At 29.5% G+C, this 115864-nt stretch overlaps 2 protein-coding genes across 7 annotated transcripts; one reads left to right on the top strand and one right to left on the bottom strand.

Annotated features, from left to right (window-relative positions):
- Window positions 1-5434: 5434 nt before the first annotated feature.
- Window positions 5435-67354, bottom strand: nrm (neuromusculin). 6 transcript variants are annotated; one of them, XM_015507751.2, is made up of 22 exons: window positions 66320-67353; window positions 40014-40233; window positions 28112-28266; window positions 22843-23112; window positions 22510-22701; window positions 21942-22402; window positions 21659-21809; window positions 21308-21587; window positions 20869-21233; window positions 20150-20749; window positions 19381-19728; window positions 19142-19307; window positions 18761-18969; window positions 18314-18691; window positions 16910-17398; window positions 15670-15681; window positions 15308-15499; window positions 14896-15001; window positions 13976-14526; window positions 11864-11985; window positions 11000-11605; window positions 5435-8797 (listed from the first exon to the last, which is right to left on the bottom strand). In XM_015507751.2, exons 1-22 carry the CDS (start codon window positions 66522-66524, stop codon window positions 8684-8686), a joined length of 6192 nt encoding a protein of 2063 aa, XP_015363237.2. In that variant the 5' UTR covers window positions 66525-67353; the 3' UTR covers window positions 5435-8683. The 6 variants fall into 6 exon arrangements, with proteins under 6 accessions (XP_015363237.2, XP_015363232.2, XP_015363235.2 ...); XM_015507746.2 differs by lacking the exon at window positions 5435-8797 and adding an exon at window positions 8804-10719 and having other exon boundaries at window positions 66320-67354; XM_015507749.2 differs by lacking the exons at window positions 5435-8797; window positions 11000-11605 and adding an exon at window positions 8804-10719.
- A 6940-nt stretch (window positions 67355-74294) lies between these two features.
- LOC107161384 (uncharacterized) lies at window positions 74295-79494 on the top strand. The gene is made up of 3 exons (XM_015507777.2): window positions 74295-74930; window positions 75284-75622; window positions 77466-79494. Exons 1-3 carry the CDS (start codon window positions 74823-74825, stop codon window positions 79266-79268), a joined length of 2250 nt encoding a protein of 749 aa, XP_015363263.2. The 5' UTR covers window positions 74295-74822; the 3' UTR covers window positions 79269-79494.
- Window positions 79495-115864: the final 36370 nt, after the last annotated feature.

Below are 115864 nucleotides of genomic sequence, written 5' to 3'. Positions count from 1 at the left end.
TTAAAAACTAGAAGAATTAAAAATAATTTAATCACGGTTTTATTTATATACAATTTCCATAACATGAATATATGAATATTGTCCATACAATTAGTTGTTTTCTTTCATAACGTTACTGCAGGTCTCCCAATTATATAAATTTTTGTGTCGCTGTTCAAATGAACTAAAGTTAATTTTTCTACAGCCATTAATGTAATTCGCTTCCAAATCATTTTCATTACTTCTTTATCTTATTTATTAGCTGATTTTTGATATATTTTAGTGTGAAGAATAATTAACTCTCCTACGCTTCTTGTGTGACCAGTTAAATAGTAGGTACTTACACATAAATCGAAGATAAGTTTACATATACAATACCTTATAAATTCTATTCCACCATTAATTTAAAATAGCAATCAATCCAATTTTGCAGGTTTTTAAATCAAAACCACAGTTCTTTCATTATTCGTCTTTATTGATTATTTTCAGCATCATACGCAAAAGTCGATGGATTAAATTCAAACTTGTAATATAAGATTTAGAAAAATAATTTTGAAAATCCAAGTCCAATGCGCCCTGTAAGGAGTCTTCCTCTATCTAACAAAAAAAAAAAAAAATACGGAAATCGGACCAATCTACGAAGCGTGAGAGTTTTTCCTGTAAGGCATGTTTTTGAGCAAAAAAACAGGTCGCGTGCAGGCCCCTTAATATTGTTGCGATATTGATTTTTTTTTTTTTTTTAATTTTTATTTGATCATCAAATTATATCAAATCTATGTCATCAAACAATACACTAAATTATAGGTTTATTAATATATATTATATTAATAATCTGTCACCCAAGATTGCTGTATTATTGGAACTAAACCGTCTGATGCATAAAGTCCATAACCCAATAGATTTATCTTGTTGTCAGTTTTCCACCATCAACTTTGATCACGCAGCTTCATTCTTCTTCTCCGTCGAGTATAAAATAATATATTCCTTACATTATGATATATATTTAATACTAATTAAATTAAATTAAATTAATTATGTTTTCGGATTTACGAAGTACCATGTTATATTATCTATTTATTTTATCTATACTTACCAATTTAATCATAATAAATTCATGATGTGATCTCTAAAATACAATTTTAAAATAGGTACTCTTTTCTTGTCTTCAGGCCGGATAAAATTATACCATGCGCTGCCATTTAATAATATAAATATGATATAAACTGTACGTCTGAAGTCATGACAAATTACACAGTAGAAATAATATAACGTTTCATAAAATTTTTAAATTTTCAACTAATTTTAGACCAAAACTCCTCAAAGACTACTTAATATATGTATACATCTAATACTGTATTATATTGACCATATAGGAACTATATAGTATTTATCATGATTTGTTTCTTGTTTGCGATATAAACATTTTCCATAACTTTATATGCGTGTATGTGAATTGATTATTTAACTCCATATTATATAGTGTTTAAATATCATCAGACTTGGCTTTTAAATATAATTTGTCACATTTACATTCTATATAATTTATAGGTATATACTTATATATATATATATACTATGTAGACATGTAAGTATGTTTAAATTAGGTATGCATATACAATGTACAAAATATCTACGTTTTGCAATGTTCATTTTTAAACGACCAAAGTGACCGTTTATCAATCAGCATTGAAGCATATATATATTATATGGTCATAATATATAAGAATGATTATTAGGTGTTTTTAGATTGTTATATACTAGGTATATCTATATACAGTTGTTTTATAATAACGGAGTTTAAACTAAATATAGGCCTGCTATGCAGACATTATTATTATTTTTTAATGTAGGTATTTAATATTTGATTTGACAATTATTTTAATTTCGCCAGAGATTATTAGTTATTATTCTATGCGTTACGTGTTCTTAAACCAGTTGTTTCAAATCGTGTCTACCTTGATTTTCGAAAATGATTTTAGACTTTTACTTTTTAGAAAAGTGAGTGATGGTACCTATCGATGTTGTGTATTTCTTGAGTTCACTAGGCAATTAATAATTGTCCAAAACGTTATTATCACTCACGCAGCCTTGGGCGGCAAATGTTTTTGACGATGCCATAACAGAATATTAACAGACAATTTTATTTTATTTTGTTACGTTAGGTTCATAATAGGTATATAGCGAGTATGGGCGATGGTAAACAATTTAATCCGGCCCCACGCTGTAACACCCTTGAGCAGTTGTAAAGTACCGTGAATGAAGCCCACAGGATGGTACCAATTAATTTAGGACGTTTTTCGATTTTCTCAACGATTTGTCTAGAAGTGCAGAGAAAATTATCGAAGAAATGGCACCACCATGGCGGCTTGCAGTACGATTGTGCGTTTGTGCCTATTTTGTACTGATGTGAATAATATACACTATTATTTGGTGTAATTGAGGTTACATTAGTGTTGTAGATATCTTTATGAAAAATCTATGATGATCATAAAAGGTTGGCAAGTTAATGAAAATAGTTAACTAGAGTTTATTTGGAAATAAATATCAACTTAATTCGGTTTAAAAAAAGTTAATCTATTTGTTAGAACTAGTATGTAAATTACAAAAAAAGTGACTGTGTTTATCTAATCCAATAAAATATATCTATAAACAAAGTTATTTTATCAAGAAAAAGAACAAAAATGTTTGTGTTATTATATTATTGTATTAGTTTTATTTTATATCAATATTTTTAATATTTACGTATAATCGAAAAATGTTTTTAATTTGATGGATTATTTTTAAATAAATTGATAAAAGCAAAGTTATGTAAACTGTTAATTAAACTAGGTAGTTAAGTTAATAAGTTTATTATAAAATAAAATAACAATTTAAGCTGAACAATTAGATCATTAACTTAGCTTTGATTTTTAATTAGTCTATATCCACCTTTGGTGATCATATGATTATGGTTATCTCGACGATTATTTTCTATCGTATTTACACGAAAAATGTGCTAAGCACTAAAGTCTTCAATATGTTATGATCACCATTTAAAATAATATCTTAAATCACGTTAATGATGCATTGTATTTTTCGATAAATAAATTATTTATTTAACTAAATAATAAAACACATTTTTGAAGTAAAACGCTGCTAAAAACTTCTTGCTTTGCCCAATATACGTAGTTTTTAGATTATATACATAGCCCATAATTATGAAAATAACATTATTGATGAATAGCTATAATATATTGCCAAACCGTTCATTAGGGATTCTATGGAACGGTTATATTTAATAATTTGCCATACATATTACGTCATAAACCAAACTCAGCTTCGAATCGTCTTTTGAGTAGCTCTATTCACGGACAGTATAAATATTGCTTTCAAGTTTCTATCACCGACTTACAATAAGGGCGGCGGTAAACTCAGAACTCCTGATTTTTAAAAATAGTAAATTCTCCCAATGGTAAACTCTCCCGGGTTAATATTATGTTTACCTAAAGTAAATGTGTAGATTCCCGGGTTAATATTATGTTTATCTAAAGTAAATGTGTAAATTTTTCCGGCTTACCTGTAGGACGTATGTAAACTCTCCAGAGTTGTTTTAAATGTTAAAACATTTTTTTTAGAAAAAAAAATCGATTCCCTAACTTTTTTAAAATCTGCATATTCCTTTTATCAAAAACAATAGTTTTAACATTTTTACGTATATTTAGTATTTGTAACTTATATTATTATTATTATTATTGACTATTTTTAAAAGAAACATAAATGTATATTAGATTTTTTGAAATTTTATTTTTTATTGTATTTTGAATATATTATAGCACATAGCAGCTAAAGGCATTAATTTATATTATTATTATTATTGACTATTTTTAAACGCAATCTTAACATTTTTATGTATATTTTGTATTTTTAATTATTATTATTGACTATTTTTAAAAGCAACTTAAATGTATATCATATTTTTTGAAATTTATTTTTTATTGTACTTAGACAGTAATATTATAGCTCATAGCAGCTATAAAGACATTAATTTATATTGTTATTATTATTATTGTTATTATATATGATCGACTATTTTTAAACGCAACTTAAATGTATATTAAATTTATTTTATGATTTTTACTAAACCCGGGAGAGTTTACATGTTTCCGTTAAGTAGTACAGGAATAAACCCGGGAGAGTTTACACGTTTCCGTCAGGTAGTAATGGAGAGAAGACCCGGAAGAGTTTATCATCAGGAGAGTTTACCATCGGGAGAGTTTACAATCGCCCTACAATAATTTGTAGTCACAACTCTGCATGACAGCAAAATACAATGTCACTGTGTAGGTGTAGGTAAACAGGTAAGTCACTTACCTGTTTACTTACACTTACCGTAAGTGTCTATAGATATTATGTCCAGTGTTTAATCTATCAGGGATGGTTTCCCGGAATGCCATTCAACCCCCTCCCCTACCGCTACCACCACATAACCCCGACAAATCAAAATGTTTTCATCAAATGTACAAGACACGTTTACCTACGGTTTTATTATCAATGAATGTAATATTACTTACCATTAACATATTTTACTTCAAAATACTTAGGACTTGTCTCATCGTGGGTCCAAATAAAATATTACTAATTTTATCTAAGTTTCAAAAACGTACTCCATCTAGGTATTAACTAAATTTGGGACAAGACACATCTGCAGGGTCTAAAATTGTGTGTAGTATGAAATGCCAAAAGTGTAATGGCCTGTAATAACTATTATAACTTTTTTTTTTAATAGTTTTTTCTTTCATTGAATGGACCTAGGTATAATGTTTTCAAGATCTATACCATTTTATTGTGCTGTACCTAGTCTGTACTCTGTAGGTAAACTAGGTAAAGATAAATAGAAATTGACTACCTTATGTGGGTTTATGTTTATGGATTAAATACATTTAGGGGGGGGGAGGGGAAGAGCCACCAACTCCAAGTTTTGTGTCAAGTGTGTAATACGAAAAAAAATATTAATATATTTTAGCCTCTGAGACAGGATATCGTATACAAATTGGCGTAAGTGTAATAATTGGGAAAACTGACCTCAGAAATGCATCATAGAGTCAATCGATTATATTAGGTAATTAAAAAAAAAAAATAATAATATTATGTTATATTTAAAATGTATCGAATTAGTTGTATAACAAATAAGAATATAGAAATTGGTGCTGTAGAAAAGGTATGATCATCGAAAATTAACTGAGCATCCGCTAGAAAATTTGTTTGGATTCAACACTGTTATGTCTCGTACTTTCGTTGCAATTGTGAGTGACAGTGAGAAAGTGGGAATATCTAACATACTGACGGCGTCTATATGTATAACAAGATACATCCGGTACGGTTTTTGTTTATTTTTGAAGAACAAATTATATTGTCAATAATGTTACACCTTTATGTCGTGTGATGATGATTGCATAAGTAAAATATAATTCAAAAATTATTATATCTTTCTCTCACACTTTTATTATCATCGAAACAACAATTATTATCGTCATAACCAATAATATTATTATATACATTATACATAATATATATATATAAAAAAAAAATGTTTTTTATGATAACAATTCTAAACTAAACAAAACGTTTTAAATATATAGATATACTACTTAACATTATTACAGTTATGACCTATATATATACGTATATATATTATATATATATATATATATAATGTAAAACACTTCAAGTCGTTTTGTCGCAAGCGTCAATGCCTTTAGGGGGATACACAGGATATAATAATTATACGTTTAGTAAATAATGACTAGAATACAAACGGCGGAGGTTCCACCACCCTTCAATTACCACAATACGAATATAATATGAACATAATTATATTAATCGTAAATGCCGCGTGTTAATGTAAAAATGCAAAATAATAATAATAATAATTTTAATTGTATGATAGTAAAATTACAGGTGTAAACTTAGACATATAAATAATAAAAACAAATAAAATAGTACAACAATAATTAACGAATAAAACTAGGTTATTTTGTTAGTTCGAAGGGAAAATTTATCAATTACGATAATACAAAACATATAATATTATATCATATTTTCTTGATACTATATACGTAGTAAATAGAAGTTAATACTATAATAATTGTAATATATTATAGCGATATATAGATAGATATATTATGATCACTACAGGTGGACAAACAACATCTCTCTCTATATTATATATACAGGATGTAACAGAAAAACCTGACCAAAAAAAAAAAATTATGCCAATTCATCGTATGACAAAATTTTTTAATATTATATGATAAATAAATAATTTAAGAAATATACTCATGTCAGCAAATTCTCAAAAAACATATTTTTTAAAAAGTTATTGCGTTCAAAATTATTTTAAACAAAAAAATATTGAATTTAAAAAAAAAATCTAAAAAATAAACTACTTGACTTAGATAAATCTTTTTATAATCTGCAGATTCACAAATAGGCTATTTTGAATTTATCCAACATTTTTTTTATTAATTTAATTTTTTTTATTTTCAGTACTAAAAAATAAAATATTTATTATAGGTACATCTAGGTTCACTTAATGAACAAAAAAATAAAAAATATTTATGTGAAAAAAAGTTAGTCCAAAAGTCAGTTCTATCTGTTACACCTTTTATATAAGCCATAAAAAGGGATCAATCATCGTTACTACCGTCTTTAAGAGGCATCGATCATTATAATTGTAACAACACGATAGAAATATACTATAAGTTTATTAGGGATAAATAAATAAAATATACTATTTTTGTGTGTATATAATATATATATATATATATATATATATCATATATAGGTATATATATTTATATGGGAATAAACTTCGATAAAAAATAAGTCAACATACATTTTAATTGATTGTCAACAAAATTAATAATAATATACCGTCGCCACGGTGGTGGTAACCAGCAGTCTCTACTATTTAACACATAATACATTTTACAATTTACACATATATAAATATATATTCAAACACTCGCATGGGTGCACAAAGACAGTTATAAATTGTTTGGATATACATAATAATATCATATAATTAAGCATAACATAATTTCTACTGACGACAGACGGTTTTCGTGTGTGATGTGTATAAAACATGATCATATTATTATTCGTGTATTCGACTTATCAAACTATTCGAAAACCGTCTGGTAAAACGTACATCTACATCTACACAATATCGATTTGAATATTATTATTATTATTATTATTATTATTATTAGAATAAAACTATATCTACGATTATATTTCGTTACTGAAACACTATTATAATTCATAATGATAAATTTTTAATGATATATTATAAACATTTAAACACTTAGATGGGAAGCATTTGGATTCTCGGCAGACTTTAAGAAACGACAACGATTATGAATGTCAAACCACCACATTATATATTTATTTCAGATGTTTAGGAAAAAAACATGCGCGTTGTTATACCTACTTATTATGTCATTAGTCATACAACGGTGGCATCGACTAAAATTTATAACAATACGATGATGATGATGATAATAATAATAATAATAATTATAATATAATAATAATAAATGGCACGTACGTAATATTTTTTACGCCGCTCGTAATAAACGAACAATACAATCATAACTGTAAATAAAAGCGATAGATCATAATATTATATAATAGGTAACGTTTAAATATTTTATACAAAAAGATATGAAATACATCGACAATAGATAATATCATAAATAATAATAGGTATTAATAATAATATGATGATCGATGATCGAAATTCGAAATATATGTAATAATATTAATATGTCGTTTACAGGTATACGTACGCCTATTATATACAGTAACAGTATATTTCGTGTATAGATTGTCAATGTGTGTTTGGTAATAATTTGACAGTTTTTCAATAGAAGTCGGAGACTTGAAAGGAAAAAAAATTGGTTCTATTAAAATAATTCAGTTGGGTGTACCCGCCGGGATACACGGCGGACAGCACATTTTCAAACTCTGAATGTAATTTTTACGTACTCATAAGCGGAAGGTTGTAACCGCTAAAAAAATAAAACTGTTTTCTAAATATTGGACGTTGCCGAAATTATTCGTATTATGTGGATAAAATTGATTAGATGGATTATTGAATGTTTGAAACGCATATTTTGCTGGACGTGTGTGCGAATATTATATATTATAATATGCATATTGATAATCGGTTGAATGTTTGTCATTATTTGTTTTCACCCTATGGCCTATGTATGTGAGTGTATGTGTGAGAGACAGAGAGATTGGTGCGTAAAATTAGATCGGACTTTTCGACTGTTGTGAACTAGAATCGATACTTCGTGCGAGAACAATACTTTTAAGTACGTTACAAACGACGAGACGAGCGTTAATGGTAGGTAACGCGAATTATTATAAGGTATGACATGGAAAAACAATTTTCGTTAATTGATAAATCGTAGGCGTATTGTAACAGGTCACTATATAATTATGTTATATTTTTTTTATTATTATAACAATGTCGGGTGTATACACCGCGGTGTCTTGCGATCAAAAACGGAGGCGATGCGTAGTCTTACCGGCCAGGCCACCAAACGTCATAATAAAATATATTAATATCGTAAACCGTATCGAAGAGGAGCCGCGCTCGAGGACTTATGGAGTTCGATAGGTGGCCGGGGGGGGAGGGGGGAGGGAGGTGAGGGTCTCAAGACGATTGTTTGTAATTGATCGGTCCGTAATATATGTTACGGTAGTCCACGTCGGCGTACTCCATGTCACCGCCTTCCGCGTAAGCGCTGGCCGCCGGCGGTTTGTAGGGCTATAAAAATAATACCACACACGACAAACGTTAATATAATATTTTCAATATTTTCATTTTAAGCATAACATATTAATTGTATACGGACTTGCACTGAAGGCTTATATACCTAACTGGGGCGTTAGTGTGGTGGGCAACAAGGGAGGCGAGTGAGTCGCACCGAGCGGGTTGTGTTAAAATAGTATCAGCGGACGCAAACAAACGGGTGAAGGGGGGGGGAGGGAGGAGGGGCCAAAGCGTACGTACCTATATTACGAGCTTGAGCGCGCGACGACGGTTCTCGTACAAAATATCTGCACACGGTGGTTAATGAGCATTATTGTGTAGCGTTTACGACTGGAGTTAGTGAAATAATAATAATATTAATTTGTTAGTGAAATGAGTGTATGGGTGAATAAAATATGATATGCTCAGCACTGCTACCGCGGGGTATTACCACCGCACCGACGACAGCTCCGCCGCCGGGGTGGGTGACAGTGACGAGTTGGCCGGACGAGAGCCGAGCTCTGCTGCTGCTCGCACAACAATCTCTCACAGGTAGGTACTAATAATAATATAATATAGGCACCGCAGATACGGTTTTGAATCGACGAAAAACATAACAATAATATAAAATATAAAATAAAACGCGCCTAACAATAATATGATATTAATGTATATTATCACTATAATAATAATAATAATATGTCATTGAAATAATAATATCATGACATGAGATACGTTTTTACAAGACATATCCTATAACGATCATCGGTGGGGGGTGTTATCGTCTACACGTCGATTTCGCGGCCAACGTCGTGGAACTTCACCACGTTTTTGTTGGCGCCACCGCCGCCGTTCGCTTGCTGTTGTGTCGCGGCCGCGGTCGGTCCGCCGCCCGGTGGGTTGTTGCGCACGTCTGTTTTCTGTCGAGGTCGGTGATGGTGATCCAACTCGGCGGTCGCCGTGACGTTTCGATACCTGTCCGTCAGCGGTTGCGGCGGCGTCGGTGATGGCGGGTCGTCATCGGCTTCGGCGTCCGCCGCGTAGTCAGACGCGTCCACGGGCTGCGGTTGTTCCGCGTCGTCGTCCGGCTCGACGGCCACCACGCCTCCGCCAACGCCAGCCCGGCGGCGGCGGTTCTGCTGTCGGCGCCAAGACCGCTTGGTCATCAGCGACTGTTCGTCGGAAACATTTCCGACGGACGCCGTGCCGACGCCGCAGTATGGCCGTTGCTGCTGCTGCTGCTGCTGCTGCTGCGATTGTCGTTTTGACTGTTGCTGTCGCGTGCCCATGCTGGCGTACACGTCTGCGGCGTAGTAACCGACGCCCGACACAGTGTTGTAACTGTTGTTGGCGGCCATGGTGTTGTAATTGCTGGTGATGGTCGACTGTACGGGTGGTCCGTCGCCGCCGATGGATGTGGCGTTGCTTCGTCTTCTGTTGCCGTGTTGTTGCTGTTGTTGGTGATGGTGGTGGTACTGTTGCAGGTGTTGACTGCTGCCGCCGATGCCACTGCTGTAGTAGTGGTCGGACAACGAACCTCCACCGCCGCCGTCCAATACTTGCTGGCTCCCACGGCGACGTCTTCCCATGGTCCCGCCGGTATTTGTCGATTTGATCTTGTCGGCGTCACCTCGGTCGATGTCGTTGTCGTCGTTGTACCGGCCGACCGCGTTCTTATGTTGGTGTTTCAAAGACTTTTGGTACGCGTCTTCCCGACCGGCGCCGGTCACCTCGAACTGGGTCATTTCGATGGACTGTTGTTGTTGTTGCTGACGGTGGTGAACAACACCGCCGCCGACAGTGGAGTACCCAGCCGTGATAGATGCTTCAGCCGCGTCGTCCGCAGTTACCCGGTTGTACAACAGTTGGTGTTGTTGCTGTATTTGCATACGGTAAAACTCATCCAAACTCCGAGCTCCTATCCCGACTCCTGTCAGCTGTTAATCACACACACACACACACACACACATACATACACACACCCACACGAAATTGTGTTGTTAGTAAATTATTTTGTTATGTTAGTAATTTCGCAAGCATAGCAAAAAAAAATAAAAAAACAATCTAAAAATGCTACTGAGTGTACTATTCAAACATGTCAAACGGACGAGGTTTGTAGAGGTGGGGTTGATAGGGTGTGCAGGGGGGGATTGGACGCGACTACAACATAATATTATCATTATTATATAGTGACCGACGCGGTCCACCGGTACGTACCTTATTGCTGTCGACCACGTTACCGTCACCGTTCAACAGCTGCTGCAGGTTCTCGTAGGTGCCACGCCGCGCCAACGACGGCGGCGCCACCGAGGCAGACGGCACGCGCGTCCTGGGAGCTGGTTTGGGGAACGTCGCCGCGGAAAACGCGTCTTTCCGCCGGCCCGACGTCTTCGTCTCGTCGTCGTCCACAACGCCGCCTTTGTTGTTGTTGTTGTTGTCTTTGCGGTCACCGCCGACGGTCGGCTGTCTGATCGGTAACCCGGCGACCGGTTTGTCGGTGCTTCCGGTGCCTACGGTTCTCATCGACCGGAACTGCTGATCGCGCCGCTGCCACGCGGTCGCCGCGCCGCGGTTCGGTCTTTGCAACGAGTTGAACCGTACGGCGGCCGCCGGACGACCGACCACGTCGCCCAATTTTGGGACGGCGGCCTGGCGCAGCAGCGACACGTATCCGCCATTTGGCGATCGGTGGATCAACGAAGACGACGGCGCCGGCGGTGGCGATGTATCTTCAGGTGGTAACGGAAGAGGTGGCTTGTGGTTAGAGCGGTCGACCGTTTTACTGCTGTTACCGTTGTTTACACGTGGTTGACGCGTGGGTGACTGTTTTAATTGGCAAACAGGATGATTGGCGGGGGACAAATCATAATTGACAACACGAAGCAAAACAAAAAACAAAAATACAAAACGAATAAAAACAAAGCGAAAACGACAAAAAAATAAAATAAAACAAAAAAATTGTTGCATGCATTCTCGGTGAGATATAATGTAATAATATTATGAAATAAGAAATAAAAAAATTACGTAATATTATGTTACTGTTATACGGTACTAAGTCGTGACCGTAAAACGATGACTTACCTGATTGGGTGGCGGTCGCATTCCGTGAAACGGTAAGTTTTCGTAGAACGCGGCTTTCGAGTCACCCGTAGCCCCCAAATTGGATTCGTTGTCCTGCTGCTGACCGGCTCCGCCTCGTGAATCTAAACATAAAATAACGCAAAAATAATTAATTAAATACGTTTCATATTTTGCAGATACCACGTAAATGTGTCGAACATCTCGTGGTTCCGTTCATGACCCTGGAAGTAATGTGAAGAATTTGATTTTTTTTTTTTGAGGTGATTGGCAGGTAGGTACTTAATCATTATGATTATGCTATTATTCACTGACGTATTGTTTGTCGTAGTTGAGGGTTTTTTGCAATGTTGCAAGATTTTTTTTGTAAGGTTTAAATATTAGGTATTATTTAATTAGTATACACTGTTTTACTAAATTGTTTGAAAGTTATGACACCAGTATTCGAATTTTATAGAGTTTTCTAATTATTATAAGATACAGATAACAAATAGCAGAGTTAGCAATTAATTTGTTTTATGCATCAAGGAAATTTGTTTTAATGTCAAATATGACATTTAATTTTGCTATTATTTTTAATTTTTAGTTCTAATTTTACGAATGCGCACAGTATACTATTTTATTTTATCAGGTTTATTTTTGATAAATCATTTTTACATTGAATAGAATTGTACGCGTATTTATAAATACAATAAATTATGACTTGTGAATGTTTTTCTTTAAGTTCGGTCGTATGCATGTTATTTTAATAATTCGTACAGACTCAAAAATTGTTACATCTTACACGTGTGTAAATTATAGGTAGGTATATCAAAATTATGATAGTCAATTATATAGTATGTGTTTGCAGTTTATAACAATGTAATGTAGTATATTATTAAGGATTTAATGAATTTTTCAACATTTTAATAGAACTTCAATACTTTTAGTTTGATTTATGTAATTGACATAATGGCATTGGGTTTTGATTTGCATTATGGAAGCTTACATTTTTATTTCATTGTATTTCATTGTATTTCATTGTAGATTTTGGTAATAGTATTGGTAATTTTTAATTTTTTTTTTTTCAAAAACGAGAAAATTTAAATGAAATAGGTATTAGTTGTATATTATTTTGGTAATTACCTATAAATAATAATTTAGAACAAATTATGATGATAACTTATAAGTTATTAAGTTTGAAGATAATTTATTTATAAAAAATAACACAGAAGCATTTTAGTTGCAAATAAAAAATGTATTGTAGTAGTGAATATAGAGGTACCTGTTCAAAGTATGTTTTTGTTTACAACACTGTGGAATTCATTTTCAGCTTTTTCCTACACTATAAATGGCGAGTTTTATATCATTATTAAGACCTATTGTTTGAACGAGTTGATTTTAATATTAGATAAACATTTAAAATTACTTTACATAATACTTGCGTGCTTGTTGTTGGTGAGGTTATTTATATACATTATATTGTAAATAGCTTGTATCGATCATTAAAAAAAACAACATAACATCACACAGAATAAAAAAAACTACATCTACTTTTTAAATAGATCATAAAACGCACTATAAACCTCATCGTATATACACCGAAGTACAAGCAGCAATCTATATAATTTATAGCAAAATTGCATAAATTCAAAGTTCAATTTTCTAACATTCCGGTCAAAAAAAAAAAAAAAAACAGGAAACAAAAATGTCAATTTTCTGCCTTTAAAAAGTTTAATTTTTAAGTTATTAAAGATTTTTCAACATGTATATGTCTTATGGCTGGGGACGCGGGGTCATTCTATAAATTTGTGCGACATCAAGAGCATTAAAAAAATTATCATGAATAAAAAAACGAAGAGTACATTTTTTTTAAAATATGGTGTCGAAATAATAATCCTCTCGTTATGTCTCTCGAGTAAAGTCGTTGTATTGAAGCAACTAGCAATGGAAAATCCTGCAATTTCGTGATCGAATTTATACAAATTTATAATAATTAGAAAAAACGAGATTTCCGTGAAGGTAAGTCGGCCGTCTATCGTTACTGGTCCCGTACAATGTATAATAGTAAATTATTTATTGATATTTTGAATACGGTTTTTGGAGCCACGTGTTATTGTGCGGTCGTATTTCTACCTGTTACAGAAGGATATCTGGACGCGCCGCTATCCGAACTCTGTCGGACAGGAGGCGCGGGAGGAGGCGACGTGGGTGATGGTTTTTTCGGTACCAAATTATTATTGGATCCAATCATCATGCGGCGGATACGAGCCGCGCGCGCTGACTGCGTCTCGTTGGCCAACATAATGCACTCGGCCACCGGTTTTCCTTTTCCGGTGTGGTTTTTTTTCAACTTGTGTTTATCGCTTTCGTCTGAAACGGTTTTGTCAGCGGACCCGCTTCCGCTATCCGCAGTGTCAGTCACCGCCGATTGGGAGTACGTAGCCGAATGCAACTTGTGCAGCTGCTGTTTCGAATGCACCAACACGCCCGGCTTGAGCGGCCACTTGCCGATGACGCTTGCGGCAGATGCGGTCCGCTGGCTGGAAAACGATTCCGAGTGATCGTCACCGTATCCGGGCGGGGGCTTAGGGCTGCCCGGAATATTCACCGCCGATTGATCTGTATACTGCTGTGCATTCACGGGGTTAGCACCGGAAGTCGACGACGTGGCACTGCCTTCGGGACTACAATAGTAATCGTTACAAGACCGCTCGACAGGGTTGTGTTATCGTATATCTTTTAGCAAGGTTTAAGCGACCATCAGCAGATTGTAGCGTGTGTACAAAAGAATATATTATAATAAAGTATATTGTAACGAAGTTTCAAAGCACATAAGTTTTAGTGGTAAATATAAGAAGAGCAAAACAACAATAGCCGTCATATAGGTAAAAAATGTAAGAAAAAAATGTATATAATATTGTAGGTATTCAACCACCACCACCACCGACATTATAATGAAAAAGAATAATTATGAGAAAAGTGCATTTGAGTGCTAGCGCGCGTACCAATGATAATAGTCAACGGCAATGCCCGTTGAACCGTACAATACTCACTTTTGTCGCACTTTCGATATGTTTAATAGCAAGCCACGGCCTCGGTGCCGGCGCCAAACGACTGGTACCCTATACGCCGTCAATGAAGGGTATTTTTGTTTAACATCTATATATTAAAAACAAAAACGGATCACACAATAAAAGCTGTACCTACTAAAAATAAAAAAATAAATACAAATACATCGTCTACTACGTCAAATAATACAGACAGAACGATACGCACTAAAATAATAATAACACTATACCTAATGATTATATCACTACATCCACAGTTGGCATACCTTTTTGATATGTTCACATGCCGTAGTTCTCAAAGTATTTTTTTACCGGTTTATCAAATTATAACAATGTTATACGGATACTTAGGAAGGTATATTATTGTGCATGTTTTTATTAAACATGGAACACTTACATTTCTGACGTCCTCCCGACACTCCGTTGCCTGGTTTAATGTAACGGTTCTTACAAACGAACAGCAACAGGATAACAATGATGACGATGACAATGAGTAGCAAAATCACAACTAAAGCCACTAAGACCACCATCACTGGCAATCCACCCAAACCTATGGCCGCCAACAACTGTTTCCACCACGGAGCGTCACCTATATGCGTATAAGTAAATTAATTGTACATTTTCGAAGTAAGCAGTAATTATAGTAATAACACATAAAAAAATGTATAAAAATAATGAAAATGTATTAATTGTAAATTATAATTGTTATATTATACTATTAATGTACTATAATGATTTTATCGAGATATAGGCACTTACTTTCCCTGACAGCTAATAAAAAAAGAAATATATAATATATTACTGTGAATAAATATGTTAGTCTATATTTTAACTATCATGACGTCAGGTGCGGATAATATTTCACACATTTCGTTAAGTACCTATGTTAAAAATAGTAAGATGACGGTGACTTAAAACTAATTATGCGTATTTATAAAACAAGTGATGCTCTGCTTTTCCAATCAGACCTATGAGCATGGCTTAATGGCATACCTATTAGAGTAAGTTCTGGTCGTGTGGTGTTACTCAATATTTCTAAATATATTTGAAAGCCTTACATTCTTCATACTGGCCGTCGAATTACCTACTGCACATTATACCATCCATGATATACCAATTACTTCTTTTAATTCTGTCTGAAACCTAGTTATTCACTTTTCCCATAACTACATTATTAAAAGACCAGCTGCTCTTTAGTCCTACCTATTCTGAGCACGAATCTGTTCTTTAGTATCGTAAACTGTTTATAGATTCACTAGCATCTGATAGGATTCAATGTACATTTCTAAAATATGTTCCTTGTTCTCTATAAGGGCCTTGGAGACACATTAAGAATATAATATAATTTCTTACCAAACTTTTGTCTAATTCAATTGATTACCTACCCTCCAATTACAAACACATTTAAAAGTCTCACCTCGTCATGAACTGGATACACTACACTTCTTTCTTCTTTATTTCATTTCCCTCATCTAATCATGTATTAAACTATCTCTTTTTATCATCTTATGAATCTTGCTAATGAATACCCTACCTTAAATTATTTATACAATTTAAACTTCCGAGATTTTACTGGATCTTTTATTATTATTTTATATTATATTTAAGATGTAATTATTTGTAAATCTATAAATATAAAACTATAACTAACTGTTTTTAGGTCTCAGCGTATTTAATAAAAATTGATTACAAATAAAAAATAATATATCGTTTATCTTTAAATAAAATAAAATAGATATTATTTTGTAATATTTCTAGGAAGAGATTTATGATTTAAATTGTTATTTACAAAAATAATTTATAGCATTTTATTATGATGTCGAATTGAATCTTAAAGTTTGGTGGTAGTTAATAGCATCACTTGTTAAATATTTTTATTTTTAAATGTCATGTTTATTTTATATCTAAAGTTAAGTTGCATAATAACGTATATTCACACCTGATCTTTTACATTAATATTTCTCATAATTCAACATCATCACTAGAAGTGAACAATTACCTTGTACTTGAATGCTACACTGGTCCGATCCCACAGTGTTGTTTACAGTACACACATATGTCCTGACCCCTTCTGATGCTCCATTGTTAGGTATATTATCACTACCTCTTCCCTCATCATCTTCGTTGGTGCTTACTTCCAGTCTATCTTGTAATATTAGTATGCTCCGGTTATAACTTCCGATATTGTCCACTTCAGTCGATCCACTGTTGCCGTATGATCCAACTGATACAGTGATGATCCTCTCAGTAGCAGGAGAGTCAGATGTCGAAGATGTCGACGTATCGTTCTGGCGACCTGAGTTTCTTATAGTCCACGTGTATTGTACTTGCCCTGGATTTGCAGTAGCTGTACAAACCAGTATTCTTTTTTCACCAGAAGATGAAGATAAAAATTCCTCTAATTCGGAAGATTGATCAGTTAAACTAGCTGATGACTCTTGTTTAAATTGTTCAACGGTTATCATTCTAAGTTGACAACTAGGCTTATCTATAAAAACAAAATATTCATATTTAATTTAGAAGCAGAATAGGAAAATTTCCAATTCGATACATGTCATTAATATATTTTAATCATATACATTTTATTATTGGGTAATCAATTGGAAATGTTACTACCAAATTATAGCAATTTAATTTTCATTAATTTATATATAACTGAATATTCATCAAATTTACTAAACACATATTTATTGTTTTCGTTAATATGAACAAATTAATAGGATTAACTAAATAAATAAAATATTTTAACTAATAAAAAAATTTGTGATAGATGAATTTATATAAAAAATATAGTATTTAATAAGATATATTATGTTTCATTTGAAATACAATGTCATACAAATAATGTATCTTTTCATATTGTATTTTAGAATAACAACAAATTAAAATTTTCAAATTAATATTTAGGCACATTTATGCCGTTTGCAATGATTTACGTAAAAATTTGCACATTGGCTAAACTAATTAATGTCGTGTTGAAATAACAACAGTGGTAGATTTCCGGATAATTTACAACAAATCACTGAGATACTAGGTACATTTTTACAGGAGACATTGTTTTAGAAGTCTAGAAGATATAACACTGATAATGCAGGAGGTTAAAGACGTTGTCAGTCAGAACATTTTTATATGTAATAAAAATGAATTACAAGTTACCAATAACTTGTCAGTGGTGCATGCAATTAAGGAGAACTATGCACCAATTTTATAATAAATTATTAATACAAATTAAGATATAAATGTATTAATATTGTATATTAGTTTTTTGGAATATAATTTTAGTCAGGACTGAGTGTCTAAGCTCTCCATATATTTTGTCTTTGGTTGCTCCTCAGGTTGTTAGTTTTACATTTCATAAGGATTTTATTTTGATAGTTGTGAATTTTTAAATGATTTCACTCACACATGACGTCTAGATAAGTGTACGCAGTTTCGTTTCCATGTGTGTTACGAGCTACGCAGGCATAATAACCAGCTTGATGCCTGCCTACAGCTGAGTTTAACACCAACTGTTGGTTGTTATTTTGGCTAACGCCGCTTCCAGAGTTTCCACCGACACCACTGTTCCCAGCGTTGGCGATTGATGAAAGTCTTTGCTGGGAAGACGATTGGGTGGACTGAGACGAGTTTCCTGGCACATTCCAGTTGTTCGTGCTGGCAATGTAACGCCATTCAAAACTGGGCTGCGGGCGTCCCTCAGCATGACAAAACACTTTTTCTGGTATGTTACCTTCACTTACGTGTACGACCGTTTTGGAGACAGTCATGTTACCAGGAGGATCTAGAACATACCAGGATGGAGAGTTAGATTGTTTATCATCATACGTGTGAACTAAAATATCAGGCTTACATTCAACAGAGAAATGCATGATGGATTCTGATACTGGGGGTCCAACTTCATTACCACTACTCCGGCAACTGTATTCTGTTGAATCTGTTATAGGATCTAAACCGTGACCACCTGGCCAGTTATCCATGCGCCATATCAAGGTGCTACGTACCGCTTCGAAATCATTTTTCAACCGTTCTGCTGGTAAATATTCTGTCAGTATTGAATATCTGCAACAATAATCATTCAATTTAAAAAAAAAAAAATGGTATTTGCTTAGAGTTAAAGTTGTTTTTTTTAAAAATTAAAATGAAGGTTTAAATCATGTAAGCACACAATATATAGCTAAAAACAAACAATTTTTTAAATTTACATTAATTATAAAATGTAAAACATTTATACCTTTCCTTGTCCATTAGGTTGTTTATTGGATCGATTAGGACACCACGGCGTAACCAGTTCACGGTACAGTGAGGATAGCATTCAACTGTACACGATGCATTTACATGCGATGCATTATAAGCCACTCCTAAATATTGTGGAGGTCCAGTTATGTAATTTGGTGGAGCTACAAATAATAGAAATGTTTAATGCATTTTATTTTCGATAATTGCATATGATAAATATTTTAGTTATCTTACCGAAAACCTCAATATATACAGGCTCGGAATATGTGACCCCGCCTTCGTTGTAGGCAGAACAGGTAAAATTAGCTCGAGTTTCCAACGATACATGATCGACAAACCAATCGGGGTTGAAATTCCCTCCACCAATATTTCCATTGGTGCCAAGATTAATTCCAGTTCCAGAATTTATATTAGGATTTAGTCCTTGATTTTGATGGTAAACTGGATGTCCATCGCGAAACCATGAGTAACGAGTAGGATGTTGAGGCCGACCAAGAAATTGAGCATTGCATCGTAAGGTGACGTTCCTTCCCTTTATGACTCGTCGTGGGCTGAACTCCAATGTCACCGGTCCCGGAGCAACTATTCAATTAAAAAAAAAAATTAAAAACTTAAGTAAAATAAAATATAGATAAAAAAATTTGAGCATAATATACTCAATACGTTATAATGTATTATTGAAGATTTGATTATGTGATTGCAATTTAGGTATAATCTTGTTATTTATTATTTTTTAACAATATATTTCGACATAATTAATATTTTTTATTCAAGATTAGACGCATTCTTTTTCGATTAAAATGTATAAGTAATTGTTTATTATTTCTACAGTATTATTAAGCAACAAGATACCCCCTATTAATATATAATCAAATGAATGAAATATCAATATTCTACTATAATTATGATAAAATTAGTTAGCTTTTTAAAAATTAAAAATTATCTTATTTTTTGTCATATAAGTAAAAGTGCGGTCATAAAATTAAAATTGCAGTAAGCTTACAATATACGATAAGAGGTGTCTGATCTGACATCGGAGTAAGGAGACCAGCAGCGTTCCGTGCTCGGCATGAATAATTTCCATGTATATTTTTCGTCACATTTACTAAAATAAGTTCTCTATCGGTGCACACCACTCTTCTTTGCTTTTTATTGCGTCTTCTTGTGTCATTATCAACAGCATATGAGTCATATTCTCCTTCTCCACGTGGTTCGCTGGTATCATAGTTCAAACCCAAGGCATTATTCTCATTATCATTATTATCCGTATCGAAATCATCATCTTCGTCATCTTCGTCTCCAAAAATATCACTACTATCCGATGACCTAGTACAGTTGGGCAACTGCATTTGTACGCCATTCCAATACCAATGAACTGATGTTAAATTCAATGATGGGTCGTTGTTGATGTCTTCAATATTTTGCTGATCCTGTTCTAATTCTACGGCACATCGAAGTGTAACGTTGCGATGTTCTGATTCTAATACAACTGGATTTGACCCAACCATATTATTATTGTTAATACTACTGCTCGTTGTTGACGAAGTTTGATTATCGTCGAGTGAATCGTCTAGGATAACGTGCAATTTTACCTTAGGTGTATCTGTAATAAGCACAGAAAATTAAGACATTTCAATCCTTTTTAATTTAATTTTGTTTTATAGTTTTATTTACTTAAGACTCAAAAGTAAATATTTTATATAAATATACAATTATACATACACTGAACACGAACGTTTGCAAAATTTGTGGAATTGGCTGCCCCGACTGAATTTCTTACCCGACATTCATAACGGCCCGAGTCGTAACGTGTTAACCTCCTAACTACTAACATTGTCGCATCTTCACCATTTCCATCTCCATGAATTCCTCCATTTCCATTCACTAATCCTTTAACTCGAGCATATTTTGCTTGATTTCCCATAGGATTCATCTGAAACCTAGTATTCGCACTGTTTGAGGATCCTGAAACCGTTCCAGCACCAGTAGCTGGTGTTACTGCTGCATACGATGATGCTGATGATCCGTGATTTGATGAAGAAGGTTCTTCTTCATCAATTAGTTGTAACTCAATGCCATCTCGATACCTATAAAAGAGATCATAATTTAATATAGTAATTAGCAATCTATATTTCTGTATTCTGAATAAATAAATATTCACCATTTAACAGGTGTTCGAAGTTTATCTGGATTTGCGTGATATGCACAATGTAGCCTCAATTCTTTAGTCTCGTTTACCACCACAGTGTATAAAGTTGATTGATAGTGCAATCCATCGTTTGTATCTTTAGACGTAGCGTCAGTTACAACTGGGTTGAAATTATTGTTACTATCAACTCCTCCTTTACGTTGTTGACCTATTTCATTTTTTATTTCGTCCTCTATAATCGCACCAGAATTTTCTCCGTCAGTAATAGGTACTACCCAGGCAGTCGGTACATCTGAAACAGAAATTGAATTGTTTAAACATTTTATAAAACGACGAAATCAAACATGGTTTAGATTTACACACATTTTACTCGAATTGTCATGTTTACAGTGAGGGGTTGATTGGGAGATGAACCAACATTATTGAATGCATCACATCGCACTATAGAACCGTCTTGTTGGCGATGAAGTTGTGCCATTGATAATTGGCTGTGCGTATCTCGGGTGCCATCAGCCTATAAAATAAATCCCACAATTAGTGTTATTATAACTATCAATTTTGATGACCACGTTTCAATATTGAAGAAAATATAAAATAAAAGATATATTAGAAGTTCTTATTTTTTCTAATTTTCATTTGTTCTTACTTGATATTCAGTATGCTGTGCTATTTCTACAGGGCCTATGATTTCTGCTCCACCTTCCATACGTCGTTGTTCCGAAATCAAATAATCACTGGGAGATCTAGCTGTAGACCCCCCATTTTGCTGGCTGTTTCCTAACATAACGGGTGCTCCGTGCTTTGACGATTGGACAGGAGGTGCACGAACATTTTGTTCATTTCTTATCCCACTTCCGTAATCATTGTCACCATCATTTTCTTGATCCTTATAATAATAATACCATGTCACGTTTGCTTGAGGACGGGCTCCACGGGCCGCGCACCGAATTACTAACGGTTGGCCTTCTGTAGTTTCTGCGTAAACCACGCCACCGGAATTTCTATCAGGTTCGCTATTTTGAGGCTTATAACGATCGTCGACTTTAGAAACCTTAGTTACTGGGGCGCCTGATGATGATGTGGACATTTCAACTGAGTATGGACTTACTGAAAAGTGTATGTAGAAAATATTTGTTTTTTATCGTCGTCTAGAGAATACTAGGTTATATCATCATATATGGCTTTACTCTTTATTTCAAGTATAAATTACATACCGTTTACAGTGACTTCAACATTAGATGTTAGAATTGGTGATGAATCAGTCGCCGTTTTTACTCGACATTCATATCTACCATTTGCACCTCTCTTCCCGATAACGGTAAGAATACTCTGTGCAACCCATAATCCCGAGTATGAGAAAACGTCGTCAGACATATCGGAATCTACTTTGCGAAATTGATAATCAACTGGAAATAGCAAGAATGTATACATTATTCTACAATATTATTATAAACGAGAAGACATTTTTGTCAAATATATTATTATCATTATGATGGAAATTAATAGAATTTATTTATTTTTCCAAGTGTTGGATTAAAATATATTACCTAAATCAGTATCATAAATTGGACCACGACTATGTTGCCACCACGTGACTTGGGGTATAGGTCTGGCACGGCCTGCACGACATACCAGACGTATTTTATTTCCTTCATCAACTGGACCCACGATTGCTCCAGATGTCAACTTTTTCATAATACCAAATTTTGGATCGCTATTTTTGTCATCGTAAAAATCTGATGTAGGATCTATGTAATTGTGCGCTGAAGGATCACCGAGTTCAGCATATGTGCCAACACTGATTGATTCAGGGTCAGCTAAAAATAGAAATAAAAAAAATGTTAAAATGTATGATATTTATAATGTAAAAACATATTTACTTAGTTTATTAAATTGTAATAATGTTTAATAGATAACGTTTTAAACCAAAAGCATTTTTATTGGATATTAGTTTCTATTCATACACACGTTCTTAATTCAATATATTTATCTACTTTCATTTTAATTAAACAGCGCACAATTTGTATTGTTGATCTCAAAAATATTTACATTTTTAATCGTGTTAATTATAGACTAAAACTACTCAAGTTAATGCTATCTATTATATTATTTACTTTAATGTGAATAACATTGATTATTAATTGTTAAAATCTACTAATAAAAAAATATTTCTCATTAACTACAAAGATAATTTGTTTTCAAGTTTTTAAATCAAACGATAGCGAATTACATTTATTTTTTAATTTTCAAGTACGGATATTAAAACCATTGATTTTTATATTAAACCATTTCAGTAAGTCAAAACCAATTATTTATACCACTGAACAGCTTGAACAACTTTTGTTAGACATACACAAAAAAAAAAAGAAACTATAAAGTGATGTATCCCTTTGCTCTTTTCTTAAATAAAAGCGGGCAAACTAAACTGAAAACACACGCATTCAACTTCTTATACGTTTGAAAATCTCTTTCGACAAATTCATTTAGTAAGAGCCTCTACTAAATATAATCTATTATCTGTAGCCTGTAAGTACCTATATATTTGATATACTTATTATATTTTAGGATTTTACTTTACCATCAACACTAATTACATAGACGGTACAAATGTTGTCAACAATCTGCTTCCAGGAAAACATTAAAGCTCCTCAATTTTTCCCGAATTAAACTTAATTTTATCTCAAACGTTCAAAACAATGAACGAAATCTCTTAGAGGTCATACCTTTTTCTCGAATATAAATAATTTACCTAATTACTGAAGATTGCCAAAAAGACTATGGATCACTTTACACATCCAAACAAATATAAAATAAGCGGGTAAGTCGTGGATGTCGCTCTGCTGTACAGTAGGTTATTGTAATGGATGGGATTAAATTTGAATGCAATGATAGGTATCATTGTATACGAAAAACGATTCTGAACGGTTTGTCAGTCTAGGATATATTATATTTAAATATTGTCATATATTCTATTTTGAAACAAATATTTTATTTTTCAATTAAGACGCATTTTGCATATGGCATGGTTAATCAATTAGTGTAGTCATCATAATTCATGATACCTTATATTATCATAGATGTACATTATACATATACCTGGTTTAAGGATAAATCGTTATCATTACGCGATTTCATAAAAATTTAAAACTCAAACGCTCAAAACATTTTTCCTATAATGATGCTTCAAATTTTCTATATAGCTATTTGAAGCAAAACTTATGGAAAACTTGGTGTTAAATTTTATAACCTTAGATATAAAGACAAACAATATTATGAATTTTGAACTACAAAATAATTTGCAAATATTCATGGTTTTGACGAATTTTTGTCATTATTTGAAATTCAAATGATAATAAAAATTTAATTTGAATTTCCGGTGGACAATTTTTTTTGTGATAAAGATTGACAAATTTGTAAGGAATCTTGTATTAAATTTTCAAATCTTAGGTATAAAAGGAAAATTTTTTATGAATTTCTAGAATAAAATAATTTACAAATTTTCGTGATTTTTACGTATGTTGTCAAAATTAAAATTTGAATGCATGTAAAAACTTTTATGAATTTCTATCTAAGATAATTTGAACATTGCGGTATTTTTTATGTATTTAATTAAATTTTGAACTGTAAATTATTATAAAAAAAATTTGTGACTATATATTTCTTTTATTTTTCAACTGCTATTGTAAAAATATGTTAGGAGCCTTGTATTAAATTTTCAAATCTTAGATCTAAAAAGAAAAATTTTTATGAATTTCTATGTAAGATAATTTGAACATTGCCATAATTTTTACGTATTAAGTCAATATTTGAACTTCAAATGGTAATAAAAAAAGATTGTGCCTATGTATTTTTATAATTTTTTAATTACTATAAGAATAACTTATGAGGAACTTTTTATTCAATTTTCAAATATTTTGTTAGGGCCAAAAAGTTGTTATCGACACTTCAAAAAAAAATTTTCAGACAAATTGAAAATTTCAGTCGTCTATAAATATCTCAAAAAAAGTCAAAATATTTTGAAAATTAAATCTTGTAAAGAAAATGTCAATCCTAATAACTGGTAAAATTTTCAAGTATCTAGGACTTATACTTTTTGAATAATAACAAATATTTAAAATCGTTTCAGGATAAATCGTTATCGTAACACTATTTCGTAAAAATTTAAACGCACTTAAAATTTGTCCTATAATTATGCTTCGAGTTGTCTCTATAACTACTTTAAAGGAAAAGTTATGGAAAACTTATTTTTGTATTTTTAATCCTTAGTTATAAACAAAAAAAATTTTATGATTTTCCAGCTTCAAAATTATTTGCAAATTTTCGCATTTTCGACAGATTTCGTAAAAATTTGAACTATAAACGCTTATAAAAAAAAAATAGTGCCTATGTATTCTTATAATTTTTTAATCACTATAAGAATAACCTATGAGGAACTTCGTATTAAATTTTCAAGTATTTTGATAGGGCCAAAAAAATTTTATCGACATTTCAAAAAAAATTTTCAGACAAATTGAAAATTTCAGTCATCTATAAATATCTCAAAAAAAGTCAAAATATTTTGAAAATTAAATCATGTAAAGAAAATACCAATCCTAATAACTGGTAAAATTTTCAAGTATCTAGGACTTATACTTTTTGAATAATAACAAATATTTAAAATCGTTTCAGGATAAATCGTTATCGGTACGCTATTTCGTAAAAATTTAAAATTCAAACGCACTTAAAATTTTTCCTATAATAATGCTTCGAGTTTTCTCTATAGCCAGTATAAACTGTATATAGATAGCCCTACCATAAACATTTGGTGAAAATTTCAAGCATTTACAGTGATTAGTTTTTGAATTACAACCATATAAAAAAATCGATTTGGTCGAAAACTGATTTTGCGTAAAAATTTCCGTTTTTCTGTCATTTTTTTTTTGTTTTTCTCGATTTTTTTGAAAACTGTTGGAAAATTTTTACTTTTGACCTCTATAATGCACCAAGGTCCATCTTCACTTTTACATCGGAAACCACCCCCAAAGTTTGAAATCGAAGCATTATTTCGACTAGTTATGCTGTACACAGACACAAAAAAAAAAAAAAAACACACATCATTGTAAAATCAATACATTCATCACTTCGTTCAGAGTCTAAAATAATACGTAAATGAGTCAGAAAACTATGTGTCACCGAAGAATTTTTTTTCGGGAGGGGGGATATCGATTGATTAATGTATCTTAGCCATATTTATATGTGAATATGTTCAGATCATAAATATTGATTTAATTATGAAATATATAACTAAAAATTGAAGTATTTAATCTTACATTTTTTTTTTTTTTTTGGAAAGCAAAAAAAAAAATCAACTTCAAATCGATATTATAAATATTGAGCTATTGCTATACAATTTTAGCCCTACAATAATGATAATTTTATTTACATGTTCAATAATCACATATATAAGTTAAAATATATGTTGATATAAATTGATGATATATTTATTACTTGCCCTAGAATAAAAACTATAACTCCCTTATTAATACAAAAAAGGTGGGAAGTAGGTAACCGCTCTGCTATACAATAGGAGTCGAATATACATCGTCATTGATCCAGCACTATATAGTATATAGATATATAATATTTGAATTCAATGATAAATCATTACAATTAAAATATTCTGAGTAGAGACATACCGTCTAGCTTGTGTTTTTAAGTTAATTAAGTAATTTATTTTACTATTAAAGTTATGGTATTGTATAGTATAAATAGTCAAAAAACATAAAATTTATCTAAATATTTTGAAAATGTGTTTTGATTCATTGAGACATGTTTAAAGTAATATGTTATAAAATACGTAAAAGTCTTCATGAATAGAATTTTTGAATCATGTATACTTATGATTTTTAATTCGTTATTTTTTGTTTAAGAATCTCAATTTTTATCAAAATTTGAATTTCAAACGTACTCCATAAAAAAATTTATATTATTCAACTGATTAAAGAAAACTTATGTAAATTTATGCTTCTTACAAAACATCCTTTTAAAATTCTAAATATTATGAACATTTTATTAAGTACAGAAACTTATTATAAAAATAAAAAAAAACAATGAAGTGTTTTAAATTTCTATGATTAATATTTTTTGATTTATTTTACAAAAACTAAAATAGTATGATGAGAAACAATAGTTTTCAAACTTTTTTAAGAAAATGTTAAATTTATTAAAAACGTAAACTAAATTATCGAGCTTAGTGATCCAAGCATAGTTTGAAAACTTTTATAGGTACAACATCTAAAAAACATGATGATAAAATAAAATAAAAATAAGTTATATTTTATACTCTATAAGTATGGTACACATATAGTTTAGGTCTTATTTATAGATTATTTTTTATATTAAATTTTACATTTTTAAAATAAATGTAATTTCTCTATTAAATTACAATAAGCGCATTTAAGTTCAAACACAGTTTACTATTTATAGTTTTGTATTATTTGTTATTCATAATATTTTCATAATATTAATTAAAATGGAAGTTTGAAACTTTTTAAAATTTTTTTCAAGACACAATGTACCTATCGTCAAACTGTTGATAACTTCGTGTTATATTAAAGTGTTACCTGATCATTTTATACATCATCATAATAGTGAAATGGATTTTTTTATGTCAACAATTAAGATGGTTGGTTAAATTCAATATGTAAAAATATATTAGTTAATTAAATAATAATAACTTAACCAATAAAATGATTGGTGAATTTCAAGATTTTTTTTACTTAGTTTCTTAGTAACTTATTGTTGTAATACAATAAATTAATTGATTTTCAAACTTACTGTAAGTTGTTAGATTTATAAACTGAACTATGTTGCAACCTTCGTGTACTTTTGTATACGTGATCTCACATTTATATACACCTTCATCGAGTGCTGTTATATTGTCCATTACCAAGAATCCCAAAGTTGAATTTGGTTCCGTACTCCAATACGATCTGTCAAAAAAAAAATATATATATATATTATAATATAATTATTAACCTGCGCCATTTGCATGTTAAACAAACAACTGCGTCATTTGAAAAATCATAAATGTACTCATATTCATTTATTGTAAAAATTTACATAGTGGTATAAGTACCTACTATGGAAATAATATACAATATTTAGGTAGATACACCTTTTTTTCATTGAAGTGGGATTTTTTTAATACGGTTACTTTAATATTATTATAACTACAATTTATGCATACATATTTAAGTTACACCATAGTCCCCTTCAAAATGGAAATATATCTTTCCTTAACTGAATAAAAAAATTAATTCAGACGTCCATTATATACAAATTCAATTATAAAAAGCCGGACAGGATACGTAGACCGGATACTCGCTTCGCCAGCATGGGTGAAGAAGTATTATTATCACTATATACATTCGAAAATAAATCATCGAATCAAAAAAAAAAAAAAAAAAACAGTTTGTAGTAAAGGTCGATAAAAACGTGCTCTTTGAGAGTTCTTTGATATGCTTAGACTACGGTTGTCAGTTGCAGTTTTTCTTTCGTTTTTGCGAAACTGCTAAGAAAATTGAAAAATTACCTCTTCTTAAGTACCAACTACACTAGATTTCCAATTGGAATATACTCGAAACTGGAGCTTTGTTATTGGCTAATGCCCAAGTAAGTGCTCGCCATACAATATATAGGTATATAAAAGCTAAAAATCATAATTAAACTAAAACCAATAGATTTATCGCAATATTTCGTTAAAATCTTTAAATTGATAAAACCATATTCCAGTAAGAAACAATTTGAAATAATTTGTATTGAAATAATAAGATAATTATCAAAAATTACAGTAATTAAATAATATATATAATATATATCCAATATTTATATGTAGAATATAATATAACATAACATATTTATCTATAACTAGCTTAGGTACAAGCTGTATATAGATAAAAATAAATAATAATACGTAGCAGGGATCCATATCAATATTTAATTTGTAATAAACACATTTTATATAGGTACGCAGTTTTTAGTTGTATGACATGTGACTGTGTGAGTAACTTCAATATTTGCATTTATGCAGTATGCCACAGTCATCATATTTTAACTGATTTTGTAGTATAGATTTTTTAAATAATGAATTATAATGTATAGGTGATGTATGTATATTGTAAACAAAATTTAAAATAATTATTTATATTAAAAATAAAAATACAAGCAACAAAAAAACCACTTATATCTTTAAACCATCTGTGTTGTATAATCTTCATAAAATGTTATATATAATATTATGTTATCTTATTTTTAAAAGATTATTTAGTTTTTTGTGAAACGAAAATCCAAAATAATCATGAAACTCATTGTAATTAAAACGTTTAACATTTCACATTTGTATGCTGTAATTGTGTTTCTAAAACTTAAGTATTTTAACTTTTTAGTTAATGAAACTATTTAGTTTTTATTACAGTTTAAAAGAACAAAATGTTTAATCCGTGAAATAGGTACTTAGATATTATTTTTAATCTGATATATTAAATGTGTATATTACTTAATAGTTAAGAATAAATTAGTACTTATTTGTTTAAAAATTAAAAATAATACTATAATATCTAACTTATTCCACTTGAGCGAAACGCCTGAGGCACAGATAGAAGAACAAGACTGAGTATATTTTTAGAATTTCTTGGCTTCTGTATTTTCTTATCATAAGAGTCATAAGAGTGAAAATAATATTTAATAATTTGGCATAGGGAAAAAAAGAATGGTGTTAATTTTTAATTTTATCGAGTACATAGGTACATATAAAACTGACAAAATTTTAGTATCTATCCCAAATATAAAACATGTATAAACACTAAAGTTAAAAAAATAAGAATGTATAAGATTAAAAAAATTCTTTTGAATGCAGTTTACAGTGCCCAGCTAATTTGTGTTCAAGACATATTTAAGAGTTTTTTGAGCACCTTATAATGTGTACCTATATTGTATATATAAACATTATATAATACAATCTACCACTATCACATTAACGTCACGCACTCGTGCATAAAAGTAAGTGAACCAAACACATGTCATATTATCTTTATTATTTTCACTTATTTTTTAAATATTTATTATAAAATAGGTAAAATAGAAATAATGAAGTCATATGCAAAAAAATAAATAATTATTGCCTGTATGTAATAAAAGTATAGTACAGAAAATCGTTTATTTAATTATACATTTGGTGATGCCTTCTATAGTGTAGGCTATATATATTCTCAAAATTATTTTTATTAATAAAGACAATTTTTCTTTAAACGGTGAATTGCTAAGCTACCTAAGTTTCCAGAGTCAAACGTCTTAAAAAAAAAAATATGTATAACTCATGAGAGCACTGTAGAAAAAAAATATTTATGCCTTTTAAATAATCTCCTTAACCACTAATTATTGTAGTTCTGTATATAAGCGTTTTGTGTTTATTATGACACAATTTGAAGTGTGCATGGGTTTGATCATTTCACACAAGAATTATTTGAACTGCTTGCTGAAAAGCTTCAACATTCAAGATGACTTCAATAACTTTTGAAAGAGTTAACACTCAACAACCAAATTAAACTTATTATATTATAATTTGGTAGTGTAGCATACTAGTATAGTATAATTAGTAGCAAAGAAATGTTTTTTTAAAACATGAAAACTTGAAATTAAATGAAATTTGTAGTAATGTGACAATTCTTAAACAATACAAACAACATTTAACATGCAGTACATAATTATAATCAGTGTAGTATGCAAAGTAATTATATTTTAATCAAAAGTAAATGATTATTTTTTGAGGTTGAAAGATGTTTTAAAATTTCTTTAGACCAATAATAACACAATTTTCAATTTCAAATTAAGTATTTATAAATTTGCTAACCAAAAGAAAGAATTATTTTTCATTTAATAAAATCAAATAGATTTTTTGTACAACCAATCAAAAATTTTAATGAAAACTTTCAGGTTTATAACTATTTAAAAAAGTTTAAATTTGACTACGTACATAACTAAATGTATTCTAAACTCTAAATTAAATATCCTGTACAAGCGTGTGTATATTTAATGTTTGACACTATTCTTTTAGCATATTATAATCTGATTACTCCGTGAGTTAAAATTATCAACAAATAGTATAATTATACCAACGTATTTAGTTATAATAATATTGTCACTGAGATATACAATACTATGATAATCGATTAAGATTTCTATGTTATAACTTTTTTTTTATAAATTTTCATTTATAGGTTTATTTTATATTGTGAAGGGGAAATAGATTCTAAAAATGTTGATGATGGTAGAAATATAGGAACACATATTTAATATAATTGAATATTGAACCAATAGTTTAATACCTACTTATAAAGTTATAATTTATGAGTAGGTAGCACTTAAGTTATGAAGTAACTAATGCACTAATATTTTCGGGTAGAATCAGCTCTAAAACCCATTAACCTAATTATTATAATTTTTAATTATCTATGTTCAACATTGAATATTAATGCTAGGTACAAAATATTTAAAAGTATAAGTAGAGTTATATGAACTAGGTATGGATTTATAATGGGTTTATGATTATGGCTTATGGATCAGTTTAATTATGGAAAACTCCACTCCTCCTAAAATATTAATTGATTTAAGCCAATGGATTTTCATTGGGGATAGAATATACAAAACATACTAAAATTTAGTTTTAAAAACATTTATTATGGTATATACTATATAGGTACTGAAACAATTTTGAGCGTCAAATATATTTTTTATAAATTTACAATAATTTTGATTTATAGTACTTAAATCTAATTATAAATAAGAAACAAAAATTAATTCTACGATTAAAAAATTGCTAAATGGTCATTGAAAATAATTGAATATAATATAATAATTAGAATACACACAGTATGAGTTAACCATACATTAAAAAGGTCTAGATTGTATCTTTCTAAGATTATAACTAAAAAGTAAAAACCATCAAGTATAAAGTTCAACCATTTACCTATGATTGTACACCCTACATCGAGCAATAAAATATTTAAGTGAGAAATATTATAAAAAAATAACATAGGTAACTATTATATTTTAGGTATATAAATATTTTTATTTATTATTATTATTATAAGATTATATCATTGCATTACAATAAAATTATTTCATGTTTCCAAAATAATAATTTCGTATTTCGTCATTATTTTGTGAAAATAACTAAATTAAATACATTTTATTTTTTAAACTGAATTACATTCCTATGTAATCTTGAATGAAACTGAATAGTATTTATGCTTACCTTTTACACAATTTCTAAAGTAAGGAAATGTGTACAATGTTAAGTTATTTTAAACTAGAAATTGAATGATTTTAGGTAAATTTATATATATATGTACCTATAATAATTATATGTCACTACTCATTAAATTAAATATCATACACTTACATATTGAAAGTATTCTATTTTGTATTTAAAACCATTTCGAATAAAACTATGTATAAAATGTTTAATGTACTGACAAGTAGATTATACCAATATAGATTCTTAAGTATTTTGAATACTACACATAAAAAGTATTCCGACGTTTAAAAATAGTTGCTAACGTCACCAACAGATGCAATACTATAGCAGTTTAACATGTTTTAAATACATTTTAAGCTTTTGGAAATGTCTATTTTATTGTTTAAATTTAAATACAAGAATTTAATGATTAAATCAACAAATGAAATTCTTTTTACGCTTATGGTAAACAAGAGCTCACTAAATAATAAATTTTATAATGCTAAGATAAAAAACAACTAAAATATAAGAGTTTTATGCTTTTCAATAAACGCAATTATTTAAAGCTTAAAATTAAACTAGCATTGAATAAATATTTTAACGGTACCTATTTGGAAGTTTGAACATACGAAAACACTTAGTCTGAAGCGATTCCACAAGCTTAAGTTATTTTTTAACCAACAAAACTTCATAAAATACTAGACTTCAAATATAATATTATTATCATAATTATTTGAATTATTTGATGAAATATATTTCAGATATATATATATTTTTTTATATTTCTCGATGTAATTGATATTTTGATCCAGAAATTATAATATATAATTCCTCGACCATCGGGCAAGTCACGGTGTCCGGAGAACAAGTGCCGCCATCCCCCACTTCGGGGCATGGCAGAAACCTACGGGTGCCCCAATAAAAAATTCTGCCAAAACTCTCACCCACGTGTAAAACCAACCTACAGTTCCATAAGAACCTACAGTACTACCCCCTTCCCAATGGCCTTAGTTGCCGCGGGATAATAAAAAATAATAAAAAAATAATATAATATATAATGTTCAATTGTCGAACAATCGCAGTTAGGTATATTGTCAATTGCAAACTATTATAAATTAAACTCAAAAAGTTGCATTAAATTTACAATAAAAATTAATATATAAATATATATTATAAAATGTTCCTGACATACAATCAAACTTCAAACTTATTGATGAGATAATAGAAAATTTAACATTTATGATTGATAAGCGTAGTATATTAATTTATAAAATATATAATTTTGTAAAAGGATATATAAAATAGGTATAGGTATGCTTACATTTCATTCCCAAATAAATCCTAAGCTTTACTCAGCTCATCCAAAAGTGGTTGGGTTTACTAATTTTTTTTTTTTTTTGATTTTCTTAAAAATAAATTAAATATTATGTGTCAATATTCTTAATCATACGCGTAGTATAAGCATTTTGTAGAGATTTTATACTTACTAACTAAAAAATTGTTACCGTGTGCAAATCTTAAAATGCCTATAGATATACGTATACGTATAATTGATAGTATTATAAATAGATATTGATTATAACTGTGAAATCCTTAATTCCGAAAATTTAATTTTATAGACATAAGACGAAGATGTATTTATATCGATTAATGTTAAAGTATTTATCAGTTTTTATCTCATAAATATTATAAGTATTAGTATATAGTACAGTATAATTATACTGAAAACATGGGCATTATGCCATTGTTCAACGGTTAACTACGCCTGCTGGCTTTGACGTTACTTCTAAAACTATTGCCAAGAACTTTAAAAAAACCTCAATTTAAATTAAAAAAAGAACTATACATAATACATTCATAACATAACGCAATGTACATAAAATAACATTATAATGTTATTTATAAAAAAATCCATATTTTGAAAATTAATAATTTTACATGTTTGGCACTTGGTGAGTCACGTCGTCGCTTCAGATCACAAATCAAAAAATCTTCGATTTCTTATGAAACGCTACTTTAAAATGGGTCACATAATAATAATAAAACACAAAGCAAAAAGTGCATTTTTTTGCGAATGTATATAATATTGCGTGCTTGGCACTCGCTAGTCGCTATACCCATTTTTAAATCTGATATAGGTAATTTGTTCATGAGGTAACGCAATCATCATTCATCTATAGTAATATCACATAACACCTGTTTTTGAGCCAAAAATATGATAGCAATATAAACTATAAAATTGAAATCTTATAAAGATAAAATCAAACAAATGTCAAGAATATTTTTAATTATAAATTAATAAATTGAGATAAAAATAATTGATAGTTTTTGAAAATTATTTCACACTCATATATTTAATTACTGTCTTATATTATTTAATCATCTTAGTAATTCGTTATGAGACTAGAATTTTTATCCTCTGAACTACAACAATATGGCCAACCCATAACATTTTTATTAAAGGTTTTAAAATATAAAATACAAAATCAATTGTTTAGTGTTTATTTGCAATGTTTTATACAATTAATGAATACTAAATATATAGGTAAAAATATATATAATAATAATATAATAATATAATAATATATATATAAATATATCATCAATATTTAATATAAAAACTATATAAGTTTAGAATATATCCTAGGAACTAGGAAGTATTGTCTATCATAATATTTATTGCGTGTGCCTATAATTTACGAATTGCAAATATATTATTCATCAATAAGTACCTATTGACATTTGAAAAATTAAGATTAAAAAGAATAAAACTACCTATTCAAATAATATGTTACGTATATTATAATATTTGTTGATGTGTGCTTTTATTAAACCAATAACGGGATATGATCGGTATACATATATAAAGTTTCGCAAATGAATACCAAATATATTACGTATAGAAATAAAAAAAGAATATAATATGTAATAATTAAATGGTGAATTTTTTCTAAGTTAATGCTACTTTTAAAGTTGGATGGAAATTTTTTTTATTAACTTTAAAGAACGTATATGCAAAGTTTTAAGCACATATATATATATATTTACATATTTTGATGAACTTTTCTATAGGAGAATAAATTTTATATATATTATACTGCATATTTTTTATGTATTTTCAAGTTTTCCTATTATAATATTTTTTATTTTTGTGATAACATCCAGAACACAAATAAGGAAAGACTTAAAGTTTAATAAACAAAAAATAAAATTTTAAATTAATTTTCGATTCATACAGAAAAATTTCAACTATAGATGTAATAACTTCAATCCCTAATTATTTATTATCTACTAATTTTGCAACAACCATATCCCATAATTAAGAAAAAATACTTTGAGAACATAAATTATTAATGATATATTGTGTTTAAAAATAAAAAATAAAAAATTTATATTGTTATTTTTCATATTACAAATATATATATGTATGTATTATATATTTGGAAAAAGTTAACTTGAGTTTAGTGTGAAAATATACAATATTATATTATAGGTATTATATTATTATTGAAATACTTTAATAGTGTAATTGCTTGGTACTGGGTTTCTTTAAAAAAAAAAGTAATCAAGAATAAAAAAAAACAAATTATTGTGGAATAATTACTTAATAGATTCTTGCGACGTGTCAAAACTTAATTTCTAAAATTAAAACAACTAATCCATATTATATTATTATATAACCTAACCATATAAATATATGCAGATTGTCAAAGCTACATTAAGCAAGGAAAACAAAATAATAGGTAATTAAATAAGATAATAACTTTGGCCATTCATCTTTTGATGCCTCAAAGTAATGAGACAATTTTAGTGTATATCTAGAATTTTTTTTATTCAAGGGAGGTGTCATTAGTCATAATGAAGTATGAATAAGTTATAGAAATATAACATATTTATCATTTCATATATTTCTTATAAAATCAAATTAACTTAAAATATGGTTAAAATAAAAATGTATCTACTGTTAATTCAGTGTTAAGCCAATAACGTAACATAATTATAGTTAATATTCTTTATCGGTCTTAAAAATGTGAGCGTTCTATACAATTTTGAAAAATCACAAGTGATAAAACAAAAATGTCTATCATTTATTTAATTTGCATCACGATTTACGATCAAAAAATTATGTGACAAATTATTTATTAATTAATATCTATACTTTTAATTTTATGCAAAAATAAATAATATATCATTGTATATTATGACTTATAGACTATAGTACTAATACTTATAACTGTTTCTATAACCTTAAAATATATTGAAATAATTATGAAAACAATTTATGTCTTCAATAAATCTAAATTTTGATTACAAAAATTGAAAACTTAAGTATCTACCAAGATACCTAATACAAACGATTTATAAATTACCATTTATTTTAAATTTTAAGGATTTGAGTTGAACGATAAAGGTATTTATTTTGCTATGATATGAAAAAAAAGCTCGGTCAAAAACCTTGAAAATATATTACGAGGTTTCTCATAAGTATTGTTATTATTGGGTTAAAAAAAAGTTGAACGAGTTCCATAAATATTTTTTATGCAAATTAAGTTTATATTTTAATGAAATAGAATATTCACGCGTAAAATAACAATTTATAAACAATTTCTTATTTTGTTTTAAATCAAAAACAAATAATTTTAAATACCTACGTCTTAGAATGTTTAATAAATGTTTATTAGAATTATTTATAAAATATTTTTACTCTTTTTGAGCTCCTTATAGTAATTTTCGATATTTTTTAGTTATTATTTTTATATAAATACCTACCTATTGATAAAAATAATTTCACTTGGTCAAAAACTGAAAATTTATCACAAGGTTATATTATAAGTTTTATAGTTTTAAAGTTTTTTTTTTTTAATAATAATACTGAAGGTACTTAGCCATCTAGTTTTAAAGCATTCGGAGTCCAATATATTTTTTGCGAGGATTTGAAACTTTTACGTATCTATAATATTATTATATTTTAAACACACAATGCCATTCTCTCAAAGAAATTATATCACCTAATTAAATGATATTGACTATTTATAGTTTATCCCGCATTAATATAATAGCAAAATAAATAACTAGAATATTAATTGTCATCAATGTTTGGTAATATTATGTATATGATAAAATGCTGACAGTCGATATAGACAGCCTCCGCTCAGAATCGTTATTTTCGTATGAAACGATTAATCATTGAATTCAAATTTGACACATCCATTATTCCATTACACTTTATTGATAACAGTGACATGTTTAATTATGATAGTTATACACTCGACTTCTACTATACAGCAGAGGTTTCCTATTTTCTCTACTTTTTTTGTTTATATAATATTTAAATTTAATATTAAGAGAGATTTTAAAAATTACAACCAATAATAAGTTTATTTAAAACGAAAATATTAACAATTAGTTTTACACAATGTGGCAATGTATTTAACAGATAATAACTCAAATATTAATTTATATTCAATAACTTAATAAATAATATGCTTTTCGACGTCCGTGTTTTATAGTTAGTGAGTTACTATTTTATTTTATTTTGCAATCAAATACAATAAAACGTCTAAAATATTACTTCTAGGCTATAGATATATGTTTATAGTTTTATTTTAGTACTATGTGTCATCATTAAATCAGTGGAGTTTATTTTATGTCTAAAAATCTATGCGTCATAAAGCCTTATAAACAAAACAAATTGCAATTAACATTGTGTATTTGTGTGGTTTGGTTAGGAAAATTAATCAAAGCAACATTGATATTTTAGTACTATAAATTAACAATCATGTATATATTCGTGTTTTAAACGCGGAACAACGATAACTTAAGTGTATAGTTGCTGTATAGGAATATCGGAAGGATAAAGGCGGCGATTTGTCGAAGGTTTGCGCATTAGTCTACAAATAATGTCAATAGCTTATACGACGGCCAGCGAACGGATTTCGCAGCATTCAAATGTATTAGCCGGCTATTGTGTGTTCCTAACACGGAAGGGGCCGCATAATTAAAAGCCCCGTCAGCGTCAGCTGATAAAACCACCGTGGTTGACTTTATGCGTTACGAACTTAAACGAATATGCATATATTATTATAAAAGTAGGGATTAAATTTTAGTGCCTTAAAAATCACAAAAAATGCCTAGGAGATTTAAAAATATGCACTACTAAGTAATTCGTTTAAAAAATGTATTTCTCGCAATTTAAAAATGTATATTCAACGTAATCGTATAGTTGTGCAATTCATTTTTTTATTTTTCTGAAGACACTGTAATAGAAGTACCTACCTATTTTTATCGCAGCTTAACTGTATAATTATTTATGGATATTTAAGCGGTGGCGGACGACGAGTAGCGCATTGTATTTGTTACTACACGTTTGAAACTGGCTGACTATCATGTCTACCGCTACCAATATACTGGTTTTTATTAAAACAATACATTTTGTTTTACAATTCGCATTCACTTAAAAAAAAATTGTGAAAAATGTTCTAAAAACAAATTTAAGACAAACATATTCTAAAAACATATGAAAAATAACTAATAGTTAATATATTTGTCAATATAAATTAAAAATAAAGCCTTGAATCAAAATATATCACTATAATAAACTCTAAAATAATTCCACTTAAGGAGCTAAGCGTTTTGAAACACCAGAAAACAAATTATATTGCATCAAGTTCTCAGTCTAATTATAGATTATGTTGTAATTGTACGAATTTGTACCTAAGTTGTAATTACAACGGCGTGATTGTAGATGGCGAGAACGATGTTCCCGGGAGCCTGTTTATAGCTTATACAAATTAGGTATACATATACCAATATATGTCATAACCTACATATGGCCAAGGGTCAAAAGATTATGCCAGTAGTCTAAACTTGTAAGAACTACGAAGTCGTGTTGGAATTGCAGAGCTGCAAAGTGTTGGACGTTAAAGAGATTAAAATAGCGACAGAGTGTTATGAATTATTATGATATTAAATTTGAAAGCAATAAGAACATAAATCATCTTATTTGGAAAATTTTTTATTAAACCCACATTTTACCCGACATAACATTTTCCTGAAAATTATCAACGTTCGTTGTCAGTCTTTTCTTATGCTCTTACAAACGACTAATAAAAAAAAAAAAAAAATCGAAAAATAACTTTTCAAGTATACCATCAAGATTTCCTGTCTGAGATACGTGAAACTTTCGAGCTCACTGTTTCCGTTAGAAAAGGTGTTCACGTCGAGTACAACCAATACACTTCACGCTTCACTCAGAATTGAAAAAATAAAGTGCATTAGGTACACCGTTGCAGTAGAATAAAAATTAACAACGGTGTATGAGTCTAACAAATAGATACTAAATAAATACATATCGGTGTTTACAAAAATACAATTTTTTACCAAGGGTATTGTTGTTCGTATACAAGTATTATTAACCACGACTAGGTGTTTTGTTCGACTTACCTGTCATATCGGTCGGTGTACCCTTCTCGGTGCGGCTGTGTCGTGCGAGGCCCACCGGAATACAGGAATATTCTGCTTGCTCCTCGGTACCATTTCACAGAGTGAACTGTTCCACACTGGGTGGTCATCTCGAATCCGGCGGTCACATTATTGGGTTCCAGTTCGCAGGGTAAAAACGCTGACTGTCCTATGCGTGCGTTTATGTCACTTTGCTGTTCGCCTGTATAAAACAAACAAAACAAATCAATCATGACAACTTATAATGACAGTTTATACGTAAGACCAATTACATATTATTATAATGTAGGTACATGGCCATTAAATTATTATATTTAGGGCCGGGATTTCATTATAAAAATGTATTACTCAATGCTATATATACGAGTAAAAGGTATAAAAAAGTATGGTATTCAAATTTGATAAAATATGCTTTTTTAATAATTCATATTTAAATTAGGGTGGTAGGTCAAGAAAAGAAAAAAAAACACACAACTGAAAATTGAGTTGTATGTACATATGAATATATTATATACCAACTGATGATTGGCTATGTATATAAGATAGTAAAGAAAAGTCAATATACAAATATTGTTGGTGCCTCTTTATATTTTTTTTTAGAAACGAGAACGTTGTCGGTCAATGATCGTTATTACCTCAATATAATTCACGTTCGTCTCTGTTTAACCATTTATCATTATTATATCATACAATATTATTTAATATTCTAGAAATTTTTTTAATATCTATGCTTTGTGGAAAATGCTCTAGAACTTGAAAAATTTAAATCAAAGCAAAATAAAAGTTATCAGTATTATCTAAAACATAGTTCCCACTGACGGAGCTAAGACGAAGCTATGTCTTAGAACTCCAGTAAAAAAATGACGTTGCATCAAAATCTCAACCTAATTATACAGTTATTAGTTTATTACAATATTTCGCTGCAGTCAACTAAATTTTGGGCGCATTTAGTCGATAAAGTTATAATGTATATGATCGGCTATATAATAACGATTGTATTATTATCTATTAACGAGTATGAGGTGGTATATTATTAAATTATTATATTAAAATGTATAATATACTTAATATTATTGTGTAGTAGGTATGCGAACCTATAGCTGGTTCGGTGATGGGTTATGATGGGGTGGCAGAATGAGCATCGAGATAAATCGTTAAATTAGTATTGTACGTCGTTTAAGGGCCATTCAAAGGATATCCGTTTCGTTACAACCGGGCCTTCTGCGTATCCGCCGTCCAATCGCGGGGACACAGACGATGTACAGCGGATTATTTCCTTTCCGGCGTAACGGCGGTAAAATAGCCATGGCAGCCATATAATCATTGTTAACGATTATTTTAACGACGGCGGTTCCGATTTCTATATAATAATATTAATAATAATAATAATATCGTTCTAGAATATTTATCGCCGACTACTTTCCCGCTCCGTTGTATATACAATATTATAGCCACCTGCAGCAACGATTTATAATAATAATAATAACAACAATAATAACACCACCCAGTTCATTTATTGCGAATAACCTAGCACGTGGTATTATTGTAATAGTATATCATCACGTATATTATTATTATTATACACCCACTAGAGAATCGGAGGGATGATGGAAATGGGAACAACAGTCGTGATTACGTATTGTATTACGCGACGAGTGGTCGCCAAATGATTTATTGTGTGTACTATATAAGTATATAATATTATGGTTATATTTAGTTTTAACCCATATTATATATTTATGCATTGCTGAAAATCGTTGCGGTGGTCCTTCTCTCTGCAGTATATCATACCTACGTCATATATATTGGGCTCGGTTAATATTAAAACTATTCTACTTATATCACTGTATTATTACTATTAATTCCTTTGTTATTACATAATTCTAATTGTTTTTAATATCTAATTTAAATTAGATAAAAAAGTATTGGCTAAAAGAAATTATATTGTGTGTTGGTATGGTATCCCCGAATCAATCATAAACATGACATATTGTTCTAATAATTAATTATTCATTATGCGCATACCCCAGACGTCTATTATCCATTATTGCTTGTATTTTGTAATTAAAAATATATTACACAGAAATCAACATCATTATAAAGCTTTATAGAATATTGATTTTTTTTGGCCGCATTAATTTGATTTATTTTCGCAATTTATACGAAATAACATTAATTAGGTTTAGGTATACATTTATCGTGACTGTATTGTTAATTTTAATATTTCTTAGAGCATTGTATGTATAATTTTACGAGTGTTTACAACGTGATTAATTCTAAAAGTAATTTTTAGTGCAAAAGACATCCGAGCTCTGAAATCGGAGCAATTTATTTTTGCTGAAAAAACTGATGTGAGCGTGTAACGAAAAGATAACACGGAATTTCAGATTCGATTATCGTGGTAAATAAAAGTTAATCATAATATAAATTGTAATTTACAATTACATTGGTGTCATACACCGCAACCAAACGACTATATAGCAGAAGACGCGATAATTGCAGAAAAATAGAATAAAACGGTAACGAAGCCCATCATCGGTGTGTTTAATATTATGCAGTTACTGAGGCGTCAAATATACACTATTGAAGGTGTTCAAATAAACGACATCACATAATTGGATCGTTCTTTGAAATGTACACATAATAATAATAATAATAATAATAATAGTAGTAGTATATGCTTTTATACAGACATCAGCCGCAGGCTTATAAATATATATTATATACGATATACACGATACAGTGCACGTTTAATATATCATTTAAAAACATGTATGTATGGACTCCTATATATGTATATATGATACAACTTCGGCACACAGGCGATGGCGCTCTCACGTATACGATTGCGTTTTCCGGCGAATTCTATACAATATAACGACATTATAGTCTCGTCCCGACGTTATGGACGTATACATATATATATATATATATATATATATATATATATATATATATATATATATGTAAAGAGATGGCGCAGAGTATATAGGTACCTAAAACTATACTTATATACCTATATAATCTATATATATATACCTATACATCCGACGACGACGGCCGTTGAGTGTAATATATAGATGTGCGTATACGACACCCGGCAAAAGGTCGGTCGGCGATGGGTTTCCCTCGGCGTGTAAGTTATTGGGGTGCCGTCGGAAACTTTACGCGCGACGTTCATTGCGTTTCGGCGCGCGGCGTCGGGGATTGGGCGGGTCGGCGGCAGCGACGGCCGTATATAATATATAACGCGGTAGTCGAAGTAATTCCGAGATGCTCGCCCGGTCGTATTTCTCGTCCTCGTCCGAATAAACTTATTCGTAAATTTATACCCCGGCGATATATATACATGTATTATAATAATATAGCTATATACACGAGAGCCCACATCGGTTAGAAGGTAGCAGGTTATACATACACCCACGCACCCACATGTACTCGCGGGCTTACTACATTGTGTAATGTGCAGTATACATCGTATTATATTGTAATATATATATATATATTATAGGTGTGCGTGTGTACACACAATACGAGGGTAAGTCGTCGTCGCGGTCGTCGCCGTAACATTATATAATCTCCGTTTAAACATACACATGTATATGTTTATTTACCTATTCAAACAATCGCGGTGTTAAAACCGCAGACACCTGCAGCGGCACACAATAATTATTACATTGTGCATCATATTAACTTTTGACAATAATAATGTCTATATTATTGAAATATTATTATTATATATAGGTAGCTACAACTATGATATATATTATTATTGTAGCTGCTGGTCGGTATAGTCACATCTGTCCACCTACCATCTATCTGTCCTGTGCTACCGATACTTATAATATGTGAATATAAATGCACAACTGCGCCTCGTGATAAATCGCCGTTTTGCAGGTTGTGTGCGCAAGTATACGTTAATGGTATCGAGTTTACGAATATATTATTATTATTATTATTTATAACACTCCAAATTTATATTCCACTAGGTTTTTATGTAAAAATATTCTTATGCGCGCGTATATGGGTACCGCAACCTCTGTCAAGTCAAATCACACCGCCGCGGTTAAACGGGCGCTAACGACGTCGTTATGTTATATAATGTAATATACGCACGTCGTACCTACACGGTTCTTTTTCGACGACGAATAATTATTATAAATCACACGAGCACAATAATAATATATAATATAATATGTATCACAATACTCCCCTATACCTATTATATACGAAACATGTATAACATAATATACATAATAGCTTTACCCGTCAAGCTCAAATTTTGGATGAAATAATTTTTATCTACTCTGTTGAAAATCATTTTTTTTAAATGCCGGTGCACAAGTAATTAATAACATGTTATGCACCCACCGCTGTCCCGCAAAGGCAAACAATGCACCATATAATAGTATAATATGATCGTCAATTATTTTTTTTTCTTTATCGATCTCAATATATGCAATACATTATTGTCACGTTGTATTTGCATATTACTTTAATGAAATGTTGGATACTTTACAGAAAAGGTAATAAGTAGGTATTTGAAAAATAAAAATAAGAAAAAAACAGTATGGAAGATTTTCGGTGGATTTTAAGGGGTAAAGGCATTGCATCTTTAAATCACATTATTGTATAAATTGTTTTATTGAATTGTTTTGATCTGCGCAGGGTTTGGTCGTAGCCCCGAGGGATGAATAGTTGAGGTTTTCGGAAATTTCGAGGTTTAGTAGGTCCTGATGGGACTTTGTGTTATAAATTATGGTGATGTATATTGACTCATATCGTTAGCCTGATACCACAGGCCTCTCGCATGAGGGTGTCTCTCACCCTATTATAGCCATTAAATATCCCCAGATCATCAAATATTATGAGATTATTTTATCAGCCGTTTATAATACAATTATAGAATACCTATATTATACTCGTATATTTTCTTGGATAGGAATAATTCTATACTCGTCTGCAGTCATTTATTATGATATAGCACTGTGTCTGCTACATATATATATATACACGTATATGTCAGCGAAAAACCGCGGGTTTGGTTCTAATAACTACGAAATGTATATAATAATAACAAGTAACATAATGTATATATTATACAGTATACCATCACTGATCTGCACCAAAACACACACACGCATCACCACACAGTCTCGCGCTTATATATATAGGTACCTCGAAGAAATACGGTTTCGCTGAACACGCCGCCACCGCGTCTCGAACACGCACTGCGGTCGCTACCACGACCATAATATACGCATGGTATATAGCTGGTAACTACCAATCTACCCATATATTACCTGACCTACCTACCAATATATATATATATATATATGTATCATACACTCGTACTATAAATCGCGTACTTGGACGTGTACACGCGTTTAATATATATATATAGTATATGTAGGTGTACGGTTGTTTGTGATGCGCTCTCGTGCAGTGTTCCAGAGGGATTCGCGTTACCAGCCGTGGTTGGCGGGCGGCGGGTGTTTAAAATTCTCTTTGGCCCCGCGCCCGTAATATTATTCGGTATAAATACGAACACACACACACACACACGTGGCACACAAGCGCTATCGATCGACCGCTCTTTTCCTGCGAGTAATTAATTAACGACCGAACGGAAGAGGGTATATATATATATTATTATATATACATACATATTACATACGAGCCGCCTCGGAAAGTTTTCGTCTCTCCGCCTGCTCCTCATCGTCCTCTACCACCGCTCTCTCTATCACCCTTTCATCGCGTGTATATATATTTTATATGTATACTAATATATACTAATCGGTACACTACGCGGTTGTTGTTGTATTTAACCGCAGCCGCCGCCGCTATTTGTTATTCGTCATTGTCATCATCGTGTACTTACATAATATAGAGTAGTTCTCGTCGTATTTTGTACATAATTATAGTACAAACCTTAAGCATCGCACTCGTGGTAAAATAATATGTCTATGTATATCGAATGCCGATCGATAAATATTAGGTAAGTATACCTATATACTACACGGCGATAATTGGCGATATTTTTTTATAACATATATATATATATATATATATTAGTATTTGATTTGTATGAGTTGTTTTTGACGGAGAAGATTTGAAGAAGAAAAAAATACCGGAATACCAGAGAATATTCGTTGCTTTTGTCAGATTTTTTCCGTCGTAATCAGCTGCAGTAAGACCCGTCGTCGCGCGGTCGTAATTCGTATACCTACATCATACGAATGGTTTAGGTTCACTGTTCGCATTCGTCGTCGTAGTTTTATAAGAAGTAATAACGATCTATTCGACGGCCGAGGTGGCTTTCGCGCGTGGGTTTAACGACCCGCAGAGCCGCCTTCTGTCATACCTTCGGCTAATGACGATATTGTCGAAGGTATATATAGTTATAACATATTATATTATTATTATTGGTAAAACGCGACGGGAGTGTAATGGACCGCGCAGCGACAGAATTATTTGGATGGCAACACTACTACTAATACCTATGTACAATAATATGTATAATGTTTATATATATATATATATATATATATATTATATTATGTAATCACGGCGACATAGGGTACCTACTGCTCGTTAGGCGCGAGCAGGTGTTTACATGGTCTCTGCGAATTCACGGAACCTCGGATTATACGCCATAGAATCTTTTTTTATTTCGACTCGTTATAGTTACTCTGGCCGAGCAAAAAACAAATTGCCATCCATTATACACGAAATAACCTGCTGTGCTTGTGCATAATACAATGTAATCTGCTGTGTGTAACGATGGAGATAAAAATCAATATACCTATAGACGCTTCCGTTGCAGACTGATCGAAACCGTTTCCCGCGATGTTCCATATCCGTCCATCATCACATATCTGTAGCACTAAACGCGCGTCCCCCAAAAGCTGAAAACATTAATTCAATCTACCTCGCATGAGTACAAAAAATAACTCGTTTAGGGTAGAAATTATAAAATAATTAAAAACGCCTACATAGCGGCGGAGTCGAATCAACTTTATAACACGAGAAATACTTGATACATCAAGAGATTATAATCACAATATTTTAGTCCCACTACTCGTGGTGAGCAAAGCGTGAATGAAAATCGGAATTATGCACTCTCTGATGATAAAACCTTTAACGACTTTCCAGCACACGTCATATGTAAATTTAATGTACAATCGGAATGGGAAAATAATAACGCCTGGTTAAAATATGCATATTTCATGTATATCTGACGAGATATATATATATTAACCAATATTATGACGAAGCGATCGATAATAATATTAAATAGGTATGACAAAAATGTAGGTTGGTACGTGTATAATATAATAATATAAAATTATAACCTACGTATAGTAGTTTGATCATAAATATTTGATGAGTTTCTAATTGAATTGGTTTTTAAGCGTTTGTGGTCTCTCTTTTAATTTTGGAATTAAACGAAATGATATATTATTACGATAGTAATAATAATATAATGCTTGGATTTCGGAATACTGTAACAAGCTCGGTGAGGGCGGAGATTGGAGAGCATCAATCGAAGACACGCAATCTGCCCAAAGTCAGGGTATTATAATAATAATATTATAGGTACGGTCGACGACGTTCGCTAAATGTCGTAGCAGCCAGCGTATATAGCAGTTTTCGCGAGATAATGATATATTTGATGACAATCGGAAGATTCTCGAAAGTCTCCCGCGGAAGTCGGTCAACTGCCACAGCACCCGACAGCTAGACGTAATAATACATTACGTCAAAGTCGTCAAACTGTTTTCTCGAGGGCTTCAAGATAATGTAAACGCCATTGGCGACGGAGGAGAATCAATTATAAATTACTGTGACGAACGACGACGTTTTCGTCGTCCACGTCCACGGCGGCGGCGTATATTATAATTCCGGCGACACGATTAAATAACGACGCCCCGGGCGTTATCGATAACGAGGAAACGCGGAATAATATAATAATATTATTATACGCGTGATGCGTATATAACCCATCTACGTATATTATGCACATATATACAAATAGGTATTCTCGTAGGATGTTAGAGAGGAAATTAACGACGCCGACGACTGCTGTTGCTGCTGCTGCTGTGGAGATCCCACCCCTCTGCAATATGTTCCCTACCACCAATCACCACCATTAAAGAACCAACCCTCCGCGATACCCCGCGCGTAACCGCGTTTGAAAATCGCCAGAGGCTGCAAATAGGCGTCGGATATTATGATTTCTTCGACTACCATATGTGTGTGCGTGTATAATGTGAATTTGTGTGTGTGTGTGTGCATATTATTATTATTTATACCCTCGCGGCGCCAACGCGTTTCCTCGACCGAGCGGATATTTTATTTTATATATCGAGTTGTTCGCCAATTGGTTTATCGGCGTTTCTTTCGTTAATATTCACCACTCTATATAATTATTATATATATACATATACGCTATATTATAATATATATCTGAAATCGTGTTTGCGTGAAATATCAAAGCGGGTATATTACTTTCGAAGAAAAAAAATCTAAGCATTCGCCTTCGCGCGCACATATAAACGAGAAAATAACATTATCGCCGCCGACTATATTGTACGTATAATGGGATACATCATGCCTTTAAGCTTTTTTTCTATCCCTAAAACATAAAATGATTTCTATCTCGACGTTTATCGCATACGACTTTTGAGCCTCCAAAGCGATTCGTGTTCCGAAAACCAATATAACCACGCGATACGACGCACTGCTATTTACGAAAAATATAAATTGGATATGCGCCTGAATGTCAAAGGTCAAACGAAAATCGTATACGAATATTTGATTATATATATATATAAAAAAAAAAATGTAAATTCAAAAAAGTTATTCTTTTTCGTGGTTTTACATATTTTTACTCATAAGGAATTTATTATTTACTGTAACACAATAAAGTTATATAAATAATATTATATAGGTACCGTACATCTTAAACATTTCACCGTGAACTTACAAATTTTAAGATGATAATTAGTTGTTAATTATTATTATATTACTTATATACTAAATAGCGCATATATATATATATATATATTATAAATCATTAGAAGGAATTTAGTTTGAGTAGATAGTAATTTAAAAAAAAATGCAGTAATTAATACTATTTATTGTGAACAAATTTATCAGTAAAATCAAAATTTAAGAGTTTGTTTAAAAGAAAATATAAACTATTTCAATAATTTGTAACTTATATAAAATTAAACATATTGTATTTAAATATTCCATCACGGGTTTTTTAAGTCTACGGTGATGCATCTACGTTGAAATCTAAGCATCTCGAATATTTAAATAAATCATTTACTGCACGACAAAAATAATCCAAAATAGTAATCAATTTGCACCGATGTATTCAAAAGCAAAGATACATTTATATATATATATATATATTTCTATATCGGGAGTCGAATATAGAACACCAAAAAAATAAAATAAATGACATTAAAAGTTATTTTAAAGCCTGGATAAACAGCTATGTTGGTTTCTTGTTAATTTATATAAATGTCTTATTTTTAATAGGTACTACCAAAACAGAAGTACAGTTCAAAATTTTCTCAAAAATTTCACAATAATGAAAATCACTTCTTAGTTCAAAATTACGAATTGTGAGGAATTAATAAAATATATTCCTTCCAAGGACTTTAAATTCACTATATCTGCTTTCATAAACAAATTATCAGTGATTGTCGGTGATTCAAACACTACAATGGATTTAGTATTGCAAAAACTATGTATTTTTCATCCTCGCCATTAAGAAGATATTTTAAAACTTATGCCAATTTATAAATGTAAAACGTGCAATTATTAGCAAATTTAAGGGTAACAAATAATTGTATTTTAAAGTCAATATCAGATATTTCTTATATTTCTTGGTTACGTTTTATTTTGCGTTATGTCAATATAAATGGAAATACAAAAAAACAGTTCTTAGAGTTTTCACCCTTAGATTGACATAGTTCATAAAGCTTGATATTTTATAAAAATAATAATTACCTAACTGATTGTCACAGGTAGCACTATAAATGTTGAATTCATACCTAGAATCTACGTCCTAGAAAGAAAAATGAACAAATTTGCAACAGCTCATTTTCCTAATTTGGTCTGAAGATATGCAGACATATATAATAACAATTTAATGTTTTTGTTAAAAAATTATACAAACTAATTTTATCCTAAATTCATTGTATAAACGTACCCATAGAATAATATAAATCATTGATTGATGATATAGGTATTTTAAATAAATTATACGTTAATAGGTTAAGATAATAACTCACACTTAACTATACATTAATAAACTTAACATTTTAAATTGTGTTAATCGTCGAGCTTTTTCTGATAAGCTCTAAAATATATAAAATTAAAAAAACTTTTTAAGTATATATTAATTACTTTAATAATCGATTCAATAAAATTTTAGTGCACTCTAAAACGTTTAACTGATTTTCCACATTTTTATGAATGTTATACATGGTGGGATCGATTGGCAGATAGTATGAAATATGAACAGAAGCCGACAGAAACGATATTTTTTCTTATTTTTTGAAAGAATAGTGGTTGGGTGGAATCTATAAATCTCTCCATTCCTATCAAATAGGAAAACAAAATAATGTAAGTAATATGAAATGCTATAAAGTTAATAATGATAAAATATTATGCCGATGCGGTGTGAAGGTAATAATATGAAATATATATGCGCCTATAATATAGGTTTATATTATTCGTACAGGTTCAGTCTATAAAAATGACACGGAACGTGTAGTAAAATTAATAATTTACGACTGACGATTTGTCAATATGTTGAGAAAATTAAAATAACTGTGTGTACAACCATATCACAGGAATTGATTGCCCTTCAAATTCAGCATAGGTACTTTTATTAATATCCGTATACATGTATATAACAGTTTCCGTCGATTTCGACGCCACTCAAAATCATCTATTCATTTGATGTACGCGTATTGTGATGTACCTACGCCACTTGCGCCCGAAACATTAAATAAATATATGTTTCCGTCATCTCGCTGAAAACATCATCGTTCAACGACGACGTGGTGCGTGATGTATACATATGTATCTATATATACATATAATATAAATAGTTATACGGAAACGACGATCGTACATACATATATATACGTAAAATTCACGACTCATAAGGCGTACAACGGCGCACGTTATTAATTATACGCTCTTGTGCGCGACAGTCAAAGCCGTTGCCAATAAACGGCGTCTATATTATAACATGGAATAACACATATATTATATATATATATATATATATGCGTCACTCGACGAATCAAAACCCTTTGCGCATTAGCGTTAGATATAAATTTCACAATATGTGTTTATATATCACATACACTGTAAGGATTACCATCACGTCTATAATGATATCACGTTATATCGTTATGATATATATATATATATATATATATTGGGGAGCCGATTCGACGCAAGATAATAATATTATGTATAGGCGTTTACTAACATATATGATATATTATGTATATTGTATATTGTATACACGAAATATCCGCAGTGCTAATACGATTTGTTAACGTCGACGGACGGATCTTCCAGCCAAACGGCGAGATCGCAACGATCGGCCCGAAAATCCCTGCATAGTTAATCCCTGCTCGCCTGTCTTATTCCAGTGACATTATCGCGGTGGTATATTATATCCGAACAAACGTGGACGACGTCCCAACATATATTTTCCCGAGTCGTAGTAGGCAGCTTTATTCACCAATCATGCTCAGCCACATTAATTTTCTTCAATAATGCAGTTACTCAAAATCTGTTTTTTTTTCTGAATTTTTAATGGAGTATAACTAAAGACCATATCTGTGCGTATGTTAAAATCCGAACGGTTATTTTTAAATTATTCAAAAATTTAACTTTGTGTACTAAGTATAGTAATTAACTAGGTAATTTATATTAATTTATATTAATTTATACTAACATTTATTATTTTTAAAAATGGTCCAAGTATAACAAGATCCAATTCATTCTATATTTTTGTAAATCCATTTTTAGAGATCATTACCCTTAGTATAAACATTTTAATTACTAAAAAATTGCATGATTAAGTTTAAAAAAAAAAGTTTATAAAAAATGGCTCAGTATAAAAAGACGGCGCTCAAATGAAAAACATAATCTTATGACATTCCTTAAGTAGTAATATACATAATATACCTATCAAGAATTTTAAAACATAGAATTTAACTTTATCTACTCCAAATTCCAAAAATTAGAATTTCAACGAATTAAAGGAAAAACGGATGTGAGCATCCCTGGTGAATCACTCTGTATATTTAAAATAAACTGTATTGAAGTGAACAATGTTTGCGATATAGTAAATTTCTCGATTATTCAGGGCTTTGGGGACAACAAAAGCGTATTAATTAAACAAATACGATAATATATCAGTAGTATGCTATAAGTGTTTTAGATAAGATGCACGGGATAAAGAGGCTAGGCGGTGTTTGGATTACACTTTTCACCCGTCTTGGCGCGAGAGCAATATGCAGTCGTGTATTGAATTTTAAACCAATTGTTTCTTTGGAAACTTCGATTCCGAGTTCGAACTCATACAAGCTATTATTTAGTTTCTACACCATTTTAAGAGTTAAAAAAACAAATTATATAAAAAGCAAGAAATACGTACTAAGTTAATTAATTTAAATTAACAATATTATTTTAAATAGTTGTCAATACCCACAATTAATTTAGACTCTATAATTGTAGTAAATAATCATGGTTCACTACAAAATATATTTATTGGTGGTTATAAATTATTGGAAAGTCAACTATATCTTATGATGTAATATAATTTACCTATAATTAATTCACCAAGAACTCTGGAAATTTGAAAAACATTACCTATATAATCGTGTATACTTACTTCCCATGTTCACATTTTAATCGATAAATAGTTTGGCTATATATGAAACTCTCGATCACAAATGCTACTTTTACTGTCCCCAAATGTGTTTTCTACCGAAGCAAAAACAAAAAACACATCATTGTAAAACCAATAAGGTCCTTGCGACGACGGTAAGTTTTTATGCATTCTGTAAACTACATATTTTTGAGAAGAAAAAAGGAAAAGTGACGTGTGTATAATATTATACGTACTACGCATACTATACTTAAACATAGATAGTATATATTATGCTCGTATATGTACATACTTACATATACATACTATATATTGTGTATAGTGCTATTAAATACACCCGGCGGCAGCAGCAGTTTGCAAGATAACTCACGTAATGTAATGAAATTTTCTTAGAGCAGTTTTATTTTTTTATAGTAAGGGTGGTCTTTGCTTGTGAAAATTAATTTCACCGTATACACAACGCTATGTGGATTAAACACATAAAATATACACGCCCGGTGCAGTCATAACGACTGTAATATACTGTATACTGTATTATAGTGTACCTACCTACGTCCTACATATTATTATATATAACCATATAGAAGTGTATATAATATTACGTCGTAAGTCATTATTATAGAGTAGGTGATTTTGAAATCAAGTGTGTTGGGGATAATATTTGATTTTGTTAGCGAAAAACAGTGCCGAAAAGTAGTTAGATGTTCGTATATATATAAATATATTATATACGCTGCACTCCATGTATATTGTGTATATATTATATATATATATATATATAATACGTAATAATATTATGTCGTCGTATAATAAATCCACGGTCGAATGATTCGAGTATAAAGGCGACGAATTTATAGGGTGATTCGACGTATTTAAACATTTCCCCCATGCAACTCTCGCCAGCCAGCCCCACTTTTAATACAATAATATGTTTTTGAATTTGTAAATTATATATTATATCTTTTCATTTTTTTATCACGAAACATAAAATTAAAAAAAAAAATTGTAATTAATTAGATGTAATTACTGTAGTATTATATAAAAATATATGAGAATATAAGAATAAATATTTACCAACGTATATATATATATATATTAATATACATATGTAGCTATATTAAAATAGAAAATATAAATTCTCGATTTTTTTTATCATTTATTGAAATTATGAAGCTTGTATTATTCAGTATATATCACTAACGAACTTCATTTATGTTAAATCAAGACCGAGTCTATATATAGTTTAAATTCACGCACATAATGTAAACGAATTCAATCTACCCTTAACTTGTTCTTATTGCGTTTTTTGCGTGCAGAGCGATGTCAGTGCAGAATACAGAAAATCGTGAAAAAGATTTATTTCACTCGAAGTTGAAAAAATATAATACAATTTTAATTAAATAAACTTTTTATTAATTGCTCACATAAAAATATTCCAAGTACTTTTAAATGTACTGTAATTAAGGTGCTTTCACAAACCCTGAAGATTGCACGTTTGAATAAATGATCCAAGTTGTAGTTGCTTTTTATATCATTGATCCAATAAGACTATAATGACGTAGTAAGGTGTCCACTTTAATTACTTTTAATAACTTATGTTTTATTTATATAATACTCTATTATTTCCTGGAGTTTAAAATGTTATTTGATATTTCTAATTGACACGTGCCGGATGACATTTTATTTTAGTCTTGTAACATTTATTTTAGATTCTGAGTGGAGCGAGGAATGTATTGATTTTACAATGATATGTGTTTTATTTTTGTAATTTTTTTATTTTTTGTGTCTGTTGTCACGTTTTGGGGCAATAAAAGTACTTCGATTTTCCACAACTTATCCTATATAGTTATATATATAACTATATAGTTAACTTTATAACTATTATTCTCACATTATATTATTAGACAGTAATTTGTTATTTTATTTTAATATGTTTTTAAAATATCTCTTATAACGTAATATACATATATATATATATATATATATATATATAATGATGCATATGTTTGAGAAATCATTATTTGTATGTTATTTGACGTTCAGAGAACGTTGCATACTATCAAACAATGAATTATATTTAAAGAGCCTAAAGTACAAAAATCCTCTATAGGTGCATTTCAATCGTTAAAACATCATCAATCATGTATTACTATCCAATACAATGAATCAAAAGAATTATACCTATCACCATTCTAATTGACCATTTACTTATTTAAAGAGAAACCATCAGACTGTCATGCCAATTATACTATCATTTATTTATTTTTTATATAAATAAAATCATGTAAATATAGCAAATACCAAACAATTAAATTAGTAAATAAATCTCACTTAAGTTCTAATTTTTTCCATATTCAATATTTTATAATATAATGGAGAACATACTAATATAAGGAATAACAATCTTATTTTTAACTCGTTTTCATATTTTTGACAGTCAAATCTTTTCAAATAAGTAATATATATATATGCATATATATTATATATGTTTAAAACACATTGAAAACACTTAATTTTTTTTAAAATTACTATTTCAAATGATATATATGTTTTTACAATTAATGAAACCTTAAAAACTCATTTTCGTTAAGTTTTGAGTTATATTCAGGCACAACCATGTATAGGTATGTCACTCGACACAATAAAATATTTTAAATTATATATTTTGGTAAATGTTTTACTGAGATTGAATTAATTTACTCAAATCAATTAATTTTATTTATAATTTGACCTTTTAGGTTTGTATATTCAATATTCATAAAATGTCTTTCCAACAATGCTGAAATTCAATCTTTTGACGATAAAAATAGAATTAAACTTAAACATAATGAAAATCATTTTTTTTCGTTTCAATTTAATAATTCCTTATTCTACCTCAGTTTTAAACAGTATTTGTTGAAGTGTTAAATAATATTAAAATAATTTATAATATAAATACATAATGAATGGTAAAAAACGAATTTTACTGTATCGAATTAAACTAATATATATAAGAAAATAATTGGTTTCAATTTATGGAATTGGAAAATATTGTCAATCATAAAAAAATTTAAATTTCAAACAATATATATTTGATTACGTTAAAATATTTGTTTTAAGAATTAAGATGGTAAAAGTCAATAAAATAAAATTTTCAGAATTAACTATCACTTCATTGATTTAAGATACAATAAATATGATATAAGATGGGACATGGAATACTATACACAAGTCAGAAAGTGACGTGGCTTCGTACAACTTTGTATTATAGTCACATAATTATTTTAGATATCAAATAAAAGGTAACACGTTACACCTACATCTATGAGAAATGAATGTAGAATAAATTGTTTTTATTTTTTACTATTGAAATGTAGGTCAACTTACATATTCATATTACCAAATCACTTAAAGTTTTCCTTAAACAATGTTAATCAATATATCATGAATATATTATAATATCTACGTGTATGACTAAATGTAAGTTATAATGACTAGGGATTAGATTAGAAATATTCAACTATGATTTGTTAAGGTGAATTTTCCGATACGCTTGTTTCTAAAAACAGATAAATAAAAAATAATAGATAATTATACGTATTAGCAATGAATCGTTCAACTAACTTAACCTCTACTAATTTTATAATTTTTGGATATAGACTTGTTCTAACTTAATTATTAATCATTATGTTTATGAATTATAGCAATTTAATTTTTACATCATATTTATAAAATACAATTTATTTTTAATAGAGTTTCAATAAATACTTTAAAAAATTCAAACATCAAACAGTTAACAAGTAAACTCATTATTTTTATACCCTCCATTATTATTTAGAAGTACCTATGTTTTATACATATAAAATTGTTGTAGAAGCGAAATAGGTACCGAAGTATAATAAGACACGTTCTTAGTATATTATACGGAAGTCATATCTGTTCTATTTTTCTAAATTATAAATAATAAAATGATAAACAGCTATTACAATATTATACAACGATTTTTAAAATATAAAATTGTATGCTAATTTGAACGTAATCGAATCGCTAATTATATATGCTGATAAATAATAAATAATTTATTCAGGCCAAGATAGTTTTAAAACAATTTTAATGTTATTTATTTGAGGATTAAAAATTTAGAATACATGTGCGAAACGCTGTTTTATAGCATTATCGTCATAGTCGCGTTACGCAGCATCCAAGTTATACATTTATAGACATTATTTACAAGTATATCGTATTTCCGTATGATTTTTTTTAATTATTTTTGATCACTCGCCAAACATCAAACGAGCATGTATTCCAATTTCCCGCGCTCCATTTTTCCACTAAACCAGAATTTATGTTTTCCTCTTATTTAATTTATAAATTATAATCGCAGTTTTTATTTAAAGTAAGAAAAGTCTCACGAACGACGGAGTTTCACGTATGTTCTATTGTCACATCTCGAAAACGTTCCATTTCTCATTCATTATAATTATTATTATAAAATATATTTCCCAACATTCTAACTATGATCTCGATTACTTCTTTACTACAATTAATATCTACCGTTATACTAACTCTTCATAATATTGTCCGTAGTCTTTGTTGGATCGTTAACGAGAATATCTTCAGCAAATAGTTGTATAAACGTTATGATATAGTATACAGTAATATTTCATTACTATTAAATGCGGTCAAAACACAATAACATCTATTATAGTAAACTTTTTGCGATTTTTCATTATAAATATTAAACTTGTTTATTATACTGGTTTAAAATACAACCGCCCCGGTTGTTTTTTTTTGTCACCCCGACAATATTATATAACTCGTGCATACTGAAAAACTAACTATATGGAGATACACTTTAATGGAATTCGCTCTTATTTCTTTTCTCTTTATATAACACTTCATCCAAAGTCACCCGTTGTCTGTATATATCTACATCCATTTATCCATCTATTGTTCGAAATAATATACTCTTTCGTGGAATGTGAATACGAATTAATTGTGGTTTTCACATTAGTAGTATACCTATATGGCTCAATAACATAACATACTCTTCGTCTATGTCATATAACAACAGCAGGTGGTGCCCGCCGTTCTTACCACTGACTCGTTACCGCCGTCACCACCGTATTATTACCTTTCGTGGGAGAATCTACCGCCGCCGCGCCGTCCGGTTTCCACTCGATTTTGACGTTAAATTCACTCGACCGAAAATCCTGCCGGGCTTGCGTCTAAGCACGTAGTCTACACACCGGAAAAACGTATACATCGAAACAAACGTCGTCGTATACCACTGCAGTACCTATAGGTAATATACCTATTATACATATACAGTATATTATATTATGAAAACGACGGCTTATCGCGTGTCCCGAAGAAAAGCCACGTCGTAATGGTCACGATAAAGTATTTAACTTTAAGATGACGCGCGTTTGAATTTGTACATTTTATACACGCTACACGAAGAACTTGTAAAGTTGTAACGTTTTACAACGTTGCTTTTTTTGGTATCGATGCGGTGGTGGTACAAAAGCATTCGTATAATATATATATATATATATATTTAGATTCATAAAATAAAATAAAAAAGCTGTATAACTATATAATTTAATGTAAAGTATAGGTAAGTACAACGAGATTGATTTTAAATGGAAGTTCAAAGCGCGTTGGGGTATATTTTAAATTTGAATATTTTTTTTTTAAATCAAGTAATCTCCCTTCTTTTCCTTCACTAATTCCTGTGCCTATAATCTCGTACATTATAGTCGCCTTTGTCACTCCATAATATACGGTTTCGTGCATATATCCGCATTATATAATGTATAAAGACTTGCGGCTTCAGGCGCGTACACTGTACAGGAATCACGGGCTGATAAATCCTACAGTGGCGAAAAACCCTCTCTTAAATCTCAAAGATTCTACGAACAGCTTTTAAGTACTGCCGCCATCTAAACCACGCAGAAAATACTCTGCATGTATGCACACATAAAATAGTTTTCAGTATATACGCTCTCAAATAGGTACTAAAAGAAAATAACTATATAATATTATAGTACTTTATAGAACCTGTACCTACTACAGTAAGTTATACGCGGCGAGTTGTCAATCTTTCTCTCCAAATGCCATACATTACAGTATGTGAACATACTTAATCATTCACAAATACAAATATAATATTGTAAAATATAAAAAATCTTTTGAAATTCTCATTTTTCATATTATAATAATATACTTGAATTCAAATCATAAAAATAACAAGGCAAATCCAACAATGAGAGTCGATATAAAATATATATAAAAAATAAATCCAAACGGTTATTCACAAATACAATAATACAACGAGTAGGTAAAATAATATAAACAGAATCTATATCATAATACGGCCATTTAATTTATAAGTACCTATTATATAATATTGTATCATTATTGTCATGTGATTTTATTATTATAATTTTATTTTTTAAATTCGAATTTTTAAAATCCTATTATTAAATGTACGCCGTTATTATTGTGATTTGCTTGTCAGTCTCGAGCACGTAAAATATAATATTACTTTTTTTTCTATAATACTCTCGACCACACCGTTCCTGCCTCCGTCGACATTGCTATTATGTATATTCATCTTACCGCTGTTTTGTCAGTTACTATAGGTGCTGGTGTGCTACTCAACATAAGCTCAGCTCATTATTCTTATCCGCTCTTCCGAAGCTGCAGTATACATACTCTATATTTTTGCTGTTGTCCACTAGCTATATCCCCTTCTTAGCCCTCGCGTAGTGCCTACACTCTTCTCGGTATATATATATATATATGTGCATACTCAATTTATGCATCTACATTTTCAATGATTATCCCTCGTTTTCAACACACCCCGTGAATATGCGTGCCTTATTATTATTTAAATAATAATTACTATAATAGAGCAGTCGTATATATACTCGATGACGAGGAGAACAACCACACCACTACAAGTCGCGTATTCTCGGTATTTTCTCGATGCATTATTATAAATTTTAATTGCCCTGTTGAAACAAACAAGCACTGCCTCTGCTGCTGCCAACTATTGCATAAAGTAATACTACCTCCACTCATTTACCATCTCGTATATTCTAAAAGAGTGGAGGTAGAAACCATAATAGTACCTACTTTAATATTATGTGAATTAACATAGAATTTATATAACGCGTGATTTCGTTGCGTAGAATAGTTTTTAAGTCATTTTTACTCAGTATTAAAACATAATATTAACAAGTTATAATAATATACGCATAGCGCATGTACACCTATATACACAATACAGTTTATTATATTTTATAATACTACCTACAGCTATTGTAATTCGTGTATACATGGGTACTGGGTAGTTTGTGTGTGCACGAGAACTTCTACAGCGTTTATTATACAATTGAAGTTTGTCAATTATTATTTATTAATAAAGCGTTTTTATACGATTATACGCGCTTTTATTTATCTAATTTAGTACGTAGAGGTTATATGTTTGTATTAGTAGTAGTAATGGTAGTAGAAGTAGAAGTAGTAGTATAGTAAAGTCTATAGAAGTAGAACACGTTTACAAAATACGTAAGCCGCCACACTAAAATGATTGCCGTTACATTTATAGAATAAACATGCCTATAGAATATTATATTCACCGTATTTACCGTCTCGGTTAAACGGTCTTCTTTAACAGTAGCCATTACCGTTTCCTTTATTTTTTTGTTGTTCGATACCCGTTATACCGATGTCGATGACAAAAATAAACGGTGTTTCGGTAGTGGCGTTATACTTCTATATCGATTGTATATATATCGTGGTTTAAGTGAATTTGATACGGTTATATATATATATAATTGCATCTTATATAGGTAGTTTGGTATACAATACGAGGTATGGCAGGTATGTATAATTCTGCAGTATTATATATACGTATTCATGTATATATAGGCTATTTATCGGTCGCGTTTAAGTGTGAAAATGATTTCGATATTATTCTTTTCATATTCCCGTTGTTTTAGTGGGTTTATAGACTAAACACTAAAACATATAGCTATACCAATGACCACACCTCTTGGTTTTTTACCCATAAATTATTATGAATAGTAATATTATGGGAGCATAATGTTGTTTAATTTTGTCATAAAAGTGTAACGGTGCGATATTAGAAAAAGTGGGTACCTTAAAACAACTACCATAATAATATTATTATAATGGCTAATAATTGAACATGATTGCGCAGTGCAATTTTTTTTTGCAATACGTATGCAATATGTGTATGCAATACATACGATAATTTATCTGAAGTGGATAGATATTATACGATAGGTACGCAGAAGGTATAAACAAGAAAATAAAAAAATGCCCTAACGGCTTAAAACATCGGCATAGCTCGAGCGACCGGAAACGCCATACAGTGTCAAAACAGCAGAAGTTAAAGAAAAACACCTGTTTAATTTTTTTCCAGGTAATATCCCATGTACCGCACCATTAATACGCGCCTTCCCGTCGTCTTGTGTCGTCGTCACGCGTCGATCGTCGTTGCGCACCTAGCGCATCCATCAAGCACCGCCAAGGACGTAGTTCACACGGTGATTATAATATAGGCGATCGACTTACAATCAGTGTACCGTATCCAATTTTTTTTCGTATTATTATTATCATTATGGTTGTTATTATTCTCTACCCACCTATCCGTATGTCAACCGTTGTACGCGCAGTCATTATATTACGCTTTTATAAAATAATAATTGGTGATGTAAACTCGCGTTTCATACATATATACTTATACGACGACTGTAAACCCGCGAGTAGAGTTCATGAATATACAAATAATAATAATGAAAAAAAAGTCCCGTGTACGGACCGTCGCGCGTATTTTATAATGTACCTACAATATACGTAATATTATGTACGTATATACGATCACGATAATCGTGTACTTTTAGTGCTCTATGCACACAAACACTATTATATATATGCACGTTTATATGTATATAATATACTGTATAGGTACCAGCTATACATAGTTAATAGCGTTTTAAGCATTTTTTTTTGTTTTGCATTTTTCCACCCCTTCGACTAAATCATTATAACGTTTTCATATCGTCGCACGTCTATTGCCATGCAATTAGGACGCATATACGCATTATGCACAGCACATAACGATAGTGTATCGTATACGTATACTCGCTACTACCTGTTATTATAGTAAAATTACTATTACTGTTGTATATATGCGAAAGTAATATTGTGAACGTAATATATTTCAACCGTCGTTATACCCATTTCATCCGAAATTTATTCTTCAACTCGCTCGATATACACGGGAGATTATTGTTTATTTTTTTTTTTTATTTAGAGTTTTCACAGTTCACATACGTGTAAATACACGCACATTACGGGGCTGGTATAATATTTTACGACGATGCGAACACAATAAGTTCACGCTCTCATCTGCGCACACACACATCCACCCACATAAATATGTTATGTACTTAGGCTTACGAAGTACGTACGTATACGTGGGACGCTGGTAGATAGGTACTTTTATGTTCATATACGTATTACGTATAACAGTAGCGGTGATTGAGAGTTTTTCACACGCGCCAATCTTTTACCTGTCTACCCGCAATGACGTATAGTACCTACGCAACACACGCTGCGCTTCCCCTAAACACCGCACGATCGCTGCAGTGGTTCCCATCATCGTCATTATCATTATAACAAATACTCACACACACACACACTCACATTAACACTCATATGGGCCTGCGCCCGCGTAATCACAAAGGCGCTTACGTCCGTGGGAATAACCACACGTCTTAGCAGCCGGATTCCCCGACACCCCAAGAACATCGACGCATTGTCGTTCGTGGCGAAACGCCCAAGCATTAAATATATATTATATATATATATATAGAAAGTAAGAGAGAGAGAGAGAGAGAGAGTGTATAAGAAAGTCTATACAAGGTGTAACTAGTTTCCTGTGTACAAAACGGGGATGAATATATATATTTATATATATATTATTCATATAGGGTGGGCTATATATGTAGTGTTAAGCTCGTCTTTCTATAATGGGTGTGAGGAAAATGGAAAGTATAGTTGCCTACGCCTTATATTGTATTTGCTATATATACACTATATATATGCAGCAACGTGTACCTAATTTATTATTAAACTTATATTTTACGTTATTATATATATGGTGTGTGTCTAATGTCTATGCAATATGCATACGCATCGCCGCGTGGTAAATTTATTCAGAAGTATAACGTGACGAGGGATGGTGTGCACGGTGATTTTAATAGCCCACTCGGAAAAATCGCGAGTGATTTAAGTCTGTTGCGCTACACATTAATATTTCAAACTTTAACGCCGTGTGCCCAAAAGCATAATCGAATTTTCAGTTTATATTATTATATTATGTATAATGCGCTGTGTATTATATTATGTAGTAGCTACTACTAGGTATATACTATGTAGGTATGTATCTGTATATCGCAACAACGATGACTAAGTCTCGTTCGACCAAACTAAGCCGGATTGGGGAAACTCTACACATTGCTACTCTGTAGTTGGTCTCCAAGGAATTATTCTATCGCTCAATCTTTCTCACTCTCTCTCTCTTTTTCTGTCTTTTCGCGGTGGGCGAGACAAACAAAATAATATATAATGAAAAAGCCAAAAAAAAAAAATAAAAAATATATGGCACGAAACTCGTGGTCGCCCACGCCCTGTCCTGCATGCGGTCTTGGCGCGCGACAATAACCATCTAGACACGTACATCATGATATTTTTATTAAACTTGATTCTTTCCGCTTGCGCCAGTACGGAAAATAATAATGGTAATTAAAACGTTATAATTTTAGTATTAATTATTATTATATTATTGTGCATAGTGATGACGTACGGGTGTATAATATTATACTCGTAACATGCCTAATATCTTGAGGCGAACGGGGAACTGCTATAAAAGAAGACTACTGGGTGGCGTCGGCGCAACGAAAGCGACTGGACGATTCCATATTTAGAAACACGCGCGTTGACCATTAGATAAAAAAATTAGCTATAAAATAAAAACGCCACGCATAGTAATGCGATTAGCTGCCGCCGCCGCCGATTGTGACTACGACCGTCGACTACGCGACGGCCACGACGAAGCTTTTGACGCCACGCCGTCCGTAGTCTGTATATTTATAAAACGTTAAATTATTATTGTACACTAACGCATACGTCGTCGCATAATATTATGACGCGGCTTAACCGGCGACGCGGCGTAACTTTCGAATCGCCCGAGTCGCTTCTATATATAAACGCGTGTGCGGCGCATCGGTCGCCGTATAATATTATGTTATGCGTGTTTAATAATAAATGGATCGGCGGCGACGACGAATTTTATTATTCACTTGACGGACGGGACGCGCCGTTGCGGGTCGTCTGCAAAATCGCCACCACCTCCAATCGGACGCATTTAATACGCGCGCATAACGTTATATGTGCCGCACACGCTTATATTGTGTGCGATACGTGTACACATATACGCGCGCGCGCACACACACATATGTACACGGTCGGCTACTTATACTCGATGTACGATTACGCGTGATATACGCCTCCGTGTTCCCCGTTAAATTTAAAACCGAGACTCAAGAGTCTATTTTTACGCGTCCGTCCGTACACGACAGAACGGAGCAAGCGAGATCGGTGGATTCCGCAAACCGCACCAGTTTATTAGCACTGCCGCTGCTGCAGTCACTGTGTTATTATAGCGACGATGCGTTTTTGTCGTTCGCGGGTTTTTGAGAACGTAGAGCGACATAAAAACTACTGATGTCGTCCCGAAAGCGCATAATGTACGATATTGTGATTATATATAATATTAATATTACGGTGGTTAGAATGTTATTATATTTTATAGGTACTATATTACTATTATAACGGCGTACGAAAGGCTACAGCCCATTATGTATATAAATATATAATATAATATAATATTATACACATATTATATAACAATAATAAAACATTACGGGTGAATGGTGATAAAGAATAATATATTATTACGGCCACTGATTTTCGTCGTAAGTGGTGGTGGTGGTGGTGGTGGTAGTGGTAACGGCGGTGCAGGAGTGTTTTACACCCGTGGCCCAACGAAGAGATTGACGAGAAGTGTTATATAGGAACTACTATTATAGGAGGGGTGTGTTTTACGTCCGGGGATCCTGAGATTTTGGAAACTATTACCCTCGCCCCAACCCGCACACACTTCCGAATCTTATCGAGAACGTTCGAATGGCTTCGGTAAGGTGCACGTTTGTATGTACTACGTACCTTAACGATTTTCCTGTTCCGGGAATCTATATACTCGTATTATAATTATAATATTTGTGCATATTGTATAGTAAAATTGTGTACCTCGGGCAGGTTGCCTATTTCGATAAATTCTTTCTAGCGAAACTTATCTTTTAAGAAAAGATTTCCGAGATGTCGGTTTATGCAATATACCTACTCAACATAGGGTTCCGAAATATAATATTATTATAGATCTAGTTGCATATTATTATAGTGCGCAAAAACCGTCGACGTATAGCATAACATATTATTATTATGATAATAATAATGAAAAGCAAAAAAAGACAATAGCCATCATGCACCAATACCACAATCCCCATCCACTGACACACGGTCTTTTCAGGTATCACCGTATCGGTTACCGTATACGCAATACTTATACATCGTAAACCATATTATTATAACCCCAATGTCATTTCAGAAATGCACGTATAACAATCCCTTTCTTGTGATACTCATTATTAATATTAAGTATTAACTATACCATAATATTATATCCTTATCGGCGGCGCCTTCATATTATATCATATAATATAATATAATATATGCGTTCCCGCTCTATTCGATCTCAACTGATATACCTATCGCATTACGACAACACGATACCGACCACGGTGAATATCGTTATTCTCGTGTGTTTTATATCGATATATATACACACACACACACACACACACAAAGCTTTAAGTATACGGTCTAACCACTAAGATGCGTTACAAACATAATATTCGCGTGAGAATTATTAATACAAATTCGAATTTAATAAACGAAAAGTTAATTTTTATTCGTTTTGAATAGCCATGTCCATCGCGGTCAACAAATACAACCAGACGTAACGGTACGTCGTCGTGTATTCACATAATAACAATTCCGCAGTGGCATTGGCATAGACAAACCTAAGTCTAAAGGGATCAATCACTATTTGTTTTTATACATCGATAACATAATATTATGTATTATATGGTTTTACTGCATTATGTATAGTATAAAATATATAGTAAACAATTATAACTGGTAACAGTACCTTTGAACGTGGAGTTTGATAACACGGCGGCCGTGCCGGTGATCAAGAAGAAGATGAACATTGTTGCGATCATCAATCTGCAGCCCACAATTGTTGAACCTGAAGTAGTTAAAGCTTGCCGTCGCCACTTGACTGTTTTGGTACTTCCACCCCCACCACCAGAATCTTCTTCACCACCTTCTCCGCCACTGTCCGAAGACTTCATTGATCAAGTCGTGCTAACTAATGACTAATGTTCTTGAAATGGATTAAATGCATTGCCGAATGGAAGATACCGTCAGAGTCGGTGGTGGTTTAGCCACTGCGACTTTTCTAAGACTTCCGAGCACTTCAAAGAAGTAACTTCTTCGCCATTCAACGAGCGCCGAAAAGTTTACGATCATTTTATCTTTTTTTCTTTCTTAGTGTTTATTTCTGTCTGCCTTTTTGAGATATTTATAGCCTTGCCTGCCGCCAGCAACACTGCGGCAATCGTACAGCGAAATCTATAACAATTTGCAACTGTAACGATGTATTAAAGCAGACGACGGAGATTCAAAAAGGGGGATTTTTTTAAGTACGTATTTAAGGGTCGTCGTGTACGATATAATGGAATCGCGTCAACATATATTATACGATTCGGAATTTAATAAAACGACCCTCGCAGGATGAGGGTCGTCGGGGCGCGTGTTCGAGATCCACGCGGTCGTCCAAATGTGCGGTGGTTGAAGAAAAAGAAGAAAAAAGGAATAGAAGAAGTGAAAAAAATAAAACTTGGTGACTTGAAGATGACAGTTGTGGTAGTGCGGTGCCGCCGACGGGTTTCCTTATTCTTATCTCTTTTATTCCCGTTCCGGTCGCGCGGCGAGTTTCCGTACGACGCTAAGACTCGGCACACACTATGCCCCGCCGGGTGAAACGATCGCTCGCTCGCACACACCACTAAACGCTGACACACAGACACGCGCGCACACAGACTGTGATACACACACACTGACAAACTAACGTCGCTCACCGGGACGCCGTGACCGACTGACGACTGCTCGCCGCCGCCGCTGCTTGGAGCTGCCACCGCCGCCCGGCCGGGAGGTTTGCGTCGGTGACGGGCAAGAGGGGTGTGTGGCAGACGGATAATGGGCGGGCGGGCGCGGGAGGACGGCCGCGCGCGGTTCCGGGCCCGGCGATGACGGCGGCGGCGGTTTCTGCTGCCGCTACGACCGCCGGCGGCGCTCTCTGTTGCCGGCGGCGCGGCGGTCGCGTCCACCGTCGACGGCGACGTAGACGTCACGCGGTGTGGTGGTGGGTTCGTGGAAAACCGGCGGCGGCGAGATCGACAGACTATCGCGCGCCCGGGTGAAAAGCGCGGCGGTGGAAAACGAATCTCGCCGGCGCGCGCGCGCGTGTCCCCGAGAGAGACGAACCGTCGCCGCCGTCGCGTAGGGTAGTACAGAGATTATCGTTGTGTGCCGCGCTGCAGTGTACCAATGTACTTATTACATATATATTATATGTGAGTGTGTGTGTGTGTGTGTGTGAGCTGTACCGTGTTGCGACGGGTTTGAAATAATAAAAATAAATAATAATAATAATAAAATAAAATACCGGCGGCGCTCCGCTCGACCCCGCGCAATGACGGTGGCGACTATACCGGTGAGCGAAACCGTCACCGTTGTCATAGCACCTCTATACAGAACAGATATACCTATAGTGTATATTATAAACGTGGCAGTAAAAGGGATGTGTTTTTTTATTCCCTTTTAGCGCCGCATCGAATAATAATAATAATAACAATATAATTGTATTATTGCCGCCGTCATCACCGCTGCTGCCGATTTTGCGCGCGCAACACGCTTGTGGCCACAGCCACCGCGAGAACGGTCACTCTTGTAGTCTTGTAGTCTTGTGTATACGATAACATTTTAATCGATTGTAATATTTTTATCATTATCATCATTATCATAATGATCATCATTCATCGCTCGGAAACGTTATAAGTAGGTAACGGAAAATAGTGGCCATCGGGTGTTATATTAAAGCAGTTACGATATTCGTTATTTATACATACTGTACAATTTATGTATACATATATATTATATATATTATCACCGATTGAGTCTAAGAATTTTGATCTTTTTCACCGTGTTTAGCCATACTCTACAAAGTTTTGGGTTTTCCGTTTTTCCGGCATACGAGTCTCGAGCACCGTGATCGATCTAATGTGTTCGCTGACCACAAAACTATGCTCACGACGCTCACGTGGTAGATTTAATAAGACAATTCTATTACGTACAGTTAATACCTATATATTGGACGTCGGCCGCAGTCCGTAATAGACGCACAATATTGCACGAGTGAACATTTTTAGAATTTTTTTTTAAGTTCAAAACGGATTTGCTACCCACCCATTAAAGTTATCCCTCGTTTCACAATGTTAGGTATATATTATGTGTATAATTGTATATGGAAGGGCCGCAAACTGTAATCGTGCTGGAAACCCGTTGACATTTTCCAACTGATCATCGGTCTAAAATCCACGTAGTCTACAAGTACAACACTGTAACCGATCCCGTAGGATCCTGAATTCCCATACGTCCCATGTTATATCCCATAGGTACCGTTTGCTGTAACGTAGGCACCAATTAGTTCCGCGATAACGCGGCGGAGGCGGTCGTTTTATTCGCGCAGCACCTGCCGCCGCCGTCTATATACCTGTACCGCCACAATTCGACAATATCGATTATTGTGAGTGTACCTATATATTATAGTATAATAATAATATAATACATACGTGATACAATATTATGCATATAATACGACCATATCATGCTCACGTATTATTATACATGCACCATGTGCACGCTATGATTATTATTTATTTTTGCCTATTATAGGTGTTATAGATATATTATATTAGAATAATATCATGTCCGACAAAGAGGCAACAGTAGGCATATATATTTATTATATAGCCGATATAGCGGTTTATATTTTATGTACCGGAAACACGGTGACCTATATGTATAATATATCTATGATCGTATATACATACATGACGACGCGACGATATAAGTACTATATAGTGTATATTATTATAATATATAAAAGGAAATTGCGATTTCACACGCTGCACACTTGTAGGTGAAAAAAATACATTACCCGTATCGTTTTCCCGCGAATTATTTTAGTATTAAGATATACGCGCGTGTTCAATTTAGTATGTGTATTTTTTTCATATTATTTTAAAAGGTTCAAACCGGTTGATACAGTTCGCTATCAGCTACCTATTTAATGTGCATGTGTGTTTTTTTTATATGAGACATGATCTATACGAAAACGTGTATGACACACCTCGCATACACGTTTTGAGATTTTGAGATGAGCGATTGGTTTAGAATTTTAATTTTAATTTTTTTTTTTCAATATGTATAGGTAAGGTATACGTTCTCGAGGGAGTGCTCCATAATAATGTTCGCTATAACGAATGGAAATTCTGGGAATCTGATATTGGGCACGTATAATGTTTTAACGTTGTTTTATTGAAAAATAATTTGTATGGCTTTCCAATAATTATTCTATGAGCATTTATAATGACTGCCTACAAATTGAATTAATAATATCAATTTTGAAAAGCCCATATCAATATTATTATCAATACTTTAAATTTATAATGGTTCGATTTCCGTAAAATGTAGATATTGCTTTGAAATCATTTTTTACTATATTTCTACCATCATATGTAAAGCATATTTTAAATTTTAAAATCAGTGTTAAGAATTACCTATCTCATTTTGAAAAAGTAGATTTTTAAATTTTGCATAATTTTATGATTCGAAGTCAAATTGTCTAATTGATACGGTTAAAAGTATTTAAACACATTCAAGTATCAATGGATCACCTACATTCGAATTATATTAATTTTGTATTATATAGTCGTAAGTCTTATTGTATATTTTTTTTTACATTATTTAGTTAATAAATTATTTATTTATTACATTTATTTACTTAAAAGTGTTTTCACTGTTAATAATTTAAGCAATACTGAATTATTCAGTTCTGCCTTCTATCAATATGAGTGAGGTAGGTGAAGTGTTCATTGGCTAATATCGAGTCTGTCAGTTACTATACTATTCTGTTTTTACTCTTTATGTATTTCAATATTTTTTTATTGTAATATAATCCAATAATATGTTTATTTTTTTAAGGTTATATGTCATCTGATAAATTATTTATACGTTTTAATTGAATTGCATTTTCATCATAGTAATTTCAAACATATTTTTAAATGTGAGAGTTCATATTATAAATTGATATATATATATATATTGAATATTTGTAGAATTTACATAATATATAAATCGATTTTATAAAAAATGTATGTGAATATATATTTATTAAACCAAAGGTATAAGTTTAAATATAACCATTAAAAATATATAAACATTGCGTAGACTGTAGATTATATATTTTAAACTTAAAAATTATAAAAAAATTGTTCCTCATTTTCATCTATATGTATTTTTTATACGTTACATATTATTCATTATATTATAAAATACAATAGAACAATTTAATTTTATGTATAATAATCAACTAAAAATACATAAGTATCGAATAAAAATTATCAAATTTGTATTTATTATAAATCAATATAATATTCATTTGTCATAACTCGTAAGTATAGCAAAACTCTTTTTTTTTTTTTTTTAAGGTGTAATGTATTCACCAACAAGTTTTTACTTTCAAATTTAAATATTAGCATTGACTAGTATTTATAACAATGGTACTTGTAATATCGTATTAATGTATATATTATGAATATCCAATGGTTAGGTACTTATCGAAACAAGTGACAACAGTAAATATTGTAGTTTTGATTTCAGCCATCTATCGATTCGGTAAATATATAAGTAGGCAGGCGATAGTGTCTAACCATCAATAATGTATATTTTTATTTAATTTTTGATTTTCGAAATGTTTAAGTATATATACTGATTAGAAACCATATTTTAAAATACACAGATTTTTTTAAACAAAGTTAGGTTATTATGTTTTGAATATGTAATAACCGCATTTTTTTTCTGTACAATTGTTAAACATTTTATTTTTATTTATTTGTTTCAGATGCATTTAAATCAAAATTATTTAAAGTAGTGTAGAAGTTAATAAATATGTATTAAAAATGAAAAACGTTAATAAATAATAATGGTTTAGGTACATCAAATATAAAAAAAAAAAACATTGTTATATAATAAATTATAAACATAATATAGTTCTGACAATTTGTACAAATAATAAAAAATAAAATGTTATTATCAATTAGTAATTAGGTATGTACTACAATTTTCAGCAGGTGTTATCACTGTCCACAAATATTTTCCATAAGTAATGGCACAGAAACTAATCGTTCAAATTTCGATATAGTACCTTCCTACGTCATCATTTTCAAAAAATCATATCTATTTTACTATTTACAATAAAAAAATGTGATGGTACCTACTCATATTTCTAAGAAAAAATTTTGTATTGCCACAAGTCACTCATTAATAGTAGGTAAGTATAAATATATGATTTTTCAATAAATATTTTTAGCAATTTTGAATAATTTTTTTTAGTAAATGGGAATGTTAATGAATCATTCTGTATGTTAAAAAATATATGGAGGTACTCTTTACAAATTACCAATTTATTAATATTATAATATTTGTAATAGTAAGTACCTAATGACTAATGAGTAAATGAAATTATGCGTTTGTTATATTTAGAGTAAGATGAAAGTACTTGATTGAATTTAGACCTTTTATAAGTTATTGTGTAGAATAATCGAAACACCAATGTGTAAAAGTCATAACTGGAAATAATAAAAATTTAATTAATTTATTATTTTCTACCTACTAATACGGCTTTGGAAATGTATTAATAGAAATAATATTAATGGAAAATAAATATTATTTTATTTTTTGTTACTTTATAGCATTCAATAAAACTTAAGCATTTTTATAATTAATACACTCTTTATATAAATAATTAAAATTATAATTAAAGTGAAATTTAATTACTAATTCATTTTTAAAAATATATAATATACCTAATATTAATCAATTGAATCTAATAGTATGCATAACTTGTCACATAATAATTTATGATGCATATCATTATCGATTTATTTATGTAAATATATTTATAATATGAATAAAAAATAAATATCCAATAGTAATACAGGTGCATGTGTACGAAATACGAAAACTCTATTTTATTTAAAATAAAATATGTTTACTAAGTTGAACACAAAACATTTAAATTTCTAGGAATTAGGACTACCAACAAGTAAAAAATCGACACTTAGCTGGTAGCAGAAATTATTAAACAATCATAATATTTTGAAAATATATATTTGTAATGCAAGGAAAATATATAAAATAGTTTTGTGTTTTAAAAACCATTTCAAATTTGTATTTGTATATAAATATTTTACAGCTTAAAACAAGTTTGTTAAATAAAAACAAAACTGCTCAAAATATCTTTAAACATGTATAGTTTGTATTATGGTTCGTATTTAGTTTCAACTTTAAAAGATACTTTGTTAATTTGTCATAAACAGCGTTTTATAAGATAAGTTCAGATTTTAATATATTTATATATTGTGTTATATTTATATACATGTAGTAGTAGTATGTACATTAGTTGTGTTTAAGACAGTATAATCTGCATAAATATTTGTGTATATGATTTGGTTAAAACTTTTAACAGCTTAATGTTTAATTACCATCACAAATACCACATATACATGTAACTATCTTAGAAAAGAGCTTAGTAGTTTGAAAGTATTCTAAGTACTTAAATAATAAATAAATATTTACTTACATTTTTAAATAATTCAGTTAATTCTAAAAACATAAACTTATTAACTTTAATAACCATAAAGCAAGGTATGGTGCCATGGTGGTATGGAGTATAGTTTTTTGAAAACATGTAAACAATTTCTAACGTCTTATAAAATTAATACTGTGTTATTAAATAAGAATATTATTTTTACAGTATTTTAGTAAAAGATGTGGATGAAGTGTAGTTTTTGGAAAAAAAAAATATTCAGACTAAATAATGACAATGATCAGTCAATAATCAATCGGAAATTCAAGATAATTTTTGAATTTAATAAATAATAAGCCTGGAAGGATTCCATCATATTCATCCAATCTTTTTTCAAATGTTTGTAATCTCATCCTATATTTATTGGGAGTTTAAGTAAGTAGGTAATTTACTAATGAACAAACGTATTGACGTTTAAATTATATTTATCAAAAAAAGTACTCACCACAATATATATTTGTATGTATAAAATAATATACCTACATAATGTATAATATACAGACACACAGTGCAGGTAATATGTATCTAATATTATTACGTTTAAAGAAAGTCACTCAATAATAGTTATTTTAATGGCGTATGTAGGATAATGATGTGTTTTTGAAAATGTTGTTTGTACATTTATAATATATCCAATTGATTTTAGCACCAAAAAACCAATTGCTTAGCGTATATATTTTGTATATATACTTTATAACGGTTATAATGAAATATTATAGCCTCGACGTGTTTATTATATGTATATCGAACATGCGCGGATGTTAATTTTATAATATGAAACGCCAAAGAGTAAAGAGTTGGCCATTTCGCTGTGCGGTTACTATGTTGATTACTCTATAATTCGTGCGAATCTATATTAATTTCTCCTATTACGATTTATATTAATAATAATAATAATAATATTATACATAAACATGTTTTGTTTTCGATTATATATATATGTGTAGGTACACACTTGCACGTCGTCGTCACTGCGGTGTAGATAGGAGAGATTTCCTATACCACCCCGGCAAGTCTGGGTTTGCGGGTACACCGACATTACGGTTGTGTATTATAGTATATAGTCAGTCCGGGACCGCCGCCGCTGTCAAACCGGTTGAGTCCGCGCTTACAGTAAGTGTAGTGAGAGTTGTAGCCAGCCATCTCTCGAGTATACACTTTCTTATATTACTCTGTACGATATATTGCACTACCACTACTACAATTTATGCTCGTATCGTATTCGATGTTTACGCGCACACTAAATCGGCAAACCCTTAATGAGAGGATCTGGATGCTTGTTTCCAATCAGCAACATTCTGTCGCAGCAGTCGCGCAACGCACTCTTGGCCGTCAACACCAACTACGACAACAACACCATCGTTAACATCAACAACGACAACAACAACAACAACAATATACACAAAAAAATCTAACTTGCAGATTTTTTCGTTTTTTATTCAAGCCTTACATCGTTGTTACTAGAAAATTTTTTATCTCACTGCCTAACGTAGGTCATCATTATTATCCGTCTTTTGTAAGGACACCATCCCAACAAAATTGTTGAGTTTCAACATTTTGTGATTATATCCTTTATTGCGTTCACTGAATCTCGGTGAATGGCATCGGCGACGACAAAGAAGAATCAACGGTATCTGTCGAGACAGGATTTTTCAGGATGATCTTTACAGCTCTAGAATCGTACAAGATTGTTCAATGTCATCGTGAAATGACATCCAGTTCAACGCGTGGCTACAACAGTGACGTCGATACAACAATGACGATGGTGAGTATTGATAGCTGATAATTTCAACGATTGATTACTGGTATAAACTGAAAACTAATATAGGTTTTCGATAATTTGGCATTAATTATTTTTATTTTTAATCATTCAATCTGTAAAGTAATTATTTTTCTACATTATGATCATGTGTGCTAGTTTTTAATTACGATAAATTTTATGGCATGGATCGAGTGATTAATGGAGTCACCCTGCAACTGCAGTGACGCTAATTTAAATCTTAAAAAAAAACTGTTTTTTTAAATTACGTGAATATATCACGTCTGTTTAAAAAAAATCTTATCTTAAACAATTATAATTTTTGTTTTCAATATTCGCGTTCACTTATTGTATTTTAGAAAAAAGTCAGTGGTGGTCACCATCACAACTGTGCGCCAACGCTACTGCGGGTAACTTCAGCAGTGATAGCAATACTGTTGGTGAGTTGCAGTTGCGCAGCAAACGCTGAACCCGTGGCTCCTGTCCAAGTGGCCGCCGCCGTGGCTACGGCCATCGGAACCGGTGAAATTCCGGCTTTATCGGTTGAAAATTCTGTCGACGCGTTAGAACCATCGCCTTTAGCGGATGCGCTTTCACAGCCATTCCAACTGCAACCGAATTCCAGCGAATCGGAGGAATCGCGATCGTCCGCGACTACCCAGGCAGTGGTGACGGAAAACGGCGATCACCAAAACAAGGTGAGTCTGACAACGACACCATAGCGTGATGAACTAGGCAATATAGAGGTGGGTTGCCTATGAGTTTTTAAAGGTATGCTGGGTATAACTACAGTAGGCAGTTATTTTAGTATTATTATTATACAGCATGTATAGTTAAAAATATGATATCAGATGCCTTTATCGAGTTTTGAACGGATGGGTAGAGGATGTGTGGGTTTGCGGTCGGGTAGATGGAATATTAGACTTAAATATTTCAAGTTCTATGCCATGCCACAAACTACGACCACGGCTAGTCCTCCCGTGTGGTTTCGAATTTCCTAGAACATAACTATATGCACAAGGCTTACTCTGTACGTGGACGGTTCGCGCGGGTACGCGAGTTCTTATATGGATTTCTGCGAGCTCCGATTTCGGGTTCCCATCATCGATCAGTGTGGCTCTCTCTGCGGCGGGAGAGAGACAAACGCATTTCTAACTTGTCCGCGTATAATTTTTACGTGCGAATCGCGGCCCCGAAAAGAAAGTGAGAGTTACTACTACTATACTACTACTCCATTAAGATTACTATATAATACTAACTTCTACCTGTACCTATACGTTCACACTTTATACATATAGAAAATTACCTGCAGCGCTAAATGCACCTCCGCCGACTCGCGCGCGTACCTATATTTTACGTCCTTGCAGTGTACACGCCACACGTGTATCGTCGCGCCGAGTGCTCGACACCAAACCGGTCTTTCCATTTCTTCTCAAACACAAACACAAACCTCTCTCGCTCTCTCTCTCTCTCTCTCACACACACACACACACACACACACACACATACACATCGTGGCCCCACGTGTGCGCTACAACACCACCGGCGAGGCTATAATAACACACAAGTCGCCCTCAGGCCCCGTTAGGTATATGCTCGTTGTGCGACTGTGTATGTAAGTACCACAAGGTATAGGTGGTACTGACTTAAGGTTTATGCCCATATTATATATCTATAATACGTCTGACTGCGTGCAAAGAATCGCGTCAAAGACCGCCGACTGGTTTTAATGTATTATATTATGTTTATAGCGTGCGTGTGTGTGCGTGTGCGTGTGTGTACACTTTGCGGCCACCGTCGTATAGAAAGCGCGAGTGAAAACACCGCGGACGCGAAAATCGGATCGCGCAAAAGTTGTTTTTGCTCGTGTGTGAGCGCCAGGAGAGATTTCTACAAACGCGGTGGATATTATTATGTTCACCGATATAGGTATACTATATATAATACCGTTCGGCGGCATCACGTGTCGCACTGTTGTATATATAGAGGTGTACACTATAATGTTTACCAATACCTACCCATGTTTTATTGTATATATAGGTAGGTATCTCTATATATGCACACGGCGGCTTGAGCTGGTATTATTTTTGTCCGCCTTTCTCGTTTACTGCACTGTAGAGTGTAATAACGACCGTACCTGCAGTATAGTAATGAAATTTATTATTATCGACGGGCTGCTCTAAAAGCTGCAGCATTAACTATACGACTAATACGTGTAGACATTTTGGTTATTTCCGGTCGGTTTCAAACGTCTATTTCAATTTCTACGCGCGATTGTTCAGGTAACGTGGGGGGGGGAGGCATGAGTAGCATACCTAGCTTTTTTAAATCGGCGTCTTCATAATTAAATCACTTGGTTATTTCTTATTGATTTGCATTTCGAAATTCCACCGTATATCTGTGCCAATTCCGCAAATCGTACGCATGCGAGCGTAAATTACGATATTATACTATTTTATTAGGTCAATATAAATATTAGACCGTATATAGTGTTTAAACTGTTATATTACATAATATATATATATATATATATCGTTACAGTTGCAACTGGACAATGACAATAACGGACAACAAGACGAAAAGCAACGGCAACAGCAACAGCAACTGCTGTTGGCCCCGTTGCTGATGCCGCCCACACAAATGTCCGCGGTGTGGTCTGCCCAGTCGTCAACGCAGCAACCGATGACCGTCGACGTAATACCCGCGCTCTCGTCTTTCGTAGGCCGAGAACGTACCGAGGTAGAAATCATGTCCGTGCCCAGCTCGTCGGAACAACACCTCGTCGATTCACCCTCGAGTCAAGCCCAACCAGAGTACAAGTATATAATATCCGAAGGAAGTCTACAATCTGAATCGGAGCTGCAACAACCCGAACCGGAGCTACGACAATCCAAACCGGAACTACGACAACCTGAACAGGAGGCACGGCAACCGGAATCGAACGCGCAACAACCATCCGAACCCAGCTCGGAACTTCTGCAGCAGCCGTCATCGATCCAACAAGTACATCAGCAGCTACAAACCGTTGCCACAGCACCCGCTCTCTTCGATCAGCCACTGCAGCTTTCGTACTTGTACAATAGCAATAACAACAATAACCTCTTCACCATTAAAAATAATGACGACGACGATCAGCTGCAGCATCAATATTCATATCACCACTACTATCAACATAACCTTGCGCAACAACAACAGCAACAACAACAACAGCAGCAGCAGCAGCAGCAACAACAACAGCAGCAACAACAACAGCAGCAACAACAGCAGCAACAACAGCAGAAACAACAGCAACAGCAGCAGCAACAACAACAATTACAACTACAGCAACAACAGCAACTTAACAGCAACATGGCGGGCGTGTACTCACCGGTGCCCTTGCAATACGGCGGTGGTCAGTTATACTACCACAACCATTTTAGTGGTGTCGGCAAGTATCCGCAGCAGCAACAGCTCAACTACTATTACCGCGCCAGGGACGGCGGCAGACCACCTGCGCGACGCAACAGCAGGACGCAAACGCAGTCCACGTACGACAACAACAATAATAACAACGGCGGTGGTGGTAACTTCTACGGTCACCACCAGCTACCGCTGCATCAACAACAAAAACAACCGTCACCGGATTACGGCGGCAGCGTTGCTGGCGAAAGTGACAACGTGATCGGGATCAAATATGACCAGGATCAGACGGCCGGCGCCGCGGGCAAGCAACACCAACCGGTACCGCCGTTCCGGCCCAGCCATCCGGTGTGGGCGTCCCAATATCCGGTGCCGTGGACGTACTACGTCAAGTCGTCGATGGTGCAACCGGGACGTCCGGCACCGTTTTACGCGCAACACAACAACTACTACGGCGGTGGCCGGAAATCGCGGTACATACTGCAACAGTCGGCCGGCGCCGTGTCCAACAGGGTCGGCGGTGGGTATTCGCCGTCCAAGCCGCAGCGCACTAAGGTCGTTTACATCGAGTACGGTGGTTTCAAACCGAAAATGGTGCCGTCCGTGCAGATCTCGGCCACCGAGGACAACGACGGGAACCGCCGTCAGCTGACGGTTCTCGACGGCGGAGTTGCAAGCGACATCATCACTGCACAAGACGTCGGCCAACGCGACAACCCCGTAGCCTCGTCCACCCCGGCCTCCACCGACGTCACAACAGCCTCCGTGACCGCGACCGCCTCGACGACGACAGTGGCCGCCGCGGCTGCGACGATTACGACGACAACTGCAGGGACGAACCTAAGCACGGCTACGTCTGTACCGATACCACGACGACAATCGCAACAACAACCAGTGCCTGAACGACAGCCGCCCGCCGCCGGTGTTGTCGTGGTAGTCGTCTGAATCGACTCCCCCCCCCCCCCCAACCACAGGATTTAAATTTGAGTGTTTTTCAATTTTTGTATATATATTAAGATTAAGATGCACCTGCAGCAAACTCTTATAATATTGTAGATGTTAGCAGTGTTTAATTTATATAATTTATATGAACTTCGCGACGTGTTGTGCTAGAAACTCATTTTTCGCCGATTAGCTTAAAATAATAATATATTGTTTGTTAGAATTATTACATTTGTGTTTTGTTTTCAAATGTTATGTATTCGTTGTCATTCGAATCGTGTGGCATAATATTATAATATTTTCAAGTGACGCTTTTGGTATGTATATAAACGATTGGATACGAGTATAGCGGTTTTAATACGCTTTAAATACTTAACAATAATTATACCTATTTATTTACATTCGTGTTTTTATAATGATCATGTAATTTGTATTATGCACGATTATAGACTATAAGCTAACAGTTTTACATCCAATGTGAGATAATGATAAGGCGGTCAACCCCGTCCTAGATAGCTAATGCTTATTGTTAAATCATCTTTGCATACAAGTATTAAACATATATTATATCTGAGGAGAGTATAGTTAAACTAATGAACATTTAACTACAGTTAAGTATAATACACTTAAATGAAATTTAGCATGAGATTGAGCATCTTGTACAAAAGTGTTTTCAAACTTTATTATGGATTTATTTAAATTTAAGCTTAATGTTAACAGAAAAAAACATTGAAAATATTTGAAAGGGAAAAGAAAATTATTAAAAAATAATTACAAGGGTACCTACCCAAAATAGATCTAAATGAATAAAAAATAAATGCTTTACTGAAGTTGAATTTGCATTAACTGTTACCTGTCTGTCTAATGCCAGTATAGTGCTGTATAACTACTTTTAGATTTTCTTTAGGGACTCCCCTTAAAACCACATCAGAGGATTTGATACCAGTGTATTGTGTTGTCTCCGTCTAAACGTACCTATAACATACCAAATTTTACGCTCAGCAGACCACGTGTAACTCTGTTAGCTTAAAATTTAGAGTGAGTTTATCTCAAATAAAATTTGAAGGTAACATTATTATCTAGGGCTTCTCATAGGCTTTTTATTTATTATTATTATTATTTTTTATTAATGATAATTGATAAGGCCTGCACATCTTAGGTTATTAGTTTACAATTTTAATAATGTGAACAGAAATAAAATTTACAGATATTTACAATTTATGGTTAAGTGTAGGTATTTAATGGAACAATTTGATAATTGTTTTGGTGTTTTCTTTGCTTAGAGCAAGTCAGAGGAAAGCATGGGCGGAGTGGGAACAAAATTCAGGCCGGGAGATTGAAATTTATCCGGGCCACCCATCATTTACCAATTAAATTACCAAAAAAAATTTTCTCGTTACGCTCAAATTATATATTTCTATTTACCTATTTCAATACAATTAAACAAATACATTTCATTTTATTTATAATATTATTTATACTTTCAATATTATAAAAGTATTTCATTCACAATTGCTATTTCGTTTAACTTCTAATGCGTTGTATTTATATACCACTAATATCAGAAAATATTTAATCAGTATAGTTTAATAGCAATATGAATAATTATATAATACGAGTATGGTGTTTTAATGTAAAACAAATATATTTATAATAAAGAAGTATTATATTAATTATGATTTATAAACAATAACTATAACAAATTATTAATAATTATATAATAAGAAAGATATACATTTATAATAATAATTTTGATAATAGCTTAGATTTTTCACCAACTGCATTTTGCATTTATTATAATATTATTATCTATTTCCATCAGAATTTTATTCTCAATGACCATTAGCATAAAAGACTCAAGGTTTTCATTTGTCATTGAATTTCTTAACCAATTTTTCAAATACTTCAGGGTTGAAAATGACCTTTCACAAGTACGAAGCAAATACATTTCATGCTTTCACAAAGCTAGTATTGAAAAATTTTATCTCGCTTACAATTGCATATTTTAAATAATTTATCATTTTATCAATATTTTTTCATAGACATTTTTATCTATTTAATTATACAACCAAAATATTAAGTGCATATTTGGTGATTTTTTAGAGCTACAAGTCCTTTGCTCTACGGCAATGAGTAATGAACTAATGATTAATGAAAAAGATAAGTACATAATATCTGAGGTACTATATACTAAAATAAACTGTGCTAAATAGGTATTCACTCACTATATAAAATTTATTACACAAACGTTTCGGAAATTTTCAAATATTGTTTCTTAATTTTGTTAACCAGCAAATAAAATAAAAATAAACGTTATTCAATTTATTATATTATTTTATCTATTTTGTTAAATTAAAAAATTTTTAATGATCCCAACGACCCTACCATAACTAGAACATTTATAGCTAAGCAATAAATACAATCAAATATTTTATGGTACAAAAAATTGTTTCCTATTTCCTAAGTACTTGTATCTAGAAAAATGCTAAGCCTTAAAATTATAAAAATTAAAAATGATTAATCCACTTACTTTCAGAACTTGGATCTCCGGCCAACAATTGACTGTCTTGGCTATCAGTCACTTTAGTAGGTGTACTTTTGCGAAAAAATTAATCTAATCGATTACATTTTTCAGCACATTCCGCAAGTAATTTTTATTTTTTTCACGATCCCTTTTTGCCCCTCCTTTCTTTTTTTTGTCCATAATTCATAATATCGTATGATCAATAATTAAAATCGCGTAGTTGTTTGGACACACTCAAGTCCAGTGCACAAACGCTAATAACTAATAACAATCAGCAATCATAGCCTTAACCATATCACATCTGCATGCGAAGATTTGTTTGGGTTTATTACAGATATTATTTATAAAAATAACAATAACCAGTGGGACCACCGACCAATAACACAACATTAGGTATTATTCAATATAGCCATTATATATTGGTGTATGTCTATGTTCGTCGCCACTCTGAAGATAAACAACTTTCAGGTTTCAACAGGCGTCAGTACTCGGGTGTTTATTATAAAAATAACCAATCGATATTTTGAAATTTTATACCCGATGGCCCATGCTTTCTTATACTCCTACGATGCTATTAAAATGTAACACAAATCACAATTTGTATTAATAATATACCAAATACAATAATTATTAATTTCGTAATTTCAAAGTTTTAATACAAAAACATTGTTGACGCATTTACTAATTTTGTAAATAAAATCTAATATAAAATGATCGGGCCACCAGGCCATAATATGGGCCAGGCCATCTGGAAAATTCCCATTTCCAGACCGGCCACTCCGCTCCTGGAGGAAAGTTGTGTTTTTAAAAATTGTCCGAGTTCCAGTGTATTTTGGGATTCTAAACATCTAGTGATAATGTGGTCGATCGATAGGTTCACGTTGCATGTGTTGCATACTGGAGCAGGTTCCTTAGTGATGAGGAAGGAATGAGTGAGGTGAGTGTAGCCTATTCTCGCTCGGGTTATGATGACCTCGTCTATTATTTTTAGGCTAAAGGGAAAATTCCATTTTTTTTATGGAAGTCTTGATATTTCTTAATTTATTTGAGAGGAACGTTGGTCCATTTTGTTTGTCATGTATCAAGAATTTTGAGATTAATGGTATCAAATGACTCTGAGGATGTGGTTAAGTTTAGTTTTAAGGCATTGTGAGGAAGTGTAGCTTCATTTGTAGATTTATCTACTCTTTCATTGCCAGAAATGCTGACGTGAGAAGAGACCCACACGAAAGAGAATGGTTTATGGGATGTAGATGTCAGTGCTTGGATGTTCTGCACTAGCCCATTCTTAGAGTATGGATTTAAGATTGATTTTAAAGCACTCAAAGAGTCACTTATCGTTTTTTATTATATTTTAATTTTATAGCGATTCATGAGTATTTTAAAATTGTAAATTGTTTGTATATCTTAAAATAATCATATAGAAAATAATAAATTAAGTAGCATTTAAAATGTTTCAAGTTATAAAGATTAATCCTTTATGAAGAATACAAAAAACAACCAAAATATTTTGATGATACCAGTTTAAATTAAATCAATGTCATTTTAGTGTCGGATACTCATAAAAAAATGTTTAAGTACAATCATACTTTTAGTATTTTTTACTTTCTTAACTAATAGTTTATTAGCAACTTATAGTAAGAAATATCCAAGGTTTTTTTTTATCGCATACAAAAATTAAAAATGTAATCGTCTATAAATTAAAAAAATGTTCTAACATGTAAATTATATCTATATGACACCCACAATAAATTATTATAACTATATGAGTCAAATGAATATTTGGTGAAAACACGAAGGTTCTATGGTTATTATTTGGTATTTATTATTATTTTTTTAAATTGAAATAAAAAATCAAATCATATATTATAAGCCTAGTTAATTTGTTTTCTCCCCGGTTGTTTTGAAAGATACTGAGAATTTTAAATGTCAATCTCCTAAAATTAATGGGCGTATGTAATTTGCGCAAAAAGCATCCCTCCAAAAAATATATTTATATAATTTGTGTCACATCTAAAAATTAATGTCTGTAATTTGTGCTATATAAAACTAAATAATAAGTAATATATATTAAGTAATATATATACAAGTAATACTCGTATATAAGTAATATGCGCCATTTATACTTTCAAAAATTGTAATTTGCCACTTTCAAATAACTAAACAATTATTTATTTTTTTTGCAGATTAAATAATTATGAACAAAAGTATTTCAATATACGTACGTTATTTATATTTAAAAGCTAAGTAAAATATTGGATATTAAAAATATATATAAAAATTAGTTGACATATTATGATAATTATAAACTAAAGATTACATACTATTTTACAAATGGTAATCAATTAGACGTAATCGATCTCGTATCTACTTATTATTAATTGAACACAACAATATTATATTTGATACGCGTCGGTATTAATGTATTACTGTATTTCCGATGCGATTATCAGTAAATTTATCTGATGGTAAACTGTAACAATAAATTAAAGTTGAAAATGTGGCACAGATTACATATTCCATTTCGTTTTCTGTCGTGGTACAAATTACCAAAATGAATTTTTAGATGTGGCGCAAAATACATGCTTAATTTTTATATTTCCATGCGCACATAAATGTATACCTATTAGTGGCGTAAATTACAAGTAATACAGTTGGTGCAAAATACCATCTCCCAATGTTACTACAGTCGAACCGCGATTATCCGAACTTGCGTTATACGAATTCTCTATTATCCAAACGTTATTTCGTTTCAATTCTTGTAAAGAACGTTCGGATCTTTAATCCGAACGCTTATGCAATAAAATATCATAAATTATGAATATGATACACTCGGTTGTAGTTTATTAGTGCGTAGCAGAAATTCATCAAATAATAACTGATAAGTTTAACAAAAACAAATAATAACACAAACGTTATAATATAGTGTTTACAATATTTAGTAATATTCTTATATTCGTAATAAAAGTAATAACAAAGTATGAAATGTGTAGTCGATAATATGTAATAATAATTTTTATTCATTGTACCAATAATACTTTTTTAAATTTCTATTATCCGAACTATTCGAACATGGTGAGGTCTCAATTAATTCGATTAGTTGAGATTCTACGGTAAATATTATTCGCTATCTGAAACCATTCTCAAAGTTGATGATTGAAGTATTTTTTTACTATAAAATAAGTTCACACGCATACATAAAAAAAAAAAAAACACATATAATTGCAACATAAATACATGCAATGCTCCACCCAAAATTTATCAAACTAAAATCATTAATTTTATATTTCAATTAGAACTACATACAAGTACATTTTTATAAATTCATTTTATTGATTAAAATAATGTGTCTTTCTAGAACTTTTTGAATTAATTAAATTTTGAATGAAAAAATAATTTATCAACCCATTTTGTATTTTTAAATTTTAGTTGCTCATTGCAGGTTTAATATAGAGAATACGACGAAAAATATCATAATATTAAAGTTCAACTAATAAAACATACAAATAAATTTATAAAATAATAAACTGTGTCAATCTATATATACCATATTGAACGAGAACCATTTGTTTAATATTTGGTTTATATTAAACATTATATTATTATTATTTTATTATACAGGGTTACACTTAAATTGCAAACGTTAATTTACTCTGTATTATAAAACGTGTCATTAAAATTTAAAAATTATTTATATTACTTGGATATAAAATATTTAGTATGAAACGAATAATAGCAAATCCCACCCTTTAGAAGTGAAACTATTTGTGTTTTTACCAATAAATTAATTTTTGTTTTAAGTACCTATCTTTACTATTAGTAATATCAGAATAAATAACCTCTAACTACTTATAAAGTACCTTTTTATTAATCTTGGTAAACTATTGGTTTTTTCAATATATTTAAAGTTATGAATTCTTAAAATAATTTAATTAAAAAAAAAAAAAAGAAATAGGTAAATAAATATGTAATGTAGAAAATATATCACCTGTCCTTCACAGGAAAATTCAGTGAAAATATTTAAAGGTAACAGAAGTGGCCATTGGGTATACAATTTTAAAGTATCTAAATACAAGGAATTAGATTTCAAAATCATTTTATCTGAAATTACATTGTTACAATAATTTCATAACAATTGACATGTATTGATTTTATAATGATATATATTTTTAAAATTTAAAATTTTTATTTTTTTGTTCCTCAAAAAGTAGTATCTTTTCCGATGGGGAAATAAAACTAGTTGGCGAAATCCATCAAAAAAATATTAAGTCATATGACATTTTTGATTCTTATTGGTTTTTTTTAAAAAAAATTAATGTCGTATTATTGTTAGTGGAGAATAAAAAAAAATTCAGCGTAAGTCCACATTAATTTTTTATGGGTATCTCAAGTTAGAACTTTGTAAGAATTTGTTAAAATTACGCAAATTTGCTAATTATTTTGAGTTGAAAATTCATAAAAATTTTAGTTTTATATCTAAGATTTGAAAATTTAATACTAAATTTTATAAGTTTGTCTATCAAAAAGTCAAATTTAAATTGTTATGATCAAATTCAAATATTTACAACAAAGATAATATTAAGTCACTTGATTTTTCATTGAACGATTTTCTTATTTTGTTTGTTGAAATTCGAAAATTGAAGGAATTACCATAGATTATGCTTGAAATTTATGTTTTATGATTTCCTATATTTGATAAAATATTTAAAATATGTTGATTCATTGCGAGTTGTTCATGAAATTTTCAATTTTCAATTTTATTCTTTTACTATATAATAATATAAAATGACGGGTTTAAAATGGTGGAAGCAAATATGACTCCATATTGTTACATTATAATTGTAAAAGCATTAAAAATACATGTCAAGTTTTTTTTTATTAGCATTTAAAGTTCAAATTTTGACGGAGGAAAATTTTAAAACCAAAAATAATGATTTTAGTTATTCCATTGTTATTTAAAAATATCATTCGTAGGTACTTGAAACTTATAGATTACATTATTATATTATAGAAACACAATGATATTTTAAAATGCCATTTTTATGACAAAAGTGAATTTAACCTACTGTATTAGGTACTAACTGAGGCGTATCTAGGATTTTACTTCAGTGGGTACACATTTTTTATTCCCCTTCCTCTCACCGGTTTTTTATAGTGGCAATTTGCCAATCTATTTACAAATTGGTAGTGAAAAAATGTCAACATATGAAGAAAAAAAATTGTGAAAAATTAATATAATATAAATATTTAAAAGAAAAAAAGCGGGTAAGTGGATGTCACTCTGCTGTACATTAGGGGGTGGGGTGGACCTCTGACTAGGGTAGGTTAAATTTGAATGCAATGATAGGTATCATTGTATACGAAAAACGATTCTGAACGGAGATGATTTGTCAGTCTAGGATATAATATAGTGATATATTCTATTTTGAAAAAAATATTTTATTTATCAATTAGGACGCATTTTGCAGAAGGCATGGTTAATCAATTAGTGTAGTTATCATGTAGTTATCATAATTCATAATACCTTATATTATCATAGATATACATATACCTGGTTTGATGATAAATCGTTATCATTACGCGATTTCATAAAAATTTAAAACTCAAATGCTCAAAACATTTTTCCTATAATGACGCTTAAAATTTTCTCTATAGCTATTTGAAGCAAAACTTATGGAAAACTTAGTGTTGAATTTTTCTACCTTAGATATAAATACAAACAATTATATGAATTTTGAACTACAAGATAATTTTCAGATATTTATGGTTTTGACGAATTTTTATCAATATTTTAACTTCAAATGTTAATAAAAAAAAATTGTGCCAATGTATCCTTATAATTTTTTAATCACTATAAGAATAACTTACGAGGAACTATGTATTAAATTTTCAAGTATTTTCATTTGGCAAACAAAATTTTATCGACACTTTAAAACATTTTTATGATTTTTCAACTTCAAAATTACTTGCAAATTTTCGCGTTTTCGACAGATTTCGTAAATATTTGAACTATAAACGTTTATAAAAAAAAATTGTGACTAACGATTTTTAATTATTTTTAGCTACAATAAGAACAACTCATAAGAAACCTTGAAACCTTGTATTAAATTTTCAAGTTTTTTTGGTCATCCAACATTTTTTTACCGACACTTCAAAAAAAATTCTCATAAAAATCAAAAATTTCAGTGGTCTATAAATAACTCAAAAAAAGAAAATTAAACTGTATATAGATAACACTAACATAAAAATTTGGTGAAATTTTAAAGTATTTACAGTGATTAGTTTTTGAATTACAACCATATAAAAAAATCGATTTGGACGAAACTGGTTTTACGTAAAAATTCCCGTTTTTCTGTCATTTTTTTTTTGTTGTTCTCGACTTTTTTGAAAACTGTTGGAAAATGTTTACATTATACCTCTATAATGCATCAAGGATATTCACTTTTACATCGGAAACCACCCCCAAAGTTTGAAATTGAAGCATTATTTCGACTAGTTATGCTGTGCACAGACACAAAAAAAAAACACTCACACATCATTGTAAAATCAATACATTCATCACTCCTTTCAGAATCTAAAACAAACCTAACCTAAATTTCAGTGTTAAAAAACACAAAGTTATCAGAGTTGTAGTACTTTATTTTGTTTTTGAGCAGTCGACGCCCTACGACAAATAACAAAACAATACACCAATCAGTGTTAGGACTTATCTAGATAAATTTATCTAGATAAATTATCCAGATAATAATTATTTTATCTTTTATCTTATCTAGATAAATAAATATAAGTTATCTAAGTATTTATTTTAGATAAATATTTGACTTATCTAGATAAATTTAAAAGATACATTTTTTTGTGAAAATTAGATAGATCTGTACCAAAAGTATTATTAACTATGTGAATTTTGTTTTTGGTCCTCTCGACAACTTCTTCAGCAGGGTGACTTCCCAAATTTTTATTTATACTTTGTTACTCTCTAGAGTCCCTTGGATCTGATTGGTTCCTTATATATTCAATCTGGGGTGTAATATGAATTTACCTAAATATTAGGTGAATTATGTTATAAATCATTATTTTAAACTATTAAACTAAAATTGATAGACTGTGTCATTACAAGAAGTCCATTTTATATATATTTATGCATTCGATGTCTATATGTATGTAAATATTCTATTGAATGGCCAAATGTGGGGGTAAATTAAAAAAATTGAAATTTGATGATTTTTGATTTTTTTGATGAATTGCATTAAAGAAAAAATTTAATGAAATACTTATCCCCAAGTACTAAATGATAATGCATCAAATATTTGTAATAAACAAAACATTCAGCTAAAATTTAAAATATTCAATCTGGGGTGTAATATGAATTTACCTAAATATTAGGTGAATTATGTTATAAATCTTTATCTTATACTACTAACCAAATATATATAGACTGTGTCAAGACTAGATGTCCATTTTATATAAATTTATGCATTCGATGTCTATATGTATGTAAGAATTCTATTGAGTGGCCAAATGTGGGGGTAAATTTAAAAAATGGAAATTTGATGTTTTTTTGCTTTTTTTGATGAATTACATTAAAGAACAAATTTAATGAAATACTTATCCCCAAGTACTAAATGATAATGCATTAAATGGTGCTAATAAACAAAATATTCATCTAAAATGTATAATATTCAATCTGGGGTGTAATATGAAATTACCTAAATATTAGGAGAATTATGTTATAAATCTTTATTTTAAACTATTAAACAAAAATAGATTGGCTGTGTCATGACTTGAAGTCCATTTTATATAAATTTATGCATTCGATGTCTATATGTATGTAAATATTCTATTGAATGGCCAAATGTGGGGGTAAATTAAAAAAATTGAAATTTGTTGATTTTTGATTTTTTTGATGAATTAAGATAACGAACAATTTTAATGTGATAATTATCCCCATTTACTAAATGATAATGCATCAAATGTTTGTTATAAACAAAATATTCAGCTAAAATTTAAAATATTCAATCTGGGGTGTAATATGAATTAACTTAATTTTTAGGTGAATTATGTTATAAATCTTTATCTTATACTACTAACCAAATATATATAGACTGTGTCATGACTAGAAGTCCATTTTATATAAATTTATGCATTCGATGTCTATATGTATGTAATTATTCTATTGAGTGGCCAAATGTGGGGATAAATTAAAAAAAACTTGAAATTTGATGATTTTTGGTTTTTTTTGATGAATTAAGATAATTAACAATTCTAATGTAATACTTTTCCCATGTACTAAATGATAATGCATTAAATGGTGCTAATAAACAAAATATTCAGCTAAAATTTAAAATATTCCATCTTGGGTGCAATATTAATTTACTTAAAAATTACGTGAATTTTGTTATAAATCTTTATATTTTACTACTAACCAAAAATATATAGACTGTGTCATGACTAGAAGTCAATTTTATATAAATATATGTTATGGATGTGTATAAGTATGTAAAAATGCTATTGAGTGGCCAAATGTGGGGTTAAATTAAGAAAAATTGAAATTTGATGATTTTTGCTTTTTTTGATGAATTAAGTTAATGAACAATTCTAATGTAATACTTATTCCCATGTACTAAATGATAATGCATCAAATGTTTGTAATAAACAAAATATTCAGCTAAAATTTAAAATATTCAATCTGGGGTGTAATATGAATTAACTTAATTTTTAGGTGAATTATGTTATAAATCTTTATCTTATACTACTAACCAAATATATATAGACTGTGTCATGACTAGAAGTCCATTTTATATAAATTTATGCATTCGATGTCTATATGTATGTAAAAATTATATTGAGTGGCCAAATGTGGGGGTAAATTAAAAAAATGGAAATTTGATGATTTTTGCTTTTTTTGATGAATTAAGATAATTAACAATTCTAATGTAATACTTTTCCCATGTACTAAATGATAATGCATTAAATGGTGCTAATAAACAAAATATTCAGCTAAAATTTAAAATATTCCATCTTGGGTGCAATATTAATTTACTTAAATATTACGTGAATTTTGTTATAAATCTTTATATTTTACTACTAACCAAAAATATATAGACTGTGTCATGACTAGAAGTCAATTTTATATAAATATATGTTATGGATGTGTATAAGTATGTAAAAATGCTATTGAGTGGCCAAATGTGGGGTTAAATTAAGAAAAATTGAAATTTGATGATTTTTGCTTTTTTTGATGAATTAAGTTAATGAACAATTCTAATGTAATACTTATTCCCATGTACTAAATGATAATGCATCAAATGTTTGTAATAAACAAAATATTCAGCTAAAATGTATAATATTCAATCTGGGGTGTAATATGAATTTACCTAAATATTAGGAGAATTATGTTATAAATCTTTATTTTAAACTATTAAACAAAAATAGATTGGCTGTGTCATGACTTGAAGTCCATTTTATATAAATTTATGCATTCGATGTCTATATGTATGTAAATATTCTATTGAATGGCCAAATGTGGGGGTAAATTAAAAAAATTGAAATTTGTTGATTTTTGATTTTTTTGATGAATTGCATTAAAGAAAAAATTTAATGAAATACTTTTCCCCAAGTACTAAATGATAATGCATTAAATGGTGCTAATAAACAAAATATTCAGCTAAAATGTATAATATTCAATCTGGGGTGTAATATGAATTTACCTAAATATTGGGTGAATTATGTTATAAATCATTATTTTAAACTAATAAACTAAAATAAATAGGCTGTGTCATGACTTGAAGTCCATTTTATATAAATTTATGCATTCGATGTCTATATGTATGTAATTATTCTATTGAGTGGCCAAATGTGGGGGTAAATTATAAAAAATTGAAATTTGATGATTTTTACTTTTTTTGATGAATTAAGATAACGAACAATTTTAATGTGATAATTATCCCCATTTATTTTGTTTATAACAAACATTTGATGCATTATCATTTAGTAAATGGGGATAATTATCACATTAAAATTGTTCGTTATCTTAATTCAACAAAAAAAGTAAAAATCATCAAATTTCAATTTTATTAATTTACCCCCACATTTGGCCACTCAATATAATTTTTACATACATATAGACATCGAATGCATAAATTTATATAAAATGGACTTCTAGTCATGACACAGTCTATATATATTTGGTTAGTAGTATAAGATAAAGATTTATAACATAATTCACCTAAAAATTAAGTTAATTCATATTACACCCCAGATTGAATATTTTAAATTTTAGCTGAATATTTTGTTTATTACAAACATTTGATGCATTATCATTTAGTACATGGGAATAAGTATTACATTAGAATTGTTCATTAACTTAATTCATCAAAAAAAGCAAAAATCATCAAATTTCAATTTTTCTTAATTTAACCCCACATTTGGCCACTCAATAGCATTTTTACATACTTATACACATCCATAACATATATTTATATAAAATTGACTTCTAGTCATGACACAGTCTATATATTTTTGGTTAGTAGTAAAATATAAAGATTTATAACAAAATTCACGTAATTTTTAAGTAAATTAATATTGCACCCAAGATGGAATATTTTAAATTTTAGCTGAATATTTTGTTTATTAGCACCATTTAATGCATTATCATTTAGTACATGGGAAAAGTATTACATTAGAATTGTTAATTATCTTAATTCATCAAAAAAAACCAAAAATCATCAAATTTCAAGTTTTTTTTAATTTATCCCCACATTTGGCCACTCAATAGAATAATTACATACATATAGACATCGAATGCATAAATTTATATAAAATGGACTTCTAGTCATGACACAGTCTATATATATTTGGTTAGTAGTATAAGATAAAGATTTATAACATAATTCACCTAAAAATTAAGTTAATTCATATTACACCCCAGATTGAATATTTTAAATTTTAGCTGAATATTTTGTTTATAACAAACATTTGATGCATTATCATTTAGTAAATGGGGATAATTATCACATTAAAATTGTTCGTTATCTTAATTCATCAAAAAAATCAAAAATCAACAAATTTCAATTTTTTTAATTTACCCCCACATTTGGCCATTCAATAGAATATTTACATACATATAGACATCGAATGCATAAATTTATATAAAATGGACTTCAAGTCATGACACAGCCAATCTATTTTTGTTTAATAGTTTAAAATAAAGATTTATAACATAATTCTCCTAATATTTAGGTAATTTCATATTACACCCCAGATTGAATATTATACATTTTAGATGAATATTTTGTTTATTAGCACCATTTAATGCATTATCATTTAGTACTTGGGGATAAGTATTTCATTAAATTTGTTCTTTAATGTAATTCATCAAAAAAAGCAAAAAAACATCAAATTTCCATTTTTTAAATTTACCCCCACATTTGGCCACTCAATAGAATTCTTACATACATATAGACATCGAATGCATAAATTTATATAAAATGGACATCTAGTCTTGACACAGTCTATATATATTTGGTTAGTAGTATAAGATAAAGATTTATAACATAATTCACCTAATATTTAGGTAAATTCATATTACACCCCAGATTGAATATTTTAAATTTTAGCTGAATGTTTTGTTTATTACAAATATTTGATGCATTATCATTTAGTACTTGGGGATAAGTATTTCATTAAATTTTTTCTTTAATGCAATTCATCAAAAAAATCAAAAATCATCAAATTTCAATTTTTTTAATTTACCCCCACATTTGGCCATTCAATAGAATATTTACATACATATAGACATCGAATGCATAAATATATATAAAATGGACTTCTTGTAATGACACAGTCTATCAATTTTAGTTTAATAGTTTAAAATAATGATTTATAACATAATTCACCTAATATTTAGGTAAATTCATATTACACCCCAGATTGAATATTTTAAATTTTAGCTGAATGTTTTGTTTATTACAAATATTTGATGCATTATCATTTAGTACTTGGGGATAAGTATTTCATTAAATTTGTTCTTTAATGTAATTCATGAAAAAAAGCAAAAATCTTCAAATTTCCATTTTTTTAATTTACCCCCACATTTGGCCACTCAATATCATTTTTACATACATATACACATCTAATGCATAAATTTATATATAATGGACTTCTAGTCATGCTAAAGTCTATATATATTTGGTTAGTAGTATAAGATAAAGATTTATAACATAATTCACCTAATATTTAGGTAAATTCATATTACACCCCAGATTGAAAATTTTAAATTTTAGCTGAATGTTTTGTTTAATACAAATATTTGATGCATTATCATTTAGTACTTGGGGATAAGTATTTCATTAAAATTGTTCGTTATCTTAATTCATCAAAAAAAGTAAAAATCAACAAATTTCAATTTTTTATAATTTACCCCCACATTTGGCCACTCAATAGAATAATTACATACATATAGACATCGAATGCATAAACTTATATAAAATGGACTTCAAGTCATGACACAGCCTATCTATTTTAGTTTATTAGTTTAAGATAAAGATTTATAACATAATTCACCTAAAAATTAAGTTAATTCATATTACACCCCAGATTGAATATTTTAAATTTTAGCTGAATATTTTGTTTATAACAAACATTTGATGCATTATCATTTAGTAAATGGGGATAATTATCACATTAAAATTGTTCGTTATCTTAATTCAACAAAAAAAGTAAAAATCATCAAATTTCAATTTTATTAATTTACCCCCACATTTGGCCACTCAATATAATTTTTACATACATATAGACATCGAATGCATAAATTTATATAAAATGGACTTCTAGTCATGCCAAAGTCTATATATATTTGGTTAGTAGTATAAGATAATGATTTATAACATAATTCACCTAATATTTAGGTAAATTCATATTACACCCCAGATTGAATATTATACATTTTAGATGAATATTTTGTTTATTAGCACCAATTAATGCATTATCATTTAGTACTTGGGGATAAGTATTTCATTAAATTTGTTCTTTAATGTAATTCATCAAAAAAAGCAAAAATCATCAAATTTCCATTTTTTTAATTTACCCCCACATTTGGCCACTCAATATAATTTTTACATACATATAGACATCGAATGCATAAATTTATATAAAATGGACTTCTAGTCATGACACAGTCTATATATATTTGGTTAGTAGTATAAGATAAAGATTTATAACATAATTCACCTAAAAATTAAGTTAATTCATATTACACCCCAGATTGAATATTTTAAATTTTAGCTGAATATTTTGTTTATTACAAACATTTGATGCATTATCATTTAGTACATGGGAATAAGTATTACATTAGAATTGTTCATTAACTTAATTCATCAAAAAAAGCAAAAATCATCAAATTTCAATTTTTCTTAATTTAACCCCACATTTGGCCACTCAATAGCATTTTTACATACTTATACACATCCATAACATATATTTATATAAAATTGACTTCTAGTCATGACACAGTCTATATATTTTTGGTTAGTAGTAAAATATAAAGATTTATAACAAAATTCACGTAATTTTTAAGTAAATTAATATTGCACCCAAGATGGAATATTTTAAATTTTAGCTGAATATTTTGTTTATTAGCACCATTTAATGCATTATCATTTAGTACATTGGAAAAGTATTACATTAGAATTGTTAATTATCTTAATTCATCAAAAAAAACCAAAAATCATCAAATTTCAAGTTTTTTTTAATTTATCCCCACATTTGGCCACTCAATAGAATAATTACATACATATAGACATCAAATGCATAAATTTATATAAAATGGACTTCTAGTCATGACACAGTCTATAAATATTTGGTTAGTAGTATAAGATAAAGATTTATAACATAATTCACCTAAAAATTAAGTTAATTCATATTACACCCCAGATTGAATATTTTAAATTTTAGCTGAATATTTTGTTTATAACAAACATTTGATGCATTATCATTTAGTAAATGGGGATAATTATCACATTAAAATTGTTCGTTATCTTAATTCATCAAAAAAAGTAAAAATCATCAAATTTCAATTTTTTATAATTTACCCCCACATTTGGCCACTCAATAGAATAATTACATACATATAGACATCGAATGCATAAATTTATATAAAATGGACTTCAAGTCATGACACAGCCTATTTATTTTAGTTTATTAGTTTAAAATAATGATTTATAACATAATTCACCCAATATTTAGGTAAATTCATATTACACCCCAGATTGAATATTATACATTTTAGCTGAATATTTTGTTTATTAGCACCATTTAATGCATTATCATTTAGTACTTGGGGAAAAGTATTTCATTAAATTTTTTCTTTAATGCAATTCATCAAAAAAATCAAAAATCAACAAATTTCAATTTTTTTAATTTACCCCCACATTTGGCCATTCAATAGAATATTTACATACATATAGACATCGAATGCATAAATTTATATAAAATGGACTTCAAGTCATGACACAGCCAATCTATTTTTGTTTAATAGTTTAAAATAAAGATTTATAACATAATTCTCCTAATATTTAGGTAAATTCATATTACACCCCAGATTGAATATTATACATTTTAGCTGAATATTTTGTTTATTACAAACATTTGATGCATTATCATTTAGTACATGGGAATAAGTATTACATTAGAATTGTTCATTAACTTAATTCATCAAAAAAAGCAAAAATCATCAAATTTCAATTTTTCTTAATTTAACCCCACATTTGGCCACTCAATAGCATTTTTACATACTTATACACATCCATAACATATATTTATATAAAATTGACTTCTAGTCATGACACAGTCTATATATTTTTGGTTAGTAGTAAAATATAAAGATTTATAACAAAATTCACGTAATATTTAAGTAAATTAATATTGCACCCAAGATGGAATATTTTAAATTTTAGCTGAATATTTTGTTTATTAGCACCATTTAATGCATTATCATTTAGTACATGGGAAAAGTATTACATTAGAATTGTTAATTATCTTAATTCATCAAAAAAAACCAAAAATCATCAAATTTCAAGTTTTTTTTAATTTATCCCCACATTTGGCCACTCAATATCATTTTTACATACATATACACATCTAATGCATAAATTTATATATAATGGACTTCTAGTCATGCTAAAGTCTATATATATTTGGTTAGTAGTATAAGATAAAGATTTATAACATAATTCACCTAATATTTAGGTAAATTCATATTACACCCCAGATTGAAAATTTTAAATTTTAGCTGAATGTTTTGTTTATTACAAATATTTGATGCATTATCATTTAGTAAATGGGGATAAGTATTTCATTAAAATTGTTCGTTATCTTAATTCATCAAAAAAAGTAAAAATCAACAAATTTCAATTTTTTATAATTTACCCCCACATTTGGCCACTCAATAGAATAATTACATACATATAGACATCGAATGCATAAACTTATATAAAATGGACTTCAAGTCATGACACAGCCTATCTATTTTAGTTTATTAGTTTAAGATAAAGATTTATAACATAATTCACCTAAAAATTAAGTTAATTCATATTACACCCCAGATTGAATATTTTAAATTTTAGCTGAATATTTTGTTTATAACAAACATTTGATGCATTATCATTTAGTAAATGGGGATAATTATCACATTAAAATTGTTCGTTATCTTAATTCAACAAAAAAAGTAAAAATCATCAAATTTCAATTTTATTAATTTACCCCCACATTTGGCCACTCAATATAATTTTTACATACATATAGACATCGAATGCATAAATTTATATAAAATGGACTTCTAGTCATGCCAAAGTCTATATATATTTGGTTAGTAGTATAAGATAATGATTTATAACATAATTCACCTAATATTTAGGTAAATTCATATTACACCCCAGATTGAATATTATACATTTTAGATGAATATTTTGTTTATTAGCACCAATTAATGCATTATCATTTAGTACTTGGGGATAAGTATTTCATTAAATTTGTTCTTTAATGTAATTCATCAAAAAAAGCAAAAATCATCAAATTTCCATTTTTTTAATTTACCCCCACATTTGGCCACTCAATATAATTTTTACATACATATAGACATCGAATGCATAAATTTATATAAAATGGACTTCTAGTCATGACACAGTCTATATATATTTGGTTAGTAGTATAAGATAAAGATTTATAACATAATTCACCTAAAAATTAAGTTAATTCATATTACACCCCAGATTGAATATTTTAAATTTTAGCTGAATATTTTGTTTATTACAAACATTTGATGCATTATCATTTAGTACATGGGAATAAGTATTACATTAGAATTGTTCATTAACTTAATTCATCAAAAAAAGCAAAAATCATCAAATTTCAATTTTTCTTAATTTAACCCCACATTTGGCCACTCAATAGCATTTTTACATACTTATACACATCCATAACATATATTTATATAAAATTGACTTCTAGTCATGACACAGTCTATATATTTTTGGTTAGTAGTAAAATATAAAGATTTATAACAAAATTCACGTAATTTTTAAGTAAATTAATATTGCACCCAAGATGGAATATTTTAAATTTTAGCTGAATATTTTGTTTATTAGCACCATTTAATGCATTATCATTTAGTACATGGGAAAAGTATTACATTAGAATTGTTAATTATCTTAATTCATCAAAAAAAACCAAAAATCATCAAATTTCAAGTTTTTTTTAATTTATCCCCACATTTGGCCACTCAATAGAATAATTACATACATATAGACATCGAATGCATAAATTTATATAAAATGGACTTCTAGTCATGACACAGTCTATATATATTTGGTTAGTAGTATAAGATAAAGATTTATAACATAATTCACCTAAAAATTAAGTTAATTCATATTACACCCCAGATTGAATATTTTAAATTTTAGCTGAATATTTTGTTTATAACAAACATTTGATGCATTATCATTTAGTAAATGGGGATAATTATCACATTAAAATTGTTCGTTATCTTAATTCATCAAAAAAATCAAAAATCAACAAATTTCAATTTTTTTAATTTACCCCCACATTTGGCCATTCAATAGAATATTTACATACATATAGACATCGAATGCATAAATTTATATAAAATGGACTTCAAGTCATGACACAGCCAATCTATTTTTGTTTAATAGTTTAAAATAAAGATTTATAACATAATTCTCCTAATATTTAGGTAATTTCATATTACACCCCAGATTGAATATTATACATTTTAGATGAATATTTTGTTTATTAGCACCATTTAATGCATTATCATTTAGTACTTGGGGATAAGTATTTCATTAAATTTGTTCTTTAATGTAATTCATCAAAAAAAGCAAAAAAACATCAAATTTCCATTTTTTAAATTTACCCCCACATTTGGCCACTCAATAGAATTCTTACATACATATAGACATCGAATGCATAAATTTATATAAAATGGACATCTAGTCTTGACACAGTCTATATATATTTGGTTAGTAGTATAAGATAAAGATTTATAACATAATTCACCTAATATTTAGGTAAATTCATATTACACCCCAGATTGAATATTTTAAATTTTAGCTGAATGTTTTGTTTATTACAAATATTTGATGCATTATCATTTAGTACTTGGGGATAAGTATTTCATTAAATTTTTTCTTTAATGCAATTCATCAAAAAAATCAAAAATCATCAAATTTCAATTTTTTTAATTTACCCCCACATTTGGCCATTCAATAGAATATTTACATACATATAGACATCGAATGCATAAATATATATAAAATGGACTTCTTGTAATGACACAGTCTATCAATTTTAGTTTAATAGTTTAAAATAATGATTTATAACATAATTCACCTAATATTTAGGTAAATTCATATTACACCCCAGATTGAATATTTTAAATTTTAGCTGAATGTTTTGTTTATTACAAATATTTGATGCATTATCATTTAGTACTTGGGGATAAGTATTTCATTAAATTTGTTCTTTAATGTAATTCATGAAAAAAAGCAAAAATCTTCAAATTTCCATTTTTTTAATTTACCCCCACATTTGGCCACTCAATATCATTTTTACATACATATACACATCTAATGCATAAATTTATATATAATGGACTTCTAGTCATGCTAAAGTCTATATATATTTGGTTAGTAGTATAAGATAAAGATTTATAACATAATTCACCTAATATTTAGGTAAATTCATATTACACCCCAGATTGAAAATTTTAAATTTTAGCTGAATGTTTTGTTTATTACAAATATTTGATGCATTATCATTTAGTACTTGGGGATAAGTATTTCATTAAAATTGTTCGTTATCTTAATTCATCAAAAAAAGTAAAAATCAACAAATTTCAATTTTTTATAATTTACCCCCACATTTGGCCACTCAATAGAATAATTACATACATATAGACATCGAATGCATAAACTTATATAAAATGGACTTCAAGTCATGACACAGCCTATCTATTTTAGTTTATTAGTTTAAGATAAAGATTTATAACATAATTCACCTAAAAATTAAGTTAATTCATATTACACCCCAGATTGAATATTTTAAATTTTAGCTGAATATTTTGTTTATAACAAACATTTGATGCATTATCATTTAGTAAATGGGGATAATTATCACATTAAAATTGTTCGTTATCTTAATTCAACAAAAAAAGTAAAAATCATCAAATTTCAATTTTATTAATTTACCCCCACATTTGGCCACTCAATATAATTTTTACATACATATAGACATCGAATGCATAAATTTATATAAAATGGACTTCTAGTCATGCCAAAGTCTATATATATTTGGTTAGTAGTATAAGATAATGATTTATAACATAATTCACCTAATATTTAGGTAAATTCATATTACACCCCAGATTGAATATTATACATTTTAGATGAATATTTTGTTTATTAGCACCAATTAATGCATTATCATTTAGTACTTGGGGATAAGTATTTCATTAAATTTGTTCTTTAATGTAATTCATCAAAAAAAGCAAAAATCATCAAATTTCCATTTTTTTAATTTACCCCCACATTTGGCCACTCAATATAATTTTTACATACATATAGACATCGAATGCATAAATTTATATAAAATGGACTTCTAGTCATGACACAGTCTATATATATTTGGTTAGTAGTATAAGATAAAGATTTATAACATAATTCACCTAAAAATTAAGTTAATTCATATTACACCCCAGATTGAATATTTTAAATTTTAGCTGAATATTTTGTTTATTACAAACATTTGATGCATTATCATTTAGTACATGGGAATAAGTATTACATTAGAATTGTTCATTAACTTAATTCATCAAAAAAAGCAAAAATCATCAAATTTCAATTTTTCTTAATTTAACCCCACATTTGGCCACTCAATAGCATTTTTACATACTTATACACATCCATAACATATATTTATATAAAATTGACTTCTAGTCATGACACAGTCTATATATTTTTGGTTACTAGTAAAATATAAAGATTTATAACAAAATTCACGTAATTTTTAAGTAAATTAATATTGACCCAAGATGGAATATTTTAAATTTTAGCTGAATATTTTGTTTATTAGCACCATTTAATGCATTATCATTTAGTACATGGGAAAAGTATTACATTAGAATTGTTAATTATCTTAATTCATCAAAAAAAACCAAAAATCATCAAATTTCAAGTTTTTTTTAATTTATCCCCACATTTGGCCACTCAATAGAATAATTACATACATATAGACATCAAATGCATAAATTTATATAAAATGGACTTCTAGTCATGACACAGTCTATAAATATTTGGTTAGTAGTATAAGATAAAGATTTATAACATAATTCACCTAAAAATTAAGTTAATTCATATTACACCCCAGATTGAATATTTTAAATTTTAGCTGAATATTTTGTTTATAACAAACATTTGATGCATTATCATTTAGTAAATGGGGATAATTATCACATTAAAATTGTTCGTTATCTTAATTCATCAAAAAAATTAAAAATCATCAAATTTCAATTTTTTAGAATTTACCCCCACATTTGGCCACTCAATAGAATAATTACATACATATAGACATCGAATGCATAAATTTATATAAAATGGACTTCAAGTCATGACACAGCCTATTTATTTTAGTTTATTAGTTTAAAATAATGATTTATAACATAATTCACCCAATATTTAGGTAAATTCATATTACACCCCAGATTGAATATTATACATTTTAGCTGAATATTTTGTTTATTAGCACCATTTAATGCATTATCATTTAGTACTTGGGGATAAGTATTTCATCAAATTTTTTCTTTAATGCAATTCATCAAAAAAATCAAAAATCAACAAATTTCAATTTTTTTAATTTACCCCCACATTTGGCCATTCAATAGAATATTTACATACATATAGACATCGAATGCATAAATTTATATAAAATGGACTTCAAGTCATGACACAGCCAATCTATTTTTGTTTAATAGTTTAAAATAAAGATTTATAACATAATTCTCCTAATATTTAGGTAAATTCATATTACACCCCAGATTGAATATTATACATTTTAGATGAATATTTTGTTTATTAGCACCATTTAATGCATTATCATTTAGTACTTGGGGATAAGTATTTCATTAAATTTGTTCTTTAATGTAATTCATCAAAAAAAGCAAAAAGCATCAAATTTCCATTTTTTAAATTTACCCCCACATTTGGCCACTCAATAGAATTCTTACATACATATAGACATCGAATGCATAAATTTATATAATATGGACATCTAGTCTTGACACAGTCTATATATATTTGGTTAGTAGTATAAGATAAAGATTTATAACATAATTCACCTAATATTTAGGTAAATTCATATTACACCCCAGATTGAATATTTTAAATTTTAGCTGAATGTTTTGTTTATTACAAATATTTGATGCATTATCATTTAGTACTTGGGGATAAGTATTTCATTAAATTTGTTCTTTAATGTAATTCATCAAAAAAAGCAAAAATCATCAAATTTCCATTTTTTTAATTTACCCCCACATTTGGCCACTCAATATAATTTTTACATACATATAGACATCGAATGCATAAATTTATATAAAATGGACTTCTAGTCATGCCAAAGTCTATATATAATTGGTTAGTAGTATAAGATAATGATTTATAACATAATTCACCTAATATTTAGGTAAATTCATATTACACCCCAGATTGAATATTATACATTTTAGCTGAATGTTTTGTTTATTACAAATATTTGATGCATTATCATTTAGTACATGGGGATAAGTATTTCATTAAATTTGTTCTTTAATGTAATTCATCAAAAAAAGCAAAAATCATCAAATTTCCATTTTTTTAATTTACCCCCACATTTGGCCACTCAATATAATTTTTACATACATATAGACATCGAATGCATAAATTATATAAAATGGACTTCTAGTCATGCCAAAGTCTATATATATTTGGTTAGTAGTATAAGATAAAGATTTATAACATAATTCACCTAATATTTAGGTAAATTCATATTACACCCTAGATTGAATATTTTAAATTTTAGCTGAATGTTTTGTTTATTACAAATATTTGATGCATTATCATTTAGTACTTGGGGATAAGTATTTCATTAAATTTTTTCTTTAATGCAATTCATCAAAAAAATCAAAAATCATCAAATTTCAATTTTTTTAATTTACCCCCACATTTGGCCATTCAATAGAATATTTATATACATATAGACATCGAATGCATAAATATATATAAAATGGACTTCTTGTAATGACACAGTCTATCAATTTTAGTTTAATAGTTTAAAATAATGATTTATAACATAATTCACCTAATATTTAGGTAAATTCATATTACACCCCAGATTGAATATTATACATTTTAGCTGAATGTTTTGTTTATTACAAATATTTGATGCATTATCATTTAGTACTTGGGGATAATAAGTATTTCATTAGAATTGTTCATTAACTTAATTCATCAAAAAAAGCAAAAATCATCAAATTTCAATTTTTCTTAATTTAACCCCACATTTGGCCACTCAATAGCATTTTTACATACTTATACACATCCATAACATATATTTATATAAAATTGACTTCTAGTCATGACACAGTCTATATAATTTTGGTTAGTAATAAAATATAAAGATTTATAACAAAATTCACGTAATATTTAAGTAAATTAATATTGCACCCAAGATGGAATATTTTAAATTTTAGCTGAATATTTTGTTTATTAGCACCATTTAATGCATTATCATTTAGTACATGGGAAAAGTATTACATTAGAATTGTTAATTATCTTAATTCATCAAAAAAAACCAAAAATCATCAAATTTCAAGTTTTTTTTAATTTATCCCCACATTTGGCCACTCAATAGAATAATTACATACATATAGACATCAAATGCATAAATTTATATAAAATGGACTTCTAGTCATGACACAGTCTATATATATTTGGTTAGTAGTATAAGATAAAGATTTATAACATAATTCACCTAAAAATTAAGTTAATTCATATTACACCCCAGATTGAATATTTTAAATTTTAGCTGAATATTTTGTTTATAACAAATATTTGATGCATTATCATTTAGTACTTGGGGATAAGTATTTCATTAAATTTGTTCTTTAATGTAATTCATGAAAAAAAGCAAAAATCTTCAAATTTCCATTTTTTTAATTTACCCCCACATTTGGCCACTCAATATCATTTTTACATACATATACACATCTAATGCATAAATTTATATAAAATGGACTTCTAGTCATGCCAAAGTCTATATATATTTGGTTAGTAGTATAAAATAAAGATTTATAACATAATTCACCTAATATTTAGGTAAATTCATATTACACCCCAGATTGAAAATTTTAAATTTTAGCTGAATGTTTTGTTTATTACAAATATTTGATGCATTATCATTTAGTACTTGGGGATAAGTATTTCATTAAATTTTTTCTTTAATGCAATTCATCAAAAAAAGTAAAAATCATCAAATTTCAATTTTTTATAATTTACCCCCACATTTGGCCACTCAATAGAATAATTACATACATATAGACATCGAATGCATAAACTTATATAAAATGGACTTCAAGTCATGACACAGCCTATCTATTTTAGTTTATTAGTTTAAGATAAAGATTTATAACATAATTCAACTAAAAATTAAGTTAATTCATATTACACCCCAGATTGAATATTTTAAATTTTAGCTGAATGTTTTGTTTATTACAAATATTTGATGCATTATCATTTAGTACTTGGGGATAAGTATTTCATTAAATTTTTTCTTTAATGCAATTCATCAAAAAAATCAAAAATCATCAAATTTCAATTTTTTTAATTTACCCCCACATTTGGCCATTCAATAGAATATTTACATACATATAGACATCGAATGCATAAATATATATAAAATGGACTTCTTTTAATGACACAGTCTATCAATTTTAGTTTAATAGTTTAAAATAATGATTTATAACATGATTCACCTAATATTTAGGTAAATTCATATTACACCCCAGATTGAATATTTTAAATTTTAGCTGAATATTTTGGTTATAACAAACATTTGATGCATTATCATTTAGTAAATGGGGATAATTATCACATTAAAATTGTTCGTTATCTTAATTCATCAAAAAAAGTAAAAATCATCAAATTTCAATTTTTTATAATTTACCCCCACATTTGGCCACTCAATAGAATAATTACATACATATAGACATCGAATGCATAAATTTATATAAAATGGACTTCTAGTCATGCCAAAGTCTATATATATTTGGTTAGTAGTATAAGATAAAGATTTATAACATAATTCACCTAATATTTAGGTAAATTCATATTACACCCCAGATTGAATATTTTAAATTTTAGCTGAATGTTTTGTTTATTACAAATATTTGATGCATTATCATTTAGTACTTGGGGATAAGTATTTCATTAAATTTTTTCTTTAATGCAATTCATCAAAAAAATCAAAAATCATCAAATTTCAATTTTTTTAATTTACCCCCACATTTGGCCATTCAATAGAATATTTACATACATATATACATCGAATGCATAACTTTATATAAATTGGACTTCTTGTAATGACACAGCCTATCAATTTTAGTTTAATAGTTTAAAATAATGATTTATAACATAATTCACCTAATATTTAGGTAAATTCATATTACACCCCAGATTGAATATTATACATTTTAGATGAATATTTTGTTTATTAGCACCATTTAATGCATTATCATTTAGTACTTGGGGATAAGTATTTCATTAAATTTGTTCTTTAATGTAATTCATCAAAAAAAGCAAAAATCATCAAATTTCCATTTTTTTAATTTACCCCCACATTTGGCCACTCAATATAATTTTTACATACATATACACATCTAATGCATAATTTATATAAAATGGACTTCTAGTCATGCCAAAGTCTATATATATTTGGTTAGTAGAATAAGATAAAGATTTATAACATAATTTACCTAATATTTAGGTAAATTCATATAACACCCCAGATTGAATATTTTAAATTTTAGCTGAATGTTTTGTTTATTACAAATATTTGATGCATTATCATTTAGTACTTGGGGATAAGTATTTCATTAAATTTTTTCTTTAATGCAATTCATCAAAAAAATCAAAAATCATCAAATTTCAATTTTTTTAATTTACCCCCACATTTGGCCATTCAATAGAATATTTACATACATATAGACATCGAATGCATAAATATATATAAAATGGACTTCTTTTAATGACACAGTCTATCAATTTTAGTTTAATAGTTTAAAATAATGATTTATAACATAATTCACCTAATATTTAGGTAAATTCATATTACACCCCAGATTGAATATTTTAAATTTTAGCTGAATATTTTGGTTATAACAAACATTTGATGCATTATCATTTAGTAAATGGGGATAATTATCACATTAAAATTGTTCGTTATCTTAATTCATCAAAAAAAGTAAAAATCATCAAATTTCAATTTTTTATAATTTACCCCCACATTTGGCCACTCAATAGAATATTTACATACATATAGACATCGAATGCATAAATTTATATAAAATGGACTTCTAGTCATGCCAAAGTCTATATATATTTGGTTAGTAGTATAAGATAAAGATTTATAACATAATTCACCTAATATTTAGGTAAATTCATATTACACCCCAGATTGAATATTTTAAATTTTAGCTGAATGTTTTGTTTATTACAAATATTTGACGCATTATCATTTAGTACTTGGGGATAAGTATTTCATTAAATTTTTTCTTTAATGCAATTCATCAAAAAAATCAAAAATCATCAAATTTCAATTTTTTTAATTTACCCCCACATTTGGCCATTCAATAGAATATTTACATACATATATACATCGAATGCATAACATTATATAAAATGGACTTCTAGTCATGCCAAAGTCTATATATATTTGGTTAGAAGTATAAGATAAAGATTTATAACATAATTCACCTAATATTTAGGTAAATTCATATTACACCCCAGATTGAATATTTTAAATTTTAGCTGATTGTTTTGTTTATTACAAATATTTGATGCATTATCATTTAGTACTTGGGGATAAGTATTTCATTAAATTTTTTCTTTAATGCAATTCATCAAAAAAATCAAAAATCATCAAATTTCAATTTTTTTAATTTACCCCCACATTTGGCCATTCAATAGAATATTTACATACATATATACATCGAATGCATAACTTTATATAAATTGGACTTCTTGTAATGACACAGCCTATCAGTTTTAGTTTAATAGTTTAAAATAATGATTTATAACATAATTCACCTAATATTTAGGTAAATTCATATTACACCCCAGATTGAATATTTTAAATTTTAGCTGATTGTTTTGTTTATTACAAATATTTGATGCATTATCATTTAGTACTTGGGGATAAGTATTTCATTAAATTTTTTCTTTAATGCAATTCATCAAAAAAATCAAAAATCATCAAATTTCAATTTTTTTAATTTACCCCCACATTTGGCCATTCAATAGAATATTTACATACATATATACATCGAATGCATAACTTTATATAAATTGGACTTCTTGTAATGACACAGCCTATCAGTTTTAGTTTAATAGTTTAAAATAATGATTTATAACATAATTCACCTAATATTTAGGTAAATTCATATTACACCCCAGATTGAATATTATACATTTTAGATGAATATTTTGTTTATTAGCACCATTTAATGCATTATCATTTAGTACTTGGGGATAAGTATTTCATTAAATTTTTTCTTTAATGCAATTAATCAAAAAAATCAAAAATCATCAAATTTCAATTTTTTTAATTTACCCCCACATTTGGCCATTCAATAGAATATTTACATACATATAGACATCGAATGCATAAATATATATAAAATGGACTTCTTTTAATGACACAGTCTATCAATTTTAGTTTAATAGTTTAAAATAATGATTTATACTATAATTCACCTAATATTTAGGTAAATTCATATTACCCCCCAGATTGAATATTTTAAATTTTAGCTGAATATTTTGTTTATAACAAACATTTGATGCATTATCATTTAGTAAATGGGGATAATTATCACATTAAAATTGTTCGTTATCTTAATTCATCAAAAAAAGTAAAAATCATCAAATTTCAATTTTTTATAATTTACCCCCACATTTGGCCACTCAATAGAATAATTACATACATATAGACATCGAATGCATAAATTTATATAAAATGGACTTCTAGTCATGCCAAAGTCTATATATATTTGGTTAGTAGTATAAGATAAAGATTTATAACATAATTCACCTAATATTTAGGTAAATTCATATTACACCCCAGATTGAATATTATACATTTTAGATGAATATTTTGTTTATTAGCACCATTTAATGCATTATCATTTAGTACTTGGGGATAAGTATTTCATTAAATTTGTTCTTTAATGTAATTCATCAAAAAAAGCAAAAAACATCAAATTTCCATTTTTTAAATTTACCCCCACATTTGGCCACTCAATAGAATTTTTACATACATATAGACATCGAATGCATAAATTTATATAAAATGGACTTCTAGTCATGACACAGTCTATATATATTTGGTTAGTAGTATAAGATAAAGATTTATAACATAATTCACCTAAAAATTAAGTTAATTCATATTACACCCCAGATTGAATATTTTAAATTTTAGCTGAATATTTTGTTTATAACAAACATTTGATGCATTATCATTTAGTAAATGGGGATAATTATCACATTATAATTGTTCGTTATCTTAATTCATCAAAAAAAGTAAAAATCATCAAATTTCAATTTTTTATAATTTACCCCCACATTTGGCCACTCAATAGAATAATTACATACATATAGACATCGAATGCATAAATTTATATAAAATGGACTTCAAGTCATGACACAGCCTATTTATTTTAGTTTATTAGTTTAAAATAATGATTTATAACATAATTCACCTAATATTTAGGTAAATTCATATTACACCCCAGATTGAATATTTTAAATTTTAGCTGAATGTTTTGTTTATTACAAATATTTGATGCATTATCATTTAGTACTTGGGGATAAGTATTTCATTAAATTTGTTCTTTAATGTAATTCATGAAAAAAAGCAAAAATCTTCAAATTTCCATTTTTTTAATTTACCCCCACATTTGGCCACTCAATATCATTTTTACATACATATACACATCTAATGCATAAATTTATATATAATGGACTTCTAGTCATGCCAAAGTCTATATATATTTGGTTAGTAGTATAAGATAAAGATTTATAACATAATTAACCTAATATTTAGGTAAATTCATATTACACCCCAGATTGAAAATTTTAAATTTTAGCTGAATGTTTTGTTTATTACAAATATTTGATGCATTATCATTTAGTACATGGGAATAAGTATTACATTAGAATTGTTCATTAACTTAATTCATCAAAAAAAGCAAAAATCATCAAATTTCAATTTTTCTTAATTTAACCCCACATTTGGCCACTCAAAAGCATTTTTACATACTTATACACATCCATAACATATATTTATATAAAATTGACTTCTAGTCATGACACAGTCTATATATTTTTGGTTAGTAGTAAAATATAAAGATTTATAACAAAATTCACGTAATTTTTAAGTAAATTAATATTGCACCCAAGATGGAATATTTTAAATTTTAGCTGAATATTTTGTTTATTAGCACCATTTAATGCATTATCATTTAGTACATGGGAAAAGTATTACATTAGAATTGTTAATTATCTTAATTCATCAAAAAAAACCAAAAATCATCAAATTTCAAGTTTTTTTTAATTTATCCCCACATTTGGCCACTCAATAGAATATTTACATACATATAGACATCAAATGCATAAATTTATATAAAATGGACTTCAAGTCATGACACAGCCAATCTATTTTTGTTTAATAGTTTAAAATAAAGATTTATAACATAATTCTCCTAATATTTAGGTAAATTCATATTACACCCCAGATTGAATATTATACATTTTAGATGAATATTTTGTTTATTAGCACCATTTAATGCATTATCATTTAGTACTTGGGGATAAGTATTTCATTAAATTTGTTCTTTAATGTAATTCATCAAAAAAAGCAAAAAACATCAAATTTCCGTTTTTTAAATTTACCCCCACATTTGGCCACTCAATAGAATTTTTACATACATATAGACATCGAATGCATAAATTTATATAAAATGGACTTCTAGTCATGACACAGTCTATATATATTTGGTTAGTAGTATAAGATAAAGATTTATAACATAATTCACCTAAAAATTAAGTTAATTCATATTACACCCCAGATTGAATATTTTAAATTTTAGCTGAATATTTTGTTTATTACAAACATTTGATGCATTATCATTTAGTACATGGGAATAAGTATTACATTAGAATTGTTCATTAACTTAATTCATCAAAAAAAGCAAAAATCATCAAATTTCAATTTTTCTTAATTTAACCCCCCATTTGGCCACTCAATAGCATTTTTACATACTTATACACATCCATAACATATATTTATATAAAATTGACTTCTAGTCATGACACAGTCTATATATTTTTGGTTAGTAGTAAAATATAAAGATTTATAACAAAATTCACGTAATTTTTAAGTAAATTAATATTGCACCCAAGATGGAATATTTTAAATTTTAGCTGAATATTTTGTTTATTAGCACCATTTAATGCATTATCATTTAGTACATGGGAAAAGTATTACATTAGAATTGTTAATTATCTTAATTCATCAAAAAAAACCAAAAATCATCAAATTTCAAGTTTTTTTTAATTTATCCCCACATTTGGCCACTCAATAGAATAATTACATACATATAGACATCAAATGCATAAATTTATATAAAATGGACTTCTAGTCATGACACAGTCTATAAATATTTGGTTAGTAGTATAAGATAAAGATTTATAACATAATTCACCTAAAAATTAAGTTAATTCATATTACACCCCAGATTGAATATTTTAAATTTTAGCTGAATATTTTGTTTATAACAAACATTTGATGCATTATCATTTAGTAAATGGGGATAATTATCACATTAAAATTGTTCGTTATCTTAATTCATCAAAAAAAGTAAAAATCATCAAATTTCAATTTTTTATAATTTACCCCCACATTTGGCCACTCAATAGAATTCTTACATACATATAGACATCGAATGCATAAATTTATATAAAATGGACATCTAGTCTTGACACAGTCTATATATATTTGGTTAGTAGTATAAGATAAAGATTTATAACATAATTCACCTAATATTTAGGTAAATTCATATTACACCCCAGATTGAATATTTTAAATTTTAGCTGAATGTTTTGTTTATTACAAATATTTGATGCATTATCATTTAGTACTTGGGGATAAGTATTTCATTAAATTTTTTCTTTAATGCAATTCATCAAAAAAATCAAAAATCATCAAATTTCAATTTTTTTAATTTACCCCCACATTTGGCCATTCAATAGAATATTTACATACATATAGACATCGAATGCATAAATATATATAAAATGGACTTCTTGTAATGACACAGTCTATCAATTTTAGTTTAATAGTTTAAAATAATGATTTATAACATAATTCACCTAATATTTAGGTAAATTCATATTACACCCCAGATTGAATATTATACATTTTAGCTGAATGTTTTGTTTATTACAAATATTTGATGCATTATCATTTAGTACTTGGGGATAAGTATTTCATTAAATTTGTTCTTTAATGTAATTCATCAAAAAAAGCAAAAATCATCAAATTTCCGTTTTTTTAATTTACCCCCACATTTGGCCACTCAATATAATTTTTACATACATATAGACATCGAATGCATAAATTTATATAAAATGGACTTCTAGTCATGACACAGTCTATATATATTTGGTTAGTAGTATAAGATAAAGATTTATAACATAATTCACCTAAAAATTAAGTTAATTCATATTACACCCCAGATTGAATATTTTAAATTTTAGGTGAATATTTTGTTTATAACAAACATTTGATGCATTATCATTTAGTAAATGGGGATGATTATCACATTTAAATTGTTCGTTATCTTAAATCATCAAAAAAAGCAAAAATCATCAAATTTCAATTTTTTTTTAATTTAACCCCACATTTGGCCACTCAATAGCATTTTTACATACTTATACACATCCATAACATATGTTTATATAAAATTGACTTCTAGTCATGACACAGTCTATATATTTTTGGTTAGTAGTAAAATATAAAGATTTATAACAAAATTCACGTAATTTTTAAGTAAATTAATATTGCACCCAAGATGGAATATTTTAAATTTTAGCTGAATATTTTGTTTATTAGCACCATTTAATGCATTATCATTTAGTACATGGGAAAAGTATTACATTAGAATTGTTAATTATCTTAATTCATCAAAAAAAACCAAAAATCATCAAATTTCAAGTTTTTTTTAATTTATCCCCACATTTGGCCACTCAATAGAATATTTACATACATATAGACATCAAATGCATAAATTTATATAAAATGGACTTTAAGTCATGACACAGCCTATCTATTTTAGTTTATTAGTTTAAAATAATGATTTATAACATAATTAACCTAATATTTAGGTAAATTCATATTACACCCCAGATTGAATATTATACATTTTAGCTGAATGTTTTGTTTATTACAAATATTTGATGCATTATCATTTAGTACATGGGGATAAGTATTTCATTAAATTTGTTCTTTAATGTAACTCATCAAAAAAAGCAAAAATCATCAAATTTCCATTTTTTTAATTTACCCCCACATTTGGCCACTCAATATAATTTTTACATACATATAGACATCGAATGCATAAATTATATAAAATGGACTTCTAGTCATGCCAAAGTCTATATATATTTGGTTAGTAGTATAAGATAAAGATTTATAACATAATTCACCTAATATTTAGGTAAATTCATATTACACCCTAGATTGAATATTTTAAATTTTAGCTGAATGTTTTGTTTATTACAAATATTTGATGCATTATCATTTAGTACTTGGGGATAAGTATTTCATTAAATTTTTTCTTTAATGCAATTCATCAAAAAAATCAAAAATCATCAAATTTCAATTTTTTTAATTTACCCCCACATTTGGCCATTCAATAGAATATTTATATACATATAGACATCGAATGCATAAATATATATAAAATGGACTTCTTGTAATGACACAGTCTATCAATTTTAGTTTAATAGTTTAAAATAATGATTTATAACATAATTCACCTAATATTTAGGTAAATTCATATTACACCCCAGATTGAATATTATACATTTTAGCTGAATGTTTTGTTTATTACAAATATTTGATGCATTATCATTTAGTACTTGGGGATAATAAGTATTTCATTAGAATTGTTCATTAATTGATGAATTAACATCAAAAAAAGCAAAAATCATCAAATTTCAATTTTTCTTAATTTAACCCCACATTTGGCCACTCAATAGCATTTTTACATACTTATACACATCCATAACATATATTTATATAAAATTGACTTCTAGTCATGACACAGTCTATATAATTTTGGTTAGTAATAAAATATAAAGATTTATAACAAAATTCACGTAATATTTAAGTAAATTAATATTGCACCCAAGATGGAATATTTTAAATTTTAGCTGAATATTTTGTTTATTAGCACCATTTAATGCATTATCATTTAGTACATGGGAAAAGTATTACATTAGAATTGTTAATTATCTTAATTCATCAAAAAAAACCAAAAATCATCAAATTTCAAGTTTTTTTTAATTTATCCCCACATTTGGCCACTCAATAGAATAATTACATACATATAGACATCAAATGCATAAATTTATATAAAATGGACTTCTAGTCATGACACAGTCTATATATATTTGGTTAGTAGTATAAGATAAAGATTTATAACATAATTCACCTAAAAATTAAGTTAATTCATATTACACCCCAGATTGAATATTTTAAATTTTAGCTGAATATTTTGTTTATAACAAATATTTGATGCATTATCATTTAGTACTTGGGGATAAGTATTTCATTAAATTTGTTCTTTAATGTAATTCATGAAAAAAAGCAAAAATCTTCAAATTTCCATTTTTTTAATTTATCCCCACATTTGGCCACTCAATATCATTTTTACATACATATACACATCTAATGCATAAATTTATATATAATGGACTTCTAGTCATGCCAAAGTCTATATATATTTGGTTAGTAGTATAAAATAAAGATTTATAACATAATTCACCTAATATTTAGGTAAATTCATATTACACCCCAGATTGAAAATTTTAAATTTTAGCTGAATGTTTTGTTTATTACAAATATTTGATGCATTATCATTTAGTACTTGGGGATAAGTATTTCATTAAATTTTTTCTTTAATGCAATTCATCAAAAAAAGTAAAAATCATCAAATTTCAATTTTTTATAATTTACCCCCACATTTGGCCACTCAATAGAATAATTACATACATATAGACATCGAATGCATAAACTTATATAAAATGGACTTCAAGTCATGACACAGCCTATCTATTTTAGTTTATTAGTTTAAGATAAAGATTTATAACATAATTCAACTAAAAATTAAGTTAATTCATATTACACCCCAGATTGAATATTTTAAATTTTAGCTGAATGTTTTGTTTATTACAAATATTTGATGCATTATCATTTAGTACTTGGGGATAAGTATTTCATTAAATTTTTTCTTTAATGCAATTCATCAAAAAAATCAAAAATCATCAAATTTCAATTTTTTTAATTTACCCCCACATTTGGCCATTCAATAGAATATTTACATACATATAGACATCGAATGCATAAATATATATAAAATGGACTTCTTTTAATGACACAGTCTATCAATTTTAGTTTAATAGTTTAAAATAATGATTTATAACATGATTCACCTAATATTTAGGTAAATTCATATTACACCCCAGATTGAATATTTTAAATTTTAGCTGAATATTTTGGTTATAACAAACATTTGATGCATTATCATTTAGTAAATGGGGATAATTATCACATTAAAATTGTTCGTTATCTTAATTCATCAAAAAAAGTAAAAATCATCAAATTTCAATTTTTTATAATTTACCCCCACATTTGGCCACTCAATATAATTTTTACATACATATACACATCTAATGCATAATTTATATAAAATGGACTTCTAGTCATGCCAAAGTCTATATATATTTGGTTAGTAGAATAAGATAAAGATTTATAACATAATTTACCTAATATTTAGGTAAATTCATATAACACCCCAGATTGAATATTTTAAATTTTAGCTGAATGTTTTGTTTATTACAAATATTTGATGCATTATCATTTAGTACTTGGGGATAAGTATTTCATTAAATTTTTTCTTTAATGCAATTCATCGAAAAAA

The sequence above is a fragment of the Diuraphis noxia genome, unplaced genomic scaffold, assembly GCF_037042655.1.
Source record: "Diuraphis noxia isolate RWA-SAM2 unplaced genomic scaffold, SU_Dnox_SAM2 contig0001, whole genome shotgun sequence".
NCBI classification, from domain to species: domain Eukaryota; kingdom Metazoa; phylum Arthropoda; class Insecta; order Hemiptera; family Aphididae; genus Diuraphis; species Diuraphis noxia.
The sequence above is the reverse complement of the archived record's forward strand: the minus strand, read 5'-3'. Positions and strand labels throughout refer to the sequence as shown.

Bases quoted from the DNA above. Each gene is read 5' to 3' on its own strand.
- nrm (XM_015507746.2), bottom strand. From the start codon at position 66,524: ATGAAGTCTTCGGACAGTGGCGGAGAAGGTGGTGAAGAAGATTCTGGT. The intron at 40,234-66,319 runs GTACTGTTACCA...TGTTTTATACAG, and splicing joins ATCAAACTCCACGTTCAAAG to GCGAACAGCAAAGTGACATA. The intron at 14,527-14,895 runs GTGAGTATTGTA...TTACTATTGTAG, and splicing joins ATATCGAAAGTGCGACAAAA to TCCCGAAGGCAGTGCCACGT.
- LOC107161384 (XM_015507777.2), top strand. From the start codon at position 74,823: ATGATCTTTACAGCTCTAGAATCGTACAAGATTGTTCAATGTCATCGT. The intron at 74,931-75,283 runs GTGAGTATTGAT...ATTGTATTTTAG, and splicing joins TCGATACAACAATGACGATG to AAAAAAGTCAGTGGTGGTCA. The intron at 75,623-77,465 runs GTGAGTCTGACA...ATATCGTTACAG, and splicing joins ACGGCGATCACCAAAACAAG to TTGCAACTGGACAATGACAA.